Consider the following 144,179-nt stretch of genomic DNA (forward strand, 5'->3'; position numbering starts at 1 on the left):
ACATTAACTTGGTTTATAATGATGTGACTCGATATATTTTTTTAATAAAAGATTATAATTTTAAAATATTAGGGTAATTTACCTATTTCAACAAAACCTTGAAAAATCGTTAAATGTTTTAGAACTGTGATAAAAATAACGAAATATGGACTTTAACGGGAGTAATAACTTCACTCTCCGTAATATGTGGCATTTATAACTTGAATAGTTAAATTATTATTTATTTATCTCGAAATTCTATTAAAATGAGTTACCTACCTGTCCAATATCTTCTTGTAACAAACCGAAATCCTATCTTTCGCTTTTAGTATGCTGAACAAAACCTTTCCGCGGCCAGCCATTCTGTCTTCATCTCAAGCGTCAGGATTTCATTTAACTTAGCAAGACAATATAAATCATGACATCGCTCAATACAAAACAATGAGTCTGCCCCATAAAGATAACAGGGGCGGTGAAAGGTGGCCGACATTAATCTACGCGTTGTTACGTTTGTTCGTTTGAAAGCATTCATTAGAGCACAAAAGCGTGGTCTATCAGCTAGTTTCCGTAGAGCTATGCCTCAACAAATTGGTGTAGTAATGTGGGTGCGCTCGGACAATAAGAATGGAAGCGAACGGAACCAACCGCGACGTGGTGGCTTCTTACATGAAGTAAGTACTAGTCATGGTACAGAATGAACGCTGTAAAATGTTCATTGTAACAGTCTGGGCTTTGATTATGTAACGTTGTTGCATTCGGCTTTTATTGTAATCTGGTAGAAACTGAAACTTTTTAGTTTACAATTTTATAGTTACAAACGAGACCTGTAGGTATAACTCGATTTGGTATAGCTTCCTTATGGTACGCACGTTATAAAAGAAAACTATGTAAGTATGAAAGAAATGGTAACTAGTCAAATTAGATTGTGTGTTAATGACTACAATTGTATTAATATACATATTTTATATGTATATGAGCAAAGATATAACAAGACAGAGTCAAGTGGACCGTTACATTTTTTGCAGTTTCACTTAAATAAAAAAAAACAATTTTGTATTCAGCTTTGTGCAAATTGTCTAGGAAACTATATCTAGATCCTATTTTGCAATTGTTTCAGCTGCCTATGCACACAAATCAGGTTTACAATGGCTCGTGGTGGCAGTAAAATAGAGGATTTCCTCAGTTTTACAAGTTGAGCCAGCATATCATAATATTGAAATAAAATGAAAACTTCAATTCGAAATAGGAATGTTTCAAATTCCAAAAGGGTTTTATTATGTATTAAACATTATATAATACTATGAGATTATCAATTGAAATATTGCTAAAAGTGACTTTCCTTTCATATGGAATTGTTAAACTATTTGTCAAATACATAATATAACAAATTTATGAGGAATTAATCATAATATTTTCTACTCTACAGAGTGAAAACATTGAGCTTCATTATATATTGTCAATATTTTTCCTCATTAATAATTCCAACAACATTAAATTTTGTCATATTAGCAACATAAATGTACATCTAGTACAGGTGGACGAGTAAGGGATTATACTAATTGTTCCGTATTCCGACTGCTTTAGTCTAAGCAGGTTGTATTACCAGCTTGCTTACTAGAACAAAGCGCGATTGGTAATACTGGCCACAAATAAAAACATGGCCGCTTAAATTTCGAATATAGAAAAAAAAGTAAATTGAAAATAAGAACTGGAAGAGGACGCTCCGTAATTTTGACAATTTAAAACAAGAAAATGATTGATATAATTATTAGAATATGGGTACTCGTAATTGTTTTTATTAAAATATACACTATAAAGTGTGTGGCCACAAAACAGTACTACTTATACATCGAGACGGCAAAGGTTAAGTTTTGTGTTGCTTACCTTGGAGTGTTCGGTAAAATCGTATTTCTCCTGCCCTTTCCATTAATTATTTTCTTTTCAATAAAGCAAATTTTATTAATACGGATTCGTAATACAACACTAATTGTTAATATCATATTATATCATCATTAACGTCTTATACACCTATAATGCAGTTGTCATTCTACTGCGGCTGCGCGCTGCCGCGCCGTGCAATATTCTGCATCTGTGGCCCATTACGTTATGCGCGGGAAAATAAAAAGACTACAAAAGACTTCTTCTGCAGACATACTAATTTGTTGTGTATTAATTTTTTTTATAGTATTGTTTATATAGGTCTAACATACTAATTTCTAATGTAATATATTAATTTTATACACAACAAACCCGAGTTATATAGAAATACAGCCCCTATTAATAATACCTAACACTAATAATCCTCGCATAAATACGTCATATGTTTATCATTATATTAGATGCGACAAGCGTCTTCCTGTTCGGAAAAGCAGCCAATATGTTTTCTACAACCATCCAGGAACCCGTTGAAATATTCATACATACATAATTTTATCAAAATTCTTATTCAGTTATTTAGGAGGAATCACTTGATAAACACACGTAGGTACAGAAGTTTTAAGTTGTAAATATTAAGATATCTTTTAAAAGAGTACATATCGACTAGAATAGTGCTTTTGAAATTGCTTGACTTAAACCTGTTAAAAGTTCGTATCAAGATCAGAATTAAGTTGTCTATTTGCGAAATGGTCAAAGTTTGTAAGCAAACTCCAAGTCTCCAGGTCAGATGAATGACGGCGTACAGGCAATTATAGATAATACTACTCGAAAGTCGCCATTTTAGTAGTATATTAAGCTCCTGTTCAAATATTAGATACGTATCTATTTTATTTTATGTGAATTACTGATGTGGCATGGATTGTGTAAAACTGAACTTCAAAAGAGTAAGTATCATATATTTAATCCCGCATAACATGTACATATTTAAGTAAAGTTTATTGATCTTCGCTACTGTAGATGATTCTGTACGCACCGCACGTTTATTATTTTGATAAGATTTTCTTAAATGGACCAAATCGAAAAAACAACTGATAAAAAGTGCTTACCGAGGTTTGAAATTGGAAACGCGTTCGTCAGAGTCCGGAAATTATCGTCTGTAGAATGGTGGGCGCGGCGCGCAACGGCGGGCGGCTGCAGCTGACGGCTCACGTGAGCTCATTATCCTGTCACGTTGCTATTGCTTCAACGAGATGTCTCGGCTGCTTGCTTGTGTACACAGTGTGTATCACTGATTTGGTCTTATTAACATAACTAATGGTTAACCAGGAAAAGGTGTTGTTAGAAATTGTAGTACAATTGCTAGCAATATATACCGCCACATGATATTCCTTATTTATTATTTTGGGTAATTCTTTGTGAATTGGTCACTACGGACTACTTTAACTGCTCTGTGTCTTTGTGCTTACCCTATAATCGTCTGCTGGTATACCGCCAATGTGTATAATATAATAATCTCTATAAAATACTCCTAGTAAAAAATAACAGTCTCAATATAATAATTTATAAAAGCAAATTATAAATTTATTTATTTTTTATTATGACAGTAAATAGAGCTGTATCTGCATCCTGGGCTTTGTCTGTTCGGTACAGTATACTCTACAATATTTGTGTACTAAACATTCAATTCCATCAAGTAGTCTAATCGTTGAGTAAGAATATGTAAGTACTTAAAATATTTGTGAGATAAAGAGGAAGTATATCTATGTGTGTTCACACTGTCTTAGCGATGTGAAAAAAACAAAATCAACGGAGAGTTGCACACATATTATGGTTATATCACAATATAGTTTAGTCCATATATATTATCTATATAATCATATAATTTATTAGTCTACTAATGTTCCAAAAATTTTCATCTGATTATAAATTGTAACCGTCATCTATATAAAACATGAACAGCCTCACGGACTTAACGTCATCACGTGCGGGGAAGGGGATTGTTTAGTAATGTGAACTCATGACACCATGTCAAGTTGACCTCAACGCGGTTTCCCCTGGAAACCATCGTGATAACATCCTGGTGAATTTGTCACGATGGGCTAACTGACCTGACCTCATGGTAATCTCATCATCCTCTACTGGTGCCCCGCTATCGTAAACCGTTAGCGCAGGCGGGAGACCATTACATTACCATCTATAAAAAAAGTCATTACGTGACGCTTGTGGCACCAGTTATTCGTTATCATTAACATAAACCTAAGATGTCATTTCTTCGTACCGTGTAATTTTAGTGCAAACTTAAATATAATTCACGAAGCTAGCTGTATAGCGTTTGAAGTAGGCAAGAGAGAGAGAGAGAGAGAGCCCCACGCAGACGATTATGTACAAAGTTAAGTACAGGTTCGGAAATGTTATATATCGTTGAATATCAGATACTTAGGTATTATAATTCTTAATTATATATTTAAAGAATTAATAAAACATATTATAAATTTTGAAACACAGTTTATTAAAAGAAAACAAAAGTGGCTTGTCTGTGACTGTAAATTATTCTTGTTTCTTCGTTTAGGAGTCAAATAGTCTGAAAATTATAAAAGTTTGTTAGTACAATAGGAATTCAATTGTGGAAGAAAATAAAAAAAATATCGTTAATGTAAATTAAAAAAATATAACGATTAATAAGCGAAAAACATTTAAAAATAATATTATATTAGTAGAAATAATTTTAGTAAATACTTAGTTCTTTCTGATCAAATTAATTACTAATCAATTTACTTTTATATAAAAGGAGACTAATATAGTAATAATTATTATATACGTTACTAATCATGTTGTTGGCAGTAAGTGTCTAAATTACCAAGCATTACATATATTATCATGCATTAAATATGTATAACCGGATATATGCCTAATTAGCTATATAGTAATGAAATTCGTACAAAATATGAAACAACTCTAAAAATGGATAATTGGCAAGTAATTAATATTAATTTGAAATTTGTTTGTATTTATTAATTAAATAAGTACTCTAATTTCTATATTGAACATAAAAATAATTGGCATATATCTTATTTGCAGTTAAATGTTATTATTATCTTTTTGCAATAACAATAAAAACAATTTGTTACATGATGTAATTGAATTAATTATTAGTACCATCTACGATTCTCGTACTATGTTATTATTATATATGCAACGATGCAATTAACAATTTTTTTACCATGCTTCATGCGGTTACCATCACCTTAATATATATATATGTGTGTGCGTTACTAACAATAAGAAAAATGTCGTTACATTGGAATATACTAAGGCAAGGGTACCCGTGTCAGGCAAATAACGCTGGATCAACTAGTAATTATAATACGAAAAATTACAAGCTATCATTCGAAACTCCTAATTTAAAAGGCATGTATTATTATAGTAAATAGGAGCGCATGGTTTGTATGTTTAATATTGTACTGTTATAATGTTATGTCTATTTTCCATATATGTATGGATATTTGGAAAGATCTTAAGAGAACATCTTATATAAACAAATAGTGAAGAATAACTAAATAAGATATATAACAGGATGTTATGTAAATTTTGAATAAAATGTTATGTTTAAACTATAAATAGTTTATGAAACTAATATAAATAGATACATATTTTATAATGTTTGTAAACGATACATAATTGATTTGTGGTGAAACCCGTGAAAATCTATAAATGACGTTATATAAATTTCAATCTGATTGAAGTTTATGAACTTTATCAAACTTTCAAATCGGATTTATATTCCATCACCACCATTTTCATAGCATTGACATAAGGAATGCTTATCATGATTTCAAACTCTATCCCTTTATTTCAAGTGCTAAATATGAGTTTAATTATAGGTGCATTACATTTTACTTAATTAATATCACTTGGTAGATATGCTCCTGAGAATAAATTGATATGGTTACTTCTAATCGTGAAGACGAATGGATGATCGGCCACGAATTGCGCTTTAGGTATCACGAAAAATGCTCTTGTCACGATGTGCACAACTGAAATTTTTATATTTATTCAGTTAGTAAATCATGGCATCAAAATGTGTAATTCACATCGTTTACCAGAGGGTTATAGAAATCAGGTATGCATATCTGAGATTTTAAAATTCTCGGGATCAAATCTTTCATTATCCCAACCTTATTATATCACCGCGGATATTATCAAAAAGTACTATACTTATATTATATATTATATACTATACATACATTATATAAAGTACTATACATAATATATAATATAATTTGTACGTGAATATACCATATATAAAAACTAAACTAGAAAATAGGAAAGCGCAGAACTACTAGAACAAACTGTAAATACATTTAAATTCGATATGTATCAAGAAGATTTCTGATATAACACATTAAATAAACGGAATTTGCCTGCCGCTGTAACAGCTAGCTTAAAAATTAATAAATATTAGCAAGAGACACTTCCTTGCATTTATTAATTTTTTAAAGTAGCAGTCAAATAATACGACCAAATATATTTTTGGTGGTACTGATCAATTAAATTGATTAGATATGTATACAGATTCTATTTATATATGAATTTGCATAATAGTTACAAAGTATAATTCAATGTAAGACGTGTGCTCATTATTAAGAATTACAGTTTCACTAACACTGAAAAATACGGACTTTCAGTTTTCTACTCTATACTAAAGTAAACCATATACACATATGGTTGTATGTTTATGTGTAATAGGTACATTGCTGGTACATATTATGTGGACCCACAAATTTATTACACTGATCACTTCAAAGTCAGCAGTAATTTGATATTGTTATTACGGAATAATTAAATATAAAAGATTGATAAAAGTAAGCAATAAGAAGAATACTACATAGGGTTGTAATATACATATATTAAAAACCTATCAAACTCCAACAAAAGAAACAGCAGTGTCTTTCATATTGAAAAATAATAGACTGTCTTTCATATATAAAATACAATAGGATTCTTAATTAATTATGCACAAATATAAAGAAGAACTTAAATTAACGCAGGATCGTACTACACAGATAGAACATACCTACACAGAGAGTCGTGAGTAAAAGCTGTTGAAAAAAGGCATTAGGTAAGTATTCTTAATAGCCATTTCAGATAGATTTTATTGAGATAGGTGTTAATTTGCGGAAGTTCATGTTATTAATCAATGGATTAATATTATTTTGTTTAATTGTCACTATAGAGTTACGAACTATCGTAATTTTTTTTCTGTGTCCATGCTGCAATTAGTCAAAAACTATGAACATGTGCGGCAAAAGTTATGTCGCGGGTAGAGTGTGATTCCCAACAGAATCGTCCAGATAAGTACCTTATTAGTAATATTTGAATTCGTTTAGTAATAAATTTCCTATTTTTATTGTCGTAAATCTTGTAATGGTAACCACGACCTCGCACTGAATATCTATCGTCTCACACATACTAAGATTAGCGAATTAAAACAAAATAATATTAATCTAATAATTAAATTTAATAAGGCCCGGATTTATCAGCTAACAAAATACAAAGAGCTAGTAGTAGCCTTAGTAGTTATTAAATAGTATTTTTGCAATGATGGATTACTAAAACTCAACTTACTAATAAAATAATTTAGACTCTAGAGATATTTATGTACATCATTCAATTTTTAAAAGCTTCTAATATCCTAATATGTTATAATGCATAAAGAATTATAATGCTTAAAGAAGAGGACGAGAGTTACCTAAGAGCGGTAAACCCCATTGAAAAGTGTAGTCTGTTCATTCCTCAAGAAGAAGACAAACGGATGGTTAGCATCGAAGACGGGTGTTTGAGAAATCACAGCACTCAAATATGCTATGCCGAATTCTGTAAATAATATATTAAATGTAAAAATCGAAGCATAAAATAACGCTCATTACTTCCTGTAAGAACTAACACTTACAAATGGAAATATCTTAAATTGCTATCAAAACGGAAATGATTTATTGCTTCGAAAAGGTATAAGTGTCTCCTGTTAGTAAACGTTCAAACTTTGTTCTTAGAATTTCTAAAATATTTTTATGTTAATCAATATACGGTGACTAATTGTTTTTATTGTGAACTTTTCATATGGATATGCAATTAGACTAGGATCGTTTATAATCAGTAACTAGCAATACTCTACCAAAGTTTATGTTATAAATTTATATGTTTGAAAAATAAATGTTTTAGTAATCCAAGAACAGGTAAATTTGTTTTGCAGGAGATAGAGTGCAAATTTAACCGTATAAGCTAGAAAATTCAATATATATAATATACTGTTAAGTCTTATTTGATATACATCACATGAATACAAAAAAACATGATTGAGACAACATGAGAGGATGTAAGTGAAAATATGCAAGAAAATAGCCCGTTTTAAATATTACAAGTGTTAGTATAATACTTTTAGTATAAGAATGATTAATTATACGTATCCGAATATTAGTAATTCGGTATAATATATATACATATCTATAAATGTACATAATTGCTACCTAAAAATAGTAAACTCCGTTGAAAATGGTTGTTTGTCCGTTTTTCAAGAAGAAAACAAAAGGATGATCGGCGTCGAAGACAATTTTTTGAGAAATAATTAAAGCATAACCGTAAATGCCGAACTCTGTGAACAGTTTTTCTTTTTATAGTAGGCAAATGTAAATAGCTTTTTTGTTATAACAGTAAGCTGCAACAATTCTTGTTACATTTATCTCTAGTTGTAGTCGATGATATATGGAGTTGAATAAACTAGAAAACATAAATATAATATGAATAATTAATTATTATTAAATCGAGTACATTTTACTTAATCACGGTTCCACAAGGAGTCCGTTAAACAGTGCTTTGTCGTTGTGTCCGTCAAACAGTGCTTTGCAGTTCAAGTTCAGATACAGCGTTGGATACAATAAATCTTGGAATATTTCAATACACATGTATTTTTTAAACCGTTTTTAACAGCCTATAAATTATGCTAAAATTAGGTGTCGATATTGGAGCAATTGTAGTGGATGTTAAAAAAGATTCGACGGACGGACGGACTCACTATGAGCAATCAAAGAAAAAAGTTCAAAGTAGAAAGATTTGTCCGCAGAGAAAGTAGGAACAATATTTATACTATCTAAAAAAGCAAATTCTGAAATAAAATATGTGGTAACTTAGATTTTTGGTGGAATATTAATTGACTACTACTACTGGTATACTAAAAATAACCATTTGATTGGATATCTAAAATGAAACAAAGAATGAGTTTCTGTAACAGTTAAGTCCCTTATAGGGTTAGTTGACTAAACTTTGGACCTTCTACCGGAATATACCAATGCGTAAAGTTAAAAAAGGCTATTTATATTAATAATGAATCTACTAATGAATGATATTTTATCTGTGAATGTCTTATATATATTACAAAAGCTAAGCACTATGAGATAAGCATCGCAATTAACATCAAACATTTACATTTATGCTAGGGGTGGTTGTATAAATACTCCGTTAAACAAAGGTATTCCTTTGTGTTTAAGTTCGAAGTAGAAAGGTCTGTCCACTGTGACTATTGGCAATATTATAGCACTTATTGCCTTTATCAAAAATTCTGAAAGAAAAAGGATGCGTTTCTTACATTATGATATTTGTTAAGTTTAGGAGCTAACTAAGGATAACTTGTTTATATGCCTGATTTTGTATATCTGGATTTTTAATTCTTCTTATGGTAGTACTACAACAGATTCTAGCATATTTAATAGGAAATTTTACGGTATAGGTTACATGTTGAAACAGTTACCGTTAAATTTTACACATGTGGTTGTAGAATATGGTATTTAATGACAGCTAATTATTTTTAGCCAATATATAAGGTATAAGTATTTACATTTACTCTATGGGTAGTTCCACAAATACACCATTAAAAAGACAATTCTTTCCACGCCTAAGTTTAAAGTAAAATGGTATGTCTACTTGAAATTAATTATTCGAAAACTAAGCATGATCGTTGAACATTAATTCTGTAAATATTAAAAACGTCATAAATCGGTATGGGTAAAATTACCTAAGCACTACTTGAAAAATATAATTTTAATACAAAACATTTTCACAATATTACTACTACAATTATACTAGTATTTTTCATATGTGCATTCAATGGACTAGGATCACTTATAATCAGTAATTAGCATACTCTACCTAAATATTTGGATAAAAAATGTTTTATTAGTCAGAGAGAAGGTAATAGATTTTCTACAGAAGAAATAGAGCAAATTTAACTATAGAAGCTAGAAAATTCAATATATTTTACAAATTAATAAGTGTCATTTGATGTACATTACATAACTACACAAATATATTTGTGACACTAGTTACTAACTGCGGCGTAATACTTGTACAGTGTATTTGATAGCAACGTTCTGCTTGTAAATCTCCCTGACGAAATCCTCGAAATGATAGAGTACGCAAGCGGATGAAAAGATGGTCGAAAGCAGTCAGTTTTAAATATAACAAGTGAGAGAGATTAATTATACGTATCCTAATTCTAGTAATTCGTTATAATACTCGTGTTTTCCTTTTTTTATTAGATATTAATAAGCATGTTATAATTAAGAAAAGCCTTATAAAATTGATACTAATTTACAATTAGAGTATAAATTAAAATATTACATAATTGCTAGGTACCTAAGAATGGTATACTCCGTTGAAAATGGTTGTTTGTCCGTTTTTCAAGAAGAAAGCAAATGGATGATCGGCATTGAAGACAATTTTTTGAGAAATAATTAATGAAGTATAACTGATGCCGAACTCTGCGAACAGTTTTTCTTTTTAGAGTAGCCAAATATAATAGTTTTATGCTATAATAGTAAAGCTGCAATAAATCTCTAGATATAGTATTTCAATAGTCTCGAGTTTTTTATTGCCAATGTTATAGGGTATAATGGTGGGAAGGGATTATTAATAAAGGTAACTGGTGGTCCTATAGGTTGTAAAATACTCTATCTGGTCGATCTCCGCGTGGTCTCCCTAGAAAATATCGACTTTAATTAATTCGCTAGGGTAGGTTAACTGACCTGCATTCATCCTCGTGTTTTCGTACGACAACACAAGGATATAGTCAGGTCAGTCAGGCAATATTGACTTGTCAGCGTATACAGCGTATAAGATGTAACTACATCTTTCCACATAAATTAAAAATAAACAGTATATAAACAGAAATACCTTACATGTAAATATAATTATAATAATAATAGTTATGGATATATCATAAGATCATCTTGTTTGATTTATGTTTGTTACTTAATACGGGTTCCACAAGGAGTCCGTTAAATAGTGGTTTGTCGTTGTGTCGCAATTTAAAGTAGAATGGTCTATCAATTTTCATTCTTGGAATTTCAACGCCAGATAAAGCGTTGTATACAAATCTTGAAATGTTTCAATACACATGTATTTTTTGAAATCGTTTTTAAAAGCCTACAAATTACGCTAAAATTAAATGACGATATTGGAGCAATTGTAGTGGGTGTCAAAATAGACTCGATGGATGTACTATGAGCAATCATCCCAGATACCGCTACTCACGCGGCAATTTAAGAAGCGATCCAAGGTTCTCTCCTATTAGCCCTAATTTTATAGTCGTGTGTAGACGTCCGTAGCGAACATGCGGGGAACTGATATTTAGGGTGCTCTGGTACCACATTCCTACGTGATTACGTTATAATCGTGGAACAAATTGTCCATTCCTCAAATAGCCTTAGAGTAGCCGACAAAGAATATTATAATAAATTTATTGAATTCAGAATAAAAATAAGGACGGAAGGACAGGAGCCTATCAAATTGATAGTGAAGCACATGAATGAAGAAATATTATTTTAGTGCTCTCGTTTTCTTCTACCATTATTATACGCCCCTACAATTGTTTTACTTGGCGGCTTTAATTTTTTATTTACATAGACAGTTAACGAATGCAATAAATAATTTATAGATCGGCAGGTTTTTTTTGTATTAGTTTGTAATTTTTTTATAAAGCCGTTTCTTTAATTACGCACGTTCTTAATGAAGCTTACACAGAATAAATAGATACTGCTAAATATTGTAAATTATTAATATTTATAAATAATTCAAATTATCTCCCCATATCTACACATTTACTCCTTTTTAATGTAAAACATTATTTTTATAACTTTGGATATATGCAGTAAAATAATAAAAAAAATACTTTAATTAGTACCTACTATTACACGTTTCATTATACATACTATTACTATTTTTTTCCTTTATAAATTCCAATGGCAACTTGCCGTAAGCGAGGTCGAATTGCTATTTTTTGTTAGTTGTAAGCTAGTAATAGCATATGTACTATGGGTTAATAAGACACACGAGTATGGCACAGAAGTATCCAATTTTTTATTTTTATGTATTTTTATGTATATCAAGCAAATCTACACACAATAATACTGTTTATATTATTAGTACCTATTTTTTTTCTCAAACATATACATTTATATAACCGGTTGTACGTACACTCCATTAAACAGAGGTACATCCTTGTTTTTAAGTTCAAAGTAGAAAGGTTTATCCACAGAGAAAGTAGGAACAATATATGCACTTTTTATAACAATAGCAAATTCTGAAAAATCAATATGTGAGCGTAACTTAAATTCTTGGTGGAATATTCATACTTATATACTAAAAAATAACCATTTCTTTATCTAAAATGAAACAAAGAATGACAAGTTTCTCTAACAGTTAATTCCCTAATGTGATGAGTTGACTAAACTTTGGGAATTCTACATGAATATACCAATGCATATAGTTAAAAAAGGCTAATTATATTAAAAATGTGTCTACTAATAAATGACATTTTATGTTTTATATATATTACAAAAGCTAAGCACTATGAGATAAGCATCGCAATTAACATCAAACATTTACATTTATGCTAGGGGTGGTTGTACAAATACTCCGTTAAACAAAGGTATTCCTTTGTGTTTAAGTTCGAAGTAGAAAGGTCTGTCCACTGTGACTGTGATTGGCATTAATATAGCACTTACTCGTATTGCCGTTATTAAAAATTCTGAAAAAAAATATAATTTCTTAAATGATATTTGGTAAGCCTAGGAGCTAACAAAGAATATCTTGTTTATACGCCTGATTTTTAAAATAATAAATTATAAATATTCGGATTTTTAATTATTGTTTTGGTAATACTACAGTAGATTCTTGGTTACTTGAAAGGAAATTTTATGGAATTGGTTACATGTTGAAAAAGTTTCCGTTAAATGTTACAAATGTGGTTGTAAAATATGTATTTTAATTACAGCTAATTATTTTTAGCCAATATACATGTAATGTGCATAAGTATTTACATTTACTCTATCGTGAGTTCCACAAATACACCATTAAAAAGAGGATTCTTTTTGTGAGAAAGTTCAAAATAAAATGGTCTGTCTACTTGAAATTGAGTATTCCAAAACTGAGCACGATCTTCGAACATTAATTCTGTAAATATTAAAAATATCATAAATATGGGTAAAATTACCTAAGCATCTACTTGAAAAATAAATAATAATTTGAATACAAAACACTTTCACAATATTCTATTTAATGATTCTGACATATCTTTAAACATACAAAAAATTGAATTCCTAACTACTTTTCATATGGGTATTTAATTAGACTAGGATCATTTATAATCAGTAACTAGAAAGATTCTACCTAAATGTTTGAAAAAAAAAATGTTTTATTAGTCAGAGAAAAGGTAATAGATTATCTACAGAAGAAAGAATGCAAATTTAACTGTAGAAGCTAGAAAATTCAATATATTTTAATAATATTATTATTATATCTCAGAACAATTTACACAACGCCATCTAGACCCAAGTTAAGCTACCTAAAGCTTGTTATATGGGTCCTAGATAACTGATACAAATACATAGATATATTTATCGTAAATACATACATAATATACATAGAAAACACCCAGACCGATACAAACAATCATACTCATGAATAAAAAAGTATGTGCCGTGCGAGGAATCGAACCCGCGACCATCGGACGTAATGCGGTGTGCTAGACTGCTAGACCACCGAGGTCGTCATTTTACATACGTGTTATTTGATATACGTTATGTGAGTTACTAAGTCCGGCGTCGCACTTGTACAGTATTTGATGGCAGTCTTTTGCTTGTAAATCTCATTCCGGAAGAAATTCTCGAAATTATAGTAAAAACCGTATCAAAATCTGGGTCATGATTTAGAGGACGTAAGCGGATGAAAAAATGCAAGAAAACAGGCAGTTTTAAATATTACATGTATTAGTAAAATACTTGTAGTATAAAAATGAATAATTATACGTATCCCAATTTTTATAATTCGGTACAATACTTGTCTTTTCATTAGATATAATAAGCATGTTATACTTAAGAAAAACTAAATAAAAATTGATACTAATTTATAATAATCAATTAAAATATTACATAATTGCTACCTAAGAATAGTAAACTCCGTTGAAAATGGTGGTTTGTCCGTTTATCAAGAAGAAAACAAATGGATGATCGGCGTCGAAGACAATTTTTTGAAAAATAATTAAAGCATAACTGATGGCTAACTCTGTGAATGGTTTTTAGTTTTATAGTAGCCAAATTAAAATAGTTTTTTATTATAACAGTAAAGCAGCAACAATTCTCGTTACATATATCTCTAGATGCAGTATTTCAACAGTTTCGAGTTTTTGATCACCAATGTAACAGTATATGTAAGAAGAAGTACTGTACATGTAAATGTAACTGTAATAATAATACTAAGTATAGTTATGATTGTTTGATTCACATCACAACAAGTGAATCAAACAATCATATAAATATATGATTGTTAGATAATTTGTTATTTAAATTATTGTAATCATAACCTTGAATAAAGACAATGTATAACAATATAATGAAATTCACTATGGATGTGTAACATAAATTAACAATAATATTATACAAAGATGATATATGTTGCTGAATGAGCTACAAATCATAAACATAGTTAATGATTATTGGAGTACATTTTACTTAATACGGGTTCCACAAGGAGTCCGTTAAATTTGTCGTGTCGCAGTTTGAAGTGAATGGTCTATCAATTTTTATTCTTGGAATTTTAACGCTAGATAAAGAATTTTGAATTGTTGAATACAACAAATCTTGAAATATTTAAATACACATACATTTTTGTCTACAAATTACGCTAAAATTGGAGCAATTGTAGTGGATGTTAAAATAGACTCGATGGATGTACTATGAGCAATCATCCCTGATATCGCTACTCACGCGGCATTTTAAGAAGAGATCCAAGGTTCTCTCCTATTAGCCCTAATTTTATTGTCGTGTGTAGACGTCCGTAGCGAAATGCGGGGAACTAATATTTAGCGTGCTCTGGTACCACATTCTTACGTGATATATCGTGGAACAAACAACAACTGTTTATTCCTCAAAAAGCCTTAGAGTAACCGACAATGAATATTATAATAAACTTATTGAAATTCAGAACGAGAAGAAGAGGTAGAATAAAAAAACTTGACTATTCAAAAGTGTTTATATTGAGTTTATTTGAAAAAAGATTATTTATATTTCTATTTAAAAAATAACACGGTATTCTCCTAATAATCGGGGGTCTGTTCAACTGTACACGCAGGACGGACGCCTATCGAATTGATAGTGAAGGACATGGTAAAGAAATATTATTATAGCGCACTTGCCTTCTTCTAACATTATTATACGCTCCTACAATTGTTTTATTTGGTGACTTTAATTTTTTGTTTACACTGACAGTTAACGAATGCAATAAATAATTAATAGATAGCTATGTTTTACATTAGCTTGTATTTTTTTATTAAGTCGTTCGTTTAATTACGCACGTTCTTAACGAAGCTTACAAAGAATAAATAGATGCTGCTATATATTGTAAATTATTAATATTTTTAAATAATTCAAATTATTTCCCCATATCTACACATTATAAAAATAAAAATAATGCTTCACATTGGTATGAGTAATACTAATGTAAAGCATTATTTTTATAACTTTGGATATTTGTAGTAAAATAATTTAAAATATTTTAATTAGTAACTACTATTACATGTTTCATTACACATACTATTACTATTTTTTTCCTTATAAATTCCAATAGCAACTTGCCGTAAGCATAATTTAAATGTATTTTTTGGTTAGTTGTAAGCTAGTAATAGTACCTACGTACTATGGATTAAAATAAGGCACACCAGTAAGGCACAGAAGTATCCAATTTCAAATTACTATGTAAATATCAAGCAAATCTACAAATATGCAATAATATTATTGTTTCATTAGTACCTATTCTTTTTTCTCAAACATATTTATACATTTATATAACCGGTTGTACGAACACTCCATTAAACAGAGGTACTTCCTTGTATTTAAGTTCAAAGTAGAAAGGTTTGTCCACAGAGAAAGTAGGAACAATATATGCACTTTCTATAGCAATAATAAATTCTGAAAAAAAAAATGTGAGAGTAACTCAGATTCTTGGTGGAATATTTTACTTATACCCTAAAAAGTAACCATACGATTTGATATCTAAACTAATCCAAAGAAATTTGTCTTGAATAGTTAATTCCCTAATAAGATCAAATGACTAAACTTTGGGAATTCTACATGAATATACCTACCAATGCGTAATGTTAAAAAAAGGCTAATTATATTAATAATGTGTCTACTAATGAATGACATTATATGTCTTATATATATTACAAAAGCTAAGCACCATGAGATAAGCATCGTAATTAACATCAAACATTTACATTTATGCAAGGGGTGGTTGTACAAATACTCCGTTAAACAGAGGTATTCCTTTGTGTTTAAGTTCGAAGTAGAAGGGTCTATCCACTGTGACTATTGGCACTAATATAGCACTTGTTACCGTTATTAAAAATCCTGAAAGAAAAAACATGCGATTCTTACAGTACGATATTTGGTAAGCCTAGGAGCTGACTAAGGATAACTTGTTTATATGCCTGATTTTGTATAAAGAAATTATATATATCCGGATTTTAATTCTTCTTATGGTAGTACTACAATAGATTCCAGCTTATTTGATAGGAAATTTTATGGGATAGGTTACATGTTGAAACAGTTATCATTAAATGTTACATACGTAGTTGTAAAATATGTTATTTAATTACAGCTACTTATTTTTAGCCAATATATAAGGTGTATAAGTATTTATTTACATTTACTCTGTGGTGAGTTCCACAAATACACCATTAAAAAGAGGATTATTTTCTTGTCTAAGTTCAAAGTAAAATGGTCTGTCTACTTGAAATTGAGTAATCCAAAACTGAGCACGATCTGCGAGCACAAATTCTGTAAATATTAAAAAAAACATAAATCGGTCTGGATAAAATTACCTAACCCACTACTTGAAAAACACTTTCTGAATATTCTAGTTAATAAATCTGACACATCTAAAACATATAAGATTGAGTTGTACAAATGTTAAGCCTAAATATTTATACACTATATTTTACTATTTAAATGCATACACCATTTTTTTCGTTTTTACATAGCATAACGTTTGAGGTAATTTACGAGTTTTCATTGTTTCTAAGGTACTGTATCCTTATTTAAACTTGAAAATGAGGATTAAGTAACAGATAATGTCTTTTTATGACCATAAATTACAGATTTATATGTTTAGGACTTTAATATAAATGTTATATTTAGATACATGTCATATATAGAACAGTAATTAAACATGTAGTCTGGTTACCCTATAACCTATGAATAGAGCAAAATAGAAGTAATAACTTCTTGGAAGAAAAATTGGTACCTAGTCAAAAAACAAAATATTTAAAAATTAAAATTAAAATTATGTAAGTAACATAATGAATAAAAAAGCATCATTATAATACCATCGAACTAACCATTACAAGTTAAATGGATTGTTGGATTGTTGTTGGAAACATTGTGTTTAAATGGATGATTTAATAGTTGTAAATTTACGCTGGATTAAACAATTCGATGCATAGAGGTAAGTAATAGCTGTACTCGCGATTACGTCCGCATGGAATTTAACATAATTTTTCAAAAATAAATAAGATTAAGTTACTACATCAGCTATCAATGAAAGTCCCGTCAAAATCGGATCAGCCATTTCGGAGATTCGCCGGAACTACAGACAGACAGATTGTCAAAAATGTTTTGGTGTATTACTATATTATAAATACGTTAAACCGTTTTTTACTCGACATGCATGAAGTAAAAAACGATTATTTCAATATAATATAAATAAAGTAATGTATTGAGGCATATAATAATATAACATTTCGATACAATGTAGTGTTTTTTAATTAAAGAGTTTAATGAGATCTGTAGAAATGTTTTAGGAGTTCAAATTTGAATTCCTAAAACATTTCTACAGATATTATTGGTTGTTCATATATAACCCGAACAAATATTCATAATTTACATAAAATAATCTGATTCACATTGTTAGTTTGAGTTCTGGACGATATTGTTAATATTGTCGAAGTAAACATATAGGCAGGCAATTATTACAGATAATATAGATAAGTTGTCATTTGTTTGATACCTTAACATTTATTTAGTGGTTGGTTCCACAATTATACCATTAAAGAGAGAGTTACTTTGGTATCTTAATTCGAAATAAAAAGGTCTGTCAGCTACGAATTCAGGATTTATCTTTAGACTAGAACCAAATCCATAAAATGCTGAAATTCAAAAAAGCAAATATAAATCAAAATAAAATAAAGATAAAAGGTGCAAATACATACACATATATATATATATTGTATAAGCAATATGAATGTGTGTGTCACAACATGCTAATGGTTACAAATGAGTTCAGTAATTAATTTTTACTTTTATTCGTCAGCAGGTTCTACAACAATTCCGTTGAATAGAACACTCTTATTGTATTTAATCACAAAATAAAATGGTCTCTCAACTTCGAAACTGTAGGTAAATGGTAGACTGGTGAGCGATATTGTAAACTCTGAAATGTTTAATAAGATATTGTTTATCAGTATTATAATAGGTAAAATAAAATGTTTACTGAAAAGATTCTAGTACTTGAAATATTACAAATATTTCAGAAATAATAATTTGTCAATAACAAAATGAAAATAATAAGCAACATGAAGTATTTAGAAGATTTGTACACATTATTATTACAAACGAGTTTTTTACTACGGGTCGATACGTGACTGGGATCTTTGAAACAAATGTAACAAAATCTTCTAAATATGGGGAGCTCTCTACTAATAGTATCACTTATATAATCTGTACAATTGTACAAAGTTTAAAACAGTATGTAGAAGAAGTAAATATATCGACAATGGAAGGCAATAACATAATGGATATAAATATGAATCATGTATATATATATATATATACACATATATATAAAAAATTGAAAATAAAGAAAGAAACAGAAAAGATAAGTTCTGATATTTGCTTGTTTATAGAAGGTACCGTCTTGAGGAATAAGATACCGTTACGATGTTAACATAGATGGGACAGTTAGAGGTATTATCACCTGTTGATGTTGTTGTAAACGCAACACTTGATATGCTCACATTTCACTCAGTATATTTTGAACAATGCGGCACTGGTCGAGCCTACTGCCGTCTTTTGGAATATTATTTTGTTTAAAATCACCGGTCAGTCAAAAATATGAATTGACAAACAACGTTTTTTTGGTCTCGGTTAGATTTAAATATGGTTCCTCTTGTATATAATTTAGGATAGTAAATCACTAAGCTACGCCATTCTAGCTTTTCTGCTAGGATGGCGATTTACTAACTAAACTTTCAATAACTGGACTTAGTGGCAAGTAATAGTGCTATGATTGAATAATAATGAGACTAAGGCAATTCGAATGAGATATGGGACCCCTTTGATCGACCCCATTCCAATTCATACAGGGACCGAAATTACGACGGCCTGAGCCAAGGTTTAAACCCCTGGCGGTGTCTAAAGTTGTATCTGTCAGGCGGTAGTTGGCCGTCAGCCGCTCCATAAGTCCTTTCGCGAATTTGGTGTGCTATCTGTACTCGCCGCTGAAGCTGTAAAGGCAAGCTAGTGCCATCAGCATTAGAGTAATCCGCAAAAAAATTTGATATAAGAAATTTAGAGTTCAAAAGATGTCACAAAGATATTTTGGATCAAATTAGCAGATAGTACTCAGCTAAATATTTTGTCTCTTAGTTAAAGGTACGATGAATTTTATACTAAAATGACTAACTCTACAATATTTGTTTTAATTATTAACAACATTGTTTATATATAGAAGATAACCTTTTGACATCTGAATACACCACATTGATAAAATAATTCAACCTTGGATTTACAGTTGATTTCATTTCGTAATATATTTTTATACCAATAATGACAACCTCGCTGTTTACTTAAAGGGAAGTGATAATAGTCATAGCACAAAGGCTTACTTAACATTGGACGTGAAATCTATGATATCTAATTACTTATTTATGGCATTAACCACTTAAATTAAACATAAATTTAACAAATATATTTCATAAGAACCAAAATTCAAATATTTGTTGTTACTTACCATTGGCAGCAGCTGCTTCAGCGCCCTCTTCGTTCACTTCAATGAAAGCTTTTTGGATTGCTTCACTTACATATAAATCTTTAGCATCTTTTAGTAAGTTGTCTAAATGCGCATCAGCACTATCGAAAATTTTTTTGATATCAATCTAAAAAAAGATGACATAAGAAGTTATACAAATATTATGACAACATAAAAATGAAATGATAAAAATAATAATGAATTAGTAATAAAGTATAATAGAATAGAAAAATCATTATTCAAATAATTGAATTTAAGCCCTTTGAAATAGTCATATTTTTTTTTTCTACCCCGCATTTGGAAAAATATCTCATTACTAGAATAATGAACAAGGAACTTGCGTAAACTTTTTTTTAGGAACTTTTGAATAAATGTTGTAACTTTACATTTTAAAGTTGAAATGAATTAGTGCAGTTGGTGGTTTCAAAATATTAAATGAACAATCAACTGGTTAAGTAAGTAAATAAAATTAAATCAGTCATAGTGATAAGTGTAGATCAGTCAAGTGTCACTGCGCTCGACATATTTTAGTGAGCCGGCCCATCTCGCCGCCTTGTCATTTTAGTGAGCATTACTACTCAACTCGACCATGGCATAAAGAAGTGTAAGTTTAATTTAGCACTTAATATTTTTTTAGATATAAAGCAACCTGACTTACATTTTGAAGAGCTTGTTTTAAATCGGTCTTAGTTTCTATTTTGAATTTAGGCAAAAAAAGATCAACTTCTTGTTGTTGCAAGTTTTTAATAGCCTTTTCTAAAAGTGAAGGATCCTTTAGTTTTTCTTCAAGAGCTGCAAGGCCGTCAATTTTATTGGGCAATACAATCAAGAAAGATGCTTCGTCTCCTTCGTAAGGTAATTCTAAAAGCTGAAACATATGAATATTTTAAGTATCGCTAAATGACTTACTGTTTCGTATTATTATTAAGTGTTTTAGAAATACTTTCATTAATAATAGCGATGATTGCATTGCCTACAATTAATAAAGTTTTAATGTAATTATGGAATAGACGACAAATCTAAACAAAAATAATATTATATATACTTCATTATTATTATTACTGTTTTGTAATAGTAATTTATTTAAGATTTTGTGGCATATTACTAATCTATTTTACCTTAGCATCCAGTTCTTCGCTCTCACCATACAAAAAGCTAGCTTGTTTGTACATTGTGGGGACCTTTATAGTTTTCTCTTTAGTTACGTGGAAATCTCGATCTCTGGTTATATCTTTGTTGAACTTTTCTTTCCAACTTCCCTATAAATTACATAAGTACTTTTAATTGTCGTCATAAATATATGTGCATTTGTCAACAATACCTCGGATTTTATTTAAAGAACTCAAAATGTTGTGATTTACAATAGCAATTGATTACAATACTTGGATAATTTTTACTAAAGATTAGACTGACACGTTGAATAGAGGAATTCAACTAATCTTTGGATTTTGTATCTAAGTTGTGTTTTTAATTTTGCGAGAATTTAATATGAAAGTCTTTTACAATATGAATTACTTATATATGTAGTTCCTATATAGGATCCGTTTTATAATTTGTATTTGTGTATAAAATAGATGCATTAACAGATAAATAATTATTCTTACAAAAAATGTTTACGAGGAGATTGTAAACAGTATGCAACAAATACTTACTTTGAAATAGATAGCGTTGACGAGCACTGCACGCGTGTCTGTAGTCAAGGAATCAGGAGAAACCAACTCCTTGATACGGTTGTTAGTTTGGCTTTCCACCTAAATCATAAACATTAGTAAGTTCTTAAAGTATATCCTTATTTTTATAAAAACCTTGCGTCATGGTAAACTGTCTACTAATTTGCCTTACTGTTTATTTACTCTGTATATCTATATTTAGTTAAACATATAGGTAGAAGTGACTCTAATATTTTTTTATTTCCAGGTCTAACAAGTATTGTAATAGTGATGTCATGGCACGAATGAGTTCGAATTTGTCTGATAACAAAAATCTTCGAGCATCTAATTTAGTATCTATCTCTGGAGAAACAAAACAATTTAATCGGGGAGATGATGCCAGGTTCGCCTTCGTAATACTCCAACTACTCCATGTGAGATAACAGTTGTCAAAGTATATTTATTTAAGTATATATATGTATTCATACCCAGGCATTTATTGTGTCAGCGCTCTCCTTGCTCTTGCTGAAGTCGATGTTTTGGACTTCAGAGTTGAACACGTCTTTCGCCACAACGGCATATTTGTCATTTAGTTCGTATGATGTGGGGATGTAAACTTTATTCGCCATTCGTAACTCTATTCCCTTTACCGAGCGAAGCTTGGTGTTTAGATGCGAGAAGACCTCTTTTGTCTGGAAAGGGATAAAGAAACATCTTTTTAGAGAGACCTACATAAAACAAAATGTTACATGTATTAACTAATATTCCACTATAATGTGAATAATATACATATTATATTATAATATTAGATTAATAATAATTATTAACCTAATATTATAACATAATATAAACCTAATATTAATATTAATTAATAAAACTGAAAATCAACGCTGGAAACTATGTTTTCAGCATTTTACTGAGTAGTGGTCCACTTTGACTCTATTTTATAATCTTTGTAAATTGTTTTGTAGTATCTACTACTTTACTTACAACATTATCATTGGGGAATCCGATGGCTTTGAGGATTTCATCATGAGAGGCACCAACTGATGCCAAACTCAACTGTCCAAGTGGTGTCAATACTGAGAAGGCGGACAGAATGACGCTCTTGTCTGGATGCTGTTTGACGACCTCCTGTAAAATAAAAAATGAAATATTAGACAATACAATATGCAAAGAAACTCTTTGCATTTATATTTTAGTAGATAGTAGTATTTTAGTATTTGGAATATATTTTTTTGACTTCATTGGAATAGGAAACATAGATGGGAAGTAACTCTATAGGCAATAGACATGAACATCTCTGTGGACATAACGTCATCATGTAACATGTAACTACTAGTATATTTTTCACTTTTATTGCTAAATATCTCCCTTTAAACAGAAACATTACAGAAGTATTCTGACGGACTTGTACAAAGTCTACGTACTAGTCTAATACGGCAATATTTTCATATGGAATTGGCACACATATACCTAAATAAATAAATAACCCTGGATAATTAACACAGTACCACGGTAATGAGCTTGTGCTGTAGGTACTAGACAAATTATATAAATACTTAGATATTTTTTTTATAAATACTTACAGATATATATAGAAAACATACAGACCGATGCGAATAATCATAGTCATGAATACAAATGTTTGCACCGTGCTAGGAATCAAACCCGCGACCATCAGAAGTAAAGCGGTGTGCTAAACCGCTAGACTACCGAGGTCGTCAATACATAAAATAACATTTATGATGGATTCTATAGCACAGTACTTTGCAAGTGTTTAACGTTAGTAAATTATCCTATTACTATCTCTAAATTCAACGATTTATAATTTTGATAGTAGCATAATTCGTAAAGGAAATGCACTCGTCTGTGTATTTATAATTACTAATTACATGTAGAGTTATTCATTCGCAATCTCATACGTGAGAACTATGATTTATAATTCATATTGCCTATGTTAACTATTTACTTTCAATTTATTTATCCCAATAATAATTATATAAATATTATCGTACTTTGACGGCAATGTTAATATATTGTAAAGATTCCGTACGATTAAGCTATTAATAACTATTTTAACCAAATTTCTATAAATATAATGTTTATTAATACATAGTTGTTTGTAAACTATTTTATTGGTAATTGTTTAATGGAAATTTAAATGTATTGTACATATATTCAATACTTAAAGCATTGAATAGTGGGCATTTATTTCACAGAAGTTGCTTTTTGCTTTACTTTTTTGGGTATTATCGAAGGTCATAGGTGTACTTATGTTTTATACTTCTTGAAATAAACTGAGAAAAAATAAGTCTCGAGCATTTATAAATTAAATATAAATATAGTCAGTTAGTTTTTATTTACTTACAGGAAACAAGTTGGAGGTGAAGAGATCGTTTCCATCTTTGAGGACCTTTTCGATTGCCACATCGCTGTCCTCTGCTATTGCAGTGGCAATGATTCCGATTACTGAAGGAATATCAAAATAAAATAATTTAATAACATGATATTAAAATAAAATAAGAAAACATAATAAATGGTATTAAGTCGTTAATTTTCATGCGGTCATTATTTATATATAAAACTAAGAAAGGAACGGGATATTACTACTTTTATATATTGTTACAGAGATTAAACAAAAACAAAATTCGTGATCAGAAAGTGAGTATTGTTTGCTTAGATAATCGAGCGAGTTTTAATAGTAGCAATAAGCCAAGACTTGTAACGAATGACTGTGAATGACGAAATTACTTGTAACGTTGACGAACATGTCTTCACGTAATTCTATTTATTTACTATCTACCCGCAGCTTTTCAATAAACTGATCCGCTAGGATCACCGGTACCAGTGATCCTAGCGGTATCAGGTTGTAACAGTGCCGAAATATTGGAAACTCAATCTATAAAAATAAATAACTCACAAGATTCAACGAGATCACGGGAACAAATAGTAGATTGTTCTTTTGACTAAATACATATGAAAGTATATTGTTCTTGCTAATGTGTGAAACGATTGGATCGATTTTGACAGGACTTCCAAACAACCAACTTCGCTCCCAGATAGCTAATATTATAAGGAGTAACATGGAGTATATTACCTTCATTTATTTTAGAAAATTACTTTATTATCATATAAGAAAAGCTAAATTTCATCCGGGTGAAGTCGAGGATCATAGACAGTAATAATATACAAAACGTAAGATCAAGTGATTCACTTATCTTAATTTATGTATATATGACTGCGTCAAATTAAATAAGATCACAAAATCGCTTATAATATACAGTAGTGAATAAAAGAAGAGAGATGTGTGAGAATGGAAGTCAATGTTATCGAATCTCTAAGTTTTATGAAGAAGCTGCGTATGTACTCTGGAATGTAATTACGATCGATGATATGGGATTATGGCGTTTTGTACCTTTGTATATTCTTGAATTATACAACTAGTAAAGAGCTAATATTTCGTGTTAAATAAAAGAACAAATTGAATTGTTATAGATTGATTTAATTCAGTTTTGATATTGCTTCAAAAGAACCGTATAAAAATTGTGGATTGGATTGTACTGATGTAGATAGCAGGTATACTCTAGATGAAATGAAAATAGAAATAATCTTTATTCAAATAACCTTAATATAAGCACTTTTGAAATTATTTATTTTATTCTACCATTTGAAATGCAGGCTCACAACAAGAAGAACGAGCAAGAAACATGCGTCTTGCATTTTGAATTTGATGTATGATATAAAAACTATTTGATGTATAGGGTAAGTTAATTGGTTTAACGACAATAGTAGGTACTCAACGTTTTTATTATCGTAACACTAAATATTATATCATCTGTACTTAACAAGAATAGGAATAACACTGAGATACAATCAAAGATGTGAATGTAAGGACGATATGCCAAATCAGTTAAAGGAAATAATTATCACTGTGTGTATAAATAGAATCTATATTTGAACAGGCAATGTTTTTTTTGTTTTCGCATTAGTTAAAACTGGTTTTCAACTCGCGTTATTATCAAGTTTTTATTAAACTTGAAGTATTTATATAATATAGAACATACATGTAAAATGGTCTTAGGTATATATGGTATTAAAGTAATTATACAGGTATTTAGACAAATGTATCTGATGTTTTTGTTTTTATTAGTTCTCTAATGGTGGTAAATACTAAATACCCTTCAATTCTCAATCTATACTTTCTCAATATGTACTAATATTAAAATTTGTAAGTGTGAATGTTATTTGTTACTTTTCCGGCTTAAACGTCTAAATGGTAAAGATTAATTAAACATGAAGATGAATTGTGTCAAGAGCAAAGATAAATCTCAAAAATAACATATGTGACAGTTCTTGAACAGAAAACTGGTAACAACTACAATTAATATAAAAATTGTAGTTGTCAACTTTAAATTATAATTTTATTAATTAGGTAAAATTATAAATTGCTTTTATATCATACAGACGGCAATTGTATTATAGATATTTAATATGTTTTTAATGACAGAATGATATGATACCAGTACTAGTTGTTAATTAAGAGATATTAATAGTTTGAAACCATGTGGATCTATAATTCTAGAGCAAAGACAATAAGTTTGTCTGTGATATGATAATTTTAGTTAGTATAACCGTTATCTGCTTGACCTTAAAACCTATTATTTTAATAATAAGAAAACAATTTTATCTATTATACTATGTAAGTATTTTAGGAAAACTATAATTTGATTAAAAATAATCAAAATCAATGACAATATAAATAATAATAAATGAAAACAAGAGAATAAAATTGATTGATTATCTAGTTTTAGCTAAAATATTAAGTAACATAAAAATCGGTTTGAAAAGCGCCTTGATTGGGTAGATACATTTAGTTAAGTTCTAATGTGTCAGTCAATTAGTTATCCATTACCTATAACCTGACCAAAGAAATTGTATTTTTTGAAGTCAAACTCAATCTAAAAAAAATTTGACTTTAAAGTTGATTTTCAAAAGTAACAATTTTTATATTAATGAAATTTAGTATTACGCCAGCGTTTTCAAAATTGGGTATAATTGGATAAAAAATTGGGGATAATTACTTATATTTTGGGCAGAATACAATTTCACCAAACAAAACACTTGAGACATTACAGGCAATTGATGTATTTATCATCTACTCCTACCCTCACTAACTAGAAACGATAGGGAAATGCGAAAAACTATTCTATTATTATTTGAAAAATGTAATTAAAATATAGTTAATTGGTTCATTTAATATTTTTTTAATTTGTTCGAGTCTGTATCTAATACCTAAATTGTATCTAGAAAGGTATGTATAAGATGTATTTAAAGTACCTACGTAAGTATACTTATATTCAAATTAACTTTTATTACTATTCCATAAATTGTTGAATATCTCTTACACTATCTGATAATATCGATCTATAACCATTATATTAAAATGTATATAGAGTCGAGAATATCTACATTATTAATTATGACTTATGGTAAAGATTGACTACATTAAACCGGTCACGATTTTATAATTTGCTTGTTGCAAGATATTGTATTGATCGTATTGTTTACTGATTGCATAGGACATGAAGAATAAGTATGCGGAAAATATTCGATATCAGTTGAGCCATCAGGGAATCCCAATATTTTCTGAATTTATTTGCTAACAATGAGTTTATACGTCATTCTGTTGCTAACATGGTCAACAAAGGACCGTAAAGTGGCTTTTACGAATGCATAAATGTTTACCTTCATCTTCTCACTGTTGAACAAGACAAAGTTCTGAGGCAAATAATTCAAATATAATTATGTACCGGCACAACGATGTGTTGATTTTGGATTTTTTATTTCGCTCAAGTAGGCGTATAATTCACTAAAAATGGTTTCGTTTCATTCATCGTTTGAGCATTGTATGTACTTTGTATGTAATTTGATTGAAATGACATACATCTAATTACAATTAATATATAGATATGAAGATATTAATTGTAATTAGAATAGCAATAAACAGTTTTTAACAAACGTAACATAAACACAAAAATATACAATCGAATTATTCTACTTCTTTTTGAACGCGGTTAAAAAGTTTTGATTCTTTTAATAGATATTATTATTGTATATAATTATGATTATTATAATAACAATGGCTATTAAAATGAATGATCAACTCAGAATTTGAAATAAACATTTTAGTAATCTGGAGGTAAAACAAGAACAAAACAACTTAATTTGCATTATACAAATTGCTTTAAATAAATTAATTGTTAATGTTATTTATACTCACAATACAATCATATTTAATGAAGCATTGTATCAATAAAAATAAAATAAATAAACTTACTACAAATTAAGACTTTCATGTTGGATGTGGTCACTCGCTGATCGCCGGATCTATACTGCCAGTTTGTTTCCTTGTTGTTGTATATAAGTACTTTGCCTGTCTTGTCTTATTTAAATATAATAGGTAACATCTACCTATGATAATATTGTCATACTCGTCATTCTATTCAATACATACAGTCCTATTTATGATGCCTACTACATTGTCAAATCTCGGATCATAATATAAAAAGTTATAAATAAAGATACATTTCACTAGGTTTTCTTTTTCTTTAGGTATCACTCCAAAATTTAAAAGATCCTATTCTAAAATCATGGTAGAATGTTAACGTGCCCTATGATTTCGGCACGCCCTGATTCTTTGAAGAATACCGTGTGACATCTAAGACTCCATACAATCTACCTGCCTCCCTTGATGGATGTTTGTCTGCTGTTCCGATTAATTCTGTTAAACCACGCAAGGAACACTAGAAACACTTGTCGCAGATGGTCGGGCGCGGCAGTAGGTCTTTGGTGGTCTAGGGTCGATTCCTCTATGGCACAAACATTTGTATTCATGTATTATATTCAGTATATTTGTTTGTATTGGTCTGCGTGTTTTCAGTGTATAATATGTATGTATTGACGAATAAAATATAGATATATCTATTTTTTTGTACCAGTCATCTAGTATCCATAACACAAGCTTTAGACCTTAACTTAGGTCTTGTTGGCGCTGTGTGAATTATTATTATTATTTTGCTTAATGGTATTGAATGAAAACGTCATGCGTATGTAATTTAATTAATCAAGTTATATTTATAGCGGTATATATTGCTGAATATAATCCTTAGTGTCATCCAAAATTATCTACCTATATAACTCATGGTCAAGTTCCGCACGCCAAGCTTCACATAAAAACAAGGTAGCTGGTATATATAGTATATACAATGTTTGGATGATTTGTTATATTTATCAAAATGCTTGTCGCAACACATTTCGAATTAATTTTTGACATTTAGGTAATAACACTTGCTTTGATATTTGCTTATACAAAATTCTTTAAAACATGTATAAAATGTAATCTTCTAAATGTTATTATATTATAGATATAGTTAATCTAGTTAGATTATTATGGATAATGTAATAGATATAGAAATAACTATCGATTAAGTATATAAAACAACATGGTGTTTAAGAACTACAGAAAGTTTCAAACAATGATTGCGGGCGGGAATTCTCGATACCTCTATGGTATAATTATGACGGAAATTGTTATGGGTTTTAGTTTAAAAGTTCTTAAAATTAAGTGTGTATGTCTAATTTTTAGGTTATAGACATATTGTGTTATCGGTAACTTTAACTTTAAAACATCCATATTTACTATTTTACTGTTAACTATATAAAAATACCATTAATATTAAAATATTAGTATGATATATTTAACAAAAACATTTATACCTATATTTTTATCTTGACGCAATTTGGCAATGCAACAAAAAGTGAATCTGGTTAGTGAATGATATAAGATTACATAGGTACTTAACAAAAAACATGAAAATCATATATTTTTTACAAATACTTATTTTAACAGACCCCTAAGTAAGACAACATTATAATCAATGTAGAAGATTTAAAGTGAGGGCTCTTTTTGGTAAGGTAGAATAGCAATTGTTTAAAGATGAGGCAGGAATGAACATGTAAACAAATTAACAAAATATATTTTTATACAAACAAGCCTGGTTTTTTTTTTATGAAATATTATCGTACTAGCTACTCACCCTGGTGTCGTCCGGGTGTACTTGTATCATATAAACTATCCTTTTGAATTACTCTATTTATTGAAAAAAATCGCTTCAAATCCGTTTTAAAAATTTAAGCCTATATAGGTACGGACAGACAGTGACAGCGACTTTATTTTATACTATGGAATGATGGTAAGTAAACTTATATTCATTGCTTTCACTTTAAAAACAGTATTAAAGGTTATTGTGAGTTTCCCGCTTATTTTAATATAAGATGAAGAACCATTGAAAATAATCAATCATAACGATATGGTGCAAAAAAAATAGCAAAGTGATAACCACACACTTAATTAAAAATAACCCAGAGTGTTCTGGGTAGGTGTTTACTTGTGTATTTTATTTATTCCTAGAAATATTTTTTGTCCATATTTTTAAATACATAGTTCTGTAAACATTTATTTTACACTGGGTTACTTATAAATAAGGAAAACTGATATTTTTAAGTATTATATTTGTGTGACATGATATATAAAAATGAATACAAAATATATGTATAAAAAGATAGTCGAACATTCGATTTATAATTAATAAGTAGATATCTATCTACGAGATTCTTGCGGGATGTTATATATATAAATACGACTAGAAACTTGCATTTTGGTATTTTTTTTAATATATACAATATAAAAAAACACTTCGAAATATAGTCACGACTTTTATCCCAGATCTTTGAGGGGTATCATATATGGTAAATTTGTTAAATTAACACTTGACATGCCCACATTTCGTTAGGTATTTGGATAAAACGTGACAAGAGTCGAGCCTACCGCTGTATGTCGTATTCAGTTGATTATTTTTTGTGTTTGTTAACTGTGTTTCCTTCACCAGAGAGTAGTATTTAGTTAATCACTGTGACTTAACTACTATGTGTATTAAGTAGTATAGGTGTTATGGTGTATAATTTAATTGAAAATAGAAGCATGTCAATATAATCATATATCAACAATGGCAATACAATGTTAGTGAGGAAATTGGTAAGAATTGTAACTATAATAAATCTATAATCAATCCGAACAAATACATATGCATCATAATAATGACTGAATTCATTAGAATATCGTTATGATTATAGTCATTAAATAATAAAATTCTACTAATGAAGTCTCCTCCTAAAATGACGCATTCAATAAATTCATTATTATCTACTTTTGTCTCTGATGCATTTTTTTTGATATGGTACAGACTTCTGGTTACTTTTGTATTGATAACTTATTTAACATTCAGTTTCGTTCGCTGTTAAATCGCATGGAAGGAATTTATACGCCGTTACTTATAATTTTACTTTTTAAAACCGCCGAATTTATACTGAAACCGTTATAATTATTGTGCATATACCTGCATTTTTATGGAAATGTAGTCAGTTTTTTATGTAGAATAATAATAATAATTTCAGGACCCAAGTTAAGCTAACTAAAGCTCGTGTTAAGGGTACTGATAACTGATACAAATACATAAATATATATTTTTCGTAAATACATATACATAGAAAACACCCAGAACAACACAAATAATCATACTCATCTCATCAAATGTTTGTGCCGTGCGAGGAATCGAACCCGTGACCATCGGAAGTAGAACGGTGTACTAAACCGCTATACCACCGAGGACGTAAAATAAAAGAATAAAGTACCCACACTTGTCCACTTCCTCCGACTACTAGAGCATCAGAAACTTTATCAAGTTGACTCCCGTGACGTTACTTAAACGTATAACAACACATAGACAATATATTTTCCTAATATGTTGTGACGTACTTGTTATATATTTCACACGTTGTAATTCTTGAGTACTATTATAAGTAATCAGCTAGTAATGCATGTATTGCTAGATTCCTGACCCGACTTCATGCTCGACTTACCATCTTCCTCTGGAGCCCCGCCGTCGTATACAGGTAGGGGTGCAGCATTCCACATTCTTGAAACAAAATATATGCACATATTACACATAAGACATTTTCATAGGCTTGTTCAAGTAAATTGATATAGTAAAAATAAGTCTTGTGAAATTTATATAAATAAGTATACTTTGCCGAGGCTTTCATCATCCATTTAATAGTATAAAATAATTGTATATGTTTGAGTGGGCGTAAATTTCGATGATGAAAGTGATGTTTCAATTTTATATCCAAACATGTTAGTAGGAACTTTGTACAAAGTCGTTTTCGTGGGTGTATTTGTCTGATCTAATTCTGTCGACAGCCGTCTTCTGGTTTGATCGGTAAGATATGTCAATGAAATTACAGGGTACGAGGGCATAGCAATTTATTCCTTCAGCTCTTCTTGACAATGACAACAATTTAGAGGTATTCCGATTGTTAGGGTTCACATCGATATTGTCGAAAAATCTGATATTTTGTATTAAAAGAAGGTAGTTTCATTATTACTCGGTAACGTTAAACTAGTTGCATATAACCCCACTCATATCTTCTCTGTATAAAAGGGAGGGTTTTTGTAAGCCGCGGCATTCGGTCTTTGAGCACAGGATGTGCTGGTTGTATTTTAATTGCTAAAGTGAATTGTGTTAGAGACATAGTTAAATTAATGTTATATATTTGTTATTTTATTATAATACATACTATTACTAGTATATGGAGTTGATATATCTTACACGATTATTTAGTAAGCAGGTTCTATCACACACTGCTTTATTAGAGCAAAGCAAGCCATTTTGATAGCTAGTATTACTTTGAACGCCTTCAATGCAATCCTAACTATCAAAATGGCATGGCCACGTCAATTTAGAAAAGAAATGTATAATTGAAAATTTGAACTGTTTTTGCACGAAGGATGCTCCGAATTTATTATTGTATATAAGAATTAATTAATGAATGTTTTTGAATAATGAATAATGAGTGCTGTCTGCAGTCACGTGGAACCAAGTAGGTTCCACGCGACTTCTTAGAATGTAGGGTACATATTATTACTGATAATATATACATATGTAGATTTTGTAGCGCCTAAGTTATCTATTCTATTATCATTTGCTTTTATGTACGAGTATATCGCAGAGATGTTCCATTTTATCCTATTTTTTAATATTTTTTTTTTCAATAAATACTTTCCAACTACAATTCTATGCATGTCGATTAGATAAATAAATTAAGAAAGAATGGAAACTTTCCATTTCTTAATTCATCGGTTGGTTAATTGGTCGTGTGTTGTAATCGTTAATTATGATATAATAAAGATTAATATGTATAATATTATATTTGATGGCCTACCATATTTAGGCCCTAGCCTAGGATATATAAGTAATACATTAAACCATAATTATTTTCATATATTTAGTCTTTTAATATATTGTGTTCATGTAAATAGAACAGGAAACAGAAAAGGAGGCAGTAGTACCTTAACTATTCAATTAGCAAAATCTTACTTAACCTATTAAAATTGTTTTAAAATAGTTAAAGGCATTGATATAATGTATTATTGAGATGTTCTTGTCGTAGTAAATATGCAACAACTTTTGCATCATTTCATATTAAATACTAGTTTACGAGGTTCGAAACAATTGGTAAGTATGTACCCTCACAAATTTGGCAATGAGAAAATACATTTACTTATATTACAGTGTATTTCCATTACCGTACATCCTTTTAATGATGCAATGACACATTCGAATTCGGGTATTTTGAAAAGAGTGAGGACTCTCTAGATTGGCCATAGGTAGGCAGGAATCTTTTTTTGTACGAATTTTAAACGTATCACTACATTAACTTTTACTACAAATAGTAGGTACATATATTTTACCGCGGTAGATTTCAAAAATTTCAGCTTGTTTTGTAACATATGTTTCGATTGAAGACTGAGATGAGAATTATAACTCTTAAGTGTTGGCACGAACGTTATATGTATGATAAGATGATGTACGTAGTTTTGTGTATGTATAAACTAAAGTTGCCATATTTAAACCATTAAAAAAAATTATTAAATAATTGCAAGTTATGTAATTCTGAGTATGTTTTAAAACAAAAGTATACTGCCTAACGGTCAGTATAAGTATATTAGCTATGAATGAACCCATAAATTAAATAATACTCAAAGGCTTAATGCCGTCGAGATTGAAATTACGAAACACTGTATAAGTCAAACATAACTTTTAGTGATCTCTTCAAAACTCAAAGTCAATATTGAAACTCCATCGGGTTCTAATTAAATGGGCAGTTCCCGGTTCTAACTTCTGTCGGGTTTTATAATATACTTATGTAGATTAAGTGTGAAAATTAATTATGGATCACATAACTTTAGACATAAATATTACGAGTAAGTATTCTCTTAAACTCTTGCTGAATATAGGTAGTTACTTATTTGCTTAATTTCGTCACAAAACCTTATGATTTTAAAAGTATTATTATTATTATTTAAAAATTTTAATACTTAGGTTTCAAAGAAATAGCAATGCGATTTATTAAAGTGTAGTGTAATCTAGAAAGCATAGTACTAGCTGACGACGCAAATGTCTCGATAGTACTTCTACATACATATACAAAACGTAGGTATCACAAATAAATATAATACGAAATATGATTTTTGAAAAAAAAATTATAATATTTTTTTCAAATATCAATTTCCGTTACGTACAATACTAATATGTTGGTCGGTACTGTTTAAAGTAGGCCATTGATACGACAGAATAAAAATAGTCGTAGAAGAAAAAATAATGTTTATTTGTGATACCTACTTTTTGTATATGTATGTAGAAGTACTTATCGAGACATTTGCATTAAAACATAAATTGAATAATTTGACACGTCCACGGAGTTTATTTTTAAAATCCAAGTCGACGTAGAACAAAGTTTAATAAAATGTGTAATTAAAACCGAAAGCCCAAACATCGACTAAGACAATCGATTGAAGACTTAGGAGAGACGATCTTAAGTTTCAGTACGTTGATTAAATTAATTAAGCACCTGTACTTAGCGAACGGTCTTTTTAAACAGTATACCGAAGGTACGTAATTAATTACCTACCTGTCAAGATGTAACGGAATATTTTTAAAATAAAGTTTCCAGTTTTACTGCTACAGATTGGTAAAATTTAAACACGTGCATTTCGTAATTTACATTACATATATACGTTTGAACTGTTTGTATTTTATTGGGTATATTTGAGTGATATATATTTGCTGCCACGGGATGAGTTAGTTCTTTTATTGATGTTTTTATTACCGTTGCATTAGTTGGATTTATAAAATAACACAAAGATTTTTGATATCTGCGTCTCAGCAACAACTGCGTTAGACTTAAACCAAGAGGTGGTAAATTGGCGGTAAGTCACCATGAAGTCATGCACAATTGAACAATATGAATTCTTCGTCACTGGATCACGTCGCATCTAGTCTAGCATTAACAAAAAAAGTTTGATTGAGAAGCCCCTTCTCCGAGAAATCGAATTAAAATAATATAATGTTTTATGATACTAATATTTAAGTCTCACTAGTTTGAAATTATTAAATCAAAAGTTCATATATTGACGAGCAGTAACCTAATTAACTTAGATTCACTTCAAAATTTTGTATCTTCGGTTTATTTAATAATGTACGAGGTATTTAATTAACTGAGTTTGAAATTTAATTAATCCTTTTGTTCCCTAAATTAGATAAGACATTATGACAAAGTTTTTGGTGAACTGACCCTCCGGCATCTGGATTATATTGGTGTGACTTTACCAAAGAGATTAGAGGACACCCGTAAGCCGATTATCAGGTTTTTCTTTAAAAATATAAGATAGACATCAAATCTATAAAAATAATTAAGTGTCAAATATTATATTACAACTATATATATATATATATATATATATGCTTTTAACATTTATGCACATGTTTTATGTAATTGGAGTGGTAAAGAAGCCGACATGAACAGCACTATTGGATATCACGTTATCATGTGGCACCCGTGACTACTCATGCATTACCATTTCGGCATAGTAAGAGGTTATGCTTGTCATGTAATTTTACTGTCTTGTCTAATTCTTCGACCGAAATATATTTCATAGTGCAACCTGAAATAGGTGAGACTGAGGTATTCACGCAGACAACTTTTTATAAAGACTACTAAAATACAATTCAAAACAAAACAAAACAGTAAGAATCTTCATCGAACATATTTCAAAATATTTTTTGTCTATTTCAATAACTTTGATAGTTCTGCTATGGAAATATATTATGTTACTGCATAGAATATACGGTAACAATTATTATATTCAACTAATATCATATTATAGTATAAATTATAATATGATACTACAATTACTGAACCTCTCGGCTGTATATTTAGAGCGTACTTCATTAAAATATTTTATGGTGAAATTTGATACGTGCAGTCCGTATATCTGGATAACTCCGGAGCTTATAAAACGTTGAATATGAAATTTTCTCCACTTTTCAAATAAAACGCTAAGAGTTCATAAGCGATTACGTCATAGCGGCTGAAAAATGACTTCTGAAACCGACGCGCCACTCCGCGGCCCTATTCAAGATGAATTGTTTAAAATTGACGTCGAGATTAGCTAATTTGAAACCAAACGCCGGATTTTCTTTTATTATTGAAGCTCCTAAACGTTTTTGCTGTACCTACGCTTTTTTGTTTTGTTTTTATCATCCGTTTGTTTACATTTTCTGGTTGACTTATAATCGGGTTATTTCATTTTCATTTAAACGTTGCTGGTAAGCTTACGCAGCTTTTTATAAAATAAGACAAGGGTTTGCGTATCTATGATTTTATTCGTACATCGAATGGTGTTTATAAAAGCAATACTTGCGTATAATGTAGATGATATCTATGAATTAACTATTGTCATTTATATAATGCTTTATTTGTACGACCACATGCTTACAGCATTAAAAAGGAGCAGTACATAGTAATTGAAGTTAGTTAGCTTATATTATAGACTAGTATTCGCTTGTTTGTTTTGATTTAGTAATTACATACACATATGTATGTCACATATCTGTTTGTATTGTTTTGGGATTCTTCACGTACTCGTATATCGTGTATCCTTGGCTATTTATTATTACTATTGTATGTTATATAATAATATTTATATGACTCTGTAGTCAAGAAAAATTAAAAGAGATGTTATAATATATACGAGTAATTTAGAAGCTGTTAAAATGGCAAAGGAATAGGAGATTCAACAAAGTTTCCGCTAACGATGCGGTTTCTTTACAGATAAATTGATATCGGTTTCCTCTGATGTTGGTTTTAGTGTACCTATCTACCGCGGCAATTTTACGTTTACTAGCAAAGATTCGTTTGCAATCAGTTCTTGCTATTTGCTCATTTACCCTGTATCATTAAATCTAATATATATTCATTACTAAATACTCTATTTCATTATATCAATTATGTAAAATTAAAATAATATAATATAATATTGTAATTAGAATATCGTGATAATAGTGAAACATTTTTGAATAGTTGATATATGTGACTAGTAATTATTGACTCAACCTTAATTTATCTAACAATAACTCTAAAAGTTCATAAATATATATCTACTTGTATGTTTGAAAAATTCCAAAGTTAAAGCTTAAAAATTCTGAGGTTGTGTGTATATGGAGGTTAATATCCGAAATTATTGTGTCTGTTTGAAAAATTATTTTTATTTCAGACATATAGAATGTATGATGATTGCAGATCATGAAAGGCATTGGGCAGGAATCATATTAAGTAATGGCTAGATATCGGATAAGAGGTTTGTTATGATCAGCATGTTTACATCATGGAAGAATTTGAACAGCAAGGATACACGGATTTATCAATTTACCATCATTTGACAGAACACAATCACGTTATAGTGTTATAGACCATTACAGTTGATATGTTGAACGCCAGTATCGCTTTCTCTCAGCCATTAGTAGGTACATAAATCATGAATAGATTGGCCACATTTGTCAATTTATCATGAGTTAATGAAGTGAAACCTGAGGCAAGATCTATGATTAATGGAAGGAATGCAAGTAAATAGTGACTTACGTAGTCGCATAAGTGCAATCATGTGAATATAGTTACTAATATCTACTGATCATCATCTTAAATGCCCATCAGTTTTGAGATTATGCATGTCCCTCCCGATAATGTTTATTGTAAACCATGTAGCCTGCTTTTTTAATAACGATCAAGAAGGTGATAAAATACTTGATATAAAGTGGCAACAGTCGGGTATATGTATATCTTTTTTTTTTTTTTTTTTTTTTATTTATTTATAAGTATTACATATACACAATTTGTTTTTACAATTATCGCCAAACTGCTTTGCAGTTTGTTGGCGAATAAGGACACTCATTTTTACTTATATCTAATTTACAATTTAACTATAATATAGAACTTATACTAATGCACTTTTTCGAGTAACCATCTTTTCAATTTAAATTTAAATATTTCTTTACTTGAACAATCGTTTTCATTATAAATTTTATTAAATATTCGTGGAGTAATGTACCTTCTTGTTCTCTCACCATAATAGTTGCATACCACCGGTTCAATATACTTATTTATAGTTGTATGTCTCATACTATACTCAGTTGTTTTTTTAACCTTATACTTATTGCATTGATATTGTTCTAATGCCAATAGTAAAGTAACTTTTTCATGTATAGGGAGAATATTACATTTTGTGAATAACAAATTGTAGTTTCCTTTACATTTCTTTTTAAATTCCGTATCTACTAAGTGTTTCAAAAAACGTATTTGTATGTTATACAATTTATCAAGATAGGTACGAAAGGTACAACCATACGCCGCCAGACCATAACTTAATACCGCGTCTGCCAATGCCCAATAAAAGGAAAACAATATCGACCTACTAACTACATATTTAAGCTGGATGAACTTACACAAAACATATCTTAATTTATTACATATATTGTTTATATGTATTTTCCAGCTAAAACTACAGTCTATTGTGATCCCTAAATATTTATATTCATTCACCATCTCGATATGTTCACAATTACATTGTATTTTACTATTGTGAAGACATTGATACGAGTGGCCGACTATTCTAATTGACTTGTTAATATCTTTCATATATGGAGAATGTACAAGCATACATTTAGTTTTAGATACATTCAATAATATACCATTGTCATGGGACCACATCAAAATATTTTCCAGGTCGGACTGTATACATTTTTCAATACTTTCGATATCTCTATCTGCATATATCAAACACGTATCGTCTGCGTACATATATGTCGTACAATAATTTATTACGTTAATCATACTATTTACGTGCATGGTATAACCAACAGGCCCGTATACCGAACCAGTAGGCACACCACTTTTCATATAAAATTCCTGACCGGCTGTAGCATTAATTACAGTGAACAGTTTTCTGTTATCTAAATAATTTCGGAACCATTCGTTTACTGGACCACGGATTCCACATTCTCTCATTGCCTCCAGTAGCTGTCCGTGGTCCAGGGTATCAAATGCCTTTTTGAAATCTATAAAGAGGACTCCTACATATTTCCTATTATCTAGGTGACTATTTATTTGATCACTAAATTTGCCAATAGCTGTAGCTGTACTATATGATTTTCTAAACCCATGCTGTGTATCTGTTAATATATTATTACCTTCTAAAAAATCACTAATCCTTGTCACAAATATTTTTTCTACTATTTTATTTATAGTCGACAAAATTGCAATAGGTCTATAATTACTATATTCTGCATGACTTCCTTGCTTAAATAATGGACGTATAATGGATTTTTTCAGTAAATCTGGGTACGTGCCTGTCTGTAAACTTACATTTATAAATTTGGCCAGAACTGGACTAATTAATTTTTTAATATACTTTAAATCTATTACTCTAATTCCATCTGCTCCTGGAGACTTTCTAGAATTTAATTTACTTATAATTTTTTCAATATGGACTGGTGTAACTTTCTGAAAGTAAAAGCTCACATTTGCATGTTGTACATAGCTTTCACGTAATAAAAACTTTTGATTACATTTATGTTTAATATTATCTATTTCTTTAGTAAATGTTTTTCCAAAATTTGTACAAATATTTTCAACAGTAACCCCCTTACACATATATTTCATTATCATCGAATCTAAATTAGATTTCTTGTTACCCAGCCAGCTGTTAATGGTTGCCCATGTTTTTCTTAAATCACCTTCACAATTTTCTAATTCCTTTTTCCGATACATGTTCTTAGCCCTATTTATAAGTTTATTAGTTAAATTTCTACAACGAGTATATTCCAATCTATAATTAATGTTTTTAATATTAGACTTTGACCTTCTAAATAACTCGTCCCTACGTTTGACCATAATAAATAATTTATTGTCTATCCAGGGCTGTGACCTTCTTGTATTCTTATTAATTTTTAACACTTTTGAACCCTCATATACATTATTGAAAAGAATATATAACTGCTCATAAATTTGTAACGGACAATTCAGTTCTACTAACTTATCCCATTGAATATTTAATAATTTTTGCTTGACTAATTCATTATTGATTACATATACCTGTTTATTATTGCACGGTTCACTACAACCAATGCCAGTCTCTAAGTTCACACCGATCATATAATGATCTGATATTTTACACGTGAGCATGTGTGCGGCGATGCGATGTCTGCTGCGCACCCATACATGGTCAATACAAGACGACACAAGCCGGCCCCCCACTATTTCTTCCCGCGTGCACTCGTTGATAGCACTTTGTAGGCCGCTGTCACACAACATGTTTTTATATTTCTCTCCAATTAAGCTATTTTCCATTAAGTTTATATTCATATCTCCAACTATGATGATATCTTGGTTTTCAGGTATTTGCTTTATGAGAATATTTAATTCATTAATAAAAACCAATCTATTGGATTTTGGTGGCCTATATACAGCAATAATATTTATATTCATGGCATTTATATTTATAGTACTATGCAAAATCTCTGCCGAATTACTTTTTATTCTATTAATATTAATATGTAAATAATCTTTGTAGTAGATCAATACTCCTCCTCCACGTTGTATGTCTCTCGTATAAGCATGAGTATTATATCCATCTATTTCATATAATGATAGTTCACATTGTTTGATATTTATCTCTGTCAATAAAATAATATCTACAGTATATTCACATTGTTCCAACATTAGAAGTAGTTCGTTATAATTCTTTCGCAACGATCTTATATTCAAGTGAACTATTTTGAAATGTTTAGTTGTATTTTTTAGTGATGAAGCCCATTTATCTATTTTTTCATATCTCTGGTAGTCTATATTATTATCAATATTTATAAGCAAATCGTTGAATGTTATAGAAAAAGAAAACACGTAGTATGATCATACACAGTCCATTATGGCTGTTATTCAGAACGTAAAAAGGTGTTTATGTCGGCATCTGACCGTACATTGTAAATTTTAGAATTTTCATTTCTTTTAATTAATATTTTTGAATGTTGTATCCAGACAAACTTGTATGTGCCTTTAAGTAATGTTTTTGCATTCCAGAATAATTGACGTGTCTTTTTAGTTAAGTTGTCGTTTATGTAAATACGTTTTTCACTATTATTTGCGAAAACATCATTATTTAACAAACAAGTTTTTCGTTTCTTTATCCATTCGTTTTTAGCTATTTTAGAACAAAAAGTCACAATAATCGGCCTCGGACGACCCTCATTTTGCTTATGTCGGCCTACCCTCTTGACCTCTTCTATTGTATTAGAATTTAAATTTAGTTTTTGGGCTATTACTTTTATTACCTTTTTTGTGTCTTCTTTTTCCATATCCTCGACACCAACAATCTCAATATTTCTCTCAACCTGTTTTTCTTCTAACAATAATACTCTTTCCTCTAATGCTTCATTAACCTTCTCTAGATATATATTCTTGTTTTCTAATGCATTAATCTTTTTCTCAGCAGTTTCCTTAAACTCCTGCATTTTTTGGTACTGGTCAGCGTAAAATTCTACACTTTCCGTTAGGTCTTCTATCTTTTTCTGCATGTCGTATAACACTTCCAGTTTTTTATTGACTTCTGACAACAAGGTCTCTGCGCTAGTCTTCTGCAAATCAACATTGAGCTTCGGTGTTGAAAACTTTGGGCTACTTTCACTTCTTTGACACACTTCACATAATCCTGTTTGTTTATACTGTTTATTAGCACATTTTTTATGGTAAACTGTTCCACACAACCCTTTACATGATAAAATGTCATCCTTGCTCATTGATACGAACAATTTGCACTTTTTACACTGATTCATTATAATAACTATCTTAATACACAATATTCAGGAGTTATAATATTAAATGCAGATCAAATTTAACGGGTAATGCGTCCGTAACGCAGAGTGCGCGCGCATGGACTGCGATATAGGATTTGTACAAATATCGTCTGGAATAACAACGCATGAATGGTACAGCGGACGTAATATGATGACGTGAGACGGTGATGCTGTTCGTATACGAATACCCAGGACATGGTTACTAGTTGTCGTTAGTTTAGTTACATAAAAGTATAGATATCGACAGCACCACATAATGTTACATATAGACTCACCTTTCTAATCATTATAATATTATTTCTAATCATTATAATATATATATAATATTTATTATTTCTAATCATTATAATATATAATAATATATATATAGCGAATGTGCTCAAGAACTGCACAACCTCATTCCTCCAGCACCGTTCCATCAACGTACAACAAGACGTAGAGAGCGGCTCCACCCCTACACTATTGACATCCCAGCTGCTCGAACTAACCGTTTTGCATCATCTTTCCTTATGCGAGCAGCTAAGGAGTGGAACTCTCTACCAGCGTCTATTTTTCCTGCCTCTTACAATATTGGGTCTTTTAAGTCAAGAGTGAATAGGTATTATTTCAGCTTGCGTGTAACAGCTTAGACCACATCATCACTTAACATCAGGTGAGATTGCGGTCAAACGCGCTCAAATTATGATATAAAAAAAAAATATATATATAAGTAAAATCTAATATTCATTTAACCATGGTAGACTTTGTCAGACCAAAATCATACATATTACAATCCTTATTACAATGTCATCATATATGCATTTATTTATACATATAGGATAATAATACTAATACTCGATTTTTTTTATAATTAATACTTAGGAACAAACATTTCACGAAAATACATAAAACAAATATATGAATTTAAATTAATGAAGAGATTAACAAAATACAACTTGAGTAAATCTTGTGTATTGGATTAGTTTGTTTTCTCATAAAATTAGACAACTTTCAGATGTTTCTGAAGAGAAAAGGGAAACTTTAAACGAGGCTGCTTTCTATTCACGCGTTTATATTAATTTCCTAACAAATAAGTTTTACTCGTAAAGTTATTTGTACCTATTGAAACATCTTTATTCTGTTTCAAACTCGCTTAAGGGCAAGATTCATCGGATAGAGAATTCCAAATTTCTGAACATACCTTCAACTGTATTTCTGCCTGTACTCGTAGCCTATTGTAGATTGTTTATTTTTAATGGATGAATTTTGAATGATTCACTTACGCAGGTAACAGCTTCTACGGCACTTACATTTTATCGAAATTTTCCATTGTGAACGATGAAGGACTTAAAGATTAGATTAAGGAATGGAGGAGAAAAAAAAAAAAAGATCGTTTTACCATGATATTCTGTTGTACAAATATATCCAAGTTTCAGAGAAGTATACAGTTTTGTAATTCTAATATTCTCTTTGTGTATCTTATTTTTATGCAATTGCAAACAAGGCGACGACACACTTAGGCGATTGTAAGTAGTAACCATCGCTTACAGTCTTATAGGTACATGAACAAAATACGGATTTTACATTATGTGACGGTTATGGTTATTGTATCTAGAGGACTACGATGTAATTCCTTTCGTTGGCCTGACACCCTTCAATTGAAACACATATTATAAAGCAAGAGATTGATGCAGATGACATTATATAACGTATACTTCGAAAATATTATGAATTACAATAAAGATCTGTTAAAATATATTACTAAATCTTACCTAGTATGGTATGTCTTATTAAAAATTTAAAGGTGGAAGAATAAATGGCATGTTGGCGGTAAACCGTCTGTCAACGCCTGTCCCAAGCTGTCGACGCCCCCTTGCCGTATGTTCTCATTGCTCTCATCAAAGAACCTAAAGATGTTTACCTAAGTTTACTTAATGTAAAACTATTATTTCATCTAAATTCATTATGAACTTGTGATTTAAACTTTACACAACCTATCACAACACGGAGTTTCCTTTAATTAGATTACAAGACTTGAAACACTTCCCAAACATTGTTATCACTATTTAATTTAGACGTTTATCACTATTGTTTCCAATTTACACCTTATATGATACACACTCTCATTGCAGAGATTTTGAATATTCTGTTTATATAACAAGTAGTAAGAATTTAAATGAACATAAGTTGAAAAAAAAATGAACACTTATAGAAGTTATTTGTGTAAATAAAAGTCTTGTCGAGATCTTTATCTGGATGTTGTATTGGATGTCGTGGCCTTTAAAGGTGATGGGCGTGAGAGTTTAAATTTAATTTGGATATAAAATATGGATTTGAATAATTATACACTGTGTTTTTTAGCATTTATTATGTCCATGTATTTTACATGAATCATAACTACAAATGATTCAAGGTTTTTATCTTCAATAGTATTAGTAATATTATATAGAGCAGCTTAAATTTTGTAGATCGTCTGCATGTGCAAACGCTGGGATGAACCAAGAAGAAGTGTATTAGAACTGATAAATAATGCAAAAAGAAGAGGAGATAATATGCTACTCTATAAGGTACGCCCTGACTATCATATAATCGTCGTAGGAGATGAGCTAATAGTACTTGGTGAACTGAGTAAGATGTCGAAATTTACGGTATTAAATGCATTACTGAAATACAATGATATTAGTTGTGCCGGAAGTATTTACATTTTATATAAACTATAATCCACTAATATAATATAACTTAAACTGAACTACTTATTCATGTAATAATAAAATTATTTCATATAATTATATTATTAATATTACATATAAATTGTAACAGATGCACTAATATTATAAATAATAGCTACCACTTCTTTACTTCACTACACTTTTCTATATTAACTATTCTTTCATTCAATATTTTCAGTATTGTTTTATTTGTTTCATCCAAATACGGGCGATATTTCAACGAAACAATACCAGAAACAAATTGTTGTACTCATACATACAAAGATGTACTATGTAGTTTGCAAATAGCCTACCTAACAGTTGCTTCACAGTTTATAACATAAGGGTATGTTCTGTATTAATTTTTTTGCGTTCATTTCACCTTTTTTGTATTCATTTAAAAATTAATACAAAAAGTACATCTCAGTAAAATTAAAATGTAAGAAAAGAATAAAATGTAAAAACTATTACAAACCAGTTACAATACACCCTGGTACTTTAAATAACCCCGGATATATTGCTATAATGTTATTTAATATTAAATCAATCAAAACCTGTAATGTAGTTGCTAAACAGATATTTGAATCAGTTGATATACATACCTAAATATATTTTTAAATTCAGAATTTGTTAAAAAACCTACAGCAATAATGTTTTATACAGGGTTCGAATTCATGGCATTTAATTGCTAAAAGTGCTGTGACGGTTTGTTACAGCGTTGTAATTGTGAAATTGTATTTTAATTAATATTTTTTAATAAATTATCCATTTATTAAATACATACACAGTAATATTTCGTTTGTTCTATATTAAACTGATCTGAGCTCAGAAACTCAATGCTTGTATAAAATGTGGTTTACTTTTCCGAAAGCAAAGTAGGAAGGTCGATAACAACAGCGTTCAATAATATTGTTAGCGGCTGTCAAAGTCAGAGCTTATAAATCATCTGAACTTCAAATAACCGATAAACAATATTTCGATTGGGATAACCGTAACGAACATTCACATAGATAACAATGATCGATTACTTCAAATATTCTCATATAAACATTCTATTTATTAGTTAAGGAAGAATATATATTTAGGGTTCTGTACTAAAACTTTATAAATAAACATAATCCCATCAAAAACATAAATGTGAAATGATAGCCGAGTTTAATATTATGATATATGCCTTGATTGTTGACTTTTACGACAAAAGAGGTGAGATCTAAATGGGTGCCAAGTTCAATGGTCTGTCCTGAAATGTATTTATAACAATATAAAATATAATTTCTTGTTATAACTTAGGATAATATACTGTAGCCTAAGGTCTGACTTGGCTATCTATATGTAATTATAAGTAACTTCATAAGAAAGTTACTTATAATTACTTATATTTATATTATTATGTGAAACCGCAGGCACAGATAATAGAATATAAATAATTAAGTAAAAATACAGTTAACTACACATACATGTCTTAAACCGTCCATGCAAAATACCATTTGACGTCCGATTATTTCGCCCAATCAATCGTTGCTTGATCCCTTAGATCTAAAATATGACACGTGAGTAGCCAGTTGAATTGGGCCAAGATTTTAACTCGGAAGTCGGTAGTCAACTTCTAACATTCCAAAGAAACACCCGTTAGTACCATTGGTCAGTAATGCTAATATTTATATTTGAATGTGAAAAGTATGGAAAGACCGTTCGATCGCAACACGATAGATCGGTTGCTAAATCGTATTGTCCGTAGACGGTTTAAGGGGGCCGCTAATCATAACAGAGATCTGAATTCGCATCACGTAGCAGCCGTACCGTGCTGATGCAACGAAAATGAATAAAAATATGCACCCGTACAATTTGCACGTTTGTATCTACATCTAGAATTGAAATAGAAAATAATTTAACCACGTAACAATTTTGCTACTATTTCATATGTACTGTATTTTTTAAATGAATTGAGCTGAAATGAACAGTTAAAAATGAATTAAAACCTAGATTTTATTTAGGTTTACCCTAATCATGGTATATAAAAAAAGACATTATCTTACATACCTACTTTATTCATAAACTGTTTTGATAATATTGTCAAACATTCGAGTCCTCTATTTTTCAAATCTGTCACAAATATGGTATGCAGGGTTAGCTTATTAATGAGAAACATCTCATACAGTCAATCTAATGCAATGCTACTGAATACATGCAATACTACGGAAGAAATTGTTGTGCATTGATAAAATTTAAAAACCATAACATATGGTATATTCTAATAGCAGTATATACAGAGATTTTAATTAAAATATTTTAGACTAAATTTGTTAATATAAAATTCTGATGAAATACTTTTTGGCAAATTTAATAACAATTTCATAGATACTTATTTATAGATATTTTTAGTAATGAAAGTCTTTTTCTCAGAAAGTGGATAATAAGCAGTCTTTTCACTAATTAAGCCGAGCCAGCCGACAAATTAGTGGTATCGACATATTATTATCAAGTCGTCGAACGAGCCTATTATTAAATGCATTAATAATTACCTACTAGAAGGCTTTTTGTAACGATCCATTAGAAAGACGTCACTTTACCATTATCGCGAGATGAATGATTCATAATTCAAACAATACATTGTGTACTTTATGGTTCCGCTGTATATTTATTAATACATACGTTATGCGACGTCTTTCGAGGCGGCTTTAATATTAAATAGGAATAGTATTTACTACCATATTGGTTCGTAGTAATATGATGTCCAATGTACTTCGCATGCATTACTATTACAGAGGACTCAACTGTAACTTCACTCTTCATCTGAAAATCAGAAATAGGTGAGACAGATGTATCCTCATAGACGATTATGTACAAAGTTTCTCAATAAAATATATTATGAAAATCGACAAATTACGCTTGTGCAAAACAAAACACCTAAATTTGAAACATTGTTTAGTTTTAAATATGAGCTGGAAATTTGACTCCGGCCTTATTAATGTGGTTTAATTAAGTTTTAAAGGTAGGTACGGAGTGTTTACATGAATTTACATAGATAGCGAGCCTCTTATAATAGTCACAAATTAAAAATCTAAAGACGACTGTCGGATGTAGGGAATAATTTAATAGCATTATTTCAGCTATATGTAGTTATATTGTTTAAATACTACATCAAAAAAGACTAATACTTCATTCTATTGTTTTTTTTTGTATTAGGCGGCAACGTGGTTAATTTTGAACTGGTTTTGTTCAGTATTTTTTAGTCAGTTTTATATATTTTTTTCAAACGCTACTTATCTATAAGTCAGTGCATTACATTGGACGAAAGTAACTAATAAAGAAAAACAATTGGATGATGGTGGTCCGGTTCTTTGTATTCTAATTGCTTTTATAGTATTAATAAAAAACTAATATTTATTAAAAAAAATATGTTTACATAAAAAACCTCTATGAGTGTTTAGAAATATACATAAAATACTTTATTCATTTATTTGCCAGTTACAGTGTGAATGAACTATACGGAAACAACTAAATCTAAACTAAATCAATTATTATTGTGCAATACTCTTATTGAGTACAATGATATAAAAGATGATGAACTATATAAATCAAATAAACGGTAAAGTAAAACCATGATCTATTCATTCAGGATCTATTTATTTTATATATTTGATGCCTAGTGTGTACGAATATCAAAATATATGTAAAATAAAAAAAATATTACTGCTATTAAAATAGCCGTAATATTTTTTTTATTTTCTCTTTATCACTTTCAACAATAAAATTTCACAAATAATTATTGGCATAAAAATATAATGAGTCGACCCAGTATAACTTGTAAATATTCAAAGTGTTCGAGCAAAACTAATTTGTATATCTGGGGATGAAATTAAAAAGTACGAGAAAAGATACAAATTGCTTCGCCCTCAATTTGCTCGTGTCCCGACTCTAGCATTTGTTTGTTTTCATAAAAGCTCATTTATTAGGAAAACCGCAGGATATTACGCTTTATGAAATTTTATGATTTCACTGAGATAAAACTGATGAATAATAAACTTGAATTTCATTTCCTACAAGTATATACGTAATAATGTGGTTTAATGCGTAGGAACAAGGAATCTTTCTGGTTGTTATCTCCGACGATGGCGGTGGAAATATCATTTTAGGGTTGACTTAAGGCGTATGCAGTGAATAAGTAAAAATAAGTCAGATACGTGGGTTGTTAGATATTTATTCGTCCCCTAACGCCCCTTTCTAACATAAATCTGTGTCGCCTTGAATATAGTTTGCATTATTATGCAAAGTCAAGTGGCGGACTCCGCGGCGTGTGAATAAGGAACCGCTGCGTTTGTAAGTTTTTGGAACAGCAGTGTTCTCTCGTTGTCACACAAAATTTGGGTGTTTATGTCTGTCTACTATAATATATTACAGTTACAGTAGACTAACTATGTATATATATCACAGATAACATAATATTACATATATATTATATAAAATGAAGTGACGTTTGTTAATCTCGCTAATTAATCTCTAGAGCGGACTAACTGATTTCGGTGATTTTAGTTTTAAAATATTTGTGCAATGTTGGAAATATTAGAAAATTTTAAGAAATTGTTAGAAAAATATTATAACACAACAAATTTATTTTCCCATACAAACGTTCGTCAATGTCAGAGTGATTTCCGAAATTTCAGGTATGTACTACATACAAATATATATGTTGTATAATACGTATTATACAAATATGAGTGACACATTACTTAATTCTGAGGTGGTATAAAGTTCACGGGCTCAGCTAATTAACAGTAAGAACTAACTTACTGAAATGAAATGAAAATTGGCAGAAAGTCAAGTCATACTGAAGTCTATAATATCTAGTTTAATTGATACTTTAATTTGTACTAACTCAATCATTACTGTTACACATTATTGTTTCATGCGTGTAGTGTAGGAATTTAATTTTGCAAAAGAAATTAAGTTTTAAACATGATTGATGAATTTCATTATATTTAATTGTTACGTATTTACTGTATGTATACAGATTGCATAAGCTGCTTAAATATAGGTAGCCTGATTGATCCATAATTGAAGGTATATTATGTATATCCAAAGCCAAAGTATCTACATATAGGTACTATATGTAGATACTTTGGCTTATATAATGAGGTCATTAAAGCTACTATCTAATGTAGAAATTATATTACGAATATATTCCTGCAGCTATTCAGTACCCTGTTTTAATTTTCTATTGTAGCAGACATCTGTATTAATGAGTATGATTTTTATATAGTTTTCGGTGATACATAATATTAGCTAATATACTTGAATTCACATGCTCTTTTTCATATATTTTAGTATATAGTAGTAGTTTTCTATGTATTTCTGTTAGTTGTTTAAAGCTCATAGTACAAGTTCCGGTTATTACAGCTAGATGGCACTGTGTGGTATATTTTGGAATACATATTCCTTACAGAAATTGCGTGCTGGTTGAGTGAGGGGCAATCTAAGGTTAAATATTTCTAGCCACAAAATGACAGTATGGCGTATCTGACGTGAACATATCATAAGGACGAAGTCACGTATTACATTTTATCAGCCCTTTTATTTAATACTAGCAGATGCCTGTGACTTCTTTCACTTCGATCTAGTTATTTGAGTAGTCTATTTCTGATTTTTATGAATATTTTATGTACATTATAATAATTATAAATAATAATAATATCCTCAGGATAATTCACACAGCTAGTTTCAAGCTAAGTAAAGCTTGTGTTATGGCTAAAATAGTATTTATATCGGTTGTATAGTACAACCGATATAAATACTATTTTTTTTGTAATTAAATACATAACTTACATAGCATACACATAGACCAATGCAACAAATAGAAATAGAAATAGAAATAGAAATAATCTTTATTCAAATAAACTCATTACAAGCACTTTTGAATAGTCATATTTTGATTCTACCACTCATTCGGAATGCAGATTCATCACAAGAAGAATGAGCAAGAAACTTGTGTGTTGCTCTTTTTAATAGATGTTTTTTTTTATATAAATAATTACAGTATAACAAGTAAGAGGCATGCGATAATCAACATAGAAGTCGCTACGCACTCATTATTAATGTAATCAGATAATATTGTCAGTGCTATAGATTTAAAGTTTTTCTATAAAAACATTATTATCGTTAACGAATTCTTCAATTTTATAGTAAGCTTTTTTGCAAAGGAACTGTTTTATTTGACATTTAAATCTTTTTTCTGGCAGATTTATAACAGACTCTGGTATTTTATTGTAAAACCTTACGCAATTGCCATAAAACGAATTACTAACTTTAGCCAAACGACATTTAGGTAAAATCAGTTTGTTATTGTTACGTAAGCTTTTATTAGTGCAATCACTAACTCTTTTGAAACTGTCTATATTCCTTCTGGCATTCCTTCTGAAATATTTGTATCATGTGAGGAATCCAAGCCGCGACCATCAGGAGTAAAGCGAAGTGCTAAACCGCTAAACTACCGAGGTCGTCAACATAATTAAAACTGGTGGGTTTCCTGTATAAACTTACATTTCTTATTTTACTCCCATTCGCACAATATCTCAAAAGATAGCGTAAAATTGAGATCCAATCAGTCATTTAGTCGTGCGAAACGTAACAAACAGTCAGACATATTGAGATTTATAAATAATATATTATGTAGTATAGATACTCCAGGTCATTTTAATGTAAAACAGTAACATATTGGATTAGGCTGTATTTACTTAATTTAATATTGATGAATATTCATACTAGGGGTAACCAGAGCAAACAGCGAATATCTTACTTTAAATAGATAATCCTTTTAGTGATGGTAATTCAATCCTAGTCGGGATAACCATCTTACCTGTTGTGAAGCAGTGATGTATGTAATGTGTATATACCAAGCTTTATCAAGCATAAACAAGGTATAATTGGGTAAGGGCAGTGTAACATGTTTTTAGCATTAGCTCTTAAATAGTAAAAAAAACAAACGAGACCGACGTAAGATCAAGTTTTATTTGTGGTTGGTGGTAGATTATGACTTTGAATTAAAGAAGAAATCTGTGGTATTTTATTCACCTGCCTGAGAAAGGTTTGAATATCCCCAGAAACCAGCAGAAGACTGTGTAATGACAGAAATAGGAAGGAGAAAGCGGGACTCACCGACCGGGCTAATTTGATTGTAAATTGAAGACCTTGGGTGCACCCTTCGTCCTTGACTCCGATTCCACACACCACCAGCAGTTTATTTTACACTTGTAATGCACTGGACACGTAAATTCACACAGATTTTCTTGTTAAATCTCAATTAGAATATGAGTAATGTCAACTCAGGTATTAACAGCAGCCATAATGAATTGCACATTTCTTTTTTCCGGGGTTCACACGCTCACGCAGTTAGCACCGGTTGGCGGGAATATTTGAATTTGGAATTAATTGAACGAACGAAATATCTTCTTATTGATCGTTGATTAATACAATGATATGGGGATTGGAAAAGGATGTCAGAACATACCCCCCACTTGGAATTCAAAGGGATTCCACCCAGCAATAATTATTGACTGTGCTTGAAATCCCTACACTAGATTTTGTACAATACAAAGAATATATAACAAAAAGTAAGGAAAGTGCTATAACTGGAATAATATATATTTTGTATAATATCTACTAGAATCTTATTAATCTTACTACTAATCCTACTACTATATAGAGTTGGGACTGAGATAACTTACAATGCTAATCTTAAATAGCTAAATTAATAGTATATATCCCCTTTTAACTAACTTACTCTATTGGATAGGTAAGGGACAAACCTTTACTACGGGACGTTTAAGAATATTGCCGCTTGCCGTTTTTACTGAAACCACTCTAATAACATTGTCACGACCCGGGTGAACTTGTACTATTTTAGCTAATTTCCACGACAAGGGTGGCAGGTTAGAATCCATCAAGATAACTGGATCGTTAATTTTAATATTATCTTTAGTTTTTAACCATTTATTTCTCTGTTGAAGAGTGTGAAGGTAATCAATCTGCCAAATCCGCCAAAACATTTGTGTAATTTTCTGTAACATTAGCCAACGAGAACGCAGGTTGGAAGTATTATCCTCTAGAGGAATCTCAGGCAAACTTATGAGAGGACCTCCAACTAAAAAATGGCCTGGTGTCAGTACATCAACCTCATTAGGGTCCGAGGAAAGCGCACAAAGAGGTCTCGAATTTAAAACAGCTTCAATTTTGGTAACTACAGTAAACATTTCCTCCAATGTCAAGACCTGTGCGCCCACTACACGCTTCAAGTGGTATTTTGTGGATTTTATTCCACTTTCGAATATACCCCCGAAGTGAGGTGAGCCGGGGGGATTAAACTCCCAGCGAATACGTCTGACGGCGAGTCCATCAGAAATATCACGACGATTTTCGTAGAACATTTTATACATTTCATTCAAATAACGATTTGAGCCTACGAAATTCGTGCCACAATCAGATATAATTTTATGACAAATGTTGCGCCTTGAAACGAACCGATCAAGGGCAGCAAGAAAGGCCTCTGTACTTAGTTCAGTGACTACTTCCAAATGGACAGCCTTTACGCTTAGACAGATAAACAAACATATCCAAGCTTTATATGTACGGGCATTTCGACGTCTACTTTCTTTTAGCATAAATGGCCCACCGAAATCTATTCCAGTAGTTTGAAAACATCTACCTGACTGAAGTCTTTCAACGGGTAAGTCACCCATGGAGGGTTGACAAGGAAAAGGTTTAGATTTGAAACAAATTACGCACTTAGATAACCGAGAGCGTATCAATAGTCGCAGTCCAAGTATCCAAAAAGTTCTACAAACTAGTGACTGCAAAGTGCGAGGACCACAGTGCAAGTACTTCAAATGATAGCTGTCCACGACTAGCTGCGATAATATAGATAATTTTGGTAATAAAATCGGGTGCTTTACGGTATGAGGTAAATTTGAATGTCGAATACGACCCCCCACTCGTATTATACCAACTTCGTCGAGAAACGGACTTAGTTTTTGAATGGACTTTGTACAGTACAAACCTTCCTGAAGGAGTCTCAACTCTTGGGAAAAGTAATCAATTTGAACATGCTTTACTAAGAGAATCAATGCGTCATTTAGTTCAGACGTCGATAACGGAAATGAATTACGGCGATCCCGACGTAACTTAATATTTTTGATGAATCGCAAACACCAAGCTAGAATTCTTTGTAGCCTTGAAAGAGATGAAACTCTGGAAATTAGATTGGTTAATAAATTATCTGGTGGACCACTCACCAAACAGTCCACAGTGAGAGGTTTTAATTCAGGCAACTCTTGCTCATTTGCGACAATGTTTTGTATAGGCCAATTCATAGGAGTCTGGCGAAGCCAAGATGGGCCAGTCCACCAAAGATGGTGATCAGCTAGAACTGTGCATGTAGTACCACGACTACAACAATCTGCCGGATTATCATGTGTAGAGACATGGAACCATAATTCAGAATTAATTAAATCTGTAATCAGTACTACCCGATTTGCTACAAAAGTTTTAAGTAGATGAGGTGCGGTATGTAACCAGGATAAGACAGTACTACTATCTGTAAATGCCTTAACGGATTTAAATTTTAATTTTGGGTTTAAAAGCTCATACATGTGTTTGAGTACACGGGCCAGCAACACAGCGGCGCACAACTCAAGCCGGTTAGTCGTTAAAGGCTTCAACGGGGCAATCTTAGATTTGCCTATGAGTAAACTAGTTGTAGTGCCTTGTGCAGTCACCGCACACAAATAAACACAACATCCGTACCCCTTAGAACTACCGTCACAGAATCCCACAAGATGTAATTCTGAAGAATCCGGAGGCAGTACCAAACGCGGTAGCTTAATTGATTGTAAATCTGATAAATTAGCAGCAAGAATATGCCATTGCTTGGCAAGACTGTAAGGTATGGGTTCATCCCACATCAACTTGAGTCGCCACATCTCTTGTAGCAACAGCTTGGCGGAAAAAACAACTGGACATATCCAGCCGAGAGGATCAAAGATTCTTGCAATTATGGAGAGAATAGATCTTTTTGTGTACTCGACCTTAAATTCGTTAGAAAAAGAATATGAAAATTGGTCACACAAAGGATCCCACTTAATTCCTAAAATCTTTAATGTGTGTTCACTATTAGGTTCAGTGAACAATTTAGAAGACTGACAATATTCTGACGGAATGTCGGAAAGGATTTCTAAACAGTTGCTGCTCCATTTACGCAATTCGAATTTGCCTAGCTGCAATAAAGTAACTAATTCTTCCTTTAATTGTTTAGCAGCTTCTATGGAGACGGCACCTGATGTTATGTCGTCCATGAAAGTCTCTTCGCGCAACACTTGAGCAGCGAGAGGAAATTGATTACTATAATCATCAGCTAGCTGATGCAAAGTTCTTATAGCCAAATACGGAGAACTACTTACTCCATATGTAACCGTATTCAGCTCATATTCTTTAATGGGACCATTAGGTTCATCGCGCCAAAATATATGCTGATACGACCTATCTTCCGGCCGAATCAGTATTTGCCGATACATTTTACATATATCCGCCGTAAAGACAATCGGGTGTAGGCGAAATTTAGTAATCAAATCGATAATATCAATCTGAAGTTTCGGACCTACGTGCACAATGTCATTTAACGACTTATTATTTGTTGTCATACAGCTAGCATCAAATACTACCCGTAGACGAGTAGTTGTGCTATCAGGTTTAACAACACAATGATGAGGAATAATATAATTTCGATCTTCACAAGAAGATTCCCAGGCATCCATATGACCTAATTCTTCATACTGGCGCATGAATTCCACGTACTCTGATTTCAAACCGACGTCGTTAGACATACGTTTCTCTAAGTTTAGAAAACGGTTTAAAGCAAGCTGACTGGAATTACCTAATACAGGGAAATTATCTTTTAACATTATGGGTACAACATAACGACCGTCTGAATCGCGGTAAGTGTATTGTTTATACTGTTGTTCACATATGTCATCTTCCGGTACCTTTATACGAGTCGTGGGAGGTTCTTCAGTCTCCCAAAACCGTTGTACCACGTTATCCAATCGATTAGTTGAAGTTAAAAGAGAAGTCACATATTTAGAAGGTGTCAGTACTGTAGTATGACGTAATTGGCCGGTAATGACCCACCCGAAGACACTTGATAAGGCACATGGAAACTCGGGATCCGGAGCAAAGCGACCTCCATCATATATGCGATCGAAACATTCTACTCCAAGCAAAATATCGACTTTACATGGTTTGTCAAAGTTATCGTTAGCTAGATAAAGATGACTAAACTTTTCTCTAACATCTGATGGTAATGGCACAACCGGAATGTTTGATGTAATTTTTTGAATAACTATTAATGGCAATTGAAAACACGGTTCATCACAATGCTTAGGCATAATCGAACCATATGTAACACCCTTTATACATTGTACAGAATTCTGACCCAATCCTGTCACCGACATATCACACTTACGCACCGGTAACTCAAGTTTATGAACACAAGAACTGGTAATAAATGAATCCATGCTACCACTATCTATGAGCGCACATGCCTGGTGTAAATTACCATAGGAGTCACGAATGCGTATAATCGCGGAACCTAAGATTTTTGTCGATTGATTTCCCGGAGGAACTGTACTTGTTAGCGTAGCATTTATACAATCTCCCTGAAGCGACTCCTTGTTTTGATGATTGTCATTTATAGACATACTCGGGGAAGAGGTATCTACTTGTAAGTATGTACTCGTGGTGGGCGCGCACATCGGAGCGTCAGTGTGCAAAAATGTATTATGTCGGGAACCACAAATAAAACAATTTATTTTCGACAAACAATTGCTCGGATTGTGACCCGTTCGTAAACAATTTGAGCATAATTTTATATCGTTAATTAATTGCCACCTAGCATCGACGCTCATTTTTTGAAATTTAAAACACTTATAAATACTATGAGAAGAATCACAACATGGACAATGAAGTTTATTGTTCTGTTGGTTTTGTTTATCATTAGTATTAGTGGATGAAACAAAGGAAGACTTCGACTGTTTATTACGTGGACTGTATACTTCGGATTTATTTCGAATTGATTTTATGTTATAATCATGTGAGGAAGAAGAAGAATTACTAACTTCCAAAATTTTAATATAATTTTGTAGGAAAGTTAATAGACTTTCAAATGTTGGTATTTCTTGTTTGTTTTGTAACTCAAACCGCTGACGAGTGTCGCCATCTAGTACGCGAGCCGCTAAATAAAATAATATAACTTCATCGAGCAACTCGATATTTAACGCTCGGAGTGCGTTTACACTTTCATATAACGTATTTGTCAATACATTTAAACCTGCGATTGACACTTTATGCAAAGGAGATAAACTAAAAATTTTATCGAGATAGGCAGTAGCTAAAACACGCTTGTTGTCATATCTGTCTAATAAAGCTTGAAATACTACCGAATAATTAGAAGCGGTCAGAGGAACACCCTTTGCAATGGTTAAGGCAAACCCAGATAGACACGAAATCAAATAATGGAATTTTTCTATATCTGATAATGAGTTGTTATTATGTATTAAAGGTAAATAACTATCCTTAAATGTTTGAAAATTAATTATATTACTATCAAATATAGGTACATGTAACTTCGGTAAGCGAACTTGATACGGCTTATTTTCTATAGAAGACGAAGGTATAGTCATCAACTGTGGGTCTGACATTTTAGTAGATAAAACTACCTCTGCAATTTCAATAACACTATAATACAACTCGTCAAAAGACTCTAAAAGTTTTGTATCGGGTTCGCTACTCCACCCTGCTTCCAAATGTTTTAAATTAATTGTCTGATTAATTTCATAAAAACTTTCCTTCAGGGATTCTATATTTTTATATCTGGCACGAAAACTAGATAATTTAGACTTATCTTTTTGTACTTCCCTCGATATATCATATAATATTTGTATTGATCGAAATTCATGTTCACGACGTGAAATCAATGTTTTAATTTCTACTTCAAGTCGTTTTTGTACGAGATCAGCTGCTTTGGCCATGTCAATGACCTAAAGATAAAATCAGTTGACAATAGAAATTTATAGGTACTAAGTAATAATAACCTATAACTAATAGAATTAATACTGTACTGATATTAATACGATTATTATGTATTTGTTTCCTATTTCAAGCACAAATCAATAACTTTGCTACAAGCAGGCGAATAGAATACCGATTTATTGCAATGAATTATAGGTACATACGTAATACAGGTAAGTAAATATCGACTTGAATCATTGAAAAGATAAACAAGTTTTGTTTTGTTAATTGTTTATAACTAAATTCGAATAAAGTGTTATGAATTACAGTTATAATATTCTGAATGTAAAATATATAAAACGTACAATTACGGATTCAAAATCCGGTTCGATTGGACCAACTTAGATGGTAGATTATGACTTTGAATTAAAGAAGAAATCTGTGGTATTTTATTCACCTGCCTGAGAAAGGTTTGAATATCCCCAGAAACCAGCAGAAGACTGTGTAATGACAGAAATAGGAAGGAGAAAGCGGGACTCACCGACCGGGCTAATTTGATTGTAAATTGAAGACCTTGGGTGCACCCTTCGTCCTTGACTCCGATTCCACACACCACCAGCAGTTTATTTTACACTTGTAATGCACTGGACACGTAAATTCACACAGATTTTCTTGTTAAATCTCAATTAGAATATGAGTAATGTCAACTCAGGTATTAACAGCAGCCATAATGAATTGCACATTTCTTTTTTCCGGGGTTCACACGCTCACGCAGTTAGCACCGGTTGGCGGGAATATTTGAATTTGGAATTAATTGAACGAACGAAATATCTTCTTATTGATCGTTGATTAATACAATGATATGGGGATTGGAAAAGGATGTCAGAACAGTTGGCATGGTAATTGTATTACCATGCCAACCACAAATAATGCGAATGGTCAAACATTAAGCGACTAAATTAATATACAAAAAGTACCCAAATATATAGCTATTGTATTCACCACCAATCCTGTTGGGAAAGATAACAATGATAGTAGAACCAGTTAAACTTGAAAAATACAGGTTCTAGTCAAATCAAATCAAATCAAATATAGCTTTATTCATGTAGGTCCATCACAGACACTTATGACAAGTCAAATTAATCTACAGTATGATACTTAGTGTAAGTTACACTACTTATTGGATACTCTAACATGACAGCTAATACATCCAGTAACAATTTTTAAGACTACAGACTCTTACATGACAAAAAAAACATTATACAAAATAAATAAAATTGTGGCAGTATGTCCAATTAATAGATAAATTAATAACAATGATAATAATATAGAACTTACTGTAGTTTCTATTACATGCAAAGATCTTTTAGAAAGATGTAGAGAGATTTCGATAGTATGCCTGTTATTCCCATTTAGATCACATGTAAGTTAACCTTTTTCGTTAATTTGAAATATCTATTTATATTTATTGCTTCGTCTCCAGGTATATTTGTTTCCCATGATACAGTGAGTTCTACCAGTATAACACGTTTAGTTTTTTAATATATGAATATCTGGTCTGGATGATGAAACACCAATTTCCTCTGGGATATTATAATCCTTTTTCTGTGTGCATTAAAGTAGTCCAGTCATTTGCAACACCTAGGATTGAGACGGGCTTGTTTTTGAGTTTTGAGTTTATTTTTCTCTTGTAAAGTTAATATATCTTGGTTTTCGATATTATTGAAATGTGTGAGGATATTTAAAATTCATTCTTTGCTGCACTCGGAGTAGTGTTTTCTATGACTGGGTGATATTGTTTACATCCATCAGACACAATCATCAATATTTCTGTAAAAATAGTAGTGATATGTAAAATCAATTTAGAATTATGAGTATATAATAAAAAAATAGTTACCATTTATATTTTTGAAATAGGTATTATCTATATTGCGTAAAACAAAATTAAAGTAATTCTTTTCCTTCAGCTTAAGGTGTGTCTACAGCCACAAAATTTAGTAAGACAATTAACCAAATTGGTAACTGATACCGGCGAATAATGGGGGACTCATTATTGCGTGCAATTATTTATTAATTTATTTTCGTTTTGTTTACCTTTATTTTTACTAGATTTTGTCTTAATAGTTTTAATATGTTATAATATATAAGTGTAAAAGGTTATTATAGACAATGAATCGACTTTCAAACTGACCCCTTTCATTGTTAGGCATACCTATTGATTAGTCACCTCTTCATTATCGTTATTATCGTTTGAAGCATTTATCATCTATACTATTGAATATATACAAGTAAATAATTGAAAGAAACGATTACTGAGACTGAAATACGTCAAAATAAAAAACTCAATCTTCCTCTTATACAGAGCAACATAGCATCTTAACTTAACTTTGTGAATAATTAGTATGAACATTTCTGTTGCGCATTATTTAGGTCATTATTTCATTTATTGAGAAATTATTTTATATCGCAATAGAATCAAATTGTCATCACTTAGACACTGTTGATATCGTATCAATAGATGTTTGTATTAAATCCTGTAACAGCATAATTGAACGTGGCTGGCACACGGCTCTACGAGTGACGTTACAAAATCAACATGAACTGTTATTAAGTCAACACGCAACAGAACAATTAGGTGTTCATTAAATACATGCTTAATGTATAATCGATGGCTGTCGATTCCAATGATTTATGATACTAGTCAAGGAAAATATTATTATTCAACCGGGTTTAACAGCATAATTATTTTAAATATGACTACGTCGTTTTTGCACTTATACTGCTTATTTTTTTTAAAAGATTTAGGTCATGTTGACGCTATGTGCCCTAACTAAGAGGCTTGTAGAAAGCTCTTAAAAAGATAATAACTGTAAATAGTCTGTCCCAGTGTTCAAATACCTATGCGATTTAAAAAAGTAATAAAATAATCTAGTTGCATATATAGTTCTAGAGAGTGATTACTTTTAAAATCATGAAGAGTTTTTAACTATATACATTTCAACTCTCCACATATTTGAAAATTTCAGATTTAAACGGCATTGAGGCAAATAAAATAAAATGTGATACAAAAAAAGAATACTACTGTTTTCTATGGTTTTCAATAATGTCTGCATATCAAACCTATTGTAGTCTTTATGGTCTGTGGTCAAACAAGCAGATTGCTATATATTTTTTTATTTGCAGTATGTCGCTGTGGTCATGCTTAAAGAGAATATTCTTTGCATAAGAATCATAAAAATAATTATTTCAAATTGAATGGTTTCATGTGAGACAGCGACGATGAATCTTACGCGTGCGAGAATCAGCTGGTGTTTGTTTGTTAAAATAAATTCACGTGTGGAAACGACACAATCCAATTTGGAGCTTATTTATGCGGTGTGGACGCTTGATTGATTAGATAGCAACAGTGATTTGTGCCAAAAACGGGTAATATTTCACTGAAATGTTGAATGGAAAATGGAACGGCGTAGACCACCTACGCGCGGTAATTACTTGTATAAGCAAACTGGATAAAATGAGTTTCTCGACTAAGAAGTAAGTTATATTACGTCTGCTGAAATATATTTCTGAGCTGAACAGTCGATTCCTTTGTGTGTTGTTTAAATTTGTTCTGATATTTTGTATTCGAGTTGTAATAATAGAATGTTGAGTGTTCTCTGAGTTAATTAGAAATCTTTATACCACGCCAGTATAAAGTAACTTTCTTTTCTTCATTTATTATTGATCAGTTTTTCAAAGCAAACTCAAATGCCGGACTTCATAGTTAGTTACTCCAGATGTGCGTTAGAGAGTATATATATTGCTAAATCCATCTAACCAATAAGTATTGGAATATGATGCCAAATACAGAAAGTTGAAAACATTGGAGGTAGTACTCCATAAAAGCACATAAAAGCAGGAGTCCCCGGTAATGAAAGGGGAGATTTCCTAGCAAAAAAATGCAGCTTTAAAAAAGAAGACAAAACTGAAGTACGATCTATTCCCCCTATCATATGCTAAGAAAGAAGTAAAACATAGAACAAGCTCATAAAATAATAAATACAATAAAGTTCAACAACACAATTACGCATTTATTGATTGGTCATGTAGGAAATAGATCGTACCTGCATAGATTTAAGATAATAGGCTCCGATCACTGTCAGTGTGACGATGAAACACCGCAGTTTGTGATACATGTTATAACGGAATGCCGCATGTTTAACTTAAAAAGATTTCATTCTGTAAATATACTAGATATAGAAATAAAATTGGAATATTTCCCAAAACTAATGACAGATAAATATGATTAGACAAATATTTTTAGAGTATGCAACAGGAGTATTAATTTTATTTATTTATTTTTTCAGGCTACTAGGCCAATATTATAAATACCTTATGGACTTAACATACATATGAAATAATATAAAATTAAGATATTGAAATTGTCTGTGTGATCACGGCACTGGCGGCGGCAATCTGCCACGGTAGCGCCTATACACCACACCCTTCGGCCAGTAGTCCTGCTTCATGAAGGTGGGCAGCATGTTGGTAGGCCGGCCCCAAACGCCTTGAAATTCGTGTTGTGGCTCGATTCTAGCCGCGTCTCCCTCAATGTCAGGTTACACTTGGTACGGATATAATCGACAATATCCTGTTCCTTAGTGGTGTAATGTAGACAGGACAGGTACATTGCCGTGGTCGGTGTAGCAGCACGCAGTAGGAAGTTGACCCTGTTTGTGCGCCTATTCTTTTGTACCACGACGAAGCCATCGACACTGTGGTTGCACCGAGTATTTTGTTGGCGCTGCTTCCACTGGCAACGATATAGGCGCTCGCGGCCTGCGGGCGCCTGCAGCGTTGCCAGTGAAAGCTGCTATTATTATTACTCATGGTTTTTAAGCTTCCACTGGCAGCTTAAAATCCATAAGTAATATTAATTAATAGGTAAGTGTTATTATTTATGTATTATTAGGGTATTACGGGTACATATAATAAGTAGTATAAGGATATTAATAATCAAAAATAATAATAATAATAACCTCCTATATGATAAATTACCTATAATATCCTTATGATTTTATACAGATAATAGACATTTTCTATCTTATTGTTTTCTGTTGCCAAATGTTTCAAAATTCTTGATTGTTTGTCAGTAGCTTCGTTCCCTCACATACTAACTTATATTGAATTTATTTTCATGTTCTTAATTTTTATACACTCATATAAATTTTATATTTAGTTTAGAAAGTAGCCTCTTCTACGTATAATATAATTGTCGATATATTTAGACTACAGAGAAACCATTATACCTACATGCAATATTAATTAATGTTAATTAAACGTAGAAATTATAATTAGTAATTTTAATAACTTTGACTTATTTTCACTTCGCAGATAATATTTTAGAATAGGTTTCTTAGATCCATTAATAAAATCATTACGATAAAATGTTGTTCTTGTAATATAGCAATGTCCATAATGTACTTCTATAGTGGATTATAATGGAATATAGCATCTACCAGCCATAATGTATAATATAAGCTGGCGTGTTCTGTTATGACATCGTAAGTATAGTCGTTTATTTTGGAGATTAAAGAATAATAAATTTTACTGTTCCATCGCAAAATATAGTTTATTACAATTACTTATAGAATACAGCAGATGGGAAGGAATTAGATAAGTAACCTAGAAAAAACAAAAAGCACAAGTTTAAATAGTTTTTTTAAATATAGTAAGTGTCATACTATTCTTTATATTGGGTTCTTTATTTTTACTAAGAAAGTACCAATATAATGTGTAGGTAGGTTGAACCTTTGAGTGTTCTCTTCCACGGAAATCTTTAGTGAAAGGCGAAAGATTTATGCGTTTTTAAGGGAAACCTACCTAATAAAGGTGAACGTTAAAACAGCTAAAAGCCATTGTTGTTAATTTAAGATTTTAAAATATTTTCAGAGTCAATGATCAATTTAAAAAATAATTAAAAGTTAAAATACGGAGATAAATTGAGTAATGCCATATGTTTGCGTTTGGGTCAATATCTGTGTACAAGAGTATTATTAAAGAAAGGAGATACAAAAAAGGAAAATTCAAATAAAGATTATTTACATTACAGTGGGAACGAGATTCTCACCATTTCCTTTGATACAGTGAAACGAGGAAAACTCAAACGTGAAATTTTGACGTTGCGCTTGTTTGAACGAGTATAAAAAATGCTTAGATGGCCTGTAAAACGTAAGAAAAAAACTTTTGTTTCGAAGAATAGGAAGAGTAAGAACAATAAAAGTAAATTGAAGTTGGATAGAATTTTCGCTTCAGGAGTTTTAGTGGCCGATTTGGCGTAACGAGTTTTTACCGTCTTTACAACTTTGCAGGTTTGTACACCGAACTTCATTCACTACTGTTTTGTACTTGTCCAATTGCATGTATATGAAACTTTACACTGCATTTAATACTGCATTTTTTGTTTCAGATACACCGAAGTATACTTTATAAAAAATTATTTACGTCACTTCTGTATGATTAATTTCTTGCAATAAACAGCTTGATTTGCAGTAAACTGAGTTCTGGTTTCCATAGGTGATATGTGGCAGTAATATTTCAGGGTATAGGAGTATGCCAACTTATTTTTCAAGAACGGCAACACACGAGAGATACTACGGGTGGCACATTCTGTTTATTTTTACACAATTTTCTTTGTGGTCGATGGAATAAATACAGTCGTATGTGTGATATAAATCAAACAGTGGATAGAAAATGGTACATATGTATAATGAAGAATTCTATAAGAAAAACATAAAAAATGGGTAAAAAATAAATATATAAAAATGTGCAAAGATTTTTCAACATCCTTCATATATATAGACTACTTGTTTCTCATTCCAGTTAAATAATTACTATTACAAATGCAGATTTATTGGCATATACACCACAACCTACTCTCGAATGGTTAATAACCATATTATGTTGATGATACACATTTGCATATTTTATAAGTACATTTCAATTAAATTTTGTTTGTTTAACAATTCCAGAGATACGAGGATAAATATGACTTTAATTTTTTTATCGCAAACAATAAATATTTGCAGCAGTTAATTTTACCTTGTTGCATAAAATATTTTATTATTCGGATGAAATATTTCCAGATAAGCGAACGAAATTATTAAAATATTTTAGCATGTAATAAGAATCACAAAAATATGCTAAATGTTTTGTTATATTTTCATTTAAGAGAATTACAAAGGTACTTATTGAATAACTGAAATAGACACTGATTGCAACTTTCTATTAATTCAGTTTGTGAGTATGTTTTAAATATGTCATATATTAGTTATTTATAAAACGCTTTATTAACAGCATCCACTATGAGTAGTTGTCATAATTGTCCAAACATTCATTGCGCCGAAGTTTGACGTGGCTAAAATTAAAATTGCATACTGATTTAGTACATACGATAATCAAAGTGAACATGCTGCGAAAATATATATATATCATTATTATGCATACCAATAAATAATGACATCGTCATTGTAGCTATAAAACATTTACATTTATATGAACTTTTATTTTTTATTCTTAAATTGTAGAGCAATAAATGTCTACAATTTAGATTCAGAAACTGTGCTAAGAAAACGAAATTAAGTAAGTATACGTACGTCGCCGCGTCGGTAGTACACAACGGGAAGTACCTATATACTGACTACAATAACAGACAGAATACTATTTGTATATTAATAAGTTTATGTATATAACACACAAGTACGGTACGGGAATAGCTTACCTTTAAAATTTCGTAACAAGAAAATTACCAAAGGTAAAGTGTATCCACGAAAATAATATATTCAGAGCATACGAACAGACTTGCCCGTTGAGTACGTCAGTCGAATATCTTTACTAACGTGCTACCGTTTCCAAGCCCTTGCTAATGTTTTATTCGCTTTAATCTTAGGAAGTGACTTCTAAATATTCACTTTGGAATGATAATAAATTAACGGATAGGTAGGAAAGTAAATCCAAGCGTAATTGGACGGGCGAGGTCGAGATGTGTGCGCGGAACGACTGGAAGTATAACTAGAAGGTAACTTGCAATAATAAGTACGCTTTGAATTCGTCGTAGGTACATTAAAAATTGTTCTAATATTTCTATGATATTTAAAATTTTTCGTTATTTTTACACAAATACAGGATTGTAATGAACTTCTATGTTTTAATTTTTTACGACTATGGTTTCTATTTAATCTCTAAGTTTCCATAGGGGTGAGTATGGTGCATTCGTTACAGCGTCTCCCCTCGTACTGAGAATTTGGATGAAATCGAAACATTTGTCGCAAACCACATAAACATAGTATTTTCTAAGGTCTTTTATGATTGATCTCTAAGTTTTCAAAGGACATTCTCAATTCAGAATTAATCAAGTGTATTTTGTATGTATTTCTGAAATTGTTATATGTAATGTATACTTCCCCAAAACAGTGGAGAATGCCATAAGTCTTCAATAATATAATATAATAATAATAAACTCACAGAGCGCTATATTAGTATTGTTTATGTTTTGTTTGACTAATACCAGTTTTCAATTCAAACTAGTACTAAAGCTAATATTCTGTATAGATATAGTTTCTGTGATAGAAGTTCAAAATAGACCGAAAAGGAAATTACAGTACCTATGATTTCACATTTACGTGCGTTCGCGGAATTCCATCACGTGGCAATTGCTGTGTGTGTTGGCTGTTGCTGACTGCACCCGACCGCAACTTTGATAATTGGAAACATTGCGAGTGTGTTTTGTTTCCCATTGTGATCAAAACACAAAAGTCATCGAAATTACATTTTAAGGTGAACTTTATAATTATTGTGTCGGTATACACACCAAGTCTTTTTATTTATTACTAGCGGCCCGTCCCGGCTTTGCACAGGTGGATATTTATACATTTTTATGTGATCTAGTAAACCTCTATCCTGGCAAACAGCTTTGTAAGGTTCTTTAACAATTCCATCTGTCTTTAATTCTAACTATTTATTTTTTCTATTTCCTATTTCTATAACTTAACCAATTCGTAATATCTACTGAATGGAATAGCCGATTTGAACAATTCAAAAAGTAATATACATAAATTGAAACAGTTTTGAATATGATTTATTTAGATAAGGATTTAAACAGAAGTATGAATAACATGGTGTACTATTCACGGCCTCTATATGTACTCTATGACTCATGGTGCATTCATCCCACAAGGGCATCTTGTAGTAATTTACCAAGAGGCCCATTTTTGTGGATAGAATATGTAGATTCTTGCTCAAGATTTACGGATAGCGGAAGTTTAAAAGTAGAATGAGCAGTTTTTCCATCCTTTAAGAAAGGTGCATGAATTCCTGACGAAGTAACTGCTATCTCTATCTTCCCTGATTATTTTAGCAAGTATCCACCCTACCTATCCCAGTAACGCATGACGTCCCTACATCGCTACACTACATACATTTGGTTTATAGCTAACCGAGCGGGGTTTTTTTCTAATACTTACATTTTTTAATACGTGATATCTTTCGAATGGAATGTCCAAATTGAATAATTGAAAAAGTTATGTAAAGGTACTGAACCAGTCGTAAATATGAATTTATTTATTTTAATAAGGGTTAATAGCAAGATACAAATAAAGAGATTATTCTAGCGGGGGCGTTACAATTACATTTATAAATTAAAAGAACACTTATTGTGACTTAACTATAATAGTTGGATACATGCCGTCACGACACTTTTTGTAGATAATGATGTGTTCTACAAAGTCGTAGTACATCATTTTGTTCTATCATCAATACTTTTTGCAGCGCATGCGGTGTTAGGTATCTTTTTATGTAATATTCTTATACCTTGGGTTACATTATTAGAGTTTTAGGAAGTATCTCTATTTTTTTTGTTAAATATAATATAGCCTATGTTACTTAGGGATAGTGTAGCCTCCTAATGGTGAAAGATTTTTTTAAATCGGTTCAGTAGTTTAGGAGCCTATTCAATACAAACATACACACAAAAATACAAATCTTTCCTCTTTACAATATTAGTATAGATTAGCTGTTCCCGCGACTTTGTCTGCGTGGAATTTAACTTTATTTTTTTAAAATAAAAGTAGCCTAAATTACTCCCCATTACACCAGCTACTTGCCAATAAAAGTCCCGTCAAAATCGGTCCATCCATTTCAGAGACTATCCGGAACAAACAGACCGACAGACAGACAGACAAAAATTATAAAAATATAATTTTGGTGTATGTACCGTATTTATATTCATATGGGTGTAGTAAAAAACAGTTATTTCAATATTACAAACAGACACTTCAATTTTATTTATATATGTAGATGATGTATGTTTATGTTTGATTTGAGAAATATAAGATTGAGATTAAATCTATGATATCAACACGATATGAAAACTGAATATAAGTATATAACACGGTGAATAATAAAAAAAAGTCAAGCATATTACGAGTATTTACATAATTATATAAATATAATCTAATATTTGATATCTATAAGTTCAGTTGCTTTAAAATCTGTCATTAACAGATAAATATGTCGAAAGGTAAAGATTGATTTTAAAATAGTTAAAATTAACAATGAATGCATAAGTTTAAAGAATAAATAATAAAGGTAAATTCTATGTTAATTATATAAAAGTACTATCCATAAATAATATATAGTATTTGTTTAAGGTAGGAAAAAAATGTATACTTTTAAGGTTAAGGTACATTTATTTAATTCAAAATCAACGTTATATATAAAATTTATACTAAATTTTCTTCTAGATCCTATCTTAAATATCAAATCGGCTTTATATCCCCTCCTGAGTTATATACTGTCTTTCTGAGCTAGTCTACTATATCAGTGGTTAAATACAAGACGGAAGATAAATAGACTACCTTGAATGTAAAATTTAAACGTCCTGGGACTATGGCAGGTAATATTATATTCCTAAACGGAACTATGAAATCTGGATTTTCAACTCAGATGAAGATGTAAATTGTAGTTGGAATTATTAATATATTAATGTGCATTTACGTTACGATATCTATAGATGCATACTATATTATAGACGTACTTAAAAAAAACGTTATAAAATAAGTTTTTTTTGTGTTATTTGTACCTCTTAATACATAAATAGTATTTGTGTCCTTTTTAGACAATTTGGAAGGTTGCTAGTAAGTAACTTCTCAGCCGAGGCATGCATCTCATATTTGATCATGTACTGGGGAGCTTCTCTCATAATGTAAAACAAATTAATTTTTTTTTCTTAAGTTTTCTAAATATGCAATATTTGTTTGATATTAGTGTCATAAATTAGAGAGTGGACGTCAATAACTTAATTACAAAACTTAATAATTCATGAAAATGAATTAATATTTCGCTTTTTTTGACAGTTGCCGATTCATAACAAGTTATGTTTTTATGAAACTGTAAAGTGGTTCTTAATAAAAAAAAAACTGTTAGTTTCAATCTGTTTCAAACTTGCCGTTATAATCTAGCAACGCCCATCTCTCATGATCTAGAAATCAATTAATTGCCATTGTTATCGATTTATTTAATTTACTTTCGATAAGGTATGTGTTAAAAGGATTACAATATGGATTGGATTGAAAACTGTATTCCGATTCCATAATAAATTGGTGATTGCAACTACGTTACCTAAATAAGTCACAAGTCACTTGACTTGTTCTGAGAAGAAGTTTGTGAGTTTAAGATTCTAGGAACAATTTTCAGTATCAATTTGAATGGTTCAAGTGATGTGGTGATTTATTGTTATATAGTTATTGTTGTATTGATATTATTACTTTAATAAAAATGAATAAAGTATGTAGGTACTTTTTTCGTAATGCACTAAGACTTGATTTTCCGTACAGATTTTCTTCAATTACTTTTTTGTACAAAATATGCAAAGTGTATATACGCGGAAAATGTCGTGGAGTGTAAATTGAGAATGGAGGTTACATTTATACTTACAATAAAACTTTATTGAAGGTTAGGGTAATATTGCGAGAAAGGTTTTGGTTAGTACAACATGACACTATGTGGTCACCCAATCAACGCGAATTGCATGTACATTTAGTTGCACATATAGCCAATTAGAGAAGGTTTCATTACGTCGAATCACGTAACGTTTACGGTTGAAACGGCATTAGACAGCGAGTTGGGACATTAGTCCCACTAAATTCTAGTTGGTCTCTTTAAAATGTTTTGCTAACGTTTAATTGATTAAAACATACAAAGAAGTTTAGTATAATAAGTCATTTGTTTTGATATATTCTTATATAAATTTAATTATACTGAAATGTACTTATTTAGTTATGATAAACATGATTATTTTATTTCTTGTAATATATTGTTAGCTAGTCTATTGTAAAAGCTTTTTTGTCAGTGGCTATTGCAAAAGTTATCAAAACAATATCCAATTAGTACCAGGACTTAGAAACAACACTTGTAAATAATAATTATTTAGCATGTATTTGACTAGGATTTTAATATTTATCTGGAGCATTTTACAAACCGTTTAAAAAATATATATTTATGTATTAACGACATAGATATAAAATTTCAATAATTACAAAAAGGAACTTATTGCTATAAATCTATAAAATATTCCAAATTTTAAATACAATTATTCTATTACCACATCGATTTTTATCGCCAGGGAATTTACTACCATACTCGACCTACACAGAGCTAAACAGTCATTTAAGTGAGATTTTTGAGGAGTATGCTTTCACGAACACTTACCTTGTGGACTGAGTTTCCAGCCTGGGTTTTCCCTTGTGACTACAGCACGGGATTAAAAAATATTTCTTTAGTAGCCTGCTAGAAACCCTTGATATTTTAAAAGCTTTTTTTATAAGTTACTTTACCATCAGACAGGCCTTATGTCGGTTTTCCTCCTTTCAAGATAACAAAATGCATGTTTTTATATGTTTATTACTAGTAATAACGAGGTATGCATGTATTATACAGTATGGCCTTTGTATTTTAGCGGTTTAGCAGACCGCTTTATATACGATGGTCGCGGGCTCAATTCCTTACATGATTGTTTGTACCGGTCTGGTGGTCTGATTGTAACTATGTATATAATGCATTTATTATTGGCGAAGATTATTAATTGGCATAGGACAATTTAATAGGACTAGTAACATGTAAAAAATTACACCGTTAATCTTTCTAAAATAAAGAAATAAATGTATTTAAAAAAAAAGTATATGTATCAGTTATTTAGTACCCAAAACACATCTGCTTAGATTGGGACTAGGCGGTGCTGTGTAAATCCAGGTAAGAATTCACTGAATATCTATAATATGATGTGTGCTCATAATAATAATAATTAATATGAGCATACATCATATAATAGATATTTAGTGAATTCTTATAACAATGTTGTATAAATAAACTGAAGTTTATCCTCTTAAATGTTGACCAATGAAAAGCCGCCGGTAAGATATTATAAAATATCCTCTTAGTATGGTCGACTAATTTTATCTAATGAAATTGTGGTATTACGTGTTACTTAATACTAACGAATGAAGGCCAGAGAGTAGATGACTGTTTTTCTCGCTCGCTTCTCATATTCGATATTCTTATATTTTCCCCTTAGGCCCATTATAATAACATTTGCCATGACAAATGAAACTGTATATTAAATTACTTGAGTTGAAATTTGCTTGAATTTCATTAATTTATGATATTTTCAAGATGAGACTTTATAATTAAAAATGTAATATAAATAAATGTAATCTGAGTTTATGTTACATTTTGTGCGTCGGAAAAAGCAATAATTTTATGTAACAGTATAATCATTGAGTGTAATATCTGTCACACATTAATCTATGACTATATTTTTCATTTGGAATATAGAATTCGCGTTTTGGAATATTCTGATCAGTTTGATTATTAAATAATCATCCATTCATTTACAAACTACATCGAAACATAAAGCTCTATAAAAAATGATTACATAAAAATGTCCTAACCAAAAGTATTCGTTCATTAATTTTACTCTTATTACTTTGCGACTTTAAAGTTTTTATAGAAAAATATTCCGCTTTGCACAACCAAAAGGCAGTCGAATATTTTCATTCGTAACCATTGCATAATCTAATGAAACGGGTTTTTATGTCTTTCTATGATGTAAAAATCCATATCTGATTCTAGTGATATCCAGATATCAGTACAGAAAACACGTGCACTCGTAAAATATATATTGTTCAACTGGAAATGCAGTAGGTATTTTTCATCTAAAAATTTTATCCGTTCTTATTACTTGCAACATAATAAGCTTATTATTAATAAGCTGCTTTGAACGGAAATACCTAAATATATTTATATAATAAATGATTATTATAAAATTAGTATAGTAAGTATATTTATTAACCTTTGGATTATTTTAGAATGACAATTAGTCATAAGCTAACAGTTTAATAAGTAGTTAGGTCTATCCTGATAATACTCATCAGTTGCTGGTTACAATCACACTCATACGTCTTTGTAATAGGGATTTATTTCCAGTTATCATTATTTAGCATACTTGATGTCTAATATAAAAAAAATGTAAATATGAAGAAAAAAGAAAATTTTAATCTTCTTTTTTATCTCGTTTGTGTCTTATTACTTTTATTTCATAAAGAAAGAATATTGGAGGCAATCAAGATTGTAGTATTTGTCTACATAGTTGTTCAGAATAGAATAAGGTCAGACTGTACCGATTGTGTTTCATCCTATAAACAAGCTAACATAGAAGTTATTTGAATAGAACGGCCATAATCATTGCAGTTTATGGAATTAAAACTACGGAGCGGTAGGGAAAAGTCATTGTTTGTTTATTTTTATTACGGTGCGTATACACCAAGAGAATTCGGGTGTAACGTTCACGAAGGTGAATTGACTAAGCGAAGTAGTATTCGTTTTCCGCTGCTCCCAAATTTTTATTTGCAAACGACTAATAAGAGCGTAATGTCGTTCGTCGACCGCAAAACTGAAATATAATAAAAAAACGTAGTTCGCCAACGTTTTTTTTATTATATTTCAGTTTACATATGATGCACATAGCTTGTTATTTTATTACTTCATTATTTAAACTTTAATTTCAACTTGCTCAATAATATACGGACTTAGTCAAACTGAAATTTAGGTATTTAATACAAGTGCATAAAGAGGTTACTCATGTAACTGGATCGTTTCAGTAAGATTAACATTGATAATAGATTAAAAACCGAGCCGGGTTTGTATACAGATTGTAGCTACATGAGAAAATCATAATTAATTTTTTTATTTTTGCTCTTATATTATATTAGTAATATTTTACCTGGTTTTCGTTTTTTATGTTTTACTAACTGACTAACCCAACTATTTTTATGTAATTAAGGTAGTATACTAATGTTGTGTTAAAAAAATATTTTTTCCATTAATTTCTATTAGTGACATTTCTACAGGCATCAGTTCCATGTTAAGCCGACCCCGCCTGACCGCACTCTAAATGTAATTTGAGTCGATGCGCTAAATTCAATTTCAAGCTTTATTTGCATTATTTTCCTTTTTAACGAACCTAGAGCTGCTGGGGAACAGAAAGATGTTCATTAAATGAGGAAATATTTCAATTCATTTACTTAATTCGTTTGTGTTTCTAGTTTGGGCAAATTATATTATTATGAGTAGTAGTTTAAATTATTTCAAACTAGTAGAGTCTGTTTGTTACGCAATATATCTGAGTCGTCTAAAATATGTAAATTAAACAATAGAACTGTGAGTGTACGAACAACATATAGTATTAAACGCATAATGTTATAAAAGTAGCAAGCAGTTTGCTCTGTAAGCTATGTTTTGGTTGTAGGGTGCGATAAGACACTGTAAGACAAAGAGGCATAAGATCTTAGTTCTCTGGAATGGCAATATTCATGTATTGCCATTCCAGAGAACATTTTTTCACCAGGAATGAGATGCGAATGCGGATTTTATTTTCTAACTAGCTGTACCCTAGACTTCATCCGCATGGAATTAAACTTTATTTTTCTAAAATAAAAGATTTAAAATAATTGAAGTAGTATAAATTACTACTTATTACATCAGCTACCTGCCAATAAAAGTCCCGTCAAAATCAGTCCAGCCATTTCAGAGATTAGCCGGAACAAACAGACAGACAGACAAAAATTGTAATAAAATGTTATTTTGGTGCATGTACCAAAATAACATTTTATTACAATTATATTATATTTATATTCATGTGAAATAGAAATAATTTTTATTCAAATAAACTCATTACAAGCACTTTTGAATAGATATATTTTGATTCTACCACTCATAATATAATGTTAAATGCATGTTAAACAGTTATTTCAATATTTGAAACAGTCACCAATTTTATTTTTATATATAGAAGACACGTTTAAAATAATAAATTATTATTAACTCTATAATTCTGTTATAGAGTCAGATGTCCACCTTTTCGCAAATATTAATTATTACAAAAAAACGCTAAAGCACGCGCGCATTTCCGCCTACTTGGAAATGCGCGAACTGCCGGCGCGCACAGTCTAGTCTTATTCTCTTTGTCTACATTTACATGCACATTCTTTCCTGCGTGAAAGCCGATTCCCGCGCAAAAGAGTGCACGTGTAAAGGCAGCTAATGCATGAGTAGTATCACGAGTTGTCCCATGATAATATGAGTTAGTGTTGTTCTTATATAATAAAATAAAAAGTGCAGAAGTTAAGAAGTTACGAGAAAGTTAAGAACTATTTTATTATTATTTAAATTAATTTCAGAGCTCGATGTCTATGAATGTCTATCATAATGCCTTGTCATGTTTTCTGTAGAAAATAAAATTATAAGTAATTATATATTCTTTGTAATTACAAATAAAAAAAATGTGTAAATATCAGTTTTCAGCAATTGGAACGTTACTGTAAAGAAATGCATTTACTTATATAAAAATCCTATTTCAAATTCCATGTCCCAAACAAAAATTTAACTGAGCAAATGTTGGTAATGCTATCTTCGGGAACCGAAGCGCCCGAGTGTCGTATATTTCACTGACGCTCCTCTGCCGGACAGCGATAAAGGGTTTAAATCTATGTAGTTATTTGGACTCTACTTAATCTGTTGGGTAATAGAATTTGTTTCCTGATATAGAAAGTCAATACAAATATTTTGTGTTATTTCTTTAATACGCTTGGTCTTACAAAACTAACATAAACGTTTATTCTAATATTTAGAAATGTAAAAGTTGTTAAATTTATTCGATAATTTATTTTATTTAAATTATTATATGTAGATTATACATAGTTGAATCAATAACTTAAAGGATTTTATTATCCTTTAGTATTTATAAATATCAATGCATTCTAAATCTAATCTTCTAAATCTGTCAATCTACTTATTATTCTTAAGATAATGTGAAACAAATATTATTTTGATATATAATATGGAATTTAGGGTATATACATGTTTCATAGAATTTGAGTTTTAACTCAATATTTCGTCTTACTCTTATATACATTAGCTTTTAGTCATAGTATTATTCCAATCAATAATAATCAATGTGGTTTTGTTATTAAAATATTGATTTAGCCTTCAGGCAAAGTAAACAGACTTCAAATACGTCCATTTTGTTATTTGTAAATAGGATGTCACAGACACCTTGTATTATCGTACGCGAGTGATTTGGTAAGGATTTTGAAACAATATTATTATATTTATATTTATGTACACAAAGAGACTACTTATTTGTGTATTTTAGATTAATTGATTGCTAAAGTTTGACACCGGATACAAAGAAAATGTCTATAGAAATTTTAATTTCTTTCTCGAGACAAAATCGTTCTTGTTTACTTTGGATAAGTCATCAATTAAGTTTAGAGTCGGGAGTGTCGGCTTTCCTGTGTCAATTAAGGCCTGTCGTAGCCTTGGGGATTAATCGCCAGGTGCCTTGTGTCCATGAGAAAATAGTGCACTATTTCCGAATATCCGAAATAGGATTTTAGGCTAGATTAATCATTTAGTAATTTTAACATCAATTTTCTATACATGACTATACGAATAAATTTTAATATAAAGACTAAAGCCAGTACATATGTATATGTATGTGCGGTTGCCACGGATGGTATCTGCATAAAAAAGAATACTGGCAAAGAGATTGTAATAATAACATAAAATATATGTAGGTACATTATACATAGCACATAATATACAAACAAGGAAATTTGCACTAATTCTCTATTATGCACTAAACCATATATAGTTAAGACGTATTATTGTAAACATTTATTTGAAAAGAATACGAGCTGAGTTTCTTATCAGGTCTTCTCATCTCGAAATCTTTCTAAACTCACGGTAGATTTGACATATCATAAGAGTCTGTAATAGACCTACATGAATAGAGATATTTTGAATTTGAATTTGAATAGGGAATAACAAGGATTTAAAGGGATCTGAAAAGACAACTATCAGCCTAATTGTTTTTGAAAATCACTCGCAGTATTGCCGTTTAGAATTAAAGTTTAATAATTGTTTTACTACTTATGGATCTACTATGAAAATAGGTATATACTGAAATTAAATAAAATTAAAATATTCAATTTCAAATAGTACTAATAATCCAATAAATTGAAGTATAATATGATAACAATCATACTACGAATAAATACGTAGTAGAGAAAGTACATATTTCTATTATTGAAGTCAGCTTTCATTTCTTTATATTGTTTAGTTCCAAACAAGAACTATCATTTTGATGGGGAGTAGCAATATATTACGGTTTTTTTTCTTTAGGTATTAATAGAAATACGACTATATATCGTAATTGTAATATTTTAAGGGGAGCCAGATAACATAAAGCGCGAGCGTTCAACTCTCATAAGAGATACTTACTCTAACGTCGACCACAGTAATATTTCCTCGTGTAAAAATAATAAGACCAAAATGTATAATTGTCTTTAAAATCTGTATCCTTCTGAATCCGTTACATATTATAAAGAACTCTATAGAAAATCTATAGGCCTAATAGATATTTACAAAGATTAAGAAAGTATTTCAATAAAGTACTTATTATACCTTTTATAATCATTGCGGACGTAACAATATCAATATTAAAATATTTCAACAAAGTTGTATGCAACGGATGAAAGTGCAATAAAGAAAATACTTTCAACATTATTTCCTTCGAGTACTGTGAAACTGCTGCAGTGAATGCTAAAATTACAGCTGTAATGTCAGTTCTGTTATTCTTGAGGCAAGAATTTGAATCACTTATATTACTTAATTTTAGGAATATAATAATTTTATTAGGAATATAGTAATATAATAATATATAATGTAAATAAAAATGTTTGCTGTAATATTTATAGTAGGATTTATGTCAACAGAGATATCCCGTCCTAAAGTAACATTACAGGCATCCTAAAAACGGGCTACCTTAAAATGTTCTAAAAGTACAAAAGTGATGAGAATATTATTTAACTTTACTTATATGATCATGCATATATTGTTCAGCGTTCTGACTCGTTGTCTTTTTTTTCTACGGTAAGTTTCGCTACGGAAAATTTGACTGTTGTTAAAGTTTTCGTTTTTTCTAGCTAGGCAAGGGATCTTATTGTTTATATATACATATTATTCTGTTATAAGTGAATGTAATAATAAAATTATTATTATTATGTTGGTACGACAAAAATATTAATAATATTTAATAATAATACTTATACGAATGTTTTCCAGTGGTGCATTAATTGTAATATTTAGAAATGTGACCTAGTAATTTCAGCAAATGCTTACAAAATAATAGGAATATGCGAGCTAGCCCTTTGACCATGTGGCTCGCGGCTTTTCTGATGGATTAGCAATCAATTAGTGGATGCATGCGTTTGAATTGAATTGCTATTTGCACTCGATACCTTTACCATATTTGTTCCTATTTACTATGAATAAATATTAATAGGTAGATTTTACCCAGTCGTTTTATATTTACGACGTTTTAGTCGATTGGATTTGCCGATAATTATCGGTAATGACTATTGGAACAATTATTTATTGCTTATTGCTTTTGTAGGTTTGTGTAACTGACAGATAACTTTAATTGTGTTGTAAATTTAGGCTTTTAGAACAAGTAACGTGAATTGGGAAAGTTGAAGCATTAAAAATAAAATATTTATTTTATATAATGTCAAAGATGTTAATGGTTAATCTTAGGGTAAGTGGTAATTATGTGAGGCCTATAGAAACCCTTATGTGTTGCCATTCTGGAGAAGAAAAATAATGTATTTATATTCTATATTAAATTTGTTTCTATAGTGCATTATAAAATTTATTCACTCTCAATAGTTCAAATAAGGACAATAAGGACCGAATTTCATATTGAAGTTAAAAAAACGATATCATTTTAAAATATCTGAAACAAATTAGACATTCGAAAGTGTGTCTGTCTGTTTGTTACCTTTTCATGACTAAAGTGCCGTGAGATCATAATAATATTTAATATACTATATTGATAGTTTGTATCATATATGGACATAGGTTCTTTATTATCTAAAAAAAGTAGATGAAGTCGTGGGTAGAAACTACTAATTCTCGTAAGTGTTAAAGCAAATATTTAAATGTATTATTTGCTAAAAATAATACGATTTTATTATACATTTTTCATTATATTTCTTCAGTTCAGTAGCATAATAAAAATTTAAGTATCTATAAGTCATCTCGATGTCTACAAATGTTACATTCGAATTTCATAGTGGATGAGAACAACTATAAACCACTAATGTGAAACAGATATATAAAATCTTCTATTCTACCTTACCGTACCTGGTACAGTAGGTTCTTTACAAGTAACAACAAGAATCAGCTAATAAAATAAATTTAGAAGCCGACATGCTGTGTATTTTATAATGGCGGCGGAGGCGCGCGAGTGCGCGCTTGCATACATGTACACTTGCTCGTAAAAGTGCTTGGACAGATCCTGTTATAAAGAACGCTTTCAATTGCAAATGGGTCGCGAGGCCAGAGAGACGTCGAATTTATGACCCTGGATAGCAAACGAGCGCGTTATTTGGACTCCGATGGAGGAAAAAATAGGGATAAAGGAATTGAGCCATTCATTTTTCATAGTTTTATTTATGTAAGTCCATTCGTCGCGGGGTTACGATTCAATAAAATGTTAAGGACCGTTTTGAGAGCGCGTATATTTTTAAAACTCTTTTATTGTGGACCGGGTTTGAAAGGAACTGTACACCTTTGTATTATTGGACTACATTTCTATTCTACCTATTTTGTGACAGACTAAAATACTGACCAACTTTGCTATCATATTTAGGTTATAAATAATTTAAATTTAAATTTAAATAATTTCATATAGAAAAAGACATTTAAAGTAAATACTTCAAATACATCAATTTAGTTAGAATTGCCAAGAATGTAGTTAGAAGGTTTTCCTGAGAATTTTACTACTTGTATCTCTGTCTCTACAAGGTATTATATAACTTTAAATGAAGATGGTAGAGATTAAAGTAAATTATTAAAAATATATCAGGCGGTTATCCCTGGACACCGTCGTAATTAATGCCTGGTGATTATGCAACCATGGTATTAATGACCTGATTTCGCCCTAACCATATGAAATTAGATTGGTATTTCGGTGTACTAATGCGTTTTTCTATAATGCGTATATGCGGGAATGTACGTCCCGCATATACGCATCCCAACTTCTTGCAGAGACTGTTTTATGCAGTCTCCCGTCATTGGTATATTACCATTTAGTATAATTTTTATGAATCTATATTTTGAGGCAGCATAACATATTTATATACTATTGGGTTTAATTATAAATATATTTTCATATGAAAATGCGACAGCTAGGCAAAACTTATCATATCGTTCTCAGGTTGTGGTCCATTTTTATTGCAAACATACAAATTCATAAAGTTTCCAACATATGACTGTTTGTTTACTTAATGTAAACAAACTATTCACAGTTTTAATATTAGCACATTCGTTCCAGAGAAATCAACTGAAAACAGATATAACGATATTCCGCTGAATATTCTTCAAAATAGGTCATTTAAAATAGCAAATGGTACTCAATATTTTCATTACACTTCTGGCTATTGATAGATGACTAAAAGTTGGCTAATATGATCGGTGAGTGTTTTAGATTTTCAGCGCATTTAGCCACACCATTAATCTCCGGTAATGGCGCGTATCTCTAATGGACAGCGACAAAAATACGGGCGGGTAATTAATGAACCCACTTCTGGAAAAAACGAAAACATCCGAAATCTTCCCACAAATTAATGAATAGTTACATCTCGGAACGTAATCCGATGACGTTCTTTCAAGATAACAATTTAATTCTCGCCCTTAACAAGAAGGTATTTAACACGGAAATTAAATTAGTATCTAGGTCGAAATTTTGTAGGGTTTCTATTTATATAATATAAACAGTATATGGAGTAATAATCCGAAACAAAGTATTAATATTTCATTCGTGAAATTGATCAATTAAGGAATTTAGGAATAGGGAAAGTCTTTTTATATATATTATTTTATATTATATATTGTCTATAATTGAAGTAGGACGCGGTTTTTGTAAGTAATTATAAGTAAACATCTTTTTAAACTTCATATTGGGAAAGATGAATTATATTAATAAGCCATATACTAAAGTTTGTAAAATCTTACTAACATTAAGATTATATCTATATTTACTAATATATAACATTGATAACTCGTATAAAATTTAAATATAATATATATATTTAAATTATATATTCATTTTATATTAGTTTATATTCAATCAGACTTACAGAATATACAGTCGTGAGACTGTAAGTTACATTTAATTTTAATTATAGTAGGTATCTCTATTACTACAGTTGTAAATATTAAATGCTAATGACAAATTTGCTAAACTTAATTATTTACTAATATTGTATAAGTTTGATGGACAATTAATCATTGGCACCTGTGTCGACAATGAAACAGACTGACACATCGCGTGTTATAATTAATTATTTGGTCATCTGGCGAGTAAAGATGGTCATATATTGTCTTTGTAGTGAGTCGTATAATTAATAATAAATTGTCACTCACATACGGCATACCGCTAATATTTAATGTAAATTGATGCATACATATCTGTATGCATCATATGTTGTGTGTATCATTAGAGAGGTCTGTTATGTCATATAATGACGATAAATATAAGTGTACTAATATACTTATGTTACTTTTTATATAGATTTATTTTAAAAATTACTCATTTAATATTTTGTACTAATGTAACTTAAAGTATAACGTTTTTATTGATACAAGATATACATATTTAGAGGTGCTCTAAAAACGAAGGTGTATAATTTGAAATATTGATTTATATTATTACATAGAACAACTCTGTAAAGTATGTATTATTTCCTCAACAAATATTTTATAATTTTATAAGTTTTTTTTTATATGGGTGCAGAAAACAATTATAAATCAATGCAAGCAATTTTGCTTGAGGTTAGAAGTAGTAAAGATTCTAAGCCGAGACTTAAATGGCTAATCCAATGAGTTCTTCCTTGCGGTAAAGACCAAACAAATTGCTTCCCGTAGAGAAAATAAAAGCTATTATTTATCTCATTAACTCGGTCAGCTAGCGCAAGTTGACTTCGTTTTCTTACTTCTTACTTGTACTGCTCACTACCTATAGAGGTAAAATGTTTAAACTATTATACAGAGATATTCATTAACATAGTATATTAAAATATTGAAAGGCAACTGCTAGTGTACTTACTAGCTGTTACCCAGGATCTAGTTTCTAGTCTAGTTTTTTGAGAAGACTACTTTATCTACGTTCTCGTGATATCTATCTTCTTCGCAATCTATCTATTATATATGTTAAATTGTGTTATGATCTGTACAGCAGTTTGTCGTGAAGAGGTAATGAACAGACATACTGGTACTATTTTTGCTTTTATAATATCAGTACGGATATTATGATCTATGTAATATACTCCATAACTCCGCAATATCCTCCGTGTTGTTGTAACATATAGCTAAATAGGTAGCATTTTTCTCTAGTTGAAGGTTGACCTTGTTGAGGTTATAAACTCACGTATGTAATATATTGTTGCCCGTTAGTAATTAAGAATAGTTAACGTTAATATATTTTTAGATATTCAATATTATTCTTGAACCTTTATTACAAAAATCCACTCTATTTTATTTAAAATTTTAAAGGTTTTGTTTCGAAGCAACTTTAGTCAGGAATGGGTAGAACTAGATGTGTCTAGTATTAAATAAATATAAAATACAGGTAACGTAACATTTAAGTTAATATTCGGTGCAAATAAATAAACAAATACGAACCGAGCAATTAACTTTAAAATTTAATACAATTACAATACACCGTACACAATAACCACAAAAGCAATAAAATAAATTCTTCGTGGCATTAGTATTTCGATTGTGTATTAATTTTAAAGTTATCAGTTGCTACCGTTTATTTAATTTTCAATTTCATTGAATTGTGAATAGTTTTAATAAAATATAAGGCGATTGGAAATTTAACTGTTGTAAAGAAGTTTATATTGTAAATAAAATATTGAATTGTTGTTTCTCTTTAATACTTAGTTATTTATTTTCTGAAAACTACTTTAACACTCATTATAGTCGTCATTCAACATGAACGTGATAATATTCTAGACAATGTAGTCAGGTTAGTATTTTATTGTAATGAGTCATTTATTTTGTAATAAATTTTATTTCTAATTATTATACAGGTTGAAGTTGTATCGTAATCACGACTTGAATGAGTGGCTAATAATAAAAACAATTAATATAAATTTTAGACTATTTATATTATAAACTAACACTGCGTACAATAATATATTAGATTGCTATATAACAATAGTTACTCGTAATACATGTACGACTATTTTAAGAACTAATTGTAAATGATAATTACAAGTAATTAAAATCTATCATAACAGAGAACACAAGCCACAGTTTGCCACGAAATTACTGTTTGACTTATTCCATCATTTCGTGAGGTGGCTTTCTTTGTTTTAAAATACGCTTTCGTTGGAATCTTATTAAAATTTTAATTAATGCCTACTATAAATTGCTCGCAATTGTTTTGGATGTAAGCGGACAGAATTGCGTTTTTCAGACAACTTTTTTTTTAAACGTCCATTCCTGCTTTTATGTTTTGTGTACTCAAATAGGCTTTATGTTATCATGAATACGGAATGATTTATTAAACGTGCATAAATTTGCCAATTGTGACGTTATTTCATGTGCGAAATGTCAAAGTGTATAATGATACTGGCCCTTGCCTGCAGCTGTTATGGCCATTTATAAAATAGTGAGTTTAATGGTAGGTAGAACGATGATAGAGTAGGTAGTATGACTATTACAATATTTAATATATTATGTGCATAAGTTAGAAGTATCTATTTTTAAGATATATATTATATAAATGGTATAATAAAATTACATACAAGTCGAGAGCCATCTTTTACCTAATTATGTAAAAATGACTAAAACATTCAGAATGTCATCTTTACAGAGAATATTTTTATGTATAGGTTAAGGAAACAGACGAAAATTGACCTCACAGAGTGAAATAATATTGTGAATCTTTTCAATCCTCCTTTGTGAATGAATTATTTAATAAAATAATAGATGGCATTGTATAAATGCTTTATTTATTGTTATCATTAGACATTTCTCAATGAATGTTAAGTACAACTGCTCACGATGTCGCGGGTACCGATAAAGAAGTTATATACATAGTATAAAACAAAATGTATGCTTAAATCTTTAGAACTACAGCAGATGAAGATATTTCTTTTAAATATAAATGTATAATATATGCATAATAATGTAGAAGAACACTGATTAATTGAGAGGTTTCTAATGTGATGTCGTAAATAAACATATTTTTTTGCGCTTACATTGCAAACGCTGTCTGAATGTACTTTAGTTCTGTACACCTTAAAAAAGTCAGCAAAAATGTCCGAGATGGTATATGACTATCTCTTAAGGATAACCTACAAAACCATTTTTTTATCCTTTACATTTTACGGGAAAAATGGGTTATTTACGAAGTGATTTTAAGCAATACAGCATCAATTTCTATACTATTAAGTACCTTAAATACATTGTCCGTTTAATATAGATCAATGTGGGCCTTTACAGCATGTAATATAAATGAATATTTCCGAAGATATTATAGAATTAAAATGCAGGGACATAGCGGTGCTGTGTTACCGGCCAGGCCGGCGGCACTAAACAGAACATGTTTGTACGGTCTATTGTCAAAAAAAGCTGTAAACGTTGTTTATAAGGACATTCTGTAGTAGGTAGGTATATTTAGTATCAGAATTGCACCCGTGCGAAGCCAGGGCGGGTCGCTAGTTCTGAAATAAATGAATACACAAAACTATCTTAATGGCGCGAGTTTCAAAGTCACAATCTTTAGGGTCTAAACATCCGGATAGTAAACCATTACTTAACCGCTTTCTCAACACCTGCTCAAACTTATTTACAACACTATGAGTTTTTCTATAATGTACGGAAAAGGGTAGTCAATACATTTAAATAATTTCTAAAATTGCTCCCAGTGACTCTCTTAGTACGATTTTAGTGTAATACCGAATTTTACAATAATATTTCTATACATTTTCATACATATGTATAAAATATAATATAAAATTATACGTTTGTGGTATATAAGGGATGTACCTATTAAAGTTTCAGAAATAACACACAATACGAATAAAATGTCTACTTTTATAAACAACCACCTTATTAGCTCTTTCGTGGTGAAAAGAAAATAAGGACACCTACATAAAGTTTCAAGACATCTGTAAGTTTATTTTCATTGTATTTAATTAGAAAGTACCGTTTTTATTTTTAATTTCGTCCTGAATAAATTATGTAATGTCTCTGTTTATGTCGTATTGTTGAAAGTCTGCAAGCATGCCGGGGTTATTGTTGAGTATTCGCGTGCCCTCATAAAGTTTGCATTATACTGACTTCTATAAAAACACATCACTTGAAAGTTTTCTCTACGTTATTGTACAGTCTGTACACTGTACTGAGCAGGAATGAATGTAAACCTATACAACGTCTATTTTTATATTTATGAATGTGGTTTTTAACCCCACTTAAAAAGATATATTTATGGTAAAATATTGCAATATTGTTTTAAGTAGCCGTATACAGTCATACTAGTATAATAAATGTGTAAATGTGTCTGTCTGTTTGTTACTTTTTGACGACCATACGGTTGAATATGTTTTCAAGGAATTTGACGTGAAGATATTGTATCTTATATTGTATCATGAGCGGAATAAGCATCTTGAGTTCTATTCATCTAAAATAAGCAGACGAACTGATAACAGCGTATTTATATATTATGTATACAAATTAACATTAGACAAGATTGTGTTTACAATTAGATAATAGAAGAAGATATAAGACTTATGGTGTGACAAAAATATTAACAGTTGTTCTGTAATATAAAAAAAAACTATTTTTTATTAAATAATAATGTAATTTTATAAGCGTAAAAAAGTTACGTAGTTACACTTTTATTGTGGGTTGAGATGAACGATGAAAAATAGATAAAATGGAATAGCGACTTCTCCAAGCGAATACATGTCTTTTGGACGATTCGACCAATAAACCGAAACTAACAATATATAAGTTTGTTTTTGAGATAAATATATAATATTACTTATGCACTTAAGTCGTTTGTTGTATTGATTATTCAATAAACAACTTAGCTATAATGTAAATTTTTTATTGCCTATCTTGAAATTCTACTAAGATAATTTTACTAATAGGTAGGTAGGTACTTAAATGTTGAAGGTAATTTGGAAAGATAATTAGATGTTTGGATGATGATAGAGACAAACATTAATAAAATTTGGTAAACAAATCTGTATCTCATATTTGAGATTAACACATAAGAAGCGTAGAGGGCCCTCTATTGTTCACATGTCTCAAAAAATTATGTCTACTCAGAAAAAAAAAGTTTGATTCATAATGACCACAAGCTAGTTGGTACTAGTAAAATAAATAATTATCTACTTTCAAAAATAAGAAACTTAAGTAGAACTTGTTATTAATAACTCTGGTTCATAGGTTTAGATTGTTAAAGTAAATAATGTCCTTCAAATAATTACCTCTATAATTTAAACTTCATGAATTTACCAAATAAAGGTCATTTCATTTAAATTTATGATAGAAAATAATTTGTAACGTTTATTGGCATTGTTACGAAGCAATAATATTGAAACTGAATTATTGAGTTGAATAATTTACGTTGCCTGTAGTAAATAAAAAGAAATATGTGAGCTTTGTATTCACGATTGAGTGAATATGATTTCGTAATTTGCGCATTTCTAAAACACTCCTCTGGAAATTATTTCTTCTGTGACAATACAAATTAAATAATAGAAATTAAATGAACTTACCGACGAGAAAATGGACGTCGAATTTTGTCCTATTTGGTCATGTTTTTGTGCTTATCCATTGTTTACGTGTGATATTTTTATACTTAGATGAACTGAAGCCCTTTCTTATGATTATTATGAATCACAAGGAAAGGCTTCAGTTAATCTAGGTCTTGAACGTATTCAAGTTCTAGAGTTGTACCATTTTATTATTTTTTATTTATTTATTCTTTTTGGCACAAGATAATAGCACCCCTTATTACTTTAATAATTAATATAAAATATAGAAACTAATAAATACAGTAAGATAATATATGTATATACACTTTTTATTATATAAATAGTATAATTATTATTATAATGATAATTTTGGAGTCTAAAGAGGAAAAGTTATAATGTAGCGTATTATTAAATGCAGTGTTTCTTCGTATTTATTTTAGAGAATGATACTGGAATGGAGCACCTGTCTGCGCTAATGGTTTACGCTGGCGGGGCACCAGTGGAGGATGATAGGAAGAACATGGGGTCAGGTCAGTATTTATCACGATGGTTTCCAGGGGGAACCGCGTGGAGGTCAACCTGACATGGTACATTGCTAGTAATTGCAATTATTAACAATCCCCTTCCCCCCAAAAGACCTGCATAAAACCAATGTTTTAGTGATTTCCAGGTCTATCAGCTACACAGTTCTGTAAAACGCGACGGAGATGTAAGTAACTCGACCCGCGCAACTCGTCTGTTCTCAAAAGGTTTCTACTTTTTGCAATTTTATTCTTGATAATTAATAAATTAACTTTTAATAAATTAATGCTCTATTCCTACTAATTTTTTAAAATAACTAAGACCAGTAGTTTCTGAGATTAACGCGTAGAAAAACAAACTTCTTAGCTTTATATTAATAAAATATATACCTTGGTACCAGGATTCTTGGGTGTGGGTATGTGGTGTGGTATATATGTGTAATTTTGAAATATGTTACAAATATTCACTATTCATAAGCAAAATTATAATGATGCCTATATTTACTGAAGGTAATATGATTGTAAATTAATATCTAAGAACCATAAGATAAATCAATAAACTATTGTTGTGTTGTTACTTTAGAAACCTAATATCGTACAATTAAAATATTTATAGAAAGACGTATATATATACATTTTACATTATATTGACAATTTTAGCGAAGAAAATAAAACGGACGGAAGCGGAAACGATTTTTTATGTCATTCGCATCGTAAACCGAATGACACGAATAAAGTAAAGATCGTTGAGTTTTTAGCAATTTTACTGTCAACACTAAAATTGTAAAAAAAACTGCGATTTCCAATACTTTTTCATATTGTTCCCTATTGTCATAGCTAAAATAATTTATTTCTTAATATCATTGGCCAGACACAGCACGGTACATGCTAGTTGCCATATATAAGTAGTTAATATATTACTAATGGATATACTGATTTAAGTTATAGTACTGCTTACTTACTTGACTTAAAGTAGTGGTATAGTGAATGGACTGTGCAAATAACCCATCTCATTCTATTTCACAAAGTTTATGAATTTAGATAATTTAAAGATTTTTATACGATTTTAGAAGAGAATGAAAAAATTAAGACAACATTAAGGTAAAATAATGTTTTAAACATTGCTTACCTCAATTATTAAGTGGCATCTGTTATATTTTACATGCACGCAAATTTCAAAAAGAGAACATTGTCTTATAAGCCTATATGAGGTATTCAAGGTAATTCATACATGTTACAGCGAAACAAAATAGTTTTCTCTCTTAGTACATCTAAAACAGCAATATTCGTTTTCTAAACTTATGTTTACACTGTATATGAAATCTATCGACATCGATACGCTTCGAGATCTTGATTAATATGTGCAGCCCACGGATCTATCCCGAGCAGCTATATGTTAGAATTATCCTCGTAGCCGTGATAAGGCCCATGGATAACATTTTTAAGTACGTTTAAAATATAAACCATTTATTTAGCACTAAATATGTAACTAGAAGATTATTTTTTCCTTCCTCAGATAGGTATTGTATATAGATATAATAATCGTGACAGTTCTAGTTGGGTAAAATACTCGTAATTATTACAATATGTCCATCTATATCAATCTTTATTTAATCTCAGTTCTCTGGACATGAAATAATAGTGAACATTAATTGATTTTTTTATTGACTCGTATAATAGTATATAGTAATAAATAAATATAAATATCGACAAAGCAAAGTAAGTACTAGGAAATATGTTTTTTTGTAAGAACAAACGAAATTTTATTATTATACAATGCTGGTTAGAACGCAGGGGTACCAAGCCGAAACTCAAATAAAAATGAACTTAAAATATTAACCATTGTCACTACGAAACAAAGGTGAAAATCTGATAATATTTTTAAACATAGGTAATAAAAATTGTAAATACTATTCCATATTCCAATTTCAATATAAGTATGTCGAACGTGAAACAATAAATCAAAGTGGAAAGTAATTAAACAATCCAGAGAAACAAAAGCGATTTTTGTTATTTGTGATGTGAATTATAGTATCAACAGGCAGGGTAATTACGCGTCACAGGGGATGGCAGTGACGGGCGACGGCCCTCGGCCAGGGAAGTTGCCGTGATCAATCAATTCATATACATAATATAATATATATTTGTGGACTTTGAAAAATGTTATAGTATACAGAAAAAAACTTTATATTGTTTAGGTTATATTATTTATTAGTTATTATAGCAAAATTTATTAGTAGATAGTAATATTTGAAATTCATTTTCAATTTTATGCAAATCATATGTAAACATATATTAGTACCTATATACAAAATTCAATTTAAATCACATATAATATTAGTAAAACTTTCCTAATAGTTTCCTTCCTACATAATAGTCAAAATAAAGTGATAGTCCAAAGTGGGTAGTAAGTAAAAAATATTGGTAATTGTAAAGCCTCAATATATATTTTATCTAATATTAAAAGCGTGAACATAAACTAATACTAATTAAAATAAAAAACAAAAATATTCATATCAAAAACATAAAAGACATAGTTACGTAGTAATTTACAATTTAATTTCATAATAGAGTACTTATATACAGTTACAGTCCAGGGTAATGGTATGTCAACGCAACATCGGCCAGGGGAAGTTTTCGTAATCGGAAATGTAAATGCGGAGTATCGAATATCAATTTGTTTATGTAACGGCAGAGCGAGCCAAGAGGCTTTTAACGCAGTCAATTGCAAAGGCTGTTTTGTAACATGATGGTCGTGTAATAAAAATTCAATACGCCGGTAGTATGGAAAATAGTGATTTTTATTCTAGCGACCTGCTTCGACTTTTGTACGGATACAATTAATATGTATAAGTTTAAATACATTTGGTGTATGTTATACACTAAATGTATAACAACATGTATGTACCCATAATATTGATAAATATTATGAATAATATGTGTAATAGCTACACAAGTAACATTTGCGATACAGGTATATTATAGTTTGAAAAGGAGAAAGAAAAAGTCGGAAGGAGGTTGGAGTTGTTGGTTGAAGAAGTTGTCATATCATCTTAGTGAACAATAAAATATTATGTATATTTTCATATAACTTTAGTAAAACATATGTAAAACACTTTATATCTAATGCAGTGCATTATGATATCTGTAACTTGATATTTAGTGAAATCCAAGAAATATAATATCACATTGTAACTTTTCCTGTAGTCCTTTTAAGGATTCGAATATGGTACGGAAACTATATTTTCAAGGATTATTCCTCATTTGTCTTAAGGATATTAAGTAGTATAAGTTACTATAATCACAGTATACGTACCCGATATTATCATAGATCTGCAAAACATATTTTTATTTAAATTTAAATTTTGTATACTATTATAATCGTTTACACCGCCATTTTCTTACGCCTGTTAATTCTTCATCCACGTTTTATGCTAGCTATGAATGCTCGTAGCTACGTTTATTTAAAACTGATATTGAAACTGCTTAAAATATTTAAAAGTAAAATTTATTACGTGGGGAGTAATAACCCCAAAAATCTATATTTTCTGCGTTATATTTGAGTGACATATTAAAATGAGTTTTTGTTCCAAAAATTTCCTTATTCAAAGTTATTTCATGATATAAAAAATACAATAAAAATATAATTCGTTTTTTGCAAAGTGGAATTTGTGAATACTTGGAATGTAATTATTTTCGTAGGTAGTATTAAAAAGAGTATTAGTTTCATTAGGGAGTCTTTCGAACATTAATTATTGTGGACCCTTTATTTCCATTCACTTTCTTTATGAAGATTAATGATATGAGTGGGCATGTGTAACGAGTAACGTAGGTCATGTAGAAAGGTTTAATAGTAAAACTAAATTAGATACTTATTTGGAAAGATTTGCTAAGACTTGGAGTACAAGGGAATAATTAATTAAAGGCCTCGATGGTCTAGCGCTTTAGCTCACCGCTTTACATCCGATAGAAGCGGGTTCCATTCCGGAAAAAAATATTAATTGTATTCATGAATACGTTTGTTTGTATTAACTTGGGCGTTTTCAAGTTAAATGTATAATCGGTGTAAAATGTTAGTAAGGTAATACAAGCTCTGGTTAAATTAGGACTAGACAGCGGTGTGTGAATTATCGAGTGATGCTATTATTATTATGTAATTGACGTTACCTAGGTCTGTAGAGTAAGATAAGGAAGAAGCTATTTTTAAGGGATTACAATATAATCAAGCACCAGTGAAGGATAATCAGATGATAATAAAGTTACAGTTGACTCATCACACTTAGGCTAATTCAACAGAAATTTACTACGATGATATCCAGGAAATTCCAGGAGACCGTGTGAAGATCGAACTTATATATAATATAGAATTGTTACTAGTCACTTATACCTATTACTAAACATCCCCTCCCTCTAGATATATTATTCTGCCGATTGACCATATAATAGGGAGTAAGAAGAAACTAATATTACATCTTTTATAGTCACATTGGCGACACTTCAAGCTTCCGAAATTGCCAAAGCTCGGCTTAGCGTTACGTCCCAATCAGTGTGGATCAACGAGTAGGTACCGATAACCACTTAGATGTATGTTCGTACGTGATATTATTCCTCTGAAAGTGGTTTGTTCGATGGGATAAAGCTATACCATTTCGAAGAAATTCATTTTGTGCGTGCTTCAAGATAATATTGAAAATTTTTATAATATTACCAAGAAATATACTTGTAACAACTATATTTCTTCATAAACTACCTAAAAATCTTGTTAAAATTATTATGTAAGCAGCAAGGGGATAAAATATATATAGCAAAAAGAACTATGTATTGTTTTAGCGAAGATACAGCGAGCATTGTATGTATAAAATCATCATAATTAATATGAATCATCTAAGAAAAAAATGTCAAAAAGAAAATTAATCACAATTAATCCTAATCAAGCACTCCATTTCAATATCGACTATAAGTGGATATGTTCTCTTAGTGTACAGATAATCCATTATCAGTTACGTCAAAAGAACGCAAAACTGCATACATATTTATACCCTAATTTTTATCGATATTTTTACTAGTGAATATCTAGCATTAGAAATCCTTTATAATAATCCTTTATAATAGTACGAATATTTACGTTACAATAAAAACTAGTTGCTTTTGTTGTACCAACAGTGAATATTATGCTGTATGTTAACACCTATGTCTATATAATTTAATGGGCTGGTAATAATGGTAATGAACTATTTACCATGTTTTTCTGAAAACAAAATTATTAATTTATGCACACAAACAGACAAATGAGTATTTAAATATATTATGCACAGTTAACACAACTGTTTGTCACCTTTGACTTTTCCCTTTGCCAGAGAAAATATGTAAAAAATAAATCGCTCATACTCAGTCATATAATTATTACATGACAAAGACTCGTACCAAATTTTATAAATACACTAGTAGTAAATCGCGACTTCGTCTACTTTCATGTGATTAAAGATGGTCTACGTTCGTCCTCGAGATACAAGCTATCTTCACGTCTTCATTAAAATCCGTTCCGACTTAGTGATGTGAAAGATAATAAATAGATACTTTAGAATTTATAAAATTAGTATGTATTTGATGTCTGTACGTATTAGTGTCTACATCCTTCCCAACACTATGAATCGATTTTGTCTAAAGCTCTGCATTGGATAGTGGCAAATATATCTCCGGATAGTTGATCAGCGTCACATCGTGATCCAATCAAAGGGGATCAGTAAGACACCGGATCCGACGTGTGGGGACTTATCACCTGAGTTATGGCTTCTGGAAGAGACGTGACGTCAATTATAATCAAATTTTGTTGTATACGGCTAAGCATTTCTGTTGTGTGTCACTATTTTTATTCTGTGACATCTATTTTCCTACATTTTTGTTTGAGTTCAAGAAATTTTATGTACATACATTATTAATATTGGAAATCTACCGGAATTAGATCCCTAAGTATTTTAGTCTGCTGCTGCCGATGAGATATTTCTACAAAAATTAAATTTATGAATAAATATACCAATCATGTTTAAACTTGTAACACAGTTGTGTGTACAAATTATCCGAGTATAAACGGAATATTTACTATGATAATATTATTTAGAAGTTACCGATAGTTCGAAGTTATATAAATCGAAGGAAGAAACAAAAATGTACAAAATCAACCTTGTCTTGAATCAATTAAATCCAATTATGATTTTCAAGAATTTTGGAATGGCAAGAGGCTGTAATACCCTTACTTTTGTAACTTTTGTAATATACTCTCTATCTAGTTACCTTTCTGCTCTCATATAGTTATAATCGATACATCTAGTACAATTCTATAAACCTAAGTATACTGTGTTATAACTTAAAGTGGCATTGTACGTGTTGGGTCTCGGTAGCGATTTATAAGAGATTACTGGGGTATCGCTTTCGTGAGGATGGAATAATGTGACGTAGATCCATGGGTTAGAAATTGGAGCAATAATTTATTTACCGTATAAAATCTATATCATTATATCTCTATTAATACGATTTAATGGGTACTTCAGATGTTATTGTGAATATAAGTGTATTAGCTATGTACTAAGATTAAATTATAATGATTTGTGTATTGTGCGGATTTAAAAGTACTTTTAATATTATATATATATATATATATTAATGTTCTTATCTTCTCTAACGCCAATTAAATTATAGTATTATCGCTTAACATTTTATAATTATGTTATTCTATAATTTTATGGAGTTCGATATCAAATTGCAACCCTTTTTTACTCCTTTGTAAGATGAATTTTAAATACCAGTATTTCAGAGAAAACCATTGCGTTAAGTATGGATATATGACTTACTTACTTTTGCCGTAGTAATGTAAGGTAGTGAAATTACAGGATAGGCATGGCATGTTATTCCTCCAGTCCGTTCTGGATTAGCAACGCATGAGTAGTATCGCAGACGTCACGTAATAACGTAATCCGTAGTGCTTTGCATATAGACGGCCTTGATAGTTTAGCGATTTAGCGCATCGCTTCACGTCCGATGGTCGCGAGTTCGATTCCTCGCACGGTACTAACAGTTGTATTCATGAGTATGATTATTTGTACCGGTAAGGGTGTTTTCTATGTATATAATGTATTTATTTAAAAAAAGTATCTATGTAGTAATCAGTTGTCTATTACCCATAACTCAAGCTCTGCTTAGATAGGGACTAGATGGCGCCGTGTGAATTGTCCTGGGTTATTATTATTATTATATAGGTAAATAGCTGACGGCATTTATCATCAGGTGATCCGAAGATCCTCCGTTATTCTAATTGCTTAAACCTAAAGAAAATTACTTTTATATGACTGAAAATGTTTATGAATATGAAGAAATGTATATGAAGAATTTATTCACTTTTATATGACTGGCTCGTTAGCCAGTCATATAAAAGTGAATTAATTCTAATTGTGTAATAAATGAACTAATATTATAAAAACAGTGTCTGTTTGTTTACGATATTTCGCGATTAAACAGTTTAACAGATCTTCATGTGACATGAAGATAAACTGTATTATGGACATAGGTTTTTAAGTTTTTAAGCAGACGAAGTACGAGTAGTAGTAGATATTAGGTAGTTAAATCATAGCCTTTGACATTTATGTGAATCAGACATAGAATTCGAAATTGACGTGAGGAACTTAAGTTGACCAAACTACGTGTTTTTAATTAGTTTCAGTTTCACTTGAGTAGTGTATATATTACATAATTAGCCATGAAAGCTTGGAATATCTATGGAACAGATAGAGGCTAGCAATTATTTGAGTATACAAATAGTTTTAATATTTAATGGTTTTTAAAATGATACTTGCGGTTTTCATAATTTAGATTTTTACAATAGTTCAAGAAGAGTTTTAATAACTAATTACTTGTAAACTTCCGCGTTTTGTACATATTATTGACATAGTTAATCTTAGCCATGCCATCCATAGAGAATTCTTCTCCACAAACTGGAACTTATGTGGTTTAGGATTTTAAATTATGCAATGTAGTTCATGTCGAGGTTTCGAGAGACATGGTTTTTTCAAGAAGTGTTCAGGATACAATAGGCAACGATAAACGTTTGTCATCGGATAGAACATATGCTTGTTTGTCCCCGTTGTGTTATAAAAAAATCTGATCGACTTCACGCTTATCTTAACATTATCCACTAATGCTCCGCCAAGGGCTACGTAAACTGTTAGCGCTGATGCATCAATATCCTTCATAAATAATAAATAGTTTTATATCTAACAGCAACTTGGCTAAAATTTATATCCAAAATGATTTAATCACTACTCAATACATAACATATAACAATATCTTTATAACTGCCGTAATTACTTATAATAGTAGATAAGACGTGGGTGGACGGCTTAATCCCATCCATTTGCGAATGGCTCTAAGTCGAGTCTGATATTAAACTTGATATTCGTAAATAATAAGGTAGGGAGAATATATTTAAAATGCTACAGAATTATATGATACGGCTAGATATTATTTCATCCGAAAATAAATTCCGATTGCCAAAACTAATAAGTAGATATCTACTTATCTTCTAGGTAAAGTGAATTGAGTTAGTAATAGTAACTCGACAGTTACATTCGAACCAAAGGGATTATTACTTCAATTGGTAATCTATAGCAATATAATAACGGTAAAGTTTGTGAGTTTGGATGTCCATTGTACAACAAATAGGAACGGATCTGCAATGGAAAATGTTCCAAAATGGTGAAAAAGTGAAATAGATGGCGTTGTGTATGTCAGCATAAATATTTAAGTTAAGTTAATCAACTTCAAATTAGTATTGCACTCAATTTAAAAGTCTTCGTTGTATAATGTCAATATAATTGAGACTTCTTTAGTGAAAAGTGACGTAGTAAGACTTCAGTGGTATGTACAGAAAGTGCCTTCCATAAATAAAGTGTTAACCCTGTTTACGTACCCTGTTACGTTAAGTAGGTAGTTTTGTAGAGGTTTGAATAATTTAATTTTTCAATAGTTATATGGGCTGAATTTGTATTGGTTGTAAACTTTGCACCAAATATAATTTGAATCTATAGATTTTTAAGTGCAGTTAACAAACAAACAATATATAAAATTTCGCATTTACGTATTCATATTGTAGGATTTTATTGTGATAAATAAAAACGAATAAATAGATATAATTTATAATCGATTTGGAACAGTAAATATATAGAATTATCAAGTGGTAGCAGTGCATAACTAAAATTAAATTATCCAAATTCGAATTACGTTCCATTAGAAGCACCTACGTATTTAATATACTCGAAAATATTCTCAGTTTTCGAATTCATACAGTCAAATCTATGTAAATAAAGTGCAAAAGTATTATTAATACTTTATTATACAGTTTCTAGTGTTTGATTTAAAGCTTTTTACCTAAGTGTATTAGTATAGTAACATTCTTATAATTTCTAGAAACGAATTTTATATTCAATTATTTTATTTAGTTTAGTTGTTACTCTAGAAAGGAAGTAGAAATAACAATTTATTAAAATATAGTTGTGAATATAATTATATAAACGTGTATGTATATAAAAATATGAAATATGTATACTCTACAGTTTCTTCTCTGCGATTTCCATTGATTTCGCATAGTCAAAACATGCTCTTTTTCTTTACATTTTATCTCATAATTTATTCGATAATTCACATGATCATGTCATCCTTAGTATTTACTGAAATGTCTTGCTATGTTTGTTTAATATTGTCATTACCTATCACATACAATTAAAGTATCCAACATTTTAGCAATCATAACGGAATCGTTAGAACGGACTTTGATTAAAAAAATATTCAATGACATTTTATTAAATAAAAAATAAAAGTTATAGGTAAAACACATTTACAATTCTACTTACACACTGAGCCCAAATATACATAGGTATGTATATAATGCAATAAGTGTCAATTTCACTGATATATATAAGCTAACTCTCAATATTTAAATTTTAAATGACTCAAATGGGGACATTCACGTAAAACATTGCCGTGAGGTGACGGTAGAAAACGAAAAGGATTTAAAGAAAATAAAACGAGTCGATTCGGGAATAAGTGGAACACATCTTTCTCTCCCAAGGGATCTATCGACATATCGACAGGGGACTTGGCAAGAGATCTCGTTCAGTCAACTTTATTGGCGGAATTTCAATGCTTTGTCGTCTACGATGTAATAGCAATTTATAAGCGTTCAGAACGCGCAATTTGATGTGAACGCTCCGCGAAAATGATGACTTCAAACATTCAATGGAACGGTTAATTGACATCGCCCATGGCATATTACAACAGATTTTGATATTGCCATGTAATTGTAATACAATTTTCAAACACATTCGTCATGTAATTGATATGAACATATTTACTTCTGATAACTAATTATAATTAACGATTCAAAATACCTTAAGAATTAGTGCTGACATCTAGAAATAAAATACAGATAAATTGAGAATTTAGTATTTCTTGAAATCGATGAGAGAAGTTAATAAATATCAGTAAACAATTGGGTCATCATTATCAATTGGAAGAAGCGGGACCTTAGTCGATAGCTTTCGATCTTTAACTGTTGTCGGAGTAAAGTAGGGTCAATTTATAAATGAGCATAGGATATCAGTCACTGTGGGACGTAGCGCCAACCTTACCGGCGGCACGGACCATTGATATATTGGGCCAGTTTTACCTTCTTTGACGTTTTTTTGAAAACGCCATTCCCAGTAATGGATAGTCATGGGTTCAATGTAATTTGCCTCGGAAAGTTTGCCAATGATTGGCTTTTAATGGTTTTCAATTTAACTTTTCAGATGCGATTGGAAGTTTGATCAACTTATTAAGTAAGTTGTAGGGGGCGTCATATGTTGAAGAAAGACGGATAACAACATTTTGATTTAGGCACGTATTTAAATTTGCTAATTAAAGAAGTCTTATAACTTTGTCCACGATATCTTTCTGTCGCTATACATTTTTGAAATGACACGCAGAGACAATATTTATAAATATCGACAAATATATATTTTTTTTTGGGGGACTAAAACGGTAAATTTCTGGTTTTACTAATAGTATAAAATGATATATGATACATAAGTAAAAAAAACAATAGATACTCTCCGCATTGTGTATTAATCCATGCCCTCAGTGATCAAAGAAAGTTTTATAAATTATTTTAATTATATTCCTTGTTTTTTTTTTTAAATAAGTACCTTGGTAGAGCCTATCTATCTAAACCTACTCTCGACTCCATATCGTTCGATAGAGCTGTAGAGGTCAGCTGAGGCCAAAAATTCGAAAAAAAATACAAAATACCAATTCATAATAATGTAGGAATATAAAACCGCTAGCAACATTTTTTGCGATTAGTATATTTTATACACCCTTTTATGTAATAGCACTTAAGTAACTCAACATTACATTAAATTCGTGATCTAAAAATCGATATTTTTCACTAACAAACAGTGGACAAGACCCTGAAAAGTCCATTAACGCGATTGCCGCTTTAGGAACAGTCATCGCGACTTTTAGTCGACTAAAAACATAAATACCACTTCCAACCACGTAACTACTTGCATAGTTTCTTATCGAATAGGTAAAGAGCACAACAGTGTACTCAGCACACGCGAACCGGCGATTAAAGACTCTCTCTATTCTGAAACATAGGTTTTTATAATTATTCACCTTCAACGTAATACAGTTAAGTTAGAACAAAGGACTCGAATGCTATAAAAAAATTCTAGAAGAATTATAACGTTAGTTGTTGTAACTTAGACATTTAATGTCTAAGTAAATACAATTAGGCTGGAAATGATTTTGTGGTTGCCTCGTAGTTGAGCTAATTGTGCTTGACTAAGTAATGTTCTCATTATAATGGAGCGACTTACTTGTATTTTTATTTTAAAAGTTAATATTTGTTTATAACGTGTATATTATTCGTTAGATTACAATTACAGTTAAGCACATTCTAAATTTAGCAGAACTACAAAAAAAATCTGTATCAAATCTCTTTTTTTTAACCGGAAAAGTTTTTAAATATTCTAAGTGTATTTCACAAATATATTAATTTATTTTAAAATATTGAAAAACTTAACCCTTCTACAGCACTGATCGATACGACAGGATTAATTAGGCAGACCTTAAAATACACGGAAACTTAATTTCTTATTTTATAAAAATAGACTATCGAGTGGCCATGAAGTGGCTATAAAGCAGTTCTACTAAATGTTTCTCTAGATTTTTTTTTGGATAGAAGTAGGTACTTGTGTATGCAGTCGATTACAGAATGATCTTTTTATATTAGGTCCTATTTAGGACAGAATATTTTCTGCTTTGGCTTTCTTCTTCTTTCTTTCAAGAAATATAATGTTTATCTATATTTTGTATTTATTTATTTCAGGTCACTAAAGACCCATATTGTATCTTATAGACTAACATACATATGACTGATATTTAATTATACACAGACAATTTGTATTTACCTATATTTAAATATATAGGTAAATACAAATTGTCTGTGTAGTCACGATACTGATAACAATCTTTTAAATTTTAAAACAAGTCTTCAATAGTGACCATTATATCATCCAAATTTTATTTACTCCATCTCAATTAGGTAGATATTCTCTTTTACTTAAGATATTATATCTGTTCATAACGTTTGGCAGTCGTGCAAAGAGGACCAAGATAGGTTTGCAAGAATATTATCTATTATTGGTATTATTTGCTGTCAATATCTTTCCTTAGAAGAATATGACAAGGGATAATAGGCTCGTATTGATGTGGGTATCTATTTCTGGCCTATTATGTATGTGTTAAACAATTTGGGAGTAAATATTTAAGAAATACATGAATTAAAAGAGGCTTTTAATTAAACTCATTGCGTATCAAATCTAAGTAATCTTCAAAATTGAATTTAGAATTCTGATTGTACTCATAACTGTAATTTATTATTCTATTTTCATATAAAATCCGGGATGTGTGTGCGTGTTATTTCCTAAACTCGGCATTAGTGGGGAAAATATTTTCCATGGAAAAGTATCTTCTGAGTATGTAGTATATGTGATATTTGATTGATGAATACATCAAGAAAAATCAGAGGTTTCTAAAATAAATATTTTTTTATATTTTCTCTATTTTTCAAATAATATAAAATCTAACAATTGATTTAATTAAATTTAAATAAATCAATAATATGAGGATATTTAATTTTTATGTATTTCAATTAAAATAAAATTACTACTCAACTGTAATATATTTAATATTATATTTTTCATCTTTTTTTTAAGTAGTAGATGCATTTTTATAGAAAGGATCGCTTTTAGCGGTAAATGCCTCCTGCAAAAGCTTCCAAAAATCTCTGTCTCTTGCTAATTTACTCCATACTTTGCTCGCTGCTTGTGCAACTTCACTCCATCTTTTAACTCTGGTTGTCTACGTTTCCTTCTATGGGGTACTAATTTGTAATTATTTTGGACCATCTATCGTCTGTATATGTCCAGTTCATTTCCATTTCAGGCCTAGAAAATATGTATTAGGTATTTATTTATGAATTACAGATTATTATTAGTACCTAGTCCTAATGTAACTGTAACTATTTATTACTCTTTTTTATATATTTTGGTAATTTGGTATTTATCATAGGTAAAAAAATCTAGCAAATTTTTACTACTACGTAACAAAAGTGTCTGTCTAGCGAATAGGTAGTAGCAGTCATCATCTGCTTCTTCCTTATCCCATTTATTTGGGGTTGGCGTAATATATTTTTCTCTTTCATTCATCTCTGTTCGCAGTCATCCCGTTATTTACTCCCTTTCTCACCATATCATCTTTCACACAGTCCATCCATCTCTTTTTCGGTCTTCCTCTACCCTTATAACCATCCACATTCATATGTAACACCGTTTTTAGGATATGATCTTCATTCCTACGCATTACATGCCCATACCACGATAGACGATTACTCTTTAACCTCTCCGACATCACAAAAGGTAGTAGCAGTCTAGTCACTTAACTTGAATCTTCTGAGGAACAGTCAAGTGATATGAGAGATCAACAAGTGAGTGTGTCGACACTTTTTGTGTCTCTACTATGTATATTATATAGTCATGTTCTTAGAAACTTACTTATTGTAAAGATTCATTTATACTTTGTAAACGGCATTAAATTTCGTGTGATGTTGGAAATGCCAATTGTTTGTAAATTTACATAGGCTAATCTTAGTGGTACCTAGGTATTAATATTTATAAATTTGTTTTATTTAAATACTACCTATTACAAAATACATTTAACATTCCGTTTGGCAAACATAATTCAACGAGTTTACTATTTGTATAGGTTGTTATAGCGGAGGAAATTAGTGAATAAATTCGATTGACTTTGCCGCCCTAGGTGCCGGCCTATTGGGTTGATCGACGATTCGCGTGATACCAGAATTAACAATCGAAACAGTATTATGATGCCGCTTTATGTATTCTCAGCGAGAATATTCTAATATTAGCGATGACTAAAATGCATGTATTATGCAAATGATACCGTTTTAAATTTGTGTCCGTTGCAAGCATTGAAAAAAAATACTCTTCTTGGATTTTTGATTAATTTTTATTATGTCAAACACGTTGAATTCTGTGAATAATGATTACATGCTAAAATACTGTCAATGCACTGTTATGTACCCTGCATCTGATAAGCACCCTAGATTGCTTCATAGATCGGTTTGTGTGTAGTGAAGTGTCAGGTCAGATTTCGTATATCATATGCGCCGCTGTTTTATGTCACCAATTCTCAAATACTGTTCTTGATTTTAGTATGATGGCCATTGAAGGTAATCTTAAGTAGTTAATTGAAAAAATAAAACCTGTCAATGCTAGGGTTTATATACAACATTTTATAAATAGACAGAATGTTAACTTTATCTTGCCTTATTATATATTATCTTAGGTGTACAAAAATGAAAGAGTATCTACATTATTATGTGAGGATAAAAATTAAGCGTAGGTGTATGAAAGCTTAAACGCGCTGATTTCTCTGCGTAAAATACTCAAAATGCGTGTTTGTATTGTATACGTAAGTCTCCATGGAACTGCCGCATTTGACTCCACAAGAGAGCATCGCGTGTAATGATTAACAGTGTGCTTTTGATGAAGCTCAATCCGTTTGTGTACTTACTGTACACGCCGTGTAATTTACTGTGCAGACGCATTCAGATAAGCCCGTCTCATTACCATTCGTTCACAGTATGCGAAATGTGCCAGTGCCTTCTGAATAGGTGCGAATGTTCTCGCTATTTCAGGTAATCATGATGACGTACCATGATGTTTTTCGAAAGCGCGTTTTAGAAAAGAAAATCATGAAGTGCTTTTTCCTATAGCAGACTTAAGGTCTGCTATAGGAAAAAGCACAAACACTTAAATTTTAAATCAAAACTCGTAAGTAGCACTAGTTCCATAATAGTTAAGTTTTTCCTACATAATCATTACCAGTGGGGATCAATGGCATAGTAGCCATTTTTAGTTCGAAAAACGGATTTAGATGGCGTCATTGGTATCGAATGGAATTCAACATTGTTTTGTAATCGTTTAAAACCCAAAACTATGTTTTTAAAAAGGTTTAATCTATTTTTAAAAAGTCATATATAGATGTTAAAATGAAATAATGCGTTTTGAAAAGTAATTTTCATATATTTACTCATTTTGTTGTTGCCCTGTATTTGTTTACAATTTAATCATTGCTAATTGGGGCTTATTGTTTCCAAAATACTTTCATAGATGGCGCTGTTTTCATTTGTATCACCGTATTTTAAATGTTTATTTTATATTTTCAAATAATAAGTACTTACTATATTATTATGATAAATTAAACATAAAAAAAGTTTAAGTAAATATAAAACAGCTAAACAAGAAAACCATATTATTCCAGTAATACTTATTTAGAAAGTGTTGCCATATTAAAAATAAATGCATAGATTTATCGATTTTTTCGAATAATCGATAACAGGATATTACAACGCATTATTCGATGGTGCTTTTAATTAGTCTTTGCAAACAGTAAAATTTCATCATTTTGTATTATACTCTTATTTGGAACGAATTGCAATGCATAATTTTTACTCGACGACGGTAAAATAGAGAGATTTTGACAGGTATGCAAGTACTATATATTTATCTGTTCGCTCATAACTTCGAAACTTGAAGAGGGAAATATTAATTAGATTGATCTGATATAAGTGTACTCTATTATATCAACCTCCACGCGGTCACCCTGGTAATTATAGCAATTAATGACATTAGTGACATAGTTCTTCTATTAAAAAAAATAAATACCTACTTATTGTAATTTAATGAATGAGAATTGAATGTGGTATAGAGTATATAAGGTCAGCTATACCTTTATGAAACCTCAATAAACAAGTGTTATATGGTATCTAAATTACTGACATTGATAGCTAAATATGAGGATCCTCGAATTTTTAAAAATACTCATAAGAAACTTTACAAATACTCGAATTTTGCTTTTGTAGAAGGATATTTTCAACCTTACTAAATTGTACAAGGTTTTGAAACGATAATCATTCATAATACTATGATATATTACTGATCCTAGTACCTACTATTCATGATAATTAGTTTTTTAATATCTCCATTCGAGGGTAGGTTATTCATAATTTATATTATTAGATTTCATCACAAATAAAAATATCGATTTAAAATCGTAGGTTGGTCCATATTTTTTTATTATATCGAAATGACAACGAGTACTGGCAACATAAATGAAATGTTAAAAATATAAAATATAGGAATAAAAGAATAGGATAAACGACTTTAAGTCAAATGCTTAAAACATATTTTCACTAGCATTGGATTTTTTCTCTTTTTTCATCATTTAAGTTAAGTAGGTACTTCAACTTTTGAATTGTTCCTGTTCAGAGTTCATTGAACTTCTTATTTTTTTGTCAAACTCAATAATTTAAATGTGTCTAAGGACTACTACAAATATTTAGTAAACTATCGTGTCTTTGAGGATTATCTCATACCAGGTATAACTATAAGTTGTTAAAAACTTGCATATGTATGCGTGTGTATCTTTCATATTAAAATATAATAAACATAGGTACTTGGTGACCGCTTTAATGTGGTATTATTATGTTTTTATTATTGTTATGAATGTAACTTCAAAAAACTAACACTGATTTTATAATTTTTGATTGATTGAGAAAATACTGAAAATTATTAATCAAAATAAAGTACTAAACAGTAGTATTATTTTTATATTTTATTAGAACTGAATGAATATGATGTATGAATAATATGTTTATTGTGCTAATAAGGTTACAGTTTAGTTACTTTCATGTAAATTCATTCATGTAAGTTCATGAAAATGTAACATGGTATATGATATTGTTTTCAGATTTTCCTGACATCAACAACTTAATACTGAACAAAGTTTAAACAAATAAGAGATGATATTCTAAATCTCCTAGTCATTCAGATGAAGATAAATAACATTTTTACTGTAAAGAACAGGAGTTCAAAAGAATAAGATATATATATATATATATATATATGAACATTTTACTGTATAAAATAATAATGCAAGTAAAAATAAGAGAAAAAAGCAGAAGAAAAATCTGTAAATTATTAATCACAATGCAATTAATAATATAATTAAATAAGTAAGAAAGCAATGGACTAGTGATGAGAAGAAATTCCAAGTAATTATATTATGTGTAACCGACTGCAAATAAGTTTATGATTTAAGCTCATGATTATTATTATATTGCTTCATCAACAAATCCAGGAATATTTTGTGTACCAGGAATTAATTATGAAATGATTTTGATGAAATATTATGTCTTGATATTGATTTATTTGGAATATAATATAAAAATAACAGAATTGTTTGAAGTTTTAGTGGTATAACAGACAAGCAGTGAAAGAAATATTATTGTAAATTATTAACAATTGTTTATTATGTGATTAATAAATTATTTAAAAGTGTTTTATTACCTGAAATGAAAATGTTATGATCTTCAAGTGTTGTGTTCATGCAATGTTAGTTTCACCTCATTCGATTTAAAATGTCAGGAATTATTTACTACATAATGATTTTGTATTAGATGGTAATCATATATATTTTTTAATGCAATGTGTATAATAATTCCCATTTACATCAAAAAACTTTGTGTAAATCTATATTTCCCTGTCTATAGACTTTGGTCGTGGAATACTAATAAGAAACAAAATCTAGAGACTGTAGTATATCACAGCATCCCAGAACCTTGTATTTAAGTCATATAAGGACTTAGTACCTACCTAATACTTGCTACTTTTTTAATCAATTAATTAATTTGATCTCAATCATCATGATGAACAATGATGATAATGTTGAGAATACTGCCAATGATGAATTTTATGGTGGTCATAAATAAATACCACCGTCACTATCGTCAACAGTCATTATTGATCTCATCATCATCACCGTTACCCTCCTTCATCCATATTGTCAAAAGTTACTACCTACTATTATTAACTGAAATGGTAAATAAGCTGACGATCCATCCAACCACGACGCTATCCGACGTACATACATACACATATATTATTAAACAGCATTACGTCATCATGTCGTGCCCGCTATATCCCGCATACGTTATCATTCCGGAGAACATAGATGTTATGTCCAAATATCCTGTAATTTCGCAGCTTAATTTCAACTGAATAACAACTTACATAAATACCAAAAAACTAGCAGTAAAGGCGTAGTTTGTAGATATCGAAGGTTCTACAAATAGGTATAACATCAAAATAAGTACCTACATGTCATTAGCACCGATGTAGTATCCCTGAAAGAACCTACATATAACAGATTGATGGTTTGCAGATATTATTTTCAGTTTTACAAATTGCCAGTTTACCATAATTAACTACATATTGAGAAATAATTATACACTGAAAATTATATGAGGTACCCATATGCACATCAATTGATTATAGCTAAAATCTATCACTATCACATAACAATTTAAATAAAAAAAACCGTATTAAAATCGGGCTATTCGTTAAGGAGCTATTGCTCCTTAACCGATAGCCCGATTTTAGTGCAGACGCGTTACGACATATCTTCGTCGGGAGAAAAAAAGCCACACATGCCTAATGACAAAAAAGTAACTGTAACATAGTACATAGATACATAGGTACATTAGCCGTGTCTGTAGACTGTCAGCGAACAATATTATACCTACATTGAATTTTCGATTGTACCCAATCAGGAGTTCGATACAGTTATATATCTATTATGTACGTATCTTTGCAAAACAGATGTCATGTAGACCGAATTCTCTGCCATCTATTTTCATGCTTTATTACTAATCACCCACTAGTAATCCGAACTGCTTCAGATATAGCGACATCTAGCGCCTACGGCGGCGAAATAAAATAGCCCGAAGAATAGCCCGAGTTAGGAAGGAACCATTTTCTTGTATGGGATGGGGTATCTGTATGTAATATTATATTATCTGTGATTAGTTTATTGTTAGTCTGTTCTATACTATATTCATCGACAGCTTACATGATATCTAAACCAAGAAACTACCAACAGACAGATGAATATAAAAAAATCCATAAAACTGTTGGAGTTTTCACTTATCATAATATTGACAGAATTAATAAAAAAATGAATTTGTTATATGTTTTTGTCATTATAAATACTTTCCATTTTTGATATTACGTTAACAATAAAAAAAATATAGAGCTAAACATATAGGCACCGTTCAATGACCGTTCAATCCGTCGATCTAATTTTCAATTATAACTCAGCCGCCGCACCTCAAGAAAATTGAGTGAACCTTTTTTAAATGCAAAAATACTCAGTGAAAAGATGGGACGGTGATGAAACGATACATTGAGTTAGCGGGCTGGTAATTATGTTGAAGAGAGTAGACCATTTTACTGGGAAATTAAACGAAAACACTCCATCCTATGCCCCTCAAATGTTAAAAGGAAAAAAAAATTACTTATTTCTGATGGGTATGATCTATTTTTTGCAGGGATAATTTATAACGAAGTTAACTTCGTATTTTATGCTTGCAAAAAATGTTTATATATTTTGTGTATAACTAATACCAGTCTTTACAACAATAAATACAATTAAAAACATTAGGTACTACTCATCAACATGATTATTGGTGAACGGGTTTAGTTTAGGTTTTTTTCTTTTTAAAAATATACCACCATACGTCATCAACAATATTATTAGACAACTATATTAGAATTGAAATAAAATTAATTTACCAGAACATTGAAAAGTGGACCAAATGTATTCTTATATATTTTGATCGAAATACATAATATTAAAAAAGTGCAAAGATACGTAATAATGACTTCATTCGTGAAAGTAAAATTATTTCCAACGGTGGAGTAAATTTATAACTACTCGAGAAGTTATCAACAATTTACTTGACAGGTGAAAATTTGAAAATTATTCCAACAACCTTTTACATTCTCCCCTTAATCCCCTTTCAATGTTAAACACCCTGAAACAGCGCTGAACAAAATTAAGTCAGCTTCTATTATAGTACTTAAGGAACATAACCGGTATTTATTATTTAGGCACCAACCTGTTGATATCTTTCTTAATTAAATTAAGAAATTCCCTATTTAGTAATAATGAAATTTTATTAAAATCTAAAGAAACACTCCGTCTTATATAGCCGCATTTATAGACTTACAAACAAGATATTACTTTATTTAATTAAATTTTGTGAACTAAATTAAAAAATAAGGTACGCCATTAATTATGATTATCGTTTCTGTTACACAGTGAATAAATAATACACATATTACATAAAATATTTAATTAAACCAACTCATTTGAATGGACCTAAATCGGATGTTTTATTTTAGTACAGACGGACACGTGTGGTCTAAGTGACAAGATTTTATTACTTTATATGTTGTCGTAGGGATTTTTGTGTATCAATTGCCCATATAGATCTTTCAAGAAAAAAATTGATGGATTACAGTTTTTATAACATATTTAAATGTATACTAAAATCTAAGCCAAAGAAAAATAATAGTACCATAGAAACCTTTATTTCTTTTGTAAATATAAAACTCTGGACAATTCATACAACGCCATCTAAATAAGCAGAGTTGTATTATGGATACTATACAACTGGTATAAATAAATACATTTTTTGTAAATAGTTACATAGGAAATACCCAGAGCAATATAAAGAATCATATTTATGAACACAAATGTTTGTGATGTGAAAACAATCGAACTCGCAACTATTAGAAGTAATGCTTTATGTTAAACCCTAGACCATCGAGGTCCTCAAATAAGTACAAAATGTATATAAAAATACCCAGACCAATGAAATAGTCTTTTTTTATTATTATGAAATTTGAGCGTATATGACTGCAATCTCACCTAATGCTATGTGATGATGTATGATATAGTCTGAATTCTAAGCTGTTACACGCACGCTTGAATAATGTCTATTGACTCTTGATTTCTAAGATCCAATACTGTGAGAGACAGGTAATACAGACGTTGGAAGAGGTTTCCACTTCTTAGCTGCTCTCATAAGAAAAGATGTAGTGGCAGGGATGTCAACTGTATATGGTTGTATCAGCTCTCCACGTTTTTTTTGTGCGGTTGTGGAAACGTGATGGAGGAATGAGATTATGGAGTTCCCAAGTACATTCCCAGTAAAATACAGCCTTTAGAACACCGATACACCTCGAGTGACAAGTGATTCGAATGCGATGTTTCCTAGCTCGTTTGTTAATCGAGTCTTCGTAAAGAGATTGTAAATAGGTATTATGCATGGATTAATCCCACGCCCAATTTATGGTAAAACAATGCGTTAAATCGCTACTCCTTATACTTCAAGGTCTTCGAAAAAAGAAATACAGTACATTAATTAGTCTAAATATTGAATTGAACGTACAGATGGTTCTGTATCAGAATATTTTTTTTATACATAAAAAAAATATTCTATAAGGCTCAGTGAAAATTTCGAGGAAAACGAGATCGATCTCTACTTTATTTTGGAAAAAAGTCGCCTGTCACTTGAAGAGAATGCTTCTGGCGTTATAAATTAAAAGAAGAACATTGGAAGCCAGCCCATTCACCTTTATAAAGCGCGGGTTCATTTAAAAACTTCATTATAACTTCACGGATGAATACTTGCGGCGTACTACTGGAGACATCAGTATTTTTGTTGTTCTCTCTATATTAATGTGAATTAATGGGGCTCATGATGATACTTTGAGGTGCTTTGAGTTAATGTATTCGTTAGTTGTCTTAATATGATTAAACGTATTAGAAAACTGAAAGAGTCGAAACTATCTAATAACAAAAATTGATATGTATTTCGACGATCGTTATATAATCTATTCTATTAATTAAAAAAGAATTAGGTACGGTATACAGGCCAGTAGTTTATTATGACAAATAGAATAAAAGCTGAATTTATCTAAAAAGTTCTAGGAAAAGTCTCGAATAAAATGTGGAATACAAAATTTGTTATTATTCATATGAACATAAAGGGAATTCGATATGCGCGAAACGTCTAAGGGGTCCCACTCATCTTTATTTGTTTTAGATTACTTTGGGTTTGGGAAAGTTAGGGAGTGCCGGCCGTGAACACATCCGTGGATTTATAAGGGATTTACGAGTAACAAACTTATGCGGCTGCCTTGAAAAAAATAATCACTAAGTTTTTCAATTCTAATTTGTAACTTTGCAGACGTTCACTGTACGCCTGAACAAGTTTCTTGTTTTGCGAAGAGGTGAAATTTGTTATTGTGTAAGTTACATATGCAGATATTATTTGTTATTTGTGGCAAAGAGTTTCCTATAGGTTTATATATTCCGTCCATCTACTTGAGTCCATGTAAAGTTCCTTCAGTTGTCAGAAATAACTGAGTGTCATTGACTTCTGATCTTACACATAACATATACATTCTAATCTGCTTTTACTAAATTATGTACTAGGGAAACATGAATTTAGAAGAGTCTATTATCGTTCCTTTCAAAGTATTCACTTATTAAAAGTTTCATTATAATAGCATTAGTATCACTGATATAAATACATTTTTTTACCCTTTTACATGTATTTTCATCTCAGATGGTTTTTTATTAATATGGTTTAAAAAAGAATAACCTTTTTTAAACCATATTAATAAAAAAACCAAGCTTTTTAATTTGACCGGCGCAGTTTGGTCCTACGTATAAACATATGTAGATTCCACAAAGACCTATTCAGCGTTTCAGAACATTGAATTCTAAAACGAATAATGCGTTCAACAGCAGATTCTACAGTAACTAATATTCATAAATGAGTTTATTATAAGGGGTCATACATAATATTTCACCTTAAGTATGCAACTAAAATATTTATAATAGGTAATAACAACTGGCATATTGTATATGACTCAATATCTATTAATCCACTAATCAATTTTCTACAGGCCGACCTAAATAGCCATATCGTTAGATAGAGTAAAATTTCATTTAGTAAGAGGTTAAGTTTAGTAAAAGATATATGGATATTAGTCAGTTACATAAAAGTATTAATACTAGATATAGCTAAATGGAACCATTAGCCCTTTAGATGAAAATATTATCGACATTATAATGAAATCAGTATGCAATACTGCTATACCTGTATTCTTTTTTAAAATGCCGAGGCAGGAAAGACTATGTAATGTGATATCTGAGGCCGCCGGCGCAGTTTTATATGAATTTTTCATACTCTTGTGGTTATGAAGTTTGGTGCAAACAATAAGCGGTAAACGTGCAATATTTATAAAAGTGTAAAGTCAGGTACTTTACACTTTTGACCTATTGACTTCGAGTGTCGCACTCCGAAGATCGAAGAAATGATACATTTTTATTTTATTCGAATATACTTATTACACTTAATTAATGTATGAGGTTAATAAATTCTACATAATCTGTCATGTCTATGTAACATTATGTATGCAGCTATATAACTGTATAAATATAAATTTATATTTCTACAGTTAGAATTAGATTTTTTTGTTTTAGTACAGCCAATAATGGGGTAACATATAAGATTTTTCTTATCTATCTTATCCGAGGTATACTATAAAAAGTCGTTCGCGATACGGGTACGTCTCACCTATTTCAGCCGACATGTAGCTTGCTATGTGTATGTTTTGATTGAAGAGGGATAGACAATAAAATTATAGGTTCAGAGCCTGGATGGACATCCTAGTTCTCTTAAATGGCAACGCATGAGATATCACGGCAGTCACATGATAACGTGATATCCTTTTTGCATTTCATTTATGTAGACGGTGGCTACTGTTTACCATCAAGGAAACCGACAGCTTGTTTCATCATCTCAGCCCGGAAGTCGTCCACTGCTGAACAAAGGCTTCCCCTAAAGATTTCCACGACGATCAGTCTTGCGTTGCTCGCATCCAATGCCTTCCAGCGATCTTGATCAGATCGTCGCTCCATCTTGCTGGAGGCCTTCTCACGCTTGTTTATCACTCTAATTACATAAAAAATACATTATGCCGAGATCTACAAGTCGTCTAACACCGGTTATGACATTTACATGAATACGTGTCATAAAATAATTTAACATAGCATATATATAGCAAAGTAACTCGGTTCTGTTTTATCCATATGGCGGTGTGATAAAGTTCAGTCCGAATTTTAATCCATAGTTTCCATAAATATTGTGTTATACGCAAGCATATCCGCATAAGTAGACTGCAAAGTTTGCAAACTTCAATAGGAAATTGTTTATGAGGGTCGGCAACATGCACGCTCGTCAATTTTACAAGCGTTGTTGGTTTCCGGTAACCGCTAAAACATAATTTCCTTATTTGTCGTGTTTCAATGTACAAAAAAATTCTTGGTAAAATTAGAACTCCAATCTAAATCTCCAAGGGATTTGATTTTTTTTATTCGACTAGTGTCGACAATAAGAAGGCAGCCTATCATATGGAACGTGGCAATTCTCTTCTATATTTAATGACTTTGAAGTGATACAGTAATAAGAGTTATAATTACTAAAATATAGTATATTTGGTTTCCATAAAATATTATCGATGGAAATAATGGTTAGTTCATTGGCTCTGTTTGTAGGTCACCGTAACCAACTTATTTTATTATTTAACAATAGCTCTTTCTATATAAAGTGTAAGGTTCCATAGCCAGTAATCTCATTAGCCCAGTTCACATTTCGAACCAAATAGTTTTTGTCGACTTTTTCTGATGCAATTCTGGATTCAACTTTTATTTTTTCGAACTTTTCGAAGCTGTCTTTTATGGCTACGTCGGTCGAATATAGGGTCGAATGCAGAGAGCATTCCAAAATTGCGCGAGGACTTATGGACGGAAGAATTCTGCCTAATGACTTGAGTTTGATCATTGGCTCAGATCGTCGTAATTTTGTCCTTTTTTAATTGCGATAGGGTGTTGATTTGAGGAGAATTATAGCGTGTGCTATACCCAAGTATTCGGATATATACCAAGTCCTTATCCTGAAATCATAACAACAAGGGAAACATAAAACAAATTTTTTTTTACCTCCCTCTATTCAGTGTACTAATTGTAAAATAAATCTTTCTTTTATTAGAGACCTGTGCTTAACAAAGGTATAATAATAGATTGTTATAGTGGTGTTGATGAGAATAGGCAATTGTTAAATGTCATACCAACTTGAACAAACTTAATTCGTGAAAGTCAGTCAGTCAGTCAATTAGTAAAAGCTACATGGATATTTTAATTTGTAAAAAAATAGAAGTTGTAGCCTAACACATCTATCTAACTAGTCTGTGTAATCAACCCACATTTAACCACTCGAGGGTAGGCCTCCGCTATGCCCCGCAGTCAATGCCAATCAAAAAGGAGTTTTTGATTAATGATTAGTAATTAAGTAATCTCTTTGATTAGACTGAAATTTTGAATTGAATTGACCAAATAATTATTAGTATGTCTATTATAAATTTCCTATTAGATTTCTTTGTATATTAATTATTACTAACGGGGAAGATTAATTTGTCAGAATTAATTAGTAATAGGGAGTAAACTATAATATATTTTTTCGATTAATCAAACCACAGTAACAGTGATATGTCATTCTCTTCATTGATGGGAAAGTTTGAATCTGATAGGATGATGCCTGTCCCTTGCATTTAAAAATGTTCAGTGCAACGCTGCTATTTCAAGTATTGTGTTAATCCGAGGTGATAGGTGACAATGCCTCTAACTACCCCATCTTGACTTACAGTCGTAACCAAATTTATTTATATTGGTTTTCTTATAGTAATTGTAAAGTGTTATTTAATATTAAACATGTAATGTATATTGAATAAATACCTAATTTAAAAATTAAGTTGTAGTCGGTTGGTTTACAACAGTTACCAAAGGTAGTGAGATCAAATCTAGCAGTTACAAAATATTTTATAAGTATAAATTTCTGACTAACACTCCCGAGATGTTATACATCGATAACAATTTCTGTCCGGATCATTATGAGCTCAGCAACGAACAACATATAGTTCATTTCGAAGTTTTATTTCTGAATCGTAAATTATTCATAATTCGTGATGCAATAGTCTAGAACTCGCTTAGGCACAGTTATTTTAAATTCAATTCAGTATATTTTAGTGCACTACAGAACTATGCCTGTTATTGTCACTATCGTAAATCAAGTCAAGTAATTGTGAATTCAGCCAAAACAAAAACACCAAAGCTATTTGAAATTAAACGGGGGGAAGTCACGATATGACTAGATTTATTTGAACATTCTTATACATTTTATATCTGAGAGATAAGCAATCACAATGAAAATAACAATTATTTAAAAAATATGGCATAGCATCGTGTAAAAATATATGTAGTAAAATTATTTTAAATATGTAATATTATTATATACGGGTACAACCATCAGAGACAACCTGTTGTTTTCTTTGGCTATTTATTCAATTACATTTAAATTTATGCACTTTTGAATAACTATATTTTTATTAAATCTGCGACACCTTTGGAAATCCATTTTATTACAAAAAGAACGAACAAGAAACGTGTTGCACTATTACACAAACGTTGTAACTTTAAATTATTGTTGTAACATTAAAGCGAAATATGTTTGAATGTAAACTATCAAGTAAAACGAATTCATTACAGTCAAAATAGAATGAAAATGAAAATAAAAATCATTTATACACGTAGGACATTTTAGCCGTTTACGAACGATAGGTTTTCTTGTATTAATATTTTTCCCTACTGTCCAGTTCAGCATACAGATTTAATTGAGAAGAACTGGCAAGAAACTCTACTAATTTTTTTTAATTTAAGTTTATTTAAGTAATCGGTTGATTGATAATTAAATAAATCAGTTGTAATGATTCACCACCTGTCCTTACTTTTTAAATATTCTTCGTTACTTTATCTCATTTCAATGTTGTAGTTTACTCTTTGTTCCGAATCTCACACATGCAAGCATAGCTGCTTGGTAACAAAAAAAAATAGTAGCGTGGTATTATGTATTAAAAACTAAAAGTCATGAAGACACAGCTGTTTGGCAAATGAAATACTATAAGGAAAAGAAAAATACAGTTTTTGCACAATGTAGCATAATAAATAATGTATTTACAGAATTGGGAATTGTTAATAACGTCATTATGAATAGGTAAAGTGTACTGTATACTAATATTCTTTAAAAGAATGGCTACCAAATTTTAGGCATAAACACCAATTTTTTAAATATTTACTGAAAAATAGTAACTGACAAAATACAATATTTGCATTAGTAACTAAAATGGTTCTGCTATTTATTTTGCTCAATTTAGTAAATATATGTAGTCACAGATAAGTTGACATAATATAACTAAAATTTTGTGAGTGTAAACAAAAAATAATATTTAATACTAACCTTTTATTAGTTTTAACTTAACTTAATTACTAAAGGAACTCAGTTTATTTGGTTGTTCATTTATTTTCAGTATAATGCGTTTGATTGTACTGAAAGTGAGAACCAGATAATGGTAAAATAGTAAGTTACATAATCTGAAATAAACAGATAGTATTGTAAACAGTTACTAATTTTCATACACGTTTATGTATAATATATAAATGTATCTTGTATGAAAACTCATCAATCCTAGTATGCATACAAATTTATTATTAAAATACCTTTTAGCATAAGGTTATCAATGTCATTACTATTTGATATGCGTACCCTTACGTTCATTTTCATAAGATATATACACGCACTAACAACTTGTAATATTTGTAATGTCGAAACTTATTCAACTGAGCCTAACATGTTAATAACTGATCATGAATTTAACAACCGCAAATTCACGCATAAAGGTGCACATATCCGAGTTGTAACCTGAATAATAAGGCCCTTCGCAGGCGGAATTGGCCCCCAAGGAGGTTGGAATTATGCGACAAATGTGCCAACTGCTAAGCGTTTTACGGCCGAAATGACGCCCCGAATCGGATTTGGATCACGTCCTCGAAGCGAAGACAGTTTGACGTGTTGTCGTCGAGTTGCATAAATTTGCAAGATTAAGCGGTATCCCGTGGCAAGGCCCTGTAACATCAACCTAGGTGTGGTCTGTGTCTATTTACGTAAATGTATTCTCTTTCTAAGTCATCTCAAGTGTACATACTTGAGATGGTCGATGGGAAGACTTAGTATTATATATTATAATTTTGTAGTTTCGAACTTCATTACCGAAATAATAACACTTAATACCATCAAAATATTAATATGTTAAACATTAATAAGTCTCGGATCAAAACACTACACTTTACAATGTTGCTAGCTTTTATGTATAGTCAGAATGTTTTATTTCTTCATGTCTTAAAGCTAGTTTATTAATAGGATAGGCAGACAGAAATGAGATCGTCCTTACATAATGTGGACACACGCCGGTTCCGGAAACAATCTCGTCTGCATCTGACAGCAAGACAGTTAATGACTCCGGCCATTTGCAGTCTGATGCAGTTCAGATTGTTTTATTATTAGATTGGCCTATTAAAGATATTGTAGTTGAGCACTTATAACAATAATATTACTTATGAATATGAAAAGCTATTTAGTAAACTAAGTAGAAAACATTGACAAATATTGATAAGTTTTTCGTCAACATCAACATCTTGTAACTTTAAATACGTTTCAGAAATTAATAAGAAATCTTACAATTTTATAAAATGCATCGCTTTAAATGTATGTATAATTAATACTATTGATCCAACTTCAGCTTGGCACGTGTCTATGAATAAATTATTTATTACTGATATATATTATTAATAATTATATACTTAGTCATATAAACTGAATTAATTTTAAGTACCAATAGGTATTTAAGATAACATGGAATTTAATATAGTCTCTCAATCTGCAGCTTTATTATAAAACCTAAATAACTATAGTTACCACAGAACAACTGTAAGTAACAGGTAAAAAAAATCTTATTAAAATTGTAAAGAGATCAAATTCGCTTTTTACGTGCACTTTTTTACTTTTCATTCACATGCATCGGAGTGGCTATTTACCTGGAATTTTGCACATTTCACTAACACCGCAGGATGTCTACGTGAATATGAATTCAGTAAAAATTTTGTCGTCTATTTTCTTTGAATCAGCATCTCTCTAAATGCCAGCAATTTACAGTTACGCTCACAAGTATATTTCGTTCCACAAAAAAAAACGGACCACTAGTCGTAACCAAATGTATATGAAACCAGACTAGGATTATGAATTTCGCTATTGGAATTATCGATTGTAAAAAATAATCGCTTTATGTCTGTCTGATAAAAAAAGACGATAAACACCTCACAGAAAGACGTAATCCATATAAAGGTAGTCATTAAAAGAGAAATTACTTTATTATTAATTTATATCCAATAAATCAATAAATTACGTATAATGGAAGTAAGTTTGTACACCTATACCAACTAAATTTCCAGACAAAGTATTTATTTCCAGATTTTAGATAAAACATATTTTGTTAGGAAAACCGTATATAGCAAGTAACACACTAAGTTGTAAAACAATAGATTAATCAAATAGGTTTTTATAGATACATAACTAGTAAACAATACAGTTTTCTATAAATATCTATACTAAATTTAGAAACCTCGATTAAAATCATCAACACTGTAGTATTGCTAGAATAAACTACAATATGGTGGGTTAAATATCTAAAAATAGATCCTTTTATATGCAATCATTATGAGTAAAAGTAATTTTATGTATTATATAGTATATTACATTTTTCTTCAAGAAAAAAATTTGACACAGTTGGATCACGTATTTGCTATTTATTTTATTTTATAACGCTCAAAGTTGTCGACAGTTTAATTATAAATTTAAGGTAATTACAGCCATTACCTACAGTCCGCTCTTGTTTTGAAATTTTAAGCAATTTTAACGCGCTGTTATCTGTTCAATTTGCCAACATCTGCTTATCTTACTTAGATAGATCTTATTTGATATCAGTAGTCATAGATCTATCTGATAATAGTCTATATTTGCATGTAACAGCGAGCTAAGCACGTGCTGTGAATTGTGCATATTATTATGTAATATTTAGTTAGAAAATAGTGATAACTAGCTAACATTGTATCAACTGCGGGTTAGCATACCGCCTTACTTTCCGATGGGCGTAGGTTCTGTTTTTCCCAAAGTCCAAATATTTGTATTCATGAATATATTCGTGTACACAATAATCAAATACTACGTATCTAAGAATGCAACATATTAATTGAGATTGAGTACAAAGACGTGTACTAAGTTGCTATTGATATAGATTATATATAAATAAGTTTATCTACATAAATAAATTACATACAAAAATAAATTACAGTTACGATATATTAATTTCTAATTATAGATATTGAGTATTACATTACTAATAACCAGAACTGTATTCAGAAGGAATTAGAACTATCTATATTACTTACATTCACGTAAGTATTTATTATATCTATGATTGGATAGTGTAATGAATGGGTATTCATTTACGTTTATTAACTAAATATCTATTACTCATTATATTTTAATATCATTATACATAATAGATATAACATAGTTGATACTACTGACGCCTATATATATATTTATTTATCTCAAGTACTCAATTTATAAATGAACGTTTTTGTCATTTTCCATATGAATGTTATTATTTAATTTCTGAAAATAAATTCTTTTGTGAATATGAATGAACTCACGAAACTCACTTTATCGGACTGTGTCTGCGAGCGACACGGCTTTTGATACGTGATCGGAATGGTGCCCAATTATGGGAGCTTAAAGGAGTGAAGCCGGCCTGAACGGTACTACGACGCCAATCATTAGGAAAGGCAAAAAAGTATTTGTATATATTTATATTATTATGTTTTGTCATCATTTTTATTAATTAATTTATTCGATTCGCAAACGCAGTCTAAGTGAATTGAAATGTCCAATGACTGACCAATTTTTTGACTTATAGCCAATTGTAATAATAATCAGCTGATCACGTGATAACTTCCTTGATCAGAAGTAGAGTGTAGGTTGCAACGTAGCTGTGTTTCGTAAATCAAAATTTTAGTAATATAAGCAAATAACTCTATGAACTTCATCAACAAGGGACAATGCAACAGGGTAGAATCAACCCCCGGCTCTTCCAGGGGAACATCCGACGATTCAGCTAATTTGTGTTTGCTCTATATCTTTCCACAAAGACTGACGTGTGTGATCGTCTTATATAGGTTGGATCTCCCAAAGTGTCATGGGTTCTACAGAATTGGTACAGATTATATATTGATATTTAAGAATTAATTAAGAAATTTTGTATTCATAAAGAACTATAACTTATTAAAGGTACTTGTAACGGATTGTTTGACCATTTATGACCTCTGTTAATGATGAACACATATTAACCCACCCGAATAGAGATCGTAATTACGATAGCCTGAGCCGGGGTTCGAACCCCTAGCCGTGCCTTAAGACTAAAGTCCTATTTGTCAAGCAGAAGACGACCTTCTGAGACCTGCTGAGTGCTTACAGAATCTGTAAAAAATTAACTGCACCCAACAGCAACAAAATAGTAAAAAATAACAATATTTAAGGTAAATGTAATCGCAGATACGACCAATAAGACCTAATATAAATTACTATTGAAAACATGATATAGATACCTATAAATATATATATATATATAAATATCACAACGATCTTACTACTCACTAACCTGTACTGGTCAATATTATATATAACTATAATACATTCTACAGAAGATACAATTGATGATTGCACTATAGTAAAATTGCCGTCGACCATCGATATATCCGTTGCACTAATCTCTTATTTGTTACTTATTTGCTCGCATAATGTCATCGAATTTCAATTTGCGTTAGTTACATTATACATATTTGTATTTGTTCATCTGGATTTTAACCATAATTGTGCAAATATAGTGTAGACTGGACGCAACAAAAGGACAAGATTATAAGCAGACAATATATGAATATGAACATCTATGTCTATATATCAGTTTGACCTACAAATCGGTAGTCACGCGAGGCATCTATTATAATTAGCCTAGTCGTACTTGACCATCTAAATTAGAATAGAATTAATATTGTCATTGGGTCTATACAATAAAAAATAGACCACTAAACTATTCGTTACTAATTTAACGTCTATTTCAATAATAGTACGTAACCAGACTATGCAGAAAATGATAGAAATTTCCTTGACTGTAATCTTAGCTGATTTAGACAGAGGAATGTAACCTGTAACCTAGTTCTCAATTGGCATTGTTCAACGTAGCACTTAGCAATTTGAATGCATTTGAATATAACGTGGCAGGAGGCGAGTCTATATTTTATTGTATTTGAGATATATATATATATCTAGTTAGGTATTTCTGACCTCAGTAAAATTGTGAAACAGGTATTATTATATATATATATATATATATATATATATACCATAATTACGATATAGATATAGTTCTAATATAAATAGCATTTACTTATAAATAAAATAAAAATTATCACGTAAGACATTGTGAATTCTCTAAGTCCTATCGTACTTACAGAATCTGTAAAAAATTAACTGCACCCAACAGCAACAAAATTAAAAAATAACAATATTTAAGGTAAATGTTTACGACCAATTAAAAAAACTGACATGATATAGATACCTATAATATATATATATATATATATATATATATATATATATATATATTTCTAGTTATTAAATAGTATATATAATTTAATTACAATTGATGATTGAATATAAATCGATATATCCGTTCTAAGTTACTTATTTGGCATTTGTTTACAAGAACCTAGTAGGTATAATAAACAACATTAAGAAATAAATGATTCTTCGTTCTTAAATTTCTTGTTACGGGGGATTTAGTGTTACTAATTTGATTTCCCGAAGATTGCAGAAAATGATAGATAGTAATCTTCTATTTCAGTTCTCAATTGGCATTGTTCAACGTAGTTCTTTTATTTGAATTTACTCTAATTTGATATATATATATACGTTGAATTATTTGAAACAGGTAATTATATATATATATATATATATATATATATACCGATATAGATATACTAATATAAATAACTTATAAATAAAATAAAAATTAACGTAAGACATTGGAATCTTTTTTCTTTCTTAAAAAAACTGACGAAGTTTCTAGTTATTAAATAGTTTCAATTCAATTACGAGGAATATAAATCAATTGTTCTAAGGGTTTACAAGAACCTAGTAGGTATAATAAACAACATTAAGTAATAAATGATTCTTCGTTCGTAAATTTCTTGTTACGGGGGATTTAGTGCTGACCCGAAGATTGCCAGGATAGTCTATTTCAGAGTTCTTTTATTTTTTACTCTAATTTGAAACGTTGTGCTTGTACTAATATTATTATATAACTTAACATTAACTTCTGAAATTATCCTTATTTTATTTAAGTGCTTGTTATTGTGAATATAACTACAAATAATATGAAAATACAATAAATAAGTCGGGAAACTTACCTTATGCAATTTGTATTCAAATGACATTTGAATAGTTGCTGTTTCTAAAAATTTAGCCTAAAAATAACACTTAGGTGTTCACAATAATAATAATAACGAATTTGCAATATTATTATTAGACATCCTTACTAACATAATAAAGGTGAAAGCAACTCTGTAATAAATGAAATTTGGTAAACAGATAGTCTAGAATCTGAGGAAGGACATAGGCTACTTTTTAATGTGAAAAGGGGTTGTAAGGGGCTAAAGAAAAATATGTATGAAAGTATCATTATTTTTAAAACTAAAGCTTGAAACTTATATTTTAGCATGTTAACTATATATAAAAAATATGTAACATAAAATTTTGGAAAAAAATTTACACTTCATTTGTCATTTGTTGTCTATTTCACGTGGATGAAGTCGCGGGCACAGTTAGTTTTATATAAACATTTTTCTCTTTGTTTTAGTACTGAATTCCACAATTTTTTAATTTATATGCGAACATTGAACGTTTTAGTAAATGTTGCATGTTAGTGATTTTTGTTTCTTCATTGTGGTGCACAAATTTAGAGCAACTATTGGCTCATCGCCAATCTTGTTGGAACTCAGTAATAATGTATGTTGCATGGTATTTCTTTTAAATGCGTTTAAAAGAATCTAAACTACACATTAACTAAAATAAATGTTACATTTCTATAAATTAAGTATACGGCTGTATTTAAATCCGCGTATCTTGTTAAGGATTTAGTGAATCAACATTTGCTTTAAATTATTTTTTGTAAGGAGTCGTCTACGTGCGTAAGTATCTACCTTCTTTCTCGTTTTGCTTTGTAAGCTGTATTCGGACGAAGACTGAAATAAAAAACAATATGATGATTTCTATAATATTATTGAGCTTCTTTCTACAAAGGTCACACAATGAGGCGATATCCGTGGTGTTGTTCATGTATGTAGGACTTAAAATCACCTGATTTTAAATCCTGTAAAAGCTGTAAGTTTGTTGAAAAAAGTAAAAATGCTAATAATAGTGTGATATGGATAATATCATCGATATAATAGAATGACACAATACTATATTTATGAAATTGATTATATTTGTGAAAGGAAATTGTAAAATATTAAAATATAAATTACAAAGTTATCGTATTATACTTATCTCGAATAACGTTCAGTAGTCTTTAGCTCATACGTACATATATAAAACTTAACCATGGTTTTTTTTCGTATACTCTATAAGGGTTGTATAGTATACGAACTACTACTGGTTGTAACTTTCTATTTCTATAACGGTGGCTATAATTGGAGAGGGTTTAGTTTCACAGTAATAAAGCCTATAATAGTATATTTGTACACAGCTGGTAAAATAATATAATTTTCTTTCTTGCAACTCATATTTTCTTTAAGCCAATTGTGCTACATGAAGTTGGTATACTAAGATCAGAGCTATATTTATTTATTTATTATACTACATCGTTAATTAACTTTTGATAACGCTATGATGATAACATATAGGGTTTTTTATACTATTGGAATGGTTAAAATAAGCTGCCGTACCAACCTGATGTTAAGTGGCAAACATTGACTGTACTTCGAACATCACGTGATAATATGACGCCAATGGTTACGCTTAGGGTTTGTCATTACTGACTAAAATTATTTGTTTCTTATTCTATAATTTAACTAACTATGTAAAAACTCATAAAGATCAAAGCATTCCGGCAAAACTAGAACAGGCCACTAGTAATTATATAAAGCGAGGTACTATTCTTGTTTTATAGCAAGAAAGAGTGAAAGTTATAAAAATAAAATTTATCACATGGGTCGTTATAAATTACGGTCGTACTTAACTTTGTAAACCCGCCAAGACATCTAAGAAGCCATTGGTTTTACTAGTGGCATATGTTGGTATCTTTTTCAACACATTTATTTGTAGCCTTTATAATATTATATTACAATAATATATTATTTTAACGAAAAATATCGTTAAAATTCTATAAGATATTGAGGAAGTGTTTATAACTGACTGTATTACAACAATATTTAAATATATGGCCAGTATGTAACATACATATATATGAATTGATTAAAAAATACCATTAAAATACTGAGAGTTGAAACACATAGGCATTCTACAGATATATGCTACTCAGCTCGAAGCTATAATAAAAAATAGAATCTTTTATTCATAACGCAATATTTCCTATATTGCATTACACGAATAAAAAATTAAACTTTACTGTGCAGTATATAATACCATAATAGTGTTAATTAAAAAAAGTGTAGTGATGTACAAGTCTATATATATATACATTCTATAATGTAATGCAATAAATCGGTTACAATTAGTCCAATATTAATGTTTTTTTTTTCGTTTTTCTCTTTAAGGAAGGAAGGAGAAGACCATGAAATGTTATATCAAGACTTAAAGAGAATGATGGATCAGTTCAAGTAGCCACAACTTTAATGACAGAAGAGTGAGTTTTTTTACTTTAGAATTAGCAAAACCTTTTATTTAATTTAGTTATAATATACGTTGTGTAAATTCTGAACTAAATGGCTAGATAATATTATATATTCAACTTCATACAACCTTTTTTATCGTGAATATAAAATGGTACGGCTATATGCATAAAGTGAACGGTGTCCTTAAAAACCCTTTTAGCAACATAATGTAGCTAAAACTACCCAATATATTTGTAATACTCAACTTCCCTGGTAGAGATTATATGTATAAGAATAAATCTGAATTATATTTCGTACATTAGGCTCAAGCTATAAATAAATATTCAAAGGATTTTGTGATTGAAACAGCATTAATATATTGCATTCAAATATACTGCAACTAAATAAAATATATAGTAAATCTTTTGAAATTATCATAAGTGAAATCATCGTCATTCATCATTATTTATATAATATTATTTAATTCATATATTTTTGACGCATTTCCTGGAATGGAAAATAAGAGGTGCAGCTAACCAGACGTCGAGTGGACCACATTTTTATATACGAGGTACTCGTATGTATCGAATAGAATAAAATAACATTTTATTAACTTATTAACAAAGAGTTAATATAGACCACCACTTAGCATAATGCTGGTAACATACTCGTACATAGTTCCAGCGCTGACTCCCAGTTGTACACACTTATTATTATATTCTGTATTATGCCATTCTATCCCACAGAATCAAGCCTCTGTAATCTGTAATTACGCTAAATACCTATATGAAACGTATATGAATCTGGAAAATTGACACCTCATGACTTATTTTGATCATTGGGTAGATATGTCAGCTTTGATCCTTCCACATAGAAGTTAGCGTATTGATTTATTATATTTTATAGAATAAACTGTAACATTATGTTATATATTAGGTACATTAATAAAGTGTAATAATGATACGATCGACTTTCAGAATTGTACGTTTATTTGAACCGGAATTTATTTGTAACAAAATTGCTTATTAACAACATTGTGGTTACGTGATAGCTTATTTGATGTTATTGTACGCAAAACAAACAAAATTAACATTGCTTCATTTTACTGTAAATTATGTGGGATATAAATTGCGATACTGATATCGTTAATTTGTATTTATCATGTGTTAATGGATGTGATTGGTTCTCAGTTCATAATAAACTGCAGGGAACCGTTGCGATGAGCAGAAATTGCGCAATTTGCGCAATTATGTATTTGTCTAATATAATTGTATCTCGTAACGACGTCCGCATGGAACACAGCATAGATGTCATTCACATATAAGTATTTTTTTGGTGATTATTTTTACGTGCCTTCAAAAGGTTAAAGATATTTTTATACAAGACTTCATAATGTTTTTATTTTCTTTTTTGCATCTTAATACACTAAAATAAAAGTGCTCCCCGTTTATATTCATAATTAATATATGTTACTATTTTTAAGTTTTCCCAAAGATTAAGAGATAGTGTATTTCTACCTATAACATTCACTTCCCCAATTCCATCATGAATGCACAACATGGTACATTTTTCACTATGATTAAACAATTAAATGCAAATATAGTCTTTCAAAGCGATTGATTTTCTATTATCCATTTAGGTTTACGTTTTGTTAATCGTTGGTTTACTATTGGAATTGTCACTTTCGCTTGTTTGTATCCATCTTTGGTTTTGTATATTACCCGTTCGAAACTCCGAAAAGCGTAATGATAAAACTGGAAAGGTAATTGCTACCGCCATTCTAAATCTATTTTTCGCCAGCTCTTCCGTAGTAACGTTACAATATGATCCACTGTGCCTTTTTATTCACTGGATAATTACTCGATTGTACAATGATATCTTATCCATGATCAATAGAGACACTCGATTATCGATTTGGTGTTTGATTTCTTGTTTTGTAGAGCTTTCAGCACGGCTGCACTGTCCGATATGAATTTAATATTGGGTTACTCAGGTACACTGATGGCAATGGAGATACTAGTTCCCATTACTAATAATCCCCCTACCTACCGCGAAAACTGCTACTGCATTGCATATATAGTGACAATATTACTTCGGTATTTTTAATACACACACGTATTACTGTTACAATTCGTTGTCATTTATTTGAATTATTTTATTAGTGGCAATGTTCTGTGTCCGGATATTATAAATTCTTTAAAGGAACAATATTCGAGGTGTAGAATGCACGTTGCAATTTCTGCAGACTCACGTAAGGAATATGTTCCACATTTGTTGCATATTGTGTTGAGCGTTGTGTGGGCCCCACATAATACGTCACGTCTGCTCGTGTTGCCACCAGGGTCTGAGCAAAATAGAAGCCTCCCAATCCTGTACGTACTCTCACATGTAACCAATGGCTGGAAATGACATAATTCTGATGGTTGATAATTCTGTAGCAAATTGGAAATTTAGTATGCTATTTACAGAATAACTAGGTCTATCATGAGGTGCTACGAGGTTAAATTTGAATAAAAAGTCTTATGTAGGAAATTGTCTGGGTTTTTTACACGATTCTATTCACGAGACAAACTTCAACAACTTTCGTTTTTATAATACAAGTTCGATTATTTTATTTATATCGAAACTGACAATGGTCAACCCTAATTATACCATTATATTGTAGACGTAACTAAAGAACAAAAAATAAAGAAGTAAACTATTTGATGTAAAGTTTTTTTCAATATATTATATTATAAAGCTTTAATAATATCATAGAATAAAATAGTTTATAACTAATAAAAGTACCAAGTATCATTTATAGTATTCTGAACTTAGGTCACTTCATTCACATTTCTATTTTAATTTTTTCATAAAATTACATTCGTATTCATTAGACGGAGGTGAGACGTCATTTGCGTAATTTTAGCCCCTTTTGCTGGCTCTATTTCCACGACTGTGGTCAGGGTTGGATTCAGATACATTGCTTCATTCATTTTGGATTATCAATAATTGTTCTGTTACCATAGTCTCCAGAGTTCAGAGTTTCTGGTTGCCATCACTGGAAAACCAGTCATAAATATACATTAATACACGAAGCTTTTTTGGATTGAAGTGAAGATTGGGATCGTAAACGAACTTATAGGGCGCAGACCGGGTCCAGGCAGTAGAAGACGCCGAACAGTAAACCGAGACCTTTTCTTATGGGATATTATGAACACCACCACGAAATAGTTTATGTTAACAGTAAACATAGCGGTATGTTCGTCTAGGAGAAACTTAGAACTATTCTATGTCATGTGTAGGTAAAAAAATATTATTTATATGTAGAAAAAGCGAAGCATTTCTAATTCTTATGACATTGTTATCCAACAAAAAAAAAAAAACAATAGACATTAATGGTATTTTCTCCTTCTGTTTTTATTTAAAAGAATGGTCACTATATTATTGGCCAGTTACATATTTTAGAATTTTCAGTCGACCGGAATATTCAGCCAATAGGTGACCGATAGATTATAGGTAGTATATCTAAAGTCTATCAATCAAGTAAACTATAAGTATATATGTGGAAAAAAATAACAAACGGCTTTACCAGTATTAAACTACTAGAACACGACTCTCTCAATTCAAACAGAACTGACTCTTGTAGATGTTGTAAAGGTTTTGTACAAATAAAAAAACTATTCTGTGCCCTGACTTGGTCCCTGAAATCGTACCTGTCTGCAGTAGAGAAAGGCGAGTCGTCGTTGGCACGTGCCACCTAGCTCAATGTTTATTGCATTGAGATTGCGGCATAACTTGCCCCCGTTATAATAAGGGCGAGTTTGAACGTCTTCGGAGATTTAGTGAGATATCGCGATCTGATCCCAAGAGGAACTCGACGTATGCTGTTAGAGATGGCAGGGGTTAATAAAGCTATTGAGTTTATGTATCAGAACTTTAAAGTCTTATTATACTATACAGTATTTCTTTCTACCGAATTTTTATAATACCTATTATTTGCATATTTAACAATATGATTTTGTTTTAAATTTGGTGAATTAATTTAATATATTGCTTATTGCGTATTTTTAAATTACAATGGAATATAATTTCATTGTAAGAAAGACATTTGTTATCGCTACAAAATTACTACGAATTCAATGCAGATGTAAACCTAATGAACCCAAAAAATCATTATTAAAATCAGTTCATTATTATCAAAGCTGTCGTGTAACATATATAAAAAAATATAGCTTCATTGTAACGTCATTCTTTTTGAAGTTGGATGAAAATTATTTCTTTGTGCTCGTTAATATTCTCTAATGATGTTGTTCCAATGAAAGCGCAGAAAAAAAATACTTATTGAGCCGAACAGAAATTTGTATCCGTGCCTATTAATTCATGTCAAGAAATTCCAACCTCAATTCGCTTGATTTTCTCTTACAAGTTGCCGGGAACATTTTTCCTTTGCCTTCTTTGCACAACAAAGGCGGCGAGGGTTTTTGTAAGCGGCGCGGACCACGACACGCGCTAGGTTTTAATCCCGGATGTCGCTTTTTACGTGAAGTTTACGTCAAATGCGATTTAATGTCGTCTTGTGTTTGTGAAACCATGAGTTATTCGAAATGGTTTAATCTTAAAAAAAATCTCCAACATTGCAAATTTTGTAATCGAAGATAAGTGATCCTTAAAATAAATGAGAATTATGTTATTATTACTAGAAATAATGCAAATGAGTAGTTATTTATTACTTTACATTACATATAGATTTTTATTTGAAGGCCTCGGTGGTTTATCACACCGCCTTACTTCTGATAGTCGCGAGTTCGATTTTTCGCACGATATTAACTTCATATTGGTAACTATGATTGTTTGCATCGGTATGGGTATTTTCTGTGTATTGCGTATGTATTTAAAATAAAAAAAAATATTTAACTATTCGTATCATTTGTCTAGTAGCCATAATACAAGCTTTGTTTATCTCGGGACAATGAAATGCGGCGCTGTGTTCAGAATAAAAATAATTTCCTTTAGTCAGACAAGAATTAAATAAGACATATGTGAGTGCATCAAGTAATCGGTACCATCATAATAATTCTGAATCCTTGTTATTTGTTTTTTCATGCCTATCTTAATTAATTTATGGTGAAAAATGAATTTAAATGGCTGTTACATCGTTAGTAAGAAATAGATATCTCAGAATCTTTAAATTGCACTTTGATTGACATAACTCGTATCATTGAAATGAAAATTTAAAGACTTAGTTTTGATTCTAGATTGATGCTAGAAAAGTGTTTACATCACAATAGTTATGATTTTTAAATAAGTAGATAATATTATTATGAGTGACTGTACCCAGACAGCTGGTAAATATTTGAAAAACCTCAAGAATATTAGGTGTACACTTGCTAACGCTAGGTGAATTTAGATAATGTAAACGTTTTTGTTTGATGTTAATAAAATGAATTTGTTCAATTACTGAAATATTTTTACGTGCATGTAATATTATCAAATATTTTGTAATGATAAATTAAATAGATTTTTCAATTGCTTAAATTTGAGCATAAAAGGTTTATGCCTTTTCAGAAACCTCTTAGAAAAAGTTATTTAAATAGAGGTAATTGGATTACTATATTTCTTCCATTATGTCAATATTGAAGGAGATTTATGTTTAATAATATTATATGGAAGATTAATATACTGAACTACTTTGTGTAATATCAATTTATCAAGACATAATAACCAGATGAATTATAAGTGAGCGAAACAAGATATCGAACAAGATACCAAGACAATAAATAGACAATGCGTTGGTATTTAGTATGTGTCATCTTTTTACTTAAATAATAAGTGAATATTGATAGATACTTACTTTCTACTTCTACTTAAATGTAATGAAGAACGAATTTCTTCTTGTGGAGTCGATGATATGAACGCATAAAGACAAATTTAAACAAGAAGACAAAGAGAGTATATATTATCAAGTTTTGATTAACTTTTGGATTTCCAACACAATCACTCGCTGATTGCTTATTATACTTGTAAGTTAGAAACAAATACGTAACATACAAAGATTTCTTACTGAAAAAGGGATGATCCACAGAAAACGCGGAATTATATTTATCTAAAAATAGTTCATGTATAAAGTATATATTAATTATACAAGGACAGATAACCGTTGGAGCAGTAAAATCCTCGAGTGGCGACCGCGTACTTGAAGACGCAGCGTGGGAAGGCCTCCGAGAAGGTGGAGCGACGATCTAGTCAAGATCGCTGGAAACAGTTGGTTGCGAGCAGCACAGGACCGATCGTCGTGGAGACTTTTGGGGGAGGCCTTTGTTCAGCAGTGGACGTCTTCCGGGCTTTTATTAAATTTATTTCATGCTACTGAAATAGTAAATAAACTTACGTTAGACTCGATGCAAAATATTCGTTATTAGTAGATATGAAATGTCCGTATGACTTTAATTACAGGGTGCGGTAAACATGCCTCTTACCACACAAATCAACATTTTGTGTTAGCATCTCATTTTCATATTTGCTAATTAAATGAAATAATGAAACAATTACTAATATAAAAATAATTCTTTAATAATTATTTTTATATTTTTGTTGTCTTATTTTAATAAACTATTTAAATTTTCGATTACAATCAGTTTCTTTTGGAATAAAATACATTTGTCACTGTTTGAAGGCTGAATTGATGGGTATAAATATATGTTGTGTTAAGCATATAATAAATGTTCAAATATAAATATATAAAATATTTTCAACCATTTTTTTTTCTTTTTAATTTACAATTAGTAAATGAAATAGTCACCTCACGTACATTCACTAAGAGACAGAGCCAGATACCTGTCTCTACTATGAATTTAAAACGCAAGTGAATTCAGCACGACTGACTTGTTTAAGACTTGACGACTCGTTGTAATTAGTTTGGAATGTGTAGAGTTTCACACTTGCATACAAAGAGGGAGAGATAAGACAATTTCGTTATTGTTACTTGTTTATTTACAGTAATATTATATAGAGGAAAAATTTCATTGTTTTTAAATGGCAATCTCAAAAAAACATTTATCCGATTAAAATATCAGTTTTTTAATTCTTTGTTAATGGAATGATGCTTGGTGTCGAATTCGCTGGATACTTACGACCATTGATTTCAGCGAGATCTGCGTGGAGGTCGACTTGACGTGGCTAAAAATGAGAGCACTAGTAAAAATCCTCTCTTTCATTTTTTCAACAATCATAATGTTTGTCTTTATTCATATATAGTGGCATATGTCTGTGACACATGCCACTATATATTATATTAATATATATAGAAAACTCAAAAACTTATTATTATTATCAGGAGAAACCAGATGGCACACTAGTATAAAAGTTTGGTAGACTTATATTTGGTATCTTTTGAGTTAACTGGTATTTTGATATGTTCCGACGAATACTCACGATGATATTAAAAAAAAAAATGGCTGTAAGTACAGCATGAATATCGTAAAGAACTATTTATCTATAAATGTTTTCGTTTAATAAATTCCAACAAGTGCAGTCAATCATGAACATCAATGTAAAATGTATCTCATAAATTTATTAAATTATTTAAATTGTTGCTTCAATATTCAATAACTGATATCAATTATCACTTTTCAATATTTCAATATTAAAATTTTACAAAAGATTTGTATTCAGCAAATAATCAACATGAATTTATGAAAATACCATATTCGTATACGAAGATAACGTCAACTTCTTATTGAATATAGAACAGTAATTGTTTTGGGTTTTGATATTTGTATTTCAATTTAGTTTATTGTAAAAACTACTTACATATATAATTTTAAATGCAATTCATTTAGATGCGTATTAAGATAATAGAGTAAGGTTTGAGTACTATATTTTACCATATAACAAACATCGAGTTTATGTAAGAGTACTGAATTGTAGTATATATAATAGTTTAAAATTAAATTAAATGAATAATGTACAAAAAAATAAACATTCATATCAAGTACTACAATGAAAGGAAAATGAAAGAAGGTCTAGCGGTATAGCGCCGTACTTCCGATGGTCGCGGATTCAATTCTTCGCACGGTATATTCGTAACTAGATTTATTATTATTTTTTATTTAATTGTCTTGGTGAAAAAAAGAGCATTTATTCTAATATCTTTATATTAATATATGTAATATAAGTTGTACTGAGTTGTAGTGTTGATAATATAAGTTGTCGTTTTGTCAAGGTTACTTTGACAAAACGACAACGAATAAAGAAACCATCAGTACAGTAAAAAGAAAATCTGGAAATTTCATATTAATTGAAAACAGTATACCAAGCCGCATGGTCTGCATAATAATAGCATCCCTTATATCAGAGGAGATTTGAACTTAGTGGTGAAACGGCAATGGCATGATGATAATAAAATTATATTCTGTTATCTTTTTAATAAGATACTCTCGACTCAGCTACATAAAATCTTATTATATTACCAATTTTCTAACGCTTTATACTTAACAATTTTAATTAAACGATCAAGAATATATTAAATTACATATTTAATTAATTAATATAATCCTGCCTTTGTTTCATAACAAAGATGATAATTACACAATATCTAGAAGGCTGGTATAAACCCCCAATTTGGTTTGATACACTCTTCTAATCGATAAGATGTATATCTAGTAGCTTATCATACATAGTGAAAATCAAACAATCTATGAATTTTATTCAAATACATGTAACTATTAGTCAATCAGGTAAAAATGTAGATACAAGACTAGGATACAAATTTAATTCGAATCATCAGTTACATGAAATTGTACATCCATCTATTCTATAAAGCTATCACATTTGCTATCATATTGTTAATATTATAGCAATATTCGTATATAAAAAAAATATCATTTACATACATAGTATGAAACAAAGTCGCTGTCGTTGTCTGTCTGTCGCTATGTATGCTTAAATCTTTAAAACTACGGAACGGATTTTGAAGCGGTTTTATTTAATAGATAGAGTGATTCAAGAGGAATGTTTATAAGTATAATACATATACACCCGGGCGAAGCCGGGGCGAATAGCTAGTAATTAAATAATTTAAGAAGAAAAGACACACTTGGATGCGCAAACAAAACAAATATAAAAACAGTATTTTAGAATTATTCCCAAAAGCAGTCTTATCCTTATAAATATTTTCTCGCAGATAACAACGAGTAGGTAGAAAACATTTAGAAGGCGCTACACAATGCACACATACACACATACATATACGTGTAAATAACATTCCTAACAAAATATTTATTTTTATTTATTAGAGGTATAAATATTTAATGTATAGACTATAAATGTAATTAAAATTATTACAAATAAGAACTTTCATGGTCTATCAATACAATAACAGATCTAACAATGGGCTGAAAATTTACAATGTTTGAAAACAAACAAATTTGTTGCTGGGACTCGGCAGCCGGCGGGAACTCTAAAACTTTGTGTTTGCCTAATTAACTACATTCAAGGGACCCTTTCTTGATTAGATCACGTATCGGGAGGATCAGAACGGATCTCAGGGTAAATAGAAACTCTCTTTTATTGTTGTTTCACATCGATAAACTGCTGACGTACAAAATGACAGTTGACAACGTCTTCAAATCCCTCATAGCAGTTTCTTGTTTAAGTGATAGTTTGTCAAAATTCATTATGTTATGAATATTTCGGATAAATATTTACCACGGATTGGATCGAGCACGCTCGTTTTCTCTGTTTTCTTGGAACCTTCAGAAATTCCGGTTTTATTTAGTATTATGTATATTATAGAGGCTTAATATATTTTACATACATCATGTTAACTCAGGTTACAAAAAATAAATGAATTATGACATTATTATTGGATTAATATGAAGTAAATGGTGTAGACTATAAAAATAATAATCAAATTAATTTGCAAATATTGCTCGCAATACATGAAGCTACAAAATCACATTGAAATAATAATAATAATAATGTTTAAATGTTTAAACACAAGTAATCGAATACCTTTACAACTCCATCTAGTATTAAGATTACTTGTGTTATGGGTACTAAACAACTGATATGCTTAATTACAATTTTTTGTAGATAATACATAATATATAGAAAACACCTAGACCACTACAAACAATCACACAGAATATTTTCACCATGCGAGGAGTCGAATGTGACTACTGGAAATAAAGCTGTGCTACACTACCGAGGTCGTCAACAGTAATAAAGATCATAATGATACTACTTGATGTGTAACGGAGTACATTCATTCTGGGAAGCGTTTCTATGTAAACTTTAATTAATGAATAAACATTAATTAAGTCTTACATGGAAACACTAATTATAGTGGGTTACATTCAGGTCATCATGTAAACGTTTGCAGCGTCGGCTACGTGGCCGGCTACATGCAGGGTTCCCAACTTTAAAACATTTTGCCTCCTAGCAAGAAATGAAAAATCTGATATAATCTTGTAAGTTAGCCGTATTTGGCTCTCTAACCTCGTATATTATCGTATTATGGATTAAAAATGTAGTATAAACTTGTACAGGAGAGAAATTATCTTCGTACCAAAAATCTCATACTTGTATTCTCATACAGATGGCATCCCTGGCTATGAGCTACAATCTAACGGTGAGGTTGACGGGCTGAATACTCGCTAATGAACCGATGTTGCCCACATTCAATGAAAGTTTTTCAACTGAGTTTAAAATAAGTCCTCTTTTGATTCTCGGTGATGACTACACGGAAAATTGAGTTTGGTAAAAAAATCGGCTAATACGTTGGCAGGTAATGTATTAAAATATTACATACGACTGATAACTTTTATGAATTTATTTTAAAGGCTGTGAATGTATATAAAGTGTATGTACGATTACTATTGAATATTCTCTTTTGCTAACTGATACTACTACTATTACGAATATACATATTCTGGCCATAAATAGTGTTAAATTAAAAATAAATAAAATATTACATTTGAATTTGGAAACTGTCATTATTTTATCACACAATTTTCTCATTTTCAATAGAAGTAGTAGTAGTTTTTTTTACATCTGATAAAATTACATTTAACCGGTTAGGAATTTTAACGGTAACATAACTTGCGCACAAAAGTAGTTTTGTGAATATTTCTCTAACATTACATAACTTTCAGTGTTCTATCTGTAAAAACTGTTTGAACTGTTAGTACCGTAACTTTTAAGTAAACGTCCATAAAAGGCAGCGGTCCAAACACTAGTCGCTACTTGAATCCTCACTAATGACGCAAAACTTTGCCTAGTAACTTGTGCACAACTCACCGGGCAAAATGTTATATCACATTATGACTTTTATCTTTAAATAATACAAAAAATATCATAAAATAACGATGATAATATCTCCTTGTATTATTTGTAACTGTGTTATTTGTTCGTGTATACGGTAGCTTGGAAATGTAGGGATGGACTGGATGGAAATTTCTATAATATTCTGTTATTTAAAAGCAGAATACAATATATTACATACAGAAATTAATATCAGAGACATCTATTACGATATTTGTTAGTTTGGTTTATTCTCGTAGATATAAAAATTTGGACAAAAATAACTTTAAATGATAACGGACAGGCAATACAACGAGATGGTTACCTATATCGAGTTTTTTGCTCCAAATACTGCATTAAGCGCGTAGTTTTTGTCAGCATACGTTGTACGTTTGATTAAAGCAATAAATCGAGGACGGTTATCTGGTCCGGAATTAAACCGACGACAGAGAACGGGATTCGGCCGTAAATTGTGTCTGAGGCAGCCCTTCTTTGCTTATATCTTATACAATAAAATAGTTGGTGTTATAATTACTCAACGAAACCTTGTGATTATAGAAATTACAGTTATTTTTAAACTTTCATTTATATTATGAATTTAAACATAAGTTCAGTACTATTAACAGTCAATAAGTATACGGATGCCGGAGTACTGTGTGTAGAGATTTTTCGTTAAACTTTCTAGTGAAGGTAAAAGAAAAAACTGCCATGTATCTACGTTGACATCGCTGTTACTCCAGTCAGCTCGTGACCACAGTTGAAACATCGAGATAGGTTTATTTGCCATAATATTCTTTGTGCTCGGTTAATAATATGTAGAAATTATTCTGAGAATATTAATTTATATACGTAATTCAAAGGACTATGATCAGACAAATCATGGCCAAGTCCTTAACATCAATTTCGATTTCTATATATATTTTACTACTGTTATTTTGAAATGAAATCGAGATTAAAATGTATAAATCCATAACAATACGTTGCTAGTGTTCAAGAGTATAAAAATGTCATTAGAAAGTAATTGATTAATAATTGAGTAGATTGCTAGAAATATTATAATGACTTCGAAATATTGGGAGCTAATATATTAGATTATGATAGAAAATATTGCATTTATATCATAAGAATAATATCTCTGGACAATTCTCCCAGCGCCATTTAATTGCAAGCGAGGCAGAGCTTATGTTATGGGTACTAGATTACTGATATACATAAATTCATATTTTTTTTGTAAATACATAAATTATATATATAAAAAACACCCAAACAGGTACGAACAATCATACTCATGTTGATACTGTGCGAGGAATCCAACCGGCAACCATCGGAGGTACGAGTAAAGCGGTGTTCATATTCGTTAGACCACCGAGGCTGGCATAATGTGCGCAACCATAAAAAAGTTTAAAACAATAATAATATGAATATAGAAGACAATAAAAATTTAAAGGCAGGGTTTCTTTTTCGAGGTTTCAACACTAATATGGAATTACTTCTTTAGGATTCAATCAAATATTTGTACATAATAAGTCTTATTTACAAGGGACTTGATAAGAAGGGAAGACTCAGAATTAGATTATATACAAATATATCTACGAGTCTCAGTATGATAATTATTTTTATACTTTGTAAAATTTATTCTGGTAAATGCTTCCATACAATTTTTGCTTTTAGTTAAATCAGTAATTTAATAAGTATAAAAAAAAATTTATCTATTGTTTTAAATTAACACGTTTTTTTACAGTATATTGATTTCCATTCCCTCACTCTTATTATATTTGTTTACTGTCCTCCATTGTCTTAATTCGTCAGCATTGTTCAGTTTTCTCTTTTGGTAATATTTTCAAACTTGGTTTGCGTTTTCTTGTTATTTCGATGTTATATTTGAATTAACTGCTGTTAACTTAAGTATCAGAGTATTTGATAATAAAAACAATTTTTATAAAATAAAAATAATAAAATTGTAATGATATTTTAATTACATTTAGCAATGCAAGAGTGGTATATCAAACGTGCGTTGCCATTGTAGAGAATAAAGATTATAAACCTCTAATACTCACTCTCACTTCATTGACTTATTGTTATTATATTCTCACTGCCTTTCAACCGAAATACAACTTGGTAACTGTTTAGCTGGGCTGACGTATCTACGTATCATGACTTTTTACAAAGTCAACCTCGCTAAATGTCATTAAAATTGATTCCTCGCATTTGTTGATTCGTAGTCTGAAGTCCTCAATCTTAACGTTAAATTTATGAATCCTTCCCCGGATTTCTGGTTGATAAATTATTCCTTGAGCCCGGCGGTGGCGAAATCAGTTACTTAATACAACGTCGGTGAAAATTAGCTCATTTAAAGGCCCAGTTAAATAGAGCCTTGTCTTTGAAGTTCTATAGCAATTTTGATCGGATATTTTTGATAATTTTGAAAACGAAAACCTTGAAATAAGATTCCTTTGTATTTGTGAAATTAATTAGACTCTGTTTTGTACTTGATAACTCCTTTCAAATTCTATTGAGGTGATATCAAAGTCAGTAGATACTAATATTTAACATCTATTGTAAGATTTGGCCATTTAACGGTAATTAAATCATTCAATTTTTTTGTTTAATATTATTACGAACATTTAATTTTATTATAGTATTTATTGTTTGTTTATTAATTCCTAAAATATATTACATTATAATGATTCACAATATAACTTCACATAATAACTTGTATAGTTATAAACATTGCAATTTCTGCCTGCAATCGAGTGAGGCTCGTTCGTACTTACTGTATGTAATTTCACAGCCTTTTCATCTTCCCGTAAACGAGCTAAAGCAATTTGGTCGAAATATTAATTTTACAAATATACCCTCCTACCCACGGTCCTCGTTGTTTTCATAATTTGTTAGGCAAAGTGGCTGCTGGTACTTCACTTATACACTGAAAAGTGATATACAAAAGACGAATTTATTAATATGCCAACATACGTTACATATTATTAACATTTAATTAACAGTGCTATATGCCACCATAGCCAAAGCAGTTTTTTGAACAAATACATACATTTGCATACCATACACAATTCACTGAGATTATACTTAGATTTATATGAAAACCAAAATGATTGTTATTTACACTTTCATATATGGCTTGTTAGTAGTAATAATATGTCTTATTAGTACATTTTTTCTGTGAGAGAATTAATAAAGAGTTATATATTTCATTTCATAGAAAAGATAAATACGCTAATTCTTACTCTTACCTAATTCTGAAAAAGTTTAAATTATAGTCAGAATATAAAGCAAGCTAAACAGCAAACTAATTAAGTTAATTAATTAAATACGGTCATGTAAATAAAATATTCATGGCAACACGGAGTACAATGCATGTTATCTGAACAGGGTAGTTATTACTGGTTTAGATGTATTGTAGGTATTGTAATAACAAAAATTAAAAGAAAATATGATATGTACCTTGTTTACTTATATTAATTCTGCAAAGTGTTTAAAATATAACATAAATCAACAAATTTAATACGCTAAAGATTCGATAAATTAATAAAACAGTCATTTAAATAAAATATTAACGACAACACAAATTCTTGTTTTTCACCCTAGTATATTGCATGTTGTCTAAACAGAGGTGCCGAGGGTGTTATCTTGCGGTGTCCCCAGAATTAACGGCCATGAGGCCTCCCGCTCGGTTGCAATAAATTACATCTCAAGTTGATCCCACTCTGAAGATAAATCAAATGTAAAAGACGAAATGGGAATCCGATGATGCCGTGTTTATTGCGATTTACACAAGGCCTTTCTGATGTCTTTGTGCGTACGTGTCATTTACGTTGGTATTTTTTTATTAGTGAGCGCATGAATGCATTTATTAGGAAGGTTCTCGATAAATATATTGTTATATATATAGATAAGGTTGAAAGTTCTTTCTAGTGTCTTTAGTCTTAGTATTTTAAAACATATTATATAATTTTATGACAAAAGAATTTTCTGTAGTAGTGTACAAATTATTAGTTTTCATCCATTCTAATAGCATGGTACCAGCTTTTGAATGCACTTGATTTCTATAAAATAAACATTATAATAATGAAATTTTTTTTAGAATAATTAATGTTCGTCGAAACTTAATAAATAATTTCACAATATTTTGCTTTATCGAAAGCTCGATTACCACTTAGCAGTGAGTAGCAATGGTTATTTCACGTGTGTAGCTCCACACGATACGGTTAGTTTTTAATACGTATGTCATTAAATCACTCACAAGTATATCATAATATGGAAGAGGACGCTGACTCCTAAAAACAAGTACTTTCTATAACTAGCTCAGAAATCGAGGACTTCAGAAATAATTGTATATAATAGATGGAAAATAAATTATTATAATACTTATTGTGTTCTAAAATTATAAAATTTCAGTATGAGAAACTCGCCGCACTGAAGTCGCGCTTGATCAATTTCAATTTTCTAGTTTGCAAAGAGGTCGAACTACCTGTAATTTCTGTAAACTTTAGACGCTCTATGAGATGAAACCTTATAATTTAACTAGACTCTACTAGAGATTTCATCCGTGTAGATTCTTATCTAACTTTGTTCAACTTTCACCCCTTTTTCGCTTCTAGGTTGAATTTGGAAATTTATGCAGAATATAAGTTTCAAACTGAGAATATACCTGCCGTTAAACTATTTTCCTACTTAACATTTTTGGTTGTTTTAGCAAGTGCCATAAAATTAAAATTTTCTCGCTGCTCTTGCACCCGTTTGCAACATTTAATGCATTCAGAGAAATTAAATACTCTTAAATACATTAAATCTGTATTTTGAGTACTAGTTGTTTATTAAATTTCAATAGAAAATATAGCCTATATATTATTCCGATGCATAAGCTATATTACTGTAAAGTTTCATCAAAATCCGTTCAGTAGTTTTTGCGTGTAAAAGTAATAAACATCCATACACTCAAACTATCGCGTTTATAATTTTACTAAGCTGGTCTAACATTGTTGTTTTAACTATACGAATAAATATGACTACGTACATACTCATTCTGCCCAGTATGTATAACAATTAATACTATTTCATTTGTGATTGAAACATTAAAATTGATTGTTCATGCTGATGATATGAGATAAAAATTAAATATAGCTATGACCAAAAATAACTAATAACTAATATTAAGAATATTTCTATCCAATATGAATATTCTATAATAGAAATATTCTTAATAAGAATACCAGTAGAGTAATTATATGTTTTATTGATTTGATTTTTTATTTAATGATGTTAAATTTATCTATAATATTTTTTCCAATGTTTTGTAAGATATTTATACAAAACATTGAAAAGTAAAAATTATAAATGTAAAGTATAAATTTATAAAATATTACAAAGAATATTCTATAACTATTATTTAGTGTCTTTGTATTTTTTGAAATTATGCGTTCTATTATCATTGATTTCTACAAGTAAATTCAGATAATAAAAGTGAAATAAAACAGTTACCAAATTGAACATTACTAGAATATTAATATTATTTCCATAGCATTCAAGTCAAACCCATTTATGAGTAGATTTAGTAACAGTTGTTCCAAAGTAAAAACGATATTATACTAATATATTCACACTTTGTTTTCAACTATTGCGCGAAAAGTTTGGGACATAAAACCACAACGGTTATACAGCAACTAAATCGTGTACATTAGCAGTATTTGGGAAGTTGTACACATTATTTACAACGCGACGACGGACGAACCATCGGGAATTAAGGAATATACAGCCACTATATAAACGAAAGATAACAATACTGGCCTACATACTCTGGGTTTGTACTGAAAGTTTTCACATAAATCAGTGTGGTAACTTTATTCAAACGACTCTCTGGCGACATTCGTTCGGAATCCACGTCAAGTAAAAGTTTATAGTACATTCTTTGTGAGTGGCGCGAGTAACTCTCCTGAAGTTGGTTTGTCTCATGAACACGTGTGTTAAGTTAAACATAAATTTTAGAAGATTCTGCCAACCTTTTTAAATCATCTCCGACTTGTTTTGTTTCCAAGTTGTCAGTATGTCGCGAAAGTTTATATTACGTCATTAAATAATTAGAGAAAGTTTGTGTCTTACTTTTAAGATGGCTCAAAATACTTGTACTTCAATGAAATACTTAAGATTTACTTTTTATATGTATGTACGAGTATACGTGTATATGGACATTTCTATAGGTGCACTTCAGGATTTTCTAAGAAAACTACGTGCGAGAAAGTAATAGTTTGGAAGAAGAGAATTGGCCCGCCCTGTTAAGTAGATCCACTGAGCTTTAACTTTTCTTACGAGCAATGTTACACAATGCACATGCACCTTACTAAAAGTAAAGTAATACAATATTTGTATATTCAATTCCAAAAATTACTTTCAGTGTTCTGTACACTTCCTTAGTTTATATCACCGGCTTGCTCCCTAGAGTAAAGAGCATTCGAAAATACTGACCATTAATAGAAACATGAGGCAATTTAAAATTTCGAAGAAAAATATTAATTGATTGTTTTCAGAAAAATATTAATTAATATTTTTACTAGAACTGAAACTGGAATATTTTTATTTGGAACTGGAACTGGAAGAAAAGGGCTGCTCTATAATATTACTATTTTTAAATAAGAAAATTTATATATTTTTTTTCTCTTATGGTATGGCATTCACCCGATTTTAGGGTATTTCGCCAAAAACAAAACGGGGAATCGTCATTCAAAAATTAATATTATAACCCATTTAATATAATTGTTTTTTAATAAATGCGTGGCCATTAAACTGTACTAAATGTCGGGACGTTCTTGAGCAAAAGTAAGTACATAAGTTTGGTGATACAATACTTTATTTACTTTGGGGTGTTTGGAGTGTGGAATATGTTCTTTCTAGTCGAAATCGTATTTATTCTTTCTTTTCCATAAATTATTTTCTTCTCTAAAGTACAGTCCACTATTTATTTTTATTTATTCTTGTTATGGATTCGTAATCCAACAAATCGAATACATATTAAATTCTAAAAATGGCACGGAAGCAGAGAGAAACCCAGACTTTTTACAAAAGACTACATACAAATAAAATATGAGATACAGAACAGATATTTATGCCGCTAACATCTATTCCACAGATGACTATGGTGGCGTTTGTTAGCAAAGCAGTCTTCATGGCTTCTATAATCATATAATATGATTCTGAAAAATAAGACGCATGTAAGTTACTAATTTAGTTACTACATTTCTAAATAAAAATAATTACATTAGCACTCAGTTTCATTAGCAATTTAAAACAAAAATAAAACTTCTATTGCTTCTAATTTGTATATATCTATAAACTGGTATACGACAGTTAGTATTGCCGCGATCTGGTGGGAACTAGTGCACATGTTCAATTAAATTTTATCTGCCACTGACTCTGAGCTCATATTGCAATGCAGTCTGTGCCGAAAACCATAATTGTCGGTATGCATGCAAAACTAATTATATTCTATTTTCCAATTACTAGCAGTAATGTCGGGATATACTATTTACAATGCTTATTAGTTAAATTAATGATTTTTAATTTAATAATTTATAAAGTTGCGACATTTTCGACGAGGTTTCGACAAGTCAATTGACGAATTCAACATGGTTGTTCAGCTAAATCCTATATATATTAAAAATTACCAAAGTAGACTTAGTAATAAGTCGTCTTAATGGAAGTTCCTCAGTGTCACCTATTTCTGTTGCCAAGCTTTATAAGATGTGCTCCAGTCCAAGGGTAGAAAGTAAAATTACAGGATAAGCGGGCTAATATGTTCAACAGAATAATATTCTAAGAGTGGTATCACAGACGTCATGTGATAACGTGATGTCTGTGTTTTGTGTAGAGGACGGTTATCACTTACCATCAGGTCTGCTATCAGCTTGTTTGCTATTCTAATTTGAATAAAATAAATGGCCACAAATCTTAAGTTGCAGGTCTCTAAAATATAAATCATGTGATTTAATATAATAAAAAAATAAATTTCTATAAGATCGACCGCACTTTTTAACATTTTAAAAATTTAGTTCAGTTTAGCAGTAAACAAAATTTAAATAAACGTATTCCGTAAATGTGTTTGCAATCAATTTAATAGTACTAGACGACCAGGATCTCCAACTAGTATGTATTTGTATACTGTGTAATCTTCTCTATACGCGACACCGTTCACTCTCAGATGTTCGTGTTAGTGTCAACATGTTGCCAAATTAACGTAACGTATGGAAGATATAGCTATTATTTTACGTATATTTTTGATTCTTCATAAAGTAATTGGAAATGAGGAGATAGCCAAAAAATTATGAAAAGTAGATATTATGCTGTTGTGCTTTTAATTTCCAATTGGGGTCTTATGAACAATTCAGTTACTTTATGATTATTTGGTCATATATAACAATAGGTGAACAGTGAACGTTTCTAATGCTGCCTATAAATGTTTATTTCTGAATCCTAAAATAGCGTATACTGTATCATATGGTAATAGAACAGAAGACCTTTCCACAGATTGTTTATCATTGACCTGACGGATTTAAAAATCGCTAAATCGCCTTCGGATTCAAAATCTGAAGATTAAAAAAATTCGAAGGTATGCAAATATTTTGAGTGTTATTCTTTAAAAAAAATTCTGACTTTGAGGCTTTAAAAATATTAAAGTGAAAAGAGATTGATAATGATTTTTATACGAATTTGATAATATTTGCCAACCCATCCCATTTTCACCGCAAACCTAACATTTATCAGACTCAGTCGCAATAGGATTTTATTGAACGTACTTATTGTGTCGAATTAATAAAAGTTACGTAGGAAAAGAGAAATGTAGTGAAGTAATAGCCTCTTAGGTAATTTCTCACGGTCGTGAAAGGAAAAATCGGTGAATTGGCGTTACACAATAAATCATAGCTAATAGCTCTTTAGTTCGTAGGTCTTCGATCAGCTTATTCATTTCACCGTCCTTTCATTTTGCAGAAAGGCACATATTATAGTGAACTATCCGATAATGGACTACGACAAGTAAGAACATTATGGCCTTGGCATTTATATATAGGTTCAAAAAGTTTATTTACAAAATACATAGATGTACGTCAAAGAGGTCTTATTCCATTAATTTATTGTGACTTGAGTGGATATACTAAGTGTATATCTAATAAAATGATGGTCATAACCTACCCATATCCTATATACC

The 144,179-nt window shown here is 30.3% G+C and overlaps 2 protein-coding genes and 1 pseudogene across 10 annotated transcripts; all 3 read right to left on the reverse strand.

The window, feature by feature from the left end:
* Positions 1–4,348: 4,348 nt before the first annotated feature.
* LOC131843710 (alaserpin-like) lies at positions 4,349–28,539 on the reverse strand. 9 transcript variants are annotated; one of them, XM_059192422.1, is made up of 10 exons: positions 28,477–28,539; positions 24,508–24,608; positions 23,127–23,270; positions 22,625–22,828; positions 22,140–22,238; positions 21,606–21,746; positions 21,146–21,355; positions 20,470–20,614; positions 7,607–7,731; positions 4,349–4,438 (listed from the first exon to the last, which is right to left on the reverse strand). In XM_059192422.1, the coding sequence occupies exons 1-9, from the start codon at positions 28,493–28,495 to the stop codon at positions 7,607–7,609; spliced, it is 1,188 nt and encodes a 395-aa protein (XP_059048405.1). In that variant the 5' UTR covers positions 28,496–28,539; the 3' UTR covers positions 4,349–4,438. The 9 variants fall into 9 exon arrangements, with proteins under 9 accessions (XP_059048405.1, XP_059048402.1, XP_059048406.1 ...); XM_059192419.1 differs by lacking the exon at positions 7,607–7,731 and adding an exon at positions 9,337–9,469; XM_059192423.1 differs by lacking the exon at positions 7,607–7,731 and adding an exon at positions 10,543–10,667.
* Positions 28,540–28,874: 335 nt separating this feature from the next.
* On the reverse strand, positions 28,875–58,262 carry LOC131843606 (uncharacterized). The gene is made up of 6 exons (XM_059192279.1): positions 52,992–58,262; positions 41,981–42,472; positions 40,746–41,054; positions 40,063–40,154; positions 32,118–32,173; positions 28,875–29,008 (listed from the first exon to the last, which is right to left on the reverse strand). The coding sequence occupies exons 1-6, from the start codon at positions 58,260–58,262 to the stop codon at positions 28,875–28,877; spliced, it is 6,354 nt and encodes a 2,117-aa protein (XP_059048262.1).
* A 5,720-nt stretch (positions 58,263–63,982) lies between these two features.
* On the reverse strand, positions 63,983–64,108 carry LOC131843723 (U5 spliceosomal RNA; annotated as a pseudogene).
* Positions 64,109–144,179: the final 80,071 nt, after the last annotated feature.

Source organism: Achroia grisella, unplaced genomic scaffold, assembly GCF_030625045.1.
Source record: "Achroia grisella isolate CSIRO2021 unplaced genomic scaffold, CSIRO_AGI_Agris_v1 utg327, whole genome shotgun sequence".
NCBI lineage: Eukaryota > Metazoa > Arthropoda > Insecta > Lepidoptera > Pyralidae > Achroia > Achroia grisella.

What these genes read in the sequence shown, in the direction of transcription:
- LOC131843710 (XM_059192415.1), bottom strand. An exon ending in TCACCTCCAACTTGTTTCCT is followed by an intron (nt 23,271 to 24,507) that starts GTAAGTAAATAA and finishes TTTATTTTACAG; the next exon opens with GAGGTCGTCAAACAGCATCC. An exon ending in TAAAACAAGCTCTTCAAAAT is followed by an intron (nt 20,615 to 21,145) that starts GTAAGTCAGGTT and finishes ATCTTTTTTTAG; the next exon opens with ATTGATATCAAAAAAATTTT.
- LOC131843606 (XM_059192279.1), bottom strand. Translation starts at nt 58,262, where the DNA reads ATGGCCAAAGCAGCTGATCTCGTACAAAAACGACTTGAAGTAGAAATT. An exon ending in AAAAAGAAGACACAAAAAAG is followed by an intron (nt 41,055 to 41,980) that starts GTAATAAAAGTA and finishes ATTCTCATAAAG; the next exon opens with CAAATACCTGAAAACCAAGA. An exon ending in AACCGTGCAATAATAAACAG is followed by an intron (nt 40,155 to 40,745) that starts GTATATGTAATC and finishes TTTTACTTTCAG; the next exon opens with AAAGTTACACCAGTCCATAT.